Source organism: Ovis aries, chromosome 5 (assembly GCF_016772045.2).
Source record: "Ovis aries strain OAR_USU_Benz2616 breed Rambouillet chromosome 5, ARS-UI_Ramb_v3.0, whole genome shotgun sequence".
NCBI classification, from domain to species: Eukaryota; Metazoa; Chordata; class Mammalia; order Artiodactyla; family Bovidae; genus Ovis; species Ovis aries.
The window spans coordinates 11,861,886-11,982,704 of NC_056058.1; the positions used below are offsets into that span (position 1 = coordinate 11,861,886).

The 120,819-nt window shown below is 40.0% G+C and overlaps 7 protein-coding genes and 3 pseudogenes across 7 annotated transcripts; 2 read left to right on the forward strand and 8 right to left on the reverse strand.

Moving 5' to 3' along the window:
* Positions 1 to 6,584: 6,584 nt before the first annotated feature.
* Positions 6,585 to 7,507, reverse strand: LOC101109014 (olfactory receptor 7E178-like; annotated as a pseudogene).
* Positions 7,508 to 18,049: 10,542 nt separating this feature from the next.
* LOC101109271 (olfactory receptor 7E178-like) lies at positions 18,050 to 19,004 on the reverse strand. Its single transcript, XM_012177853.5, has one exon. It carries the CDS (start codon positions 18,977 to 18,979, stop codon positions 18,050 to 18,052), a length of 930 nt encoding a protein of 309 aa, XP_012033243.2. The 5' UTR covers positions 18,980 to 19,004.
* Positions 19,005 to 23,097: 4,093 nt separating this feature from the next.
* LOC101109537 (olfactory receptor 7E178-like) lies at positions 23,098 to 24,795 on the reverse strand. Its single transcript, XM_042249886.1, has 2 exons — positions 24,771 to 24,795; positions 23,098 to 24,050 (listed from the first exon to the last, which is right to left on the reverse strand). The coding sequence occupies exon 2, from the start codon at positions 24,025 to 24,027 to the stop codon at positions 23,098 to 23,100; it is 930 nt and encodes a 309-aa protein (XP_042105820.1). The 5' UTR covers positions 24,028 to 24,050; positions 24,771 to 24,795.
* A 17,877-nt stretch (positions 24,796 to 42,672) lies between these two features.
* LOC101109797 (olfactory receptor 7G2-like) lies at positions 42,673 to 43,548 on the forward strand. Its single transcript, XM_027969577.1, has one exon. It carries the CDS (start codon positions 42,673 to 42,675, stop codon positions 43,546 to 43,548), a length of 876 nt encoding a protein of 291 aa, XP_027825378.1.
* A 10,386-nt stretch (positions 43,549 to 53,934) lies between these two features.
* LOC106991163 (olfactory receptor 7G2-like) lies at positions 53,935 to 55,054 on the forward strand (annotated as a pseudogene).
* Positions 55,055 to 61,078: 6,024 nt separating this feature from the next.
* On the reverse strand, positions 61,079 to 62,065 carry LOC101110328 (olfactory receptor 7E24-like). The gene has a single exon (XM_012177854.3). It carries the CDS (start codon positions 62,006 to 62,008, stop codon positions 61,079 to 61,081), a length of 930 nt encoding a protein of 309 aa, XP_012033244.2. The 5' UTR covers positions 62,009 to 62,065.
* A 9,155-nt stretch (positions 62,066 to 71,220) lies between these two features.
* Positions 71,221 to 109,328, reverse strand: LOC101110589 (olfactory receptor 7E24-like). The gene is made up of 2 exons (XM_060415434.1): positions 109,190 to 109,328; positions 71,221 to 75,593 (listed from the first exon to the last, which is right to left on the reverse strand). The coding sequence occupies exons 1-2, from the start codon at positions 109,216 to 109,218 to the stop codon at positions 74,651 to 74,653; spliced, it is 972 nt and encodes a 323-aa protein (XP_060271417.1). The 5' UTR covers positions 109,219 to 109,328; the 3' UTR covers positions 71,221 to 74,650.
* Positions 82,192 to 83,162, reverse strand: LOC101110840 (olfactory receptor 7E178-like; annotated as a pseudogene).
* LOC101111096 (olfactory receptor 7E178-like) lies at positions 100,213 to 101,356 on the reverse strand. Its single transcript, XM_015095714.3, is given in 2 exon segments — positions 100,213 to 100,509; positions 100,512 to 101,356. Coding segments are annotated over 2 exon segments (828 nt in total). The 5' UTR covers positions 101,254 to 101,356; the 3' UTR covers positions 100,213 to 100,423.
* Positions 109,329 to 118,331: 9,003 nt separating the features above from the next.
* LOC105615211 (olfactory receptor 7E24-like) lies at positions 118,332 to 118,793 on the reverse strand. Its single transcript, XM_015095715.3, has one exon. The coding sequence runs from the start codon at positions 118,791 to 118,793 to the stop codon at positions 118,332 to 118,334; it is 462 nt and encodes a 153-aa protein (XP_014951201.3).
* Between the last annotated feature and the right edge of the window lie 2,026 nt (positions 118,794 to 120,819).

The window sequence follows — 120,819 nt, forward strand, 5'->3', positions numbered from 1 at the left end:
TTCTTGCCTAAGAATAAAGTTCAACAACCTCACTCTGTACTCCCTTAGAGATTAAGAGGATATAAATTACAAGAATGAAGGAGTAAGTAGATACACAAAAAAAAAAATCCAAGAGCTGGCTCAAGAGAGAGAACTGTCTTGAATCATTATACACGGAATCTTTGTGGGATTCCCATCATCAACTCAACCTTCTTCCCTACAGTTAATGCATCAGGTGCCACCACTGCTTTCCACTGCGTCTACCATGAACCCCCAAAGGGAAAAGCCCAGTGAGCAGGACATCTCTGCCTAGGATGAAAGGATTGCTTTTTGCTATCTTTGTAGTGGGTTGATAAAACTTCTTAAAGATGTCGTGAAACCTAAACATTTGTGAAGGATTGATTTCTCATCAAATCCACCCCTCTTATGAATACATGAGAAATTTAGGACCGAGACCACATCTGAAACCCAAAATTGGCCTTTTATGACAATTTCAGAACTTTCAAGCCAATTCTCCCTTTTAGAGGATGGCATTTCTCCTAAATTCAGCTCTCTGAATACAGGTTGAGTTAGCAGAAAAGAATACTGTCTAGATGCCCTATGAATGGAATTTCATTGTCTACCTTCAAATCTGAATTTAATCCTTTTCTACACCAGAGCCTAGTAAAAATTGCATTAAAGTCCTGTGTTCCTATCCTTAACTGTAAAATGATGCTAAAGCATATTTGGGAGGTGATAATGCAGATAATGCTTATTTAACTTATATGCAGAGTACATCATGAGAAACGCTCGGCTGGAAGAAGCACACGCTGGAATCAAAGTTGCCGGGAAAAATATCAATAACTTCAGATATGCAGATGACACCACCCTTATGGCAGAAAGTGAAGAGGAGCTAAAAAGGCTCTTGATGAAAGTGAAAGAGGAGAGTGAAAAAGTAGGCTTAAAGCTCAACATTCAGAAAATGAAGATCATGGCATCTGGTCCCATCATTTCATGGCAAATAGATGGGGAAACAGTGGAAACAGTGTCAGATTTTATTTTGGGGGGCTCCAAAATCACTGCAGATGGTGACTGCAGCCATGAAATTAAAAGACGCTTACTCCTTGGAAGAAAAGTTATGACCAACCTAGATAGTATATTCAAAAGCAGAGACATTTCTTTACCAACAGAGGTCCGTCTAGTCAAGGCTATGGTTTTTCCTGTGGTCATGTATGGATGCGAGAGTTGGACTGTGAAGAAAGCTGAGCACCGAAGAACTGATGCTTTTGAACTGTGGTGTTGGAGAAGACTCTTGAGAGTCCCTTGGACTGCAAGGAGATCCAACCAATCCATTCTAAAGGAAATCAGTCCTGGGTGTTCTTTGGAAGGAATGATGCTAAAGCTGAAACTCCAGTACTTTGACCACCTCATGCAAAGAGTTGACTCATTGGGAAAGACTCTGATGCTGGGAGGGATTGGGGGCAGGCGGAGAAGGGGACGACAGAGGATGAGATGGCTGGATGGCATCACTGACTCTGGACGTGAGTCTGAGTGAACTCCGGGAGTTGGTGATGGACAGGGAGGCCTGGCGTGCTGCGATTCATGGGGTCGCAAAGAGTCAGATACAACTGAGCGACTGTACTGAACTGAACTGAACTGAATTGAATGCAAATAAAAGGAAACAAGCTATATGAAATCTTAACTCAGCTCCTAGCATGTGGAATCCCTAGAAAAAAGTTTATAATTTTGAGATTACTGTTCATTTTCATGACCATCCACTTCATGATCATCTGGAGTACTTAGGGTATAGGTTAGAGGTTCCTATTTCTTGTTCAGGTAGAAAAGATGCCCAAGGAAGAAAAAAGGGAGGAAAATAAGCACTTAAATAAGAGTTCTAAGATCCCCGCCAGTAACAACAACATCAATTTCCAAAGCCTCTGAACGGAATCTATGCATTTTGGTGCCCCCGCCCCCCCGGCTAGTCCAACTGTCCCTCTGCTTTGATGATGAGAAAAGGCTCCCCCAATGCCTCCTGCATTCAGTGTCTCCCACTGCACTTGGCACTCACTGGGTTGTGCTGCGTCTTTGCTGGGGCAGGACTGAGGGATGCAGATTGGCTGCCCGTTTTCCACCGTTTGTTGGAAGAGGGCTGAGGCTTTGTCCTCAGGACTGGCAGCAAGGCAAACTCAAGTGTGGGCCTCCTGGTGTGGACAACAACTCTGGGGCGATGGGACACACAGCTATGGAACCCATTGGACTGGAGCTGGCTAACTGAAGGTCTGGGAAACACAGGCTGATTATTTATTGTGGTGCAGCTTTGAGACCTTAATGTACATAGCAGATAATTAGCCAACTTGGTCCATGGTTTCACAGTCTCTGAGGATTTGCTAATTTAATGGAGGAGGAAGAGGAGAAAGTGACTGTTTTAAGAAGGATCTAGACCTGTCCTCTTCTCAGGAAGCTGATCTCATCTCCTCACTCTGACTTCCAGGTTGTTTATCGCCTCATAAAATTCAGAAGAGAAGGGAATATGTGACTTTTATATCTACACATTTATTGAGTAAACTAGAGAGGTTTAGGTCTTCCATAACAGGATTATGACACTATTTCTTATTCTTTAGTTAAAATTTCTGTCTCTGAAAACTTCCTACTTTTTGTGTATTCTTGCTTTGAAGTTTTAGATTTTATGCCTTGGAGATGTATGGTTTTTGCTATCTTGAATGACAGTTCAAATTCAAGTTCTAATTTAGGTGGAATTTAAAATTTCTAGTTGTAATTAATTTTAAAATTTTGCTCTAATTTTACTGCTCAGTTGAAGTACGTTTTCACATTGCACAAGTCTTCATTTGACATATTTATCTGGTTACTTGCTACTTTGCTTAAACTCTTCAAGAGGCCTTAGAGATATCTACATTCAAAATGTGTTAGGGATACAGTCCTTACAAGGCTTGCCTGGAGAAGTATCTGATTTTCCTCACTTACAAGTCTGTTGATAGGATTCAGTTCTTTGAGGTCCAGAGAATTCTCTTAGCTTCTTACCAAATGGACCTCTGACAATATGGCAACTGGGTTCCATCTCACCAGAGCAAGGTGGTGAGATGGCCAGAGAGTGTTGGCAAGATAAAAGCTGAGTCTTTCTACACATTAAGGTTTGAAGGGACAGCCCAATAGTTTTCCAAATTCTTTTCATTGGAAGCAAGTCACTGTTTCCAGTTCACTCAAAGAGACAGGTATCTACAAGAGCGTGAACTCAGGTGGCTGGTTTCACTGGGAGCATCTTTGAAGCTACCCACCACACAGACCTTACCCTCTATCAGAACAGTTAACTTGGAGAAAGATAAGACTATAGAGATATTCCTTTGTTTTCCAGCCTCATCTCCAATCTACTAAAACTTGATCTTTTCTAGAAAATTTTCCTGTAGAAGAACTGGAATGTGGAAGGATTTGCACTGTTTGGGGGTATTTTTGCAGATCCCACCATGCTGCTTCTGGCCATATAGTCAGAAATTCCTCTAGTTGCTCTAGAGGAGTAACTGTGCTCACCATAGAGCACTTCCATCACTGTTTGAATAAGCCACAGTCATTCAGCACCCCAGTTCTACAGTTCCCAGGTGGCTCAGTGGTAAAGAATTTGCCTGCCAATGTAGGAGACACAAGTTTGACCCCTGGGTTGGGAAGGTCCTCTGGAAGAGGAAATGGCAACCCACTCCAATATTCTTGCCTGGAAATCCCATGGGCAGAGGAGCCTGGTGGGCTGCAATCCAGGGAATTACAAATAGCCGGACACGACTTAGCGACTGAGCATGCACACATGGCCTGAAGTGAGGCTAGCCCCGGAACTCCTGACCTTGTGCTGGTATCTGAAATGAGGACAGGCTTGTGAGGACTGTTTCCTTAGGCTTTGTGGTTTAGCAAACTCTTTGCAGTGAGGAAAGGCAATAGGAGAAAAACGAGCCAAGTTGAAGCCCCTCAAAGGCCTCTGAAAACCTCCAGAGAGCTCTGGAGTTACGATGATCCCTTGAGACATCCTGGAGTTGGAGCAAAGAAGATAAATGTCCACCTCCACGTCATATAGTAATTGGATGTGGGCTGCCTGCCTAGAGGTAGATCCCTCTAGAAATAGATTGCTGAGTGCTAACACCCAACATTGGAGCAGTATGTTTCTTATCCCTGATAGGAGGTTTTTTTTTTTTTTTTATTGTGGTAAAATAATATAAAATTTAGTCTTCATCATTTTTTAAAAATTTTATTGAAGTATAGATGTTCTACTTAGTCGTGTTTAATTTCTGCTGTATAGCAAAGTGACTCAGTTGTATATATTATTTTCATATTCTTTTCTACTGTGGTTTATCACAGGATATTGAATATATTTCCCTGTGCTATACAGCAGGACCTTGTCGTGTATCCATCTCTATATAATAGTTTGCATCTATTAATCACAAACTCCTAATCTTCTCTCTCACCTCTTCTCCCCCTTGGCAAACACAAGTCTATTCTCTATGTTGGTGAGTCTGTTTCTGTCTCCTAGGTATGTTCATTGGAGAAGGAAATGGCAACCCACTCCAGTATTCTTGTCTGGAGAATCCCAGGGACGGGGGGAGCCTGGTGGGCTGCCATCTATGGGGTTGCACAGAGTCGGACTCGACTGAAGCGATGCAGCAGCAGCAGCAGCAGCAGCAGCAGCAGCAGCAGCAGCAGCAGCAGCAGCAGCAGATATGTTCATATCTGTTGTAGTTCAGATTCCACATACAGGTAGTATCATTTTTGTCTTTCTCTTTCAGACTTACTTTGCTTAGAATGACAGTCTCTAGATCCATCCATGTTGCTGCAAATGGAATTTCTTTCTTTCTTCTTAATGGCTCTAATATTCTATCATGTATGTACACCACATCTTCATTGATTCATCTGTCAGGAGACCATCTTAACCATTTCTAGGTGTACAGTTCAGTGGCATTAAGTGCCTTCATATTGTTTTGCAACCATCACCATCAACCATCTCCAGGAATTTTTCATCTTCCCCCAACTGAAACTGTTTGTATTAAACACTAACTACCCACTCCTACTCCCAAATCTTCTCTATGTATGACTCTGCCCTCCAATAGTATGAATTGGACTTCATTTGGTATCTAATACACATGGAATCATTTAATATTTGTCCCTTTCTGTCTGGCTATTTAATATGATTGGGGAGAAGGTTGATGGACTAGGAAGAGGAGTTATCAGAAACATTGGGGGTCAACTTTGCTCTGGTAAGTACTCTCCATTCTATTCCTGAAGGAGAATTTGTCACAGTTTTCCTAGAAAAGTTCCATTTGAAAAATCAATATTAATAGTGTACTACTTGAATTTCAAAATTTGAGCAGGATCTTACTCATCCTACATGTTAAAAAGTCTGGCCACAATCATTAAGAAACAAAAATGTACTAAATGTCTGGTTCTTTAGGTAGTGTTTAGATACTCATTAAATAATGGGAAAAATCATAAGCAAAGTATAGAAATAATCAATAACAAGAAAGAGGGAGCTATGATTATTTTGCAATGATAGAAACAAGACTGTCTGTGATCAATACATTGTCTTCATGTATCCTGGATAATACATAGGAATGTGAGAATGTTATAGTCATATGCTATACAAAATCCAAGAAGAATTATGACTTAAGTGGGAAATACAAAATATTTCCCAATTCTGTTAAAGCTATTCCAAGAGGATGAAAAGTTGTTGCTGAACCATGAAAGATGCTGAGATTCTGGCCTTTGGAGGAGAAGAATTCAATCTGGGGCCAGAGACAAGGCTTGATCGCTCAGACCTTTTGTGTAGTAGAGTTTTATTAAAGTATAAAAGAGATAGAGAAAGTTTCTTACGTAGACATCAGAAGGGGGCAGAAAGAGTACCCTCCTTGCTAGTGTTAGCAATGGAGTTATATATCTTTTAATTAGTTATTTCAATGAATCAAAAGAACATCTGGAGGTTGTAAAGATCTTATTAGGCCCACTCCCATAATTTACATTTTAAGATAACAGGATTAGCCAGAAGATTTTCAGGACTCCCTGGTGGCTCAGATGATAAAGCGTCTGTCTGCAATGTGAGAGACCTGGGTTCTATCCCCAGGTTGGGAAGATTCCCTGGAGAAGGAAATGGCAACCCACTCTAATACTTCTTGCCTTGAAAATACCATGGACAAAGGAGCTTGGTGCAGGCTACTATCCATGGGGTTGCAAAGAGTTGGGCATGACTGAGCAACTTCACTTTCACTTTTTCAGGAAGGAGAAACTATCCTCAGGCAGGCTACATTGTTGTTGTATAATCCCTAGTACAGAGTTTAAACTGTGTTGTGTAATTGACTAAGACTGAGGAATGTAGAGGGAAAAAAATGTTTGTCCTTTCTTTCTCCTTGAGAATTCCAGACTGCTCTCTCCTTGAGGACCCCCAGACTTCTTATTAACCTGCCTAGGAATTGACTCTCAAGGACAAATTGTGTAAAGAGAAAGCCAAGAGCTAGATAGATACATATATGTGACATGACTGCAGCATCTGGTTTCCTGTATCACATATTTGATTTTTCTGCCTTTTCCAGTCTCATGAACCAAAAAAGACCCCCCGCCAAAAAAAGACACTAGTACTGAGATTAGACTATTCTGCTGATAATCCTCCAGAGCACACATTTAATGTCCTTGTTTCTCGGCATATAGATTAAAAGGTTCAGCACAGGAGTGACCAGTGTACATCACCAAGGCCACTGCACCCTTCCTGGGGGAAGATGAGGCAGTTGAGCTGAGGTTTACACCCATGCCTGTTACATAAAATAAACAAACAACTGCCAGGTGAGAACCACAGGTGGAGAAGGCTTTGTACTTCCTACCTGATGAGGACATTCTCATAATGGAGGATATATTTCAAGTATAAGAGTAAAGGACCCCTGAGAGTGGAATCCCACCAATGATGGTACTAATGAAATAGATTAATATGATATTGATGGAGGTGTCAGAACAGGAAAGGTTGAGGAGTTGAGAAAGGTCACAGAAGAAGTGAAGTATTTCACCATCTGCACAGAAGGTAAGCTGTGACATCAAGTAGTGCATCAAGGAGGTCGAAAGGCTGATGGAAAATGACACCAGAACCAATAAGCCACAGAGGTGGGGGTTCATGACGACCAGGTAGTATAGAGGGTGACAAATGGCCCCAACCTGTCATAGGAAATCACCATCTGAAGGAGACTCTCCAAACATGCAAAAAGAGAGAAAAAGTTCCCCTGAGCTAGACACCCTGCATAGGGGATGGATGTGCTGTGTGTCTGGAGATTCACTAACATCTTGGGGACAGCAGTGGTGCTGAAACTGATGTCAGCCAAGGACAAATTGGAAAGGAAGGAATACATGAGTTGTGAAGGTGGGGGTCAGAGACGACAGCCAGAATGATGAGCAGGTTCCCAAACACGGTGACCAGGTACATGGACAGGAAGAGTCCAAAGAGGAGGGGCTGCAGGTCTGGATCATCTGAGAGGCCCAGGAGGAGGAATTCTGAGAGACCTGTTAGATTCTGAGGTTCCATGTTGATGGGGTATCTTTAGAAAAAAGTAGAGGGTGTTGAATAAACAATTGTAGAGGCACCCAGATAAGTGTCCAAACTTTGTATTTAATAATCCACAAATAGTTTTCGCTCTTGAAGACCACACACTCTAGCACCTTCAGCAATATTTCTCAATTGCGAGGACATCTTTTTTGATGCCCAGAGTATTCACCAGTTTCTTTTTCTTCTTTTTTTTTTTTTTTCAATCCAGAGCTTCTGTTTATCAAAAGACACTGTAGGAAATGAAACGAAAGTCACAGGGGGACAGAACCCCTTGTTAACACATTGGTTACTAGTTTTCTACTGCTGCCTCAACTCATTACCAACAACCTAGGGACTTCAAAAACAAGGGAAATGTGTTATCAAATAGTTCTGCAGGCTAGAAGTCTGGCATAGGTATGACTGGGCTAGAAGCAGGTTATCAGCACTGCTGGTTCCTTCTCAGGTTTCCAAGGAGGAGTTTGTTTCCAGCTTCCGGATGCTCCTTCTTCAAAGCAGCAAGGGCACACCCCTCCAGCCCTACTTCTGTGGTCCATCTCCCTCTGGTTGTGGCCAGGAAAGCCTCTCTGCTCTGAAGGACTCATGTGATTCAATGGACCCAAATGGACATCACAGGGTCATCTCTCCATCTCAAGATTTTTAGTTTAAGCACATCTGCCAAGTTCCTGTCTCCATGTACTGTGACATACACATCAGTCCTGGGGATTAGTGCAGGAAATCTTTAACAAGGGAAACATTCTGCCTACCACAACCTACTAAAAAAGTCACGGTCTCATACCCAGGATTTTTTTTCAAATTTTAAACCTTTTATTTTGTATTGGGGTATACCCGATTAACAATGCTGTAGTAGTGTCAGGTGAACAGCAAAGGGACTCAGCCATACATATACATGTATCTATTCTCCCCTCCCATCCAGGCTGCCACATAACATTGAGTAGAGATCCATGCACTATACAATAGGTCCTTGTTGATTATCCATTTTGAATATGGCTGTGTGTACATGACTGTCTGAAATTCCCTAACTATCCCTTCCGTACACCTCCCATCCCAACCCCAGGCAACCATAGTTTGTTTTCTAAGTCTGTGTCTCTTTCTCTTTTGTAAGTAAGCTCATTTGTATCATTTCTTTTTAGATCCCACATATAAGGGATGCCATATGATATTTCTCCTTCTCTGACTTATTTCACTCAGTATGACACTCTCTAGCTCCATCCATGTTGCTGCAAACATACCAGAATATTTAAAGAACTCCTAGTTGTTGTTATTTAGTTGGTAAGTCCTGTTCAACTCTTTTGCGATTCCTGCCAGGCTCCTCTGTCCATGAGATTTCCCAGGCAAGGATACTGGAGTAGTTTGCCAGTTTCTTCTTCTAGGGGTTTTACTGACCCAGGGATCGAACCCACATCTCCTGCATTGGCAGGCAGATTCTTTTACCACTGAGCCCCCAGGGAAGTCATCATTAGTTTCTTTAGCACTGATTTTAAAGGCATGGGGCCAAAGAATGTTAGTGAGGTTAGGACATTTTGAGATAACAAATCTATGAACCCAATAATATATCTGCTCCCTAGTTTTAATGGGAAAATAAAAATGAAAAAGTATTCTTCTGATTTAAAAATTATACTTGACACTAAAAAGCACTCAAATATACTGTATCTTATCTAAATGCAGTACAAAAAAGTTCATTGACTTGCAATGTTGTCCTAGAGAGATAAAACCTTACTCACTAGATTCTAAATTAAAATCAAATGTTCACAGTCAGATAGTATTCCTGTTTGCTAGGTAACTTTAAGGGTTTTTCATTGTTTTTTGGTTTTACAGAATACATCTTTTGTGGAGATAGAAACTCACTCAAATATGTGGGTAGTTTTGTCAGTCTCTTCAGATGTAACTGATGAACACTTGGTCTTGGTGAACTTCACATTTTGGTTTTTTTTTAATATAAATTTATTTATTTTAATTGTAGGCTAATTACTTTACAGTATTGTAATGGTTTTGCCATACATTGACATGCATCTGCCACGTGTGTACATGTGTTCCCCATCCTGAACCCCCCCCGCAACCTCCCTCCCCATCCCATCCTTCTAGGTCATCCCAGTGCACCAGCCTTGAGCGTCGAACCTGGACTGGCGATTTGTTTCGCATATGATAATATATATGTTTCAGTGCCATTCTCCCAAATCATCCCACCCTCACCCTCTCCCACAGGGTCCAAAAGTCTGTTCTATACATCTGTGTCTCTTTTGCTGTCTTGCATACAGGGTTATTGTTACCATCTTTCTAAATTCCATATATATATGCTATTATACTGTATTGGTGTTTTTCTTTCTGGCTTACTTCACTCTGTATAATAGGTTTCAATTTCATCCACCTCATTAGAACTGATTCAAATGTATTCTTTTTAATGGCTGAGTAATACTCCATTGTGTATATGTACCACAGCTTTCTTATCCATTCGTCTGTTGATGGACATCTAGGTTGCTTCCATGTCCTGGCTATTGTAAACAGTGCTGTGATGAACATTGGGGTTCATGTGTCTCTTTCAATTCTGGTTTCCTTTGTGTGTATGCCCAGAAGTGGGATTGCTGGGTCTTATGACTGTTCTATTTCCAGTTTTTTAAGGAATCTCCACACTGTTCTCCATAGTGGTTGTACTAGTTTGCATTCCCACCAACAGTGTAAGAGGGTTCCCTTCACTCCACCCTCTCTCCAGCATTTGTTGCTTGTAGACTTTTGGATAGCAGCCATTCTGACTGGCTTCCCTAGTGGCTCAGAGTTTAAAGCGTCTGCCTGCAATGCAGGGGACCTGGGTTCGATCCCTGGGTTGGGAAGATCCCCTGGAGAAGGAAATGGCAACCCACTCCGTATTCTTGCCTGGAGAATCCCATGGAGGAAGGAATCTCGTAGGCTACAGTCCATGGAGTCACAAAGAGTTGGACACGACTGAGCTACTTCACTTTCATTCTGACTGGCATGAAATGGTACCTCTTTGTGGATTTTTATTTATTTATTTTTTGATTTGCATTTATCTCATACTGAGTAATGTTGAGCATCTTTTCATCTTTTCATGTGTTTGTTAGCCATCTGTATGTCTTCTTTGGAGAAATGTCTGTTTAGGTCTTTGGCCCATTTTTAATTTGGTCATTTATTTTTCTGGAATTGAGCTGCAGGAGTTGCTTGTATATTTTTGAGATTAGTTCTTTGTCAGTTGCTTCATTTGCTATTATTTTCTCCTATTCTGAAGGCTGTCTTTCCACCTTGCTTATAGTTTCCTTTGTTGTGCAGAAGCTTTTAATTTTAATTAGGTCCCATTTGTTTATTTTTGCTTTTATTTCCAGTATTCTGGGAGGTGGGTCATAGAGGATCCTGCTGTGATTTATGTTGGAGAGTGTTTTGCCTATGTTCTCCTCTAGGAGTTTTATAGTTTCTGGTCTTATGTTAAGAACTTCACATTTTGATGAATTTGTTTTTGTTGAAAGAACAAAGCCATTTAGCATTGCTGATCTTGAAGACAGTATTAATATACAATGCACCAATGATTAACAATTAAATTTTAATATATATCTGAATTTGTTTTTCATATTTGCAAATTTTTAAAAACTGGAGTATAGTTGCTTTACAATGTTGTGTTAGTTTCTGTAGTACAACAAAGCGAATCACGTATGTGTATACACATATCCCCTCCCTTGTGGACCTCACTCCCGCTTCCCCATCCCACCCACCTAGGTCACCACATAGCACCCAGCTGATCTCTCTGCACTATACAACCATTTCCCATTAGCTATCTGTTTCATACAGTACACAAATGTCAATTCTAGTCTCCCAATTTATCCCACCCTTCTCCTGCTCCATGACCATGAGTCCATTCTCCATGTCTGTGTCTCTATTCCTGCCCTGCAAATAGATTCATCTGTACTATTTTTCTACATTCTTTTTCTAGATATTTGTTTTTCTCTTTCTGACTCATTTCACTCTGTATGACTGTCCATCCATGTCTCTACAAATGACCCAATGTCATTCCTTTTCATGGCTGAGTAATATTCCATTGCATATATGTACCACATCTTTATACATTCATCTCTTGGTGGATGTTTAGGTTGCTTCAATGTCCTGGTTATTGTGAATAGTGCTGCAATGAATATTGGGTGCATGTGTCTTTTTGATTTATGGTTTTCTCAGTGTATGCCCAGTACTGTGACTGCTGAATCATATGGTAGCTCTATTTTTAATTTTTTAAGGAATCTCCATACTATTCTCCATAGTAGCTGTATCAATCTACATTCCTACCACTCCCTAACACCATACACAAAAATAAACTCAAAATAGATTAAAGACCTAAATATAAGACTGGGCAGTTTAAAATTCTTAGAGGAAAACATCAGAAGAACACTCCTTGACAAAAAGCACAGCAAGATCTTTTTTAACCTACCTCCTACTGCTGCTGCTGCTAAGTCGCTTCAGTCATGTCCAACTCTATGCGACACCATAGACTGGGCCCACCAGTCTCCCCTGTCCCTGGGATTCTCCAGGCAAGAACACTGGAGTGGGTTGCCATTTCCTTCTCCAATACATGAAAGTGAAAACTGAAAGTGAAGTTGCTAAGTCATGTCTGACTCTTAGCGACCTCATGGACTGCAGCACACCAGGGTCCTCCGACCATGGGATTTTCCAGGCAAGAGTACTGGAGTGGGGTGCCATTGCCTTCTCTGGACCTACCTCCTAGGATAATGAAAATAAAAGCAAACATACAAATGGGACCTAATTAAAATTAAAAGATTTTGCCCAGCAAAGACAACCATAAATGAGATGAAAAGACAATCCTCAGAATGGGAGAAAGTATTTGCAAAGCAATACTTTGGACAAGCAATGGACAAGGTATTAATTTCCAAAATATAGAGCTTATGAAACTCAATATCAGAAAAAATTAGCAACTCAATCAAAAAATGGATGGAAGACCTATGCAGACATTTCTCCAAAGTGTGTTAGTTGCTCAGTCATGTCCAACTCTTTGTGACCCCATGGACTGTAGCCTGCCAAGCTCCTCTGTCCCTGAAAATCTCCAGGCAAGAATACTGAAGTGGGTTGCCATTCCCATCTCCAGGGGATCTTCCTGACCCAGGGATTGAACCTGGGTCTACTGCATTGCAGGGAGATTCTTTACCATGAGCCATCAGGGAAGGCCTCCTCCAAAGACACAGAGAATGTTTTCTTAATCGATGTCATACACTCTCAGAGAAAGGTCAGAGGGTGAGTCTGTGTTTTGCTGTGTTTGTTTGTAGCAGCTAGGTAAAACTTCTTAAAGATGCCTCTAATCCTAAGTATTTGTGAAGGGTTGATTTCTCATCAGATCCTACCTTTTATGAGCAGTCAAAAAAATCAAGACCTAATCAGGTCCTAAACACTACTTTAGCCTTCTTATGCCAGATTAAGAAGTTTTCATGCCAATTCTTCCTTATAGTGAGTTTCTGTTTCTCCTAAATTCAGCTCCCTGAATATTGGTTGGATTGGCAGGACAGAATACTGTCAAGGTGCCTTGTAAATGGAGTTTCACTGTCTGCCTTTGAATCTGACTTTATCCCCTTCTATACCACAGGGCTTGATCAAAATTACATTAAAAATAAAATTTCCACCCTCAGGTGTAAAATGATAATAATGAATGTTGCTCTCGTTTTGTGGGGAATAGTAATTCAGATAAAGGGCTTCCCTATTGGTTCAAAGAGTAAAGAATCTGCCTGCAACGCGGGACATTAGGGTTCGGTTTCTAGGTTGGGAAGATTCCCTGGAGAATGGATTGGCAACCCATGCCAGTACTCTTGCCTGGGGAATTTCACTGACAGAGGAGCCTTGGCAGACTACAGTTCATAGGGTTGAAAAGAGTTGGACATGACATGGAGAATAAAACTTTCACATTCACATTTTCAATGCAAATAAAATGGCAAACTACATTTGAAAAATCACTTCAGCCTCTGGTGTGTGAGTTCTTACATAAGTCTTCGTATTACTGTGGTTATTGTCATGGTTTCATCACTGTCCCTTCCAGAGCATCTGGATAACTTAGGGGGGCACTTTAGAGGGACCTGTTTCCTAATCAGGTAGAAATGATGCTCAAGGAAGATAGAACCAGTGTGGAAGGAAAGCAAAAACTTAAGTGTTCTGGGATCCCCACCACTAACAATAACATAAACCTCATGCTTAGAGCTGAATCTGTGCATGTTAGTGGCCTCACGCCGACTATTCCAACTGTCCCACTGCTTTGATGGTGAGCAAACAAGGCTCCTCCAAAGCCTCCTGCACTCAGTGTCTCCCACTGCACTTGGCACTCTCTGGGCTGGGCTGTGTCTCTGCTGGACCAGGACTGAGGGATGTAGATTGGCTGCCCCTCCCCTACCTGTTGTTGGATGAGGGCTGAGGCTTTGTCCTCAGGACAGGCAACAAGACAGACTCAGGTGTGAGCCTCTGGTGCAGACAACAATTCTGGGGGGATGAGACACACAGGTATTGATCCCACTGGACTGGAGCTGGCTAATTGAAGGGCTGGGAAGCACAGGCTGCTTATTTACAATGATGCAGCCTGGAGAACTTCATGCACATAGCAAATTAGCCAAACTGGTCCACGGTCTCTCAATCCCTGAGGGTTTGTTAATTTAATGGAGGAGGAAAAAGAGAAAAGTGAATGTGTTAGAAAGGATCCCGTAGAGCCTAGAGGAGGCTGACTTCTGCTTCTCACCTCTGCCTTCCAGTTTATTTTCTCATCATAAAATTCAGACACATTTTTTTTTCAATTAGGGGAAGCAATACATGATTTTATGTCTGTAAATCCACTGAATTAGTCATGAAATCCAGAGAGATTTAGGTCTTCCCTTCCAAGATTCTGATAGTATTTCTATTTTCATGGTTAAGATTTCTGTCTCTGGCATTGTCATTTTTTTTTCTATAGTCCTTGTCTGGAGTTTTGGATTTTCTGCCTTGGAGATTTATGGTTTTTGGAATTTTGAATGACAGTCCGAATTCTAGTTCTAATATGCTTGGAATTTTAAATCCTAAATTCTATTAATTTAAGGGCTTCCCTGGTAACTCAGACAGTAAAGAATCCACCTGCAATGCAGAAGACGTGGGTTTGATCCCCGATTCGGGAAGATCCCCTGGAGAAGGAAATGGAAACCCACTCCAGTATTCTTGCCTGGAAAATTCCAAGGACAGAATTAATTTAAAATTCTAACTCTTAAGTTTTCTCTTCATTTGATGTATGTTGTTACATTACACAACTGTTTATTTTAACATATTTGTCTCGTAACTTGCTAGCTTGCTCAAACACTTCAAGGGGCATCAGAGAATCTACATGCAAAATGGGGGCCAGTGTTGTAGTCTTATCAAGGTTTGACTAGAAGAATATTTGATTCCAAGCTCACTTCCATGTCTGTTCATAGTACTGAGTGCTTTGGAGACTAGAGGATTCTCTTAGTTTCTTACCTCTTATGAGGCAACTGACTTCCATCAGAGCAAGGAGGTCAGTAGACTGGAGAGGACTGGCAAGATGAAAGCTGAGCTTTCACACATTAATGGTGGAAGCGACAGGCCAATAGTTTTCCAAATTCAGTTTACTGGAAACAAGTCACTGTGTTCAGTCCAAGGAGACACATATGTACAAGGACATGAACAGAGGTGGTGGGGATCTTTGAAAGCATCTTTGAAGCTACCCACTTAACCAGCCTCATTCTCCCTCTGTACAGTTGACTCTAAAAAGAATAAAACTATGGAGATATTTCTCTGTGTTCCAGCCTTGGCTCCAAAACATCATCTTTTCAAGAAAAATTCCCCAGAGAACTAGAACATGAAAAACTTGCCCTGTTGTGGGTACTTCTGCAGATCCCACCTTGCTATTCCTAGCCTTACAGTCAGAAATATCTCTTGTTTCTCTTACACCCATAGAGCCCTTCCATCACTGTTAGAATAAGCCACATCCTTTCCAGTGCTGGAGTTCTACAAACATCTCAGTGTTCATCCCTTAGTCGTGTCTGACTCTTTATGACCATTGGGCTATAGCCCACCAGGCTCCTCTGTCCATGGGATTCTCCAGGCAAGAATACTGGAGTGGGTTGTCGTGCTCTCCTCCAGGGGATCTTCCCAACCCAAGAATCGAACCCGGGTCTCTGGCATCTCTTGCATTGCTTATTTCTACTCAATAAAGAGGTCACATCTCTCTCTAAATATATTTTTCTTTAAAACCTTTGTGTTTGGACTCTTGGTGTTCATTAAGACAGTGTCTTTTTAGTTTTAAAGCAGGATATGCGAGATGTGGTCTGTTGTGACCTTCTACATCTTATCCTTGCAGTACTCCTGGCTCATAGTCTGTGTATGAGGAACTCAGAGATTAAGTCTTCATTAAATAATAGACATAAAACTAGATACACAGTTTTCTCAATTAAGCTGCACATATTTTTCTAGTTTTCTACCTATCAGATAATAAGAATATTCAGTTACATTGGACATGTGACTTCCCAAGGGGCGCAGTGGTAAAGAACCTGCCTGCCGTGCAGGAGATACAAGAAATGTGGGTTCTATCCCTGGGTTGTGAAGGTCCTCTGGGATAGGAAATGGCAACCAGCTCTAGTATTCTCGCCTGGAAAATTCCATGGACAGAGGAGCCTTGTGGACTACAGTCCATGGGGTTGCTAAGTGTTGGATACGATTGAGTACTGAGCACATTCAGCACAAATTGGACATGGAACCCTGGGAACCACTGCACTTCTGGTGGTATCTGATATGAGGGCAGTCTTGTGAGGATGGTTCTCTCGATTCTGCGTTGTGGCCAGTTCTCTTCAGTATGAAAGGGCAATGGAAAAAGTAAAGCCAAGTTGAAGCCCCTCAGAGGTCTATAAAAACCACCAAGGTGCTCTAAAGATGATCCCTTAGAGTTGGCTGCAGTTGGGCGAAAAGGAATCAAATACTTACATACTCACATCATACAGTCTTTGGATGTGGGCTGTCTTGGGCTCTCTGTAGCTGAGGGAGATCCCTCTAGAAGTTGATTCTTTTTAAAAAAGTTTATTTTAATTGGAGCATAATCACTTTATAATATTTTGATGGTTTTGCCATACAGCTACATGAATCTTGAGGGCTGAGTAACACCCAACATTTGGGGAAAGTGTCTCTCATTTCTGACTGATTTTGTGTGTGTGGTAAAACAACATAAGATAAATTTTACCCTGTTAACTATTTTCAAGTGTACAGTTAAGTGGCATTAAGTATATTCATATTGTTTTGCGACCATCACCACCATTTGTCTCCAGAACTATTTTGTCTTCCCCAACTGAAACTCTGTGCCCATTAAACACTACCTCCCAAAGCCTCTGGCAACCATCATTCTCTTCTCTGTCTATAGGAATTTAACTAGTTTAGGTACTTCATATCGGTGGGAATCACTCAACTTCTGTTCTTTATGTCTGATTATGTAATATGATTGGGCTTCCCTGATGACTCAAAGGGTAAAGCGTCTGCCTGAAATGAGGGAGACCTGAGTTCAATCCCTGGGTTTGGCAGATCCACTGGAGAAGGAAATGGCAACCCACTCTTGCCTGGAAGATTCGACAGATGGAGGAGCCTTGTAGGCTTGTCCATGGGATTGTGAAGAGTCGCACACAACTGAGCAACTTCACTTATGTAATATAATTGGGGAGAAGTTAGATGGAATGGGAAGGAGAATTATCAGAAAAATTGGGAATTGACTTTACTTTGGTGGGTACTCTATATCTACCCCTCAGGAAGCACACATCCCAGTTTTCCTAGTAAAGTCCCAGTTAACAACTTCTTATTCAAACTTAGTATTCATGGTGTCCCATTTTAATATCAGAATACTTTGGTTTGGAAATGAAATACCCATCCTATTTGCCAAAATTCATTAAGGAGCAAAAATATATTAGATGTCTTGGTCATTAAGGTAGGGTTTAAATACACATAAGAAATAGGGAATAATAAGAAGAAAACATAGAATCAATTGTTGTTTAGTCACTAACATGTTTTGGGACCTCTGGGACTGTAGCCTGCCAGGCTCCTCTGTCCATGAGATTTCCCAGGCAAGAATACTGGGGTGAGTTGTCATTTCCTTCTCCATGGAATATTCCCAACCCAGGGATTGAACTCTCATCTCCTGTACTGCAGGAGGATTCTTTACTATTAGGCCAGAAGGAAAACCCATAGATTCAGTGTACGACAAGAAATAGATCTGTATTTATTTGGAGGTGATAGAAATAAGACTGCCTGTGACCAAGGGCTTTGGGTAATACGTAAGGAAATTGAGACGTGTACAATGAGGTGGTGTGCAAAATCTTGGAAGGGTTATGACCCCCAAATAATGTCCCGATTTCAGTAGAGCTAATTTAAGAGGGAAAAAAGGTGTAGCCGGAAAGCCAGATTGCTACGTATATGCTATGGAACTGCAGATTCATCACAGTTACTTGTTGCATATATTTGATTTTACTATCTTTTATAGTCTTAACAAACAACAGAAAAATTACACAAGTATTGAAATTAGGCTTTTCTGATGATAATCCCCCACAGGGCACTCTTGATGTCCTTGTTCCTTAGGCTGTAGATGAAGGGGTTCAGCATAGGGGTGACCACAGTGTATATCACCGAGGCCACTGCACTCTTCCTACGGGATGATGAGACAGTGGAGCTGAGATATACCCCAAGGCCAGTTCCATAAAATAAGCAAACAACTGACAGATGAGAACCACAGGTAGAGAAGGCTTTGTACTTCCCATCTGATGAGGAGACTCTCAGAATGGAAGATATAACTCGAGTATAAGAGTAAATGATCCCTGAGAGTGGAACTCCACCCAAGATGGCACCAATGAAATAGATTAATATGTTATTGATGAAGGTGTCAGAACAGGAAAGGTTGAGGAGCTGAGAAAGTTCACAAAAGAAATGAGGAATTCCCACTTCTGCACAGAAGGTAAGCTGTGACACCATCAAGTAGTGCAGCAGGGAGGTCAAAAGGCTGATGGAAAATGACACCAGGACCAACAAGCCACAGAAGCGGGGGTTCATGATGACCAGGTAGTGTAGGGGGTGGCAAATGGCCACCAACCGGTCATAGGCCATCACTGTCAGAAGGAGACTCTCCAAACATGCAAAAAGAGAAAAAAAGGTGAGTTGAGTTAGGCAGCCTGCATAGGTGATTGATTTCCTATGTTTCTGGAGGCTCCCTAGCATCTTGGGGATGGTGGTGGTGCTGAAACTGACATCAGTCAATGATAGGTTAGAAAGGAAGATATACATGGGGATGTGGAGGTGGGAATCAGAGGTGACAGCCAGGATGATGAGCAGGTTCCCTAGGATGGTGACCAGGTAAATGGACAGGAAGAGCCCAAAGAGAAGGGGCTGCAGGTCTGGATCATCTGAGAGGCCCAGGAGGAGGAATTCTGAGACACCTGTTAGATTCTGCGGTTTCATGTTGATGGGACACCTTTCAAAAAAAGTAGAGAGTGTTGAATACACAAAACAATGTTAAAAGCACCTAGATAAGTGTCCAAACTGAATTTAATCAATTCATAAATAAAGTATTAAGGGAAAAACATAGGAAGAACATTCCTTGACATACATAACAGTAAGATCTTTTTTGACTCACCACCTAGGGTAATGAAAATAAAATGATAACATAACAACAACAAAAATGGGACCCAATTAAAATTAAAAAATTTTGTACAGAAAAGATAACCATTAATGAGATGAAAAGACAAACCTCAACATAGGAAAAAATATTTTCAAATGAAGCTATAGACAAAGAATTAATCCCAAAATATAGAAAAAGCCTGTGAAACTCAGTATCAGAAAAAAAAATCAATAAAAAATGGGTGGAAGGCCTACATAACATGTTTCCAGAGACACACAGAATTTTTTTCCATCAGTATCAAATACTTTCAGAAAAATATTGGAGGTTGAGTTTATATTTTGCTGTATTTGTTTGTTGTGGCCAGGTAAAACTTCAGTATCCCTCTCCTCCTGAATATACACACGAAGGCTTGATTTTTCATCAAATCCCACCTATTATGAACAGTCAAAAAATTTAAGACCTAATCAGGTCTCAAACACCAAGTTGGCCTCCTTATGCCAGCTTAAGAGCTTTTCGTGCCAATTCTTCCTAATAGAGAGTTTATGTTTCTCCTAAATTCAGCCCCCTAATTGTTGGCTGGATTGGCAGGAAACAATACCGTCAAGGTGACTTGTAAATGGAGTGTCACTTTTGCCCTGTAAATGGAGTGTCACAAGTGACAATACTGTCACGGTGCCTTGTAAAATAGAGTGTCACTGTCTGCATTCGAATCTGACTTTATCCTCTCTACCACAGAGCCTGATCAAAATTACATTAAAATTAAAATTCCTATCCTCAGGTTAAAAATGATAATAATGTATGTTGCTCTCTTTTGGGGAATGGGAATGCAGATAAAGGGCTTCCCTGTTGGATCAAAGAATAAAGAATCTGTCTGCAATAGAGGAGACCTGGGTTCAGTCCCTGGGTTTGGAAGATCCTCTGGAAAACAGAATGGGTACCCACTCCAGTATTCTTGCGGTTTCCCTGGTGGTTCAGACGGTAAAGAATCTGCTGGTAATGCAGGCGATCCAGGTTTGATCTCTGGATTGGGAAGATCCCCTGGAGAAGGGAATGGCAACCCACTCCAGTTTGCCTGGAGAATTCCATTGACAGAGGAGCCTGGCGGACTACAGTCCATGGGGTCGCAAAGAGTTGGACATGAATTAGTGACTAAAACATGCACACTTTCAACGCAAATACAATAACAAACTACATTAAAAACTTACTCCAGCCTCTGGCGTATGAATTCCTACATAAGTCTTTGTAATACCGTGGTTATTGTCACCATTTCATCATTGCCTTCAAGAGCATCTGGAGAACTTAGGGGACACTTTAGAAGGACCCATTTCCTAATCAAGTAGAAAAGATGCCCAAGGAAGACAGAACCAATGTGGAAGGAAGACAAAAACTTGAATAAGCACTCTAGGATCCCCACCACTAACAATAACATAAACCTCATAGGCTTTGAGCTGATCTTTGCATTTTGGTGGCCTCCCACTGACTATCATAACTCCCACTGCCTTGATGATGAGCATACAAGTCTCCCTCATCCCTCCTGCACTCAGTGTCTCCCACTGCACTTGGCACTCTCTGGGCTGGGCTGTGCCTCCGCTGGACCAGGACTGAGCACTGCTGATTGGCTGCCTGTCCCCTACCTGCTATTGGACGAAGGCTGAGGCTTTGTCCTAAGAACAGGCGGTAAGACAGACTCAGGTGTGGGCCTCCTGGTGCAGACAACAACCCTGGGAGGATGAGACACATAGGTATTGATCCCATTGGACTGGAGCTGGCTAACTGAAGGGCTGGGAAGCACAGGCTGATTATTTACAGTGACGCAGCCTGGAGAACTTCATGCACGGAGCAGATAATTAGCCAAACTGGTCCAGGGTCTCTCAATCCCTGAGGGTTTGCTAATTTATTGGAGGAGGAAAAGGAAAAAAGTGAATGTATTAGGAAGGATCCAGTAGAGCCTGGAAGAGGCTGACTTGTACTCCTCACCTCTGCCTTCCAGTTTATTTTGTCATCATCAAATTCAGACACTTTTTTTTTTCAATTAGGGGAAGCAATACATGATTGTATGTCTGTAAATTCACTGAATTAATCATGAAATCTAGAGAGATTTTGGTCTTCTCTCCCAAGAATGTGATAGTATTTCTATGTTCATGGTTAAGTTTTCTGCCTCTGGCATTGTCATATTTTTCTTTCTATAGTCCTGGTCTCGAGATTTGGGCTTTCTGTCTTGGAGATTTATGTTTTTTGTTATTATATTTTTTGAATTTGGAGCCAAGATGCCCAAGGTGAGAGTCACTCTGGGAACCACTGCACTTGTGTTGGTGTCTGAAATGAGGACAGTCTTGTGGGAACTGTTCCCTAGACTCTGTGGTTTGGCAAACTCTCCATAGCATGAAAGGGCAGTGGAAAAGTCAAGCCAAGATGGAGACCCTCAAAGTTCTATGAAAACCACCAGGGTGCTCTAAAGATGATCCCTTAGAGTTGGCTGCAGTTGGGGGAAAGGAGCCCAATGCTTATAACCCCACATTATGCAGTCATCAGGTATGGGCTCTCTGAAGCTGAGGCAGATACCTCTAGGAGTTGGTTCCTGAAGGCTAACACCCAAATGTGGAGCAATTCATCTCTTATTTCTGACAAGAGTTTTTTTTTGTTGTGGTAAGAAAAAAAAAAAAAACCATAACATTTACCTCCCAAACTATTTTTAAGTGTACAATTCAGCAGCATTAAGTGCATTCACATTGTTTAGCAACCATCACCACCATCCATCTCCAGAACTATTTCATCTTCCCCTAATGGACACTCTGCGCCCATTAAACACTAACTCCCCTTTTCCTGATCCCAAAGCCTCTTGCAACCATCATTCTCTTTAAATTTGACTACTTAAGCTGTGGAATCAGTCATTTTTTTGTCCCTTCTGTCTCACTAAGTAATATGATTGGGGAGAAGTTAGATGGAATGGGAAGGAGATTTATCAGAAAATTTTGAAATCAATTTTTCTCTGGTAGGTAGTCTCCTCTCTACTCCTTGGGAAGCATATACCCCAGTTTTCCTAGGAAAGTCCCAATTGATAACTGCTTATGTAAACTCAGTATTCATAGTGCCCTATTTCAATTTCAAATTTCTCTGATTTAGAAATGAAATACCCATCCTATTTTCACAAAAAGATAATTAATGAGCAATAATATATTGGATGTATTGATTGTTATGGTAGAGTATGGATACATATGACAAATAGGGAATAATAAAAGGAAAAGTATAGAATCAATATGTAACAATAAATAGAGCTGCGTTTCCTTCCTTGGAAGGAAAGCTATGACAAACATAGTCTATTAAAAAGCAGAGACATCATTTTGCTGACAAAGGTCAATATCGTCAAAACTATGGTTTTTCTAGTCATGTACAAATGTGAGAGTTGGACCATGAAGGCTGAGCACCAGAGAATTGCTGCTTTTGAATTGTGGTGCTGGAAAAGACTCTTGAGAATCCCTTGGACTGTTAGGAGATTAAACCAGTCAATTCTAAAGGAAATCAACCCTGAATATTCATTGGAAAAACTGATGCTGAAGCTGAAGCTTCAATACTTTGGCCACCTGATGCAAAGAGCTGACTCATTGGAAAATACTCTGATGATGGGAAAGATTGAGGGCAGGAAAAGTGGGTGACAGAGGATGATATGGTTAGATAGCATCACCAAATCAATATACATGAATTTGAGCAAACTCCAAGAGATAGTGGAGTACAGAGGAGCCTGATATGCTATAGTTCATGAAGCCGCAAGAGTCGGCTCTTTCATTAGAGCTATTTTAATAGGAAAAATACATAAACATATATGGTGTGAGACTGAATATTCAGAATCACTTGCTGCACATATTTGTTGTTACTGCCTTTACCAGTCTTAGGAATATATACACACACACACACACACACACACACACACATATAGGTACATATGACACAGGTATTGAAATTAGGTTCTTCTGATAATAATCCTCCAGAGGGCACTCTTTATGTCCTTGTTCCTTAGGCTGTAGATGAAGGGGTTCAGCATAGGGGTCACAACAGTGTACATTACTGAGGCCACTGCACTCTTCCTATGGGAAGATGAGACAGCTGAGCTGAGGTACACCCCAAGGCCAGTTCCATAAAACAAACAAACAACTGACAGGTGAGAACCACAGGTGGAGAAGGCTTTGTACTTCCCACCTGAAGATGAAACTCTTAGAATGGAGGAAATAATTCGAGTATAGGAGTAAAGGATCCCCGAGAGTGGAACTCCACCCAAGATGGCACCAATGAGATAGATTAATATGTTATTGATGAAGGTGTCAGAACAGGAAAGGGTGAAGAGTTGAGGAGGATCACAAAAGAAATGAGGAACTTCCACTGTGGCACAGAAGGTAAGCTGTGACACCATCAAGTAGTGCAGCAGGGAGGTCAAAAGGCTGATGGAAAATGACACCAGGACCAACAAGCCACAGAAGCGGGGGTTCATGATGACCAGGTAGTGTAGGGGGTGACAAATGGCCACCAACCGGTCATAGGCCATCACTGTCAGAAGGAGACTCTCCAAAAATGCAAAAAGAGAAAAAAAGATGAGTTGAGTTAGGCAGCCTGCATAGGTGATGGATTTGCTGTGTGTTTGGAGGTTCACTAGCATCTTGGGGATGGTGGTGGTGCTGAAATTAACATCAGTCAAGGACAAATTGGAGAGGAAGAAGTACATAGGGGTGTGGAGGTGAAAATCGGAGCTGACAGCCAGGATGATGAGCAGGTTCCCAAGCACGGTGACCAGGTACATGGACAGGAAGAGCCCAAAGAGAAGGGGCTGCAGGTCTGGATCATCTGAGAGGCCCAAGAGAAGGAATTCGGAGACACCCGTTAAATTCTTTTTTTCCATGTAGATGGGGCACCTTATGAAAAGAAGAGTATTGAGTAAACAAACAAATATAGAGGCACCCAGAGAAGTGTCCATACTTTGGATTTAAGTGGATTCATGTTGATGTATGGCAAAACCAATACAATATTGTAAAGTAATTTGCCTCCAATTAAAATAAATAAATTTAAATAAAAAAATAAAATATATACACTTGATGACCACATGGCCTAGCAACTTTAGCAACATTTCTCAGTTGTGAACTCATCTTTAATAAGGCCCCAAATATCATTTGCTTCTTTATTTACCTGTTTTAGAGGCATGAGGCCAAAGAAAAAAGTAAGGACTTTTTGACATAATAAATCCATGAACATGATGTAATATGTGTCCCCTTAATTTTGAAGGAAAAACCTATAGTAAAAGTTTTTTCTCTCTTAGAAAAGTCATTCTAATTAAAGGACACTGAAAAACACTCAAATATACTGTATCTTATCCAAATGCTGTACAAGAAACTCTCTTGATTTGTAATGTAGTCCTAAACAGCTAAAACCACTCTCTGGGGTATAAATTTTAGGGAGAATGGCATTGAAACATGTATAATATCATATATGAAACAAATCGCCAGTCCAAGTTCAATGCATGATATTGGATTCTTGGGGCTGGTGCACTGGGATGACCCAGAGGGGTGGTACAGGGAGGGAGGAGGGAGGGGGGTTCAGGATGGGGAACACGTGTATTCCTGTGGTGGATTCATGCTAATGTGTGGCAAAACCAATACAATATTGTAAAGTAATTAACCTCCAATTAAAATAAATAAATTTATATTAAAAATAAAAAAATTAAAAATTCCTAACCAGCATTTCTAATTTTTAAATTAACTTCTAGAGATTTTTCATATTTATTTGGTTTTATGACATCCATCTTCCATGGAAATATGTGTTCACTCAAATGTGTGTGTTGTGGTCAAAGTCTCTTCACATATAACTCAAATATAAGTATTTGCTCTTAGTGGACTTCATATTTCTATAAATGCATTTTTAATATCTTTTTTTCCTTTATTTATTTTTAATTGAAGGATAATTATAATATTGTGTTGGTTTATGCCATACATCAACATGGTGGAGCCATAGGTATACATAATGTCCCCTCCCTCTTGAGGCTCCCTTCCAGCTCCTACCCCTCTAGGTTGTCACAGAGCCCCAGTTTGAGTTCCCTGAGTCATACAGCAAATTCCTACTGGCTATACATTTTTAAAAATATTTATTTATTTAATTTTAAAAATTTATTTATTTTTAATTGAATGATAATTGCTTTACAAAATTTTGAAGCATAAAATCATACAGTATCACTGTTCCTGAAGATAGCATTCATATATTATGCACCAATGATTAATTAATAAACTCTAATTAAGACCCTGAACTTGCTTTTCTTATTACAGAATATTTTTCTATCAGTACTATAATAGTCTCAGAGAAAGTTCTGAAATTGAGATTGCTGTTTGCTGTTTTTTTGTTTGTAGTAGCTAGGTAACACTTCTTAACTATGATATATCTTTAATCCTAAAGGTTTGTGAAGGGTTGATTTCTCATCAGATCCAACCTCTTATGAACCATCAAAAATTTTAAGACCAAATAAGTTCTCAGCATTAAGTGGGCTTCTCATCCCAGTTTAAGAGCTTTTCAAGCCAATTCTTTTTTTCTTTTCTCACTTAATTAATTTATTTTTTATTGAAGGATAATTGCTTTACAGAATTTTGCTGTTTTCTGTCAAACCTCGACATGAATCAGCCTTAGGTATAAATTCTTTCTTACAGAGAGTTTGTGTTTCTTTTAAATTCAGCTCCCTGAATGTAGTTTGGGTTGGCAGGAGAGAAATCTGTTTAAGGGTCTTGTAAGTGGAGTTTTGGGCTTCATTGGTAGCTCAGTGGTAAGGAATCCGCCTGCAATGAGATTCAATCCCTGGGTTGGGAAGATCCTCTGGAGGAGAAAATGGCAACCCACTCCAGTATTCTTAGCAGGAAAAACCCCATGAACAGAGGAACCTGATGGGCTACAGTCCTTGGGATCTCAAAGAGTTCAATATAACTTAGCGACTGAATAATAACCAACAAAATGGAATTTCACTGTCTGTATTCAAATTGGACTTTACCGCCTCTCTACCACAGGGCAAGATTGAAATTACATTAAATATCTATCCTAAGATGTGCTCCTATCCTCAAGTGTAAAATGATAATAAAGCTTGTTGCTCTCTTTTGGGGGGTAATAATGTAGGTAAAAGAAAACAAGTTACATAAAAACATTAGTTCAGAGCCTGGCACATGAATTCCTACATAAGGCTTTGTGATATTGTGGTTATTGTCACAATTTTCATCACTATCACCTTTGTGATCATTTGAAGCACTTGAAGGACACTTTGCTGGGCTGTGCTAAGTTGCTTCAGTCATGTCCAGCTCTTTGTGACCTCGTGAACTGCAGCCCACCAGGCTCCTCTGTCCATGGAATTCTGCTTGTAAGAATACTGGAGTGGATTGCCATGCCCTCCTCCAGGGGATCTTCCTGACCTAGGGATCGAACTTGGGTCTCCTGAGGCTCCTGATTTGCAGGCAGATTCTTTACCACTGAGCCACTGGGGAAGCCCAGAGGGTACTTCAGAGAAAACTATTACCTGCTCAAGTTTTAAAAAAAGATGTCTATGGAAGACAGAATAATTATGGGAGGAAAATAGACATTTAAATAAAAGTTCTAGCATCCCCACCAGTAACAACAACATCAACTTCATAGTCTTCTGAGCTTATCTATCCATTTTGGTGTCCTTCTACTGGCTATCCTATCTGTCCTTTGCTTTGATGATGAGAAAACAAGGCTCCCCCAATCCTTCCTGCATTCGGTGTCTCCCACTGCACTTGGCACTCATTGGGCTGTGCTGTGTCTCTGCTGGGGCAGGACTAAGGGATGCAGATGTCTTCCATCTCCCCTACCTGATGTTGGATAAGGGCTGAGAGTTCTTCCTCAGAACATGCAGGAAGACAGCCTCAGGTATGTGCTTCCTGGTGCAGACAACATCTATAGGCGAATGAGACACACAGATATAGAACCCATTGGACTGGAGCTGGCTAACTGAAGGGCTGGGAAGCACAGGTCAATTATTTACAGTGATGCAGCCTGGAGACCTCCATGCATCTAGAAGATAATTAGCCAAATTGGCCCATGGCCTCAGTCTCTGAGGATCTGCTAACTTCATGGAAGAAGAAAAGGAGAAAAGTGAATGTATACGGAAGGACCTAGACCCTTCCTACTCCCAAGAAGAGGTTGACCTCTACTTTTTACCTTTGAGTTCCAAGCTGTTTATTTCACCATAAAATTCACACACTTATTTCTTCAATGAGAGAAAGCAATATGTGATTTTATATCTGTCAATCTTTGATTAGTCATATGATTTAGAGAGATTTATGCCTTCCATGGGCTTCCCAAGCAGTGCTAGTGGTAAAGCACCAGCCTGCCAATGCAAGAAATGCAAGAGACGTGGGTTCAATCCTAGGTTGGGAAGATCCCCTGGAGGAGGGCAGAGCAACACACTCCAGTATTCTTGCCTAGAGAATGCCATCGACAGAGGAGCCTGGCAGGCTACAGTCCATGGGGGTCACAAAGAGTTGGACACTATTCCAGCAACTTCACCCGCACATATGCATGTCTTCCATACCAAAATTCTGATAGTATTTCTATTTCCTTAATTAAGATTTATATCTCTGAGAGCTTGCTACTGTTTGGTTTTTTTTTAATAGTCCGGTTTGGGGTTTTGGAATTTATGCCTTGGAAATTTATGGTTCTTGCTATTCTGAGTGACAGTTCCAATTCTAGTTCTAATTCTGTTGGAATTTAAAATATTTCAGTTCAATTAGTTTAAAATTTAGCTCTACTTTTTCTGCTCAATTGGTGTATGCTGTTATATTGCACACTGTTTATTATAATGCATTCTGTTATTTTGCTTAAATACTTCTAGGCATCTTAGAGAGTCTACATTCAAAATGTGGGCCTGGGCTATATAGTCTTGTCAAATCTTGCCTGGAAGAGTATCTGAATGCCAGCTCACATACATAGCTATTGGTAAGACTGAGTCCTTTGTGGGCCAGAGGACTCCCTTAGTTTCTTATCAAATGGGCTTCTGACAACAGGACAACTGACTTCTATCAGTGCAAGATGGTGAGATGTCAAGAGAGGGCTGGCAAGATCAAATCTGAATCCTGGTGATGGAGGGTGAGGAGGGATGGATTGGGGATTTTGAATCAGCAGATGCAAACTAGTGTATATATTAAATAGAATGAATAAACAAGGCCCTACTGTGTAGCACAGGGAACTATATTCAATATCCCTTAAAAACAATAATGGAAAAGAAAAAGCAAAGCTCAGCCTTTCTGGATGTTTGTGTTGGCAGATTGAGTTTTTCTCATTTTAAGAAATTAGAAACTAACAAATTATTGCTTTTTTTCCTTCAGCTTCCCCCCAAAGCCCTATGCATGTTGCTCCTTCTCCAATTGCTGTGTTTGTGGCGGATTCATGTTGATGTATGGCAAAACCAATACAATATTGTAAAGTAAAAATAAATAAATTTATATTAAAAAATTAACCTCCAATTAAAATAAATAAATTTATATAAAAAAAGAAAAGAAAAAAAGTGCTACTTTTTCACATTATGAGAAAAATATTTTTATCTTCAAGTAATTGGGGGGAAAGATAGCCTCATTAACAAAGTCATGTGGTTTATCTCACATATATTATGACCACAGTCATAACAGCTGGGAGTTGCAGGTAACATATTCTAATCTTGACCTCAGGTCCTGAGTGTGAATCCTGCTGGATGCTTTCACTCAATAACTCAATGTCTTTGTGGTCAGAAATGAGATCTTGAAAATCAGAAAAACTATTTGGGACTTTATTCAATTGGAATTTTTCAAAAGGTAAGTGATGGAATCTGATCGACTGTTCAAGTCACTTAATCCTTTTTCTGCTCTGAGGTCAATTCTAAAGTCTGGAAGCCTGAGTTCAAATCTCTTCACCACCTCTTACAAAAGCACCATGAATCCATGTATGTAGAACTTAAACTTACCTTATACTTAAGTGAAATTATGGTAAAGTGGGGCATGAGAAAAGCACCCAACTTATAGGTGTATGGAAAGAATGAAATTAGCTAACATAAGTAGATGCTGAGATAGCTGCCTAACAATAGCCAAAACTCTGTTATTAGTGGTGATGGTAGAATATAATAATGATTATTTCAGTATTATGAAGGTGAAAGTGAATTGAAAGTCACTCAGTCATGTCTGATTCTTTGTGACCCCATGGATAGTCCATGGAATTCTCCAGGCCAGAATACTGGAGTGGGTAGACTTTCCCTTCTCCAGGGGATCTTCCCAACCCAGGGATCAAAGCCAGGGATTGAACCCAGGTCTCTTGCACTTCAGGCAAATTCTTTACCAGCTGAGCCACAAGGGAAACCCAAGAATGCTGAGTGGGTAGCCTATCCCTTCACCAGTGTATCTTCCCGACCCAGGAATCAAACCAGAGTCTCCTGCATTGCAGACAGATTCTTTACCAGCTGAGCTACCAGGGAAGCCCATTTCAGTATTATGATTTCTAATAATTTTACTGTTAACCAGAAAATTTAGAACACAGATTTTGTGATAAGAACTCAAATGGTAGGACACAGAAATGAAAATAAAAGTTAGAGGAACAGATCTTTAAGGATCCATTAACAATGAAGAGGCTTAATTCACTCATGGATTTGAACTCCCAGCAGAGCTATAATGATCTGGGTCACCATCTGCTCAGGAAGTGTACTGGGTATGTACAAACCAGTGGATCAAGTTAATTATCCATGCTCCATAGTGGTCAATGCTTTAGAAGAGTGGTCCTTGTGTGTGACCATCACAGTAGCAACATCAACATTTAGGAATATTTTTAGACAGGCACATTTTTTAAAAATTATTTGTTTCTTTTTGGCTGTGCTGGGTCTTTGCTGATGTGTGTCGGCTTTTCTCTGACTGCAGTGAACAGGGGCTACTCTCTTGTTGCGGTGCTCAGGCTTCTCATTGCAGTGGCTTCTGTGGCTGCAGAGCACAGGCTCTATGGCGCACAGGCTTCAGTAGTCGCAGCACTTAGGTTCAGTTGTTGTGGCTTCCAAGCTGTATGCCACAGGCTCAGTAGTTGTAGTGCGTGGGCTTAGTTGTTCCACAGCATGTGAAATCTTCCTGGATCAGGGATCAAACCTGTGTCTCCTGCACTGGCAGGCGTATTCTTTACCACTGGGCCACCAGGGAAGCCCTAGAAGGGCACATTTTTGAGTGCCATACCCAACCTTCTGAATTCAGTGCTCTGATATAATTGAATCACTTTGCTGTACAGAGCAGCCTAGTGGGCTGCCATATATGGGGTCGCACAGAGTCAGACACAACTGAAGCAACTCAGCAGTAGCAGCTGTATGCCTAAAACTGACACAACTTTGTAAATCGACTATACTCTAAAAAAACTTCTAAAATATAAAATTTAAATTTAAAAGTACATTCATTTATTTTATTTTATTTTTTAATTTATATTATTATTATTTTATTTTTATTTTAACTTTATTTTGCTTTACAATACTGTATTGGTTTTGCCATACATTGGCATGAATCAGCCATGGGTGTACATGAGTTTCCAATCCCGAGACCCCCCCCTCAACTCCCACCCCCCACCCCATATCATCTCTCTGGATCATCCCTGTGCACCAGCCCCAAGCATCCTGTAATTGGAGGTTAATTACTTTACAATATTGTATTGGTTTTGCCATACATCAACATGAATCTGCCACAGGTATAAAATTATATTAAAAAAAATTAAGAACCAGAAAACAAAACAAACAAAAAAGGTAAATTCATATAGAAAGAATTCAGTTCAGTCACTCAGTCTTGTCCAACTCTTTGCGACTCCATGAATTGCAGCACGCCAGGCCTCGCTGTCCATCACCATCTCCCGGAGTTCACTCAGTCTCACATCCATCGAGTCCGTGATGCCATCCAGCCATCTCATCCTCAGTCATCCCCTTCTCCTCCTGCTCTCAATCCGTCCCAGCATCAGAGTCTTTTCCAGTGAGTCAACTCTTTGCATGAGGTGGCCAAAGTACTGGAGTTTCAGCTTAAGCATCATTCCTTCCAAGAAATCCCAGGGCTGTTCTCCTTCAGAATGGACTGGCTGGATCTCCTTGCAGGCCAAGGGACTCTCAAGAGTCTTATCCAACACCACATTTCAAAAGTATCAATTCTTCAGCGCTCAGGCTTTTTCACAGTCCAACTCTCACATCCATACATGACCACAGGAAAAACCATAGCCTTGACTAGATGGACCTTAGTCAGCAAACTAATGTCTCTGCCTTTGAATATACTCTCTAGGCTGGTTATAACTTTTCTTCCAAGGAGTAAGCGTCTTTTAATTTCATGGCTGCAATCACCATTTGCAGTGATTTTGGAGCTCAAGAAAATAAAGTCTGACACTGTTTCCACTGTTACCCCATCTATTTGCCATGAAGTGATGGGACCGGATGCCATGATATTCGTTTTCTGAATGTTGAGCTTTAAGCCAACTTTTTCACTCTCCTCTTTCACTTTCATCAAGAGGCTTTTTAGCTCCTCTTCACTTTCTGCCATAAGGGTGGTGTCATCTGCATATCTGAGGTTATTCATCTTTCTTCAGCAATCTTGATTCCAGCTTGTGTTTCTTCCAGCCCAGGATTTCTCATGATGTACTCTGCATAGAAGTTAAATAAGCAGGATGATAATATACAGCCTTGATGTACTCCTTTTCCTATTTGGAACCAGTCTGTTGTTCCATGTATAGTTCTAACTGTTGCTTCCTGACCTGCATACAGATTTCTCAAGAGGCAGGTCAGGTGGTCTGGTATTCCCGTCTCTCAGAATTTTCCAGTTTACCGTGATTCACACAGTCAAAGTCTTTGGCATAGGCTATAAAGCAGAAATAGATGTTTTTCTGGAACTCTCTTGCTTTTTTGATGATCCAGCAGATGTTGGCAATTTGATCTCTGGTTCCTCTGCCTTTTCTAAAACCAGCTTGAACATCAGGAAGTCCATGTTTCATGTGTTGCTGAAGCCTGGCTTGGAGAATTTTGAGCATTACTTTACTAGCATGTGAGATGAGTGCACTTGTGCAGTAGTTTGAGCATTCTTTTGCATTGCCTTTCTTTGGGATTGGAATGAAAACTGACCTTTTCCAGTCCTGTGGCCACTGCTGAGTTTTCCAAATTTGCTGGCATATTGAGTGCAGCACTTTCACAGCATCAGCTTTCAGGATTTGAAACAGCTCAACTGGAATTTCATCACCTCCACTAGCTTTGTTCATAGTGATGCTTTCTAAGGCCCACTTGACTTCACATTCCAAGAAGTCTGGCTCTAGATGAGTGATCACATCATCATGATTATCTGGGTCGTGAAAATCTTTTTCCTACAGTTCTTCCATGTATTCTTGCCACCTCTTCTTCATATCTTCTGCTTCTGTTAGGTCCATACCATTTCTGTACTTTATTGGGCCCATCTTTGCATGAAATATTCCCTTGGTATCTCTAATTTTCTTGAAGAGATCTTTAGTCTTTCCCATTCTGTTCTTTTCCTCTATTTCTTTGCATTGATCACTGAAGAAGTCTTTCTTATCTCTTCTTGCTATTCTTTGGAATTCTGCATTCAGATGCTGATATCTTTCCTTTTCTCCTTTGCTTTTTGCCTCTCTTCTTTTCACAGCTATTTGTAAGGCCTCCACAGACAGCCATTTTGCTTTTTTGCATTTCTTTTCCATGGGGATGGTCTTGATCCCTCTCTCCTGTACAATGTCATGATCCTCATTCCATAGTTCATCAGGCACTCTATCTATCAGATCTAGGCCCTTAAATCTATTTCTCATTTCCACTGTATAATCATAAGGGATTTGATTTAGGTCATACCTGAATGGTCTAGTGGTTTTCCCTACCTTCTTCAATTTGAGTCTGAATTTGGTAATAAGGAGTTCATGATCTGAGCCACAGTCAGCTCCCGGTCTTGTTTTCATTGACTGTATAGAGCTTCTCCATCTTTGGCTACAAAGAATATAATCAATCTGATTTCGGTGTTGACGATCTGGTGATGTCCATGTGTAGAGTCTTCTCTTGTGTTGTTGGAAGAGGGTGTTTGCTATGACCAGTGCATTTTCTTGGCAAAACTCTATGAGTCTTTGCCCTGCTTCATTCCGCATTCCAAGGCCAAATTTGCCTGTTACTCCAGGTGTTTCTTGACTTCCTACTTTTGCATTCCAGTCCCCTATAATGAAAAGGACATCTTTTTTGGGTGTTCGTTCTAAAAGGTCTTGTAGGTCTTCATAGAACCGTTCAACTTCAGCTTCTTCAGCGTTACTGGTTGGGGCATAGTCTTGGATAACTCTGATATTGAATGGTTTGCCTTGGAGACAAACAGAGATCATTCTGTCATTTTTGAGATTGCATCCAAGTACTGCATTTCAGACTCTTTTGTTGACCATGATGGCTACTCCATTTCTTCTGAGGGATTCCTGCCCGCAGTAGTAGATATAATGGTCATCTGAGTTAAATTCACCCATTCCAGTCCATTTTAGTTCACTGATTCCTAGAATATCGACATTCACCCTTGCCATCCCTTGTTTGACCACTTCCAATTTGCCTTGATTCATGGACCTGACATTCCAGGTTCCTATGCAATATTGCTCTTTACAGCATTGGATCTTGCTTCTATCACCAGTCACATCCACAGCTGGGTATTGTTTTTGCTTTGGCTTCATCTCTTCATTCTTTCTGGAGTTATTTCTCCACTGACCTCCAGTAGCATATTGGGCACCTAATGACCTGGGGAGTTCCTCTTTGGTATCCTATCATTTTGCCTTTCCATACTGTTCATGGGGTTCTCAAGGCAAGAATACTGAAGTGGCTTGCCATTCTCTTCTCCTGTGGACCACATTCTGTCAGACCTCTCCAGCATGACCCGCCCATCTTGTGTTGCCCCACAGGCATGGCTTGGTTTCACTGAGTTAGACAAGGTTGTAGTCCTAGTGTGATTAGATTAAGTCGTTTCCTGTGAGTATGGTTTCAGTGTGTCTGCCCTCTGATGCCCTCTTGTAACACCTACCATCCTACATGGGTTTCTCTTACCTTGAGTATGGGGTATCTCTTCACGGCTGCTCCAGCAGAGCACAGCCGCTGCTCCTTACCTTGGATGAGGAGTATCTCCTTGCCGCCGCCGTTCCTGACCTTCAACGTGGGATAGCTCCTCTAGGCCCTCCTGTGCCTGTGCAGCCACCGCTCCTCTGGTTGCTCCTCCCGGCTGCTGGCCCTGGCCTCGGGTGAGAGGTGGCTTCTCCCGGCCACCACTGGCCTTGGATGCTGGGTGTCTCCTCCTGGCCGCCGCCTCGACCTCGGATGCGGGATAGTTCCTCCCGGCCGCCACTGACCTCGGATGCAGGGTAGCTCCTCTCGGCCATTCCTGTGCCTTCGCAGCCTGGCACTCTAGGCTGCTGCCCCTGACCTTGGACATGGGGTAGCTCCTCTCGGCCGCGCTTAGTGAAAGAAGAAAGAGTTAGAATGAATATAAATTAATTAACAAAGGAAAATACTGAAGTTTTTAAAGAAAAATGTTTTTAAGTGAATATTGAATGGAGCACAATTCACAAGTAATGGATGAAATCTCATGTGAGCTAATAGACAAAACTGCACACTAGTGCCTTTCAGTGACTTGTTTTTGATCACAATACAATTGAAAATGAAGAACTACAATTGAAAATGAAGAACTACAATTCAATTAAAGGAAAATACATTGAATCTATTGTGTGAAAATTGGAAAGATTGGTTATTAAAGTCTAAAAGGAGATTATGAAATCTGTATATATTGATCACAGTCACAATGCATCACTGAGAATAGATCAGATTTTGCTGGGTAAAATACAGACAACAAAACTTAAGAAAACATCAATGTATCTAAAGATGAAATATCTCAAATTGTTTGAATGTTACAACATCTTATTGTTGTTGTTCAGTCACCCAGTCATGTCTGACTCTTTTTGACCCCATGGACTGCAGCACACCAGACCTCCCTGTCCCTCACCATCTCCCAAAGTTTGCCAAAATTCACGTCCATTACATCGGTGATGCCATCCAGCTATCTCATCCTCTGATGACCTCTTCTCCTTCTGCCCTCAATCTTTCCCAGCATCAGGGACTTTTCTAATGACTCAGCTGTTCACATCAGATGACCAAAATACTGGAGCTTCATCTCCAACATCAGTTCTTCTAATGAGTATTCAGAGTTGATTTTTCTTAAGACTGACTAGTTTGATATCCTTGCTGTCCAAGAGACTTTCAGGAGTCTTCTCCAGCACCACAGTTTGAAGGCGTCAATTCTTTGGCCTTATGCCTTCTTTACCATCCAGCTCTTACAACCGCATGTGGCCATTGGGAAGATAGTAGCCTTGATTATACAGACCTTTGTCAGCAGAGTAATGTCTCTACTTTTTTCAACACACTGTCTAGATTTGTCATAGCTTTCCTGCCAAAAAGCAATCGTCTTCTGATTTCATGGCTGCAGCCACCATCTGCAGTGATTTTAGAGCCCAGGAAGATGAAATGTCACTACTTCCACCTTTTCCTCTTCTCTTTGACATGAAGTAATGCAGCTGGATGCCATGATCTTAGATTTTTAATATTTAGCTTTAAACCAGCTCTTTCATCCTCCTCCTTCACCTTCATCAAGAGACTCTTTAGTTCCTCTTCACTTTCTGCCATTAGAGTGGTATCATCTGCATATCTTTTTCTTTTAATGTTTTAACTTTATTTCAACATAACTATACTTACAGAAATATGCGTAACCAATATGCATCTGCATATCTTGATTCCAGCTTGTAACTCATCCAACCTAGCATTTCTCATGATGTGCTCAGTGTATAGGTTAAACAAACAGGGTGACAGGAGTTAGCCATGTCTTACTCCTTTCTCAATCTTGAGCCAATCAGTTATTCCATACAGGGTTCTAACTGTTGCTTCTTGACCTGCATACAGGTTTCTCAGGAGACAGATAAGATGGTCTGGTATTCCCATCTCTTTAAGAGCTCTTCACAGTTTGTTAAGATACACACAGTCAAAGGCTATAGTAAAACAGAGTAGATGTTTTTCTGAAATTCCCTTGCTTTCTCTATGATCCACCAAATGTTGGCAATTTGATCTCTGATATCTTAACTATCTTTATAAATATATTATTTGGCCAAAATGTAAAATAGGTTTCTACACTTAAAATTGGAATCAGGCTTTCTGATTTTATAAATTAAATAGAGATGCCTTTGTATGTAACATTAATAAGGAATAGATCGGGAGTTTGGGATTGACAGGTAGACATTGCTATATTTAAAATATAGTGCCTTTCCATGAAAAAATAAATAAATAAACAAAATTCTTTGCCCCCCACACACAAACAATAGGAAGGAAGCCTAGAATTAATTAGAAAAAGAATGTTTATATGTGAAATGCAGGTGTATATGAATGGGTGGATAGAATACATGGTATACATGTATTCTATATCTAAGATCAAGGATTATACATCATGAAATTCTCTCTTGCACTGCTGTGGTCTTTAAGGATTTGCACAGTCCAGGGATCAGAATGGCACCAAAAATACTTGTCTAATGAGGAACTTTGGTTATTGATCCCCAGGGGTATAGCTATGGTTAGCCGTCAGCCTGTGATATGAAACAGCCCTTGCCTTCCTAGGAAAGGCACACCTGAGCCAGCTTTCAGAGGTGATTCTTCTTGACCAGGAGTCCATGGTCTCACATGCTCTGTCTGCCCTTCCTGAGGACAGATCTGTCTCCAATATCCAAGCATCATGTCATGTCAAGCATCATTACACACTGATGCCAGTTAGGTTAAGTCCCTTAGTTAATGATTTGGGGATTCTTTTTTATCTTTTGGTGACAGGAAAAGGTGTTTACTAAAAATTTATCTAAAGGACAAAATGAGCAGAGTTCAAGCATGTAATGATCAGAATAAAGTGCCCTATGAGATTCCAGACAACCTGTCTTTTTGTTGACAAGTTTGTACCAATGTTCACCCAGTTCTCAATTTGCTGGTCTTCTATTTCCTGTAAAAATGGAAGAACTCTTTATCTACTCTTTATTCTCCTAAGCAGAAATATGCCCTTTCTCAAACCTGATGCCTCTTAAAACTTTCTGACATTTGCGTGAATACCGTGGTGGTCGTGGGGAAGAGATTTGGTCAGTTTTTCCTTTATTTCCCTTTCTGGTTCTTCAAATACCACTGCACAGAAGTTCGTTTGCATTATTGCTGTACTTGGGCTGCAAAGTCACAAGGGGTAAGTAGAGACACATGGAGCCTTAGCTGACTGTCCTCCTAGCAAACTTGTATCTATAAAATTTCTAAGAATTTAATACATGAACAGCAAAGATAGTATAATACCTTTAAAAAATATAACAATCCTTAAACTCTTTTGAAACTTTAAAATGGTGACATTCTGTTCCCAACTTCAGGTCTTAAATATAATGTAAGAAAATTATACATATACAAAAGGCATCTGTTTTGTATCCCCTTTAGATCTTATTCCCTCCTCCTGAGAGTCAAAATCATCTTGAATGTGATAGTTTTCCCCCTTGCATTGTTTTATATTGTGCATGTGTTCACAAACATATGTAAGAAAAATGCATTAACCATAACACCTATGAGTTAGGAAACAGAGAAATAAAGTATGATGTAATAATATAGTGTTAAAATCTGCCTGCAGTGTGGGAGACTTGGTTTTGCTCCCTGGTTGGGAAGATCCCCTGGAGGAGGGCATGGCAACCCACTCCAGTATTCTTGCTTGGAGAATCCCCATGGACAGAGGAGCCTGGTGGGCTACAGTCCATGGGGTTACAAAGAGTCAGACACAACTGAGTGACTAAGCACAACAGTATAGTGGGGTTTCCCAGGTGGCTCATTGGTAAAAGAATCTGCCTGCCAATGTGGGAGACACAGATGTGGGTTCGATCCTTGGGCCAAGAAGATCCCCTGGAGGAGGAAACGGCAACCCACTCCAATATTCTTGCCTGAAAAATTCCATGGACACAGGAGCCTGATGGGCTACAGTCCATAGGGTTTCAAAGAGTTGGCCACGATTGCATGACTGAGCACACACACAACAGTTTACTGGAATACTCTCTGGTAATTAAAACGAATGAAGAGGGATTAAAAATATCAACAATAAAGAGAAGAAAAATTACACAAGAATGCCAATTGTAAATGACATATACTATGTGGTCCTAACTATATAAAACTTCAAAATGCAGTACAATGCAATTGTCCACAAAACAATAACCCTGCTTATAGTAAAAATTGTTGAAGAATAATGTGTATGTAATTCATTTAGTGGTTCTCTTGAGGAAGGAAAAGCATCAAGATTTGCCAAGCATGATGTGGGGACTCCATATACATCTGTGTTATTTATTGCAATGAAACACCTAGAATGAGGACTGTGATGTGTGGGAATCTGATACTTTTCAAAGATGGGAATGCTGCTTGTACTTATTTCTGTATTTCTTTGCTTGAATAATCCTCCAGGTTTATATTTGTTGTGGATTATTACTTATAAGTGTTTGATATATATTTTAAATTTTCTAATGTTGTAGACTTGGTCATTCAAAAAATTTATCTTACCATTTTCATAACTGGTACTGATATGTGTATCTGATTTATCATTTATTTCATTTTAATTTCTATCTATTCCATCATGTGTCCATGGCCAATGAACGTGGATATCATCAATGTTTCCTTCTTATCTTTTCTGTGTGATAATGATTTCTAACTGGAGTTTAAGCTCATAACACATCTCTGAAACTTTCAGTTGCCATGGAAGAATATTCATTCCCCCTTTCTATTGTATTCTTTCAATCTGATCACTGCTTCCTTCTGAGGTGTGTAATGAGCCAGGTGCCTTTGTTCATGAAGACAATTTTAAAATAGGATAGGAACGCATGTAAGAATTAAAGATTTTAAAATTTAAAAAAATAAATAAATAAATAAATAAAATAATAAAATAGGATAGGTGAGTACAAGGATCTCATATGCTGAGTACTATGCTGATGGTTCTTTATTCATTTCTCATCATTTCAATATTCCATAATGTTTTATAATAGCTCCCATGAAACAGATGAGTACATTGAAGTTACTTACACAGTTGAACAATTTTTGAATTCTCAAAGAAAGTGCTGGTCCTGGATTAAGTTCATAGTATTTGAGTCTAAATAATGTATCAGCTAATAAGGACTGACATAGCCACATCTGTCTCCCCCAACTGCGGAGGACTATTGTTTTATTGTTTTACAGTCCTGTAGGATGCCTGAATATATATGTTGTTGTTCAGTCACTCAGTCGTATCCAACTCTTTGTGACCCCATGGACTGCAGCACTCCAGGCTTCCCTGTCCTTCACCATCTCCTGGAATTTGCTCATGTCTATTGAGTCAGTGATGCTATCTGACCGTCTCATCCTCTTCCACCCTCTTCTCCTTTTGTCATCAATCTTTCCCAGCAGCAGGGTCTTTTCCAGCCAGTTGACTCCACCAGATGACCAAAGTATTGGAGCTTCAGCTCCAGCATCAGAGCTTCCAATGAATATTCAGGGTTGATTGTCTTTAGGACTCACTTCTTTGATCTCCCTGCTGTCCAGGGGACTCTCAAGAGTCTTCTCCAGCACCACAGTTTGAAGGCATCAGTTCTTTGGTGCTCAGCTATACAATTTTTATTTTGCCTGCACTGTGTCTTTGCTGCAGTGCTGGACTCTTTGTTGCTAGTTGTGGTATGTGGGCTTCTCCCTGTGGTGCACAAGCTTTGCTTGTTGCAACAGGAAGCTCTAGAGGAGGTGGGCTCAGGAGTTATGGTGCACAGGCTTAGTTGCCACATGGCACGATGTATCTTAGTTCCAAGACCAGGGATGAAACCCACTTCCCCTACATTAGGAGGTAGATCACTAGGGAAGTCTCAATGCCTGAATATTTTTGAAGTGTCATATATCTGTCTTATCTTGTAGTTTCCTGTCTTCTAAGGACCAAAAATTGTTGTTCAGCACGCATGCTCAGTCTCTTCAGTTGTGTCTGACTCTTTGTGACCCTATGCACTGTAGCCCACCAGGCTCCTCTGTCCATGGGATTTCCCAGGCAAGAATATTGGAGTGGGTTGCCATTTCCTCTTCCAAGAGATCTTCCCAATCCAGAGATCAAACCTGTGTCTCCTATAGCTCCTGCTTTGGCAGGCAGATTCTTAACCACTGAGCCAACTGGGAAGCCCAAATTTTTGCTATTTTAATCTATTTTTTGAAGCTTATGAATTTAATTCTCTCTCATCTAGCTGTTTTTTTTTTAATGATATCTCACCTATCATCTTAGGGGAAGAAATCCCCCTAGGATGAAACACAGAATGTAATATTTGTCCAGCTTCTATTAGAATTAATTGTTAATGCAGATGAGTTGCATATCATGAAGGAATCTACATGACATTTTCTTTTTTAAAGTGAAAATTGATACAGTAAAACATCAAACTCAAACATAATCAACATCTTTTCTAAAAGTATTCCATTCTGTTACTATTGTAAATGAATCTTAGTTTTGACCTTTATAAACTACCAAAAATAAAGAGCTGGTTTTATGAAAAGATCAAGTAAAATATTGTTATGGGTGAGGATATATGTCTCTTCTAGTCTTTGCTCAGTGCAGAGCATATACCTGTATAGATGCCGTGACCTGCTACACAATACTTGATGGGTAGAGACGAACATATGTTGTAGGCAGGAGAAAAGATCTGGCATGTTTTCAAGATGAAAATATTAAACTGTTAAAGGGAAATTATAAAATCTGAGTGTTGGTTTGGGAATGCTAATTCTGTACTATCCAGAGTCAACTCAGTGGTGAGAGGATCTGAGCTCAAACTTAATATTTTCTATCCACTGTGTATTTCATGACCTTGATATAACCTCACCTTACCTAAGTGTTCGCATGGATGAATAAAGATATATTATAACTTAGATATGATAAATGTAACTTAGATCTGATAACTCGTCTATAATCTGATAAGCCCCTCAAGTCATTTTGAGGTATGTCAAGTTTGGGACACCACACTCCACAAGACAGATTAAATATATGCATTCCCATCTTTCTGCTTGTTTGAGGTAAGAAATAATTCTGAAGGAAATGTCACATTTTATTCTTTTTTTTTAATTTACTTTATTTTACAGTACTGTATTGGTTTTGCCATACATCAACATGAATCTGCCACGGGTGTACATGAGTTCCCAATCCTGAACCCTCCTCCCACCTCCCTCCCCATACCATCTCTCTGGGTCATCCCAGTGCACCAGCCCCAAGAATCCTGTGTCCTGCATTGAACCTAGACTGGCAATTTGTTTCTTATATGATATTATACATGTTTCAATGCCATTCTCCCAAATCGTCCCACCCTCTCCCTCTCCCACAGAGTCCAAAAGACTGTTCGATATACCTGTGTCTCTTTTGCTGTCTTGCATACAGGGTTATCATACCATCTTTCTAAATTCCATATATATGTATTAGTATGCTGTATTGGTGTTTTACTTTCTGGCTTGCTTTATTCTGTATAATTGGCTCCAGTTTCATCCATCTCATCAGAACTGATTCAAATGTATTCTTTTTAATGGCTGAGTAATACTCCATTGTGTATATGTACCACAGCTTTCTTATCCATTCATCTGCTGATGGACATCTAGGTTGCTTCCATGTCCTGGCTATTGTAAACAGTGCTATGATGAACATTGGGGTATACGTGTCTCTTTCAATTCTGGTTTCCTCGGTGTGTATGCCCAGCAGTGGAATTGCTGGGTCATAATGCAGTTCTATTTCCAGTCTTTTAAGGAATCTCCATACTGTTCTCCATAGTGGTTGTACTAGTTTGCATTCCCACCAACAGTGTAAGAGGGTTCCCTTTTCTCCACACCATCTCCAGAATTTATTGCTTGTAGACTTTTGGATATCAGCCATTCTGACTGGTGTGAAGTGGTAGTTCATTGTGGTCTTGATTTGCATTTCTCTGATAATGAGTGATGTTGAGTATCTTTTCATGTGTTTGTTAGCCATCTGTATGTCTTCTTTGGAGAAATATCTATTTAGTTCTTTGGCCCATTTTTTGATTGGGTCATTTATTTTTCTGGAATTGAGCTTTATTCTTTATTTCAGTCTCAGCACTTGGCACAAGGTGTGAAAATGTGTTGGTGATCAGTAAAAATAAATGCAAACAAACTGTGAAATGTGATGATGGAGGGGAAAATTAGCAAAGGGAAATACTTCAATGCTTTCTTGGGTTTACAATATACATAGAATTTTATTTCTTTATATTCAATACTTAAGCACTGTTTTTTTTTCAAACTTTACCATATATCAAATTCATCTGGTAGGTTTGTTGAAACTTGAATTTCTGGCCCTTGTCCCTACAGTTTATCAGCAGTAAATCTACAGTGGTACCAAGAATTTGCAGTTCTAATCAGTTCCCAAGGGCTGCTGCTGCTCACCTGGGGATCCTTCATTTTATTTTATTTTCACTCCATTTTTCCTTCAGATTCATCAACAATATGGAAACCAGAAATCAAACAGATGTTTCCAATTTTTATCTCCTGGGATTGACAGATGAGCCAGAACTACAGCTCCACATTTTCTTCCTGTTCCTGTCCATGTACCTGATCACTCTCCTGGGAAACCTGCTCATCATCCTCGCTGTCAGCTGTGATCCCCACATCCACACCCCCATGTACTTCTTCCTCTCCAACCTGTCCTTTACTGACATCTGCATGAGCACAACCACGATTCCCAAAATGCTGGTCAACATCCAAGCACAAAATCAGAGCATCACATATTCAGGCTGCCTCACCCAGATGTGCTTTGTCATGGTTTTTGCCTTTCTGGAAAATTTTCTCCTTACTGTCATGGCTTATGACCGTTATGTGGCCATTTGTCACCCCTTAAGATACTCAGTTATCATGAACCCGCAAACCTGCGCCCTGCTGATTATATTCTCACTGTTGCTAAGCATTCTGAATGCTCTGCTCCTCAGTCTGACAGCATTGCGGCTGTCCTTTTGTAAGAACCTGGAAATCCCTCACTTTTTCTGTGAACTTGCTCAGGTTGTCAAGCTAACATGTTCTGATACTCACATCAATGACCTTTTGTTATATTTGGTGGGTAGCATATTTGGTGTCCTTCCTCTCTCTGGCATCATTTTCTCTTATACTCAAATTGTCTCCTCTGTTTTGAGAATGCCATCAGCGGGTGCAAAGCTGAAAGCTTTTTCCACCTGTGGGTCTCACTTGTCAGTTGTTTCCTTATTCTATGGGACAGGTTTTGGGGTTTATATAAGTTCTATAGTGACTGGCTCATCCAGGAAGACTGCAGTGGCTTCAGCTATGTACATCGTGGTTTCTCAGATGATGAACCTTTTATCTACAGCCTGAGAAACAGGGACATGAAGGGAGCCTTGAGAAAACTCATCAGTGGGACACCTTCTTTTCTGTGGTTGTGCCATCTACCTTGGACTTGTGTTTATAGAATGAAGCAAAATAATAGTTAACAGATATATTTAGAATATTCCATTCATATGTGGCAGAATATACACTTTTTTCAAGTGTGCATGGACATTCTGTAGCATAGATCATATGTGGATCATTGATAAACAACAGAAGAGGTGAGAATATGTAATGGGTAATTGACTATATGTATACAAATGAGTTGTATATAAATAATATATAAAAGAAACCTCCTGCAATAAAGGAAACCCAAGTTCAATCCCTAGGTCAGGAAGATCCCCTGGAGAAGGAAATGGCAACCCATTCCAATATCCTTGCCTGGGAAATCCCATGAACAGAGGAGCATGGTGAGCTACAGTCCATGGGGTCACAAAGAGTCAGACACAACTGAGTGACTAACAATTTCACACTTCCATGTATATATATTACACACACACACGTATGCAATATTACTCAGCCATAGACAGGAATGAAATATTGCCATTTGCTACAGCATGAATGGACTTGGGGGTTACTATGATAGTGAAATTAGTCACAGAGAGAAAGACAAATAAAGTATGTTATCACTTACATGTGGAATCTAAAAAATAAAATACATGAGTGGATGTAACAAAATTAAACAGACTCACAGATATTGAGAACCACCCAGTTGTTACTAGTGGGAAGAAGAAGGTAGGAGAGGCAAGAAATTGGCATGGGATTAAAGGTACAAACTACTATGTATAAAATAAATTAGCTACAAGGATGTGTTTTACTGTAAATGTAGCCAATATTTGATAATTCACTTCATTGTACAGAAGAAACCAACACAACACATACTCCCATAAAATATATAATAACTTTAAATGCAGATTAATTTATAAAAATTTTGGATGACTACACTGTACATCTGAAACTAATCTAAAATGGAAATCATCTACACCTCAGAAAAGATAAATAAACGCTAGGGGTGCAATGTACAACATGATGATACTAGTTAACATTGATGTATGATATATAGGAAAGTAGTTAATCTTGAATGTAACAAAATGTATTTCCTTTCTTTTTTCTGTCTTTTTATTGTATCTCTTGATTATGACTGTTAGCTGAACCTGTGATAATCATTTCACAGTATATCAAATTATCTACTGTATACCTCAAACTTATGCAATGATGTGTGTTAATTATTTCTCAATAAACTAAGGAAAAGGAAATGTACAATGAAATTATTGTGGCAAAATTGGAAAAGGTGGATATGAACTCTGAAGAGGCATTAACTACCATGTTGATTGAAACAAAGCTGTACAAACAGAAGTGGAAAGAAGTAGATGGTGTGCAGCTACCTTGCCTCAGAGGGTCAGATATGGGGCATCATGAACTCATCCATTCTAGAGTCTTGATCTGGAAGGTCCAGGGATCAGCATGACACTAAAATAGCTTGTCTGATGAGGAGCTTTAGTTATTGATCCCCAGGGAAGCAGAGAATGCAAGAGTCTGCCTGTGACCACCTCACTCAACAGTCCTTGCTCAGTAAGGAAGCAGGACACCTTTCTTGACCTGGAGCCTGTTGCCTCAATCAGTTTGTCTGGTCCTTCTGAGGAGAGATCTTCCACCTTCAAGATCCATGGGAGATATTAATATCAAGCACCATACTTCAGTGATGTCAACCAGGTAACACAAAGTCTCTTTGAGACTGTTACAGTATAATTTTTTACAGTAGAAGCAGCGAGGAGAGACATAAGATTAAAACCAAGACCCTCATGACCTGACTCTCTTTTTGACATGTTCACATATATGTTTGTAAGCATTCTCACCCAGCACTTTTCCCACTGGGATCCTACACTCGCTATAATGTCAGGACCCATTTTTCTCCTGAGTAGAAATCCTCCCCTTCACAAACATGGGTGCTATAAAATTTTCAGATGTTTATTTGAATTCTTGTGCTGCTGGTGAAGGGGTCTGTACAACGTATTAGTTTGCTGTACTGTGTGCTTTGTCACTTAGTCATGTCCGACTCTTTGTGACCCCATGGACTGCAGCCCACCAGGCTCCTCTGTCTATGGGAATTCTCCAGGCAAGAACACTGGAGTGGGTTGCCATGCCCTTCTCCAGGGGGTCTTCCCAACCCAGGGACTGAACCCAGGTCTCCCACAGTGCAGGCATTCTTTACCATCTGAGCCCCCAGGAAGCTAGTGCTGCCATAACAGAGTAGCACAGACTGGGTGGCTTAATAACAAATTTATTGTCACAGTTCTGAGATTGGAAGCTAGATCAAGGTGTCAGCAAGACTGGTTTCTTCTGAGGCCATTTTTCTTGGCTTGTAGCTGGCCATATTCTCCATATTTCTTTATGTGGTCTTGCCTCTGTATGCATGTATCCAAATCTCTTCTTGTTGGATTAAGGTTCACCTTAATGATTCCATTTTAACCAAATTACCTCTTCAAAGATCTTATCTCAAATACAGTCATATTCTAAAGATTAGGATGTCAGTATATGAATGAAATTAAACTAAGAGACACTTGCTTCTTGGAGGGAAAGCTATGACAAACCTAGACAGCATAATAAAAAGCAAAGACATCACTTTGCTGACAGAATTCCATACAGTCAAACCTATGGTCTTTCCAGTAGTCTTGAACAGATGTGAAATTTGGATTATAAAGAAGGCTGAGCATGGAAAGATTGAAGCTTTTGATTTGTGCTGGAGAAGATTCTTGAGAGTCCCTTGGACTGCAAGGAGATCAAAACAGGGAGTCCTAAAGGAAATCAACCATGAGTACTCCTTGGAAGGACGGATGCTGAAGCTCCAACACTTTGGCCACCTGATACAAACAGTCAACTCATTAGAAAATACCCTGATGCTAGGAAAGTTCAGTTCAGTCACTCATGTCCTACTCTTTATGACACTGTGTACTGAAGCTCGTCAGGCTTCCCTGTCCATCACCAACTCCTTGAGCTTGCTCAAACTCATGTCCATCGAGTCAATGATGTCATCCAACCATCTCATCCTCTGTCATCTCCTTCTTGTCCTGTCTTCGACCTTTCCCAGCATCAGGGTCTTTTCTAATGAGTCGTCGATTTTTGCATCAGGTGGCCAAAGTATTGGAGCTTCAATTTTCAGCATCAGTCCTTCCAATGAATATTAAGGTTTTATTTCCTTTAGAACTGACTGGCTTGACCTCCCTGTAGTCCAAGGGACTCTCAAGAGTCTTCTCCAACACCACAGTTCAAAAGTGTCAATTCTTCCGTGCTCAGCTTTCTTTATGGTACAACTCTCACATCCATACATGACTACTGGAAAAAGCATAGCTTAGACTATACAGACCTCTGTTGGTAGAGTAATGTCTCTGCTTTTTAATATGCTGTCTAGGTTGGTCATAGCTTTTCTTCCAAGGAGCAAACATCTTTTAACTTCATGGGTGCAGTCACCATCTGCAGTGATTTTGGAGCCCAAAAACATAAAGTCTGTCACTGTTTCTGAGGAGATCTTACAATAGCTGAGAAATGAAGAGAAGCTAAAGGCAAAGGAGAAAAGGAAAGATATACCCATTTGAATGCAGAGTTCCAAAGAATAGCAAGGAGAGATAAGAAAGCCTTCCTCAACGATCAGTGCAAAGAAATAGAAGAAAACAATAGAATGGGAGATCTCTTCAAGAAAATTAGAGATACCAAGGGAACATTTCATGCAAAGATGGGCACAATAAAGGAAGAAACGGTGTGGGCCTAACAGAAGCAGAAGCTATTAAGAAGAGGTGGCAAGAATACACAGAAGAACTGTACAAAAAAGATCTTCATGACCCAGAAACCACAATGATGTGATCACTCATCTAGAGCCAGACATCCTGGAATGCCAAGTCGTAGGAAGCATCACTACAAACAAAGCTAGTGGAGGTGATGGAATTCCAGTTGAGCTATGTCAAATCCTAAAAGATGATGCTGTGAAAGTGCTGCACTCAATAAGCCAGCAAATCTGGAAAACTCAGCAGTGGCCACAGGACCGGAAAAGTTCAGTTTTCATCCCAATCCCAAAGAAAGGCAATGCCAAAGAATGTTCAAACTACCTCACAATTGCACTCATCTCACATGCTAGTAAAGTAATGCTCAAAATTCTCCAAGTGAGTCTTCAACAGTATGTGAACCATGAAATTCCAGATGTTTAAGTTGTATTTAGAAAAGGCAGTGGAACAAGAGAACAAATTGTCAACATCTGTTGGATCATCAAAAAATCAAGAGAGCTCCAGAAAAAGCAGATACTTCTGCTTTATTCACTATGCCAAAGCCTTTGACTGTGTGGATCACCACAAACTGTGGAAAATTCTGAAAGAGATGGGAAAAACAGACCTCCTTACCTGCCTTCTGAGAAATTTGTATGCAGGTCAAGAAACAACAGTTAAAACTGGACATGGAACAACAGACTGGCTACAAATAGAGAAAGGAGTACGTCAAGGCTGTATACTGTCACCCTGCTTATTTAACTTATAGGCAGAGTACATCATACAAAATGCCAGGCTGGATGAAGCACAAGCTGGAATGAAGGTTGCCTGGAGAAATAACAATAACCTCAGACACGCAGATGGTAGAAAGTGAAGAAGAACTAAAGAGCCTCTTGATGAAAGTGAAAGAGGAGAGTGAAAAAGCTGGCTTAAAACTCAACATTCAAAAAAGTAAGATCATGGCATCCAGTCCCATCATTTCATGGCAAATAGATGGGGAAACAATGGAAATAGTGAGAGATGTTATTGGGGGGGGGGCTCCCAAATCACTGCAGATGGTAACTGCAGCCATGAAATTAAAAGATGCTTGCTCTTTGGAAGAAAAGCTATGACCAAGATAGATAGCATATTAAAAAGCAGAGACATTACTTTGCCAACAAATGTCCATCTAGTCAAAGCTATGGTTTTTCCAGTAGTCATGTATGGATGTGAGTTGGATTATAAAGAAAGCAGAGCACCAAAGAATTGATGCTTTTGAACTTTGGTGTTGGAGAAGACTCTTGAGAGTCCCTTGGACTGCAAGGAGATCCAACTACTCAATCCTAAAGGAATTCAGTCCTGAATATTCGTTGGAAGGACTGATGCTGAAGTTGATCTCCAATGCTTTGGCCACTTGACGTGAAGAACTGACTCATTGGAAAAGACCCTGATGCTGGGAAAGATTGAAGGTAGGACAAGAAGGGGATGACAGAGGGTGGGATGGTTGGATGGCATCACTGACTCAATGGACTTGAGTTTGAGAAGTCTCCAGGAGTTGGTGATAGATAGGGAAGCCTGGTGTGCTGTAGTACATCTGGTTGCAAAGAGTTGGACACGATTGAGTGACTGAACTGAACTGGTTCCATTATTTCCCCATCTATTTGCCATGAAGTGATGGGACTGGATGCCATGATCTTCCTTTTTTGAATGCTGAGTTTTAAGCCAGGTTTTCAAGAGGCTCTTTAGTTCTGTTTCTCTTTCTGCCATAAGGGTGGTGTCATTTGCATATCTGAGGTTACTGATATTTCTCCCAGCAGACTTGATTCCAGCTTGTGTTTCATCCAGCCCAGCATTTCTCATGATATACTCTACATGAAAATTAAATAAGCAGGGTGACAATATATAGTCTTGACGTACTCCTTTTCCAATTTGGAACCAGTACGTTGTTCCATGTTCGGTTCTAACTGTTGCTTCTTGACTTGCATACAGATTTCTCAAGAGGAAAGATTCCCATTACACAATGAGGACACTAGGTTACTCATTTAGTTGGACAAGTTTCTGCTTTCATAAAACAAGTAGTGGAGTCTGGATTAATTTCAGAGTTATGAGTCTAAGTACTCTTCCAAGCAATAAAGGCTGTCAAGACCACACATGTCCGCCTCCCTAACCCCCGGGGCCCCCGGCCCCGGAGACTGAGAGCCCTTCCCTAGTGGCTCGGATAGTAAAGAATCTGCATGCAGTGTAGGAGAACCTGGGTTCTCAAGATCCCCTGAAGAAAGAATATGGCTATCCACTCAGTATCCTTGCCTGGAGAACTTCATGGACTGAGAAGCCTAGAGAACTCCATGGACTGAGAAGCCTAGAGGGCTACAGTCCATGGGGTCACAAAGAGTCAGATGACTAAGCCACTAACACTAACTAACTAGGAGAGGGAGAATCTCTGCTTACAGGGACACTCCTTCTAGGATGTTTGACATTTAGTGTTATCTTGTAATATTCTTGTTATCTTCTAAATACTAGCAAATTCTTGCTATTTTCATCTGGATGTTTTAGGAGCCTATGCATTCAGTTTTTTCCTTCCACTCATATTCAGCTTTTTTTTCAAATATGGATTTTTTTTAATTTTTATTTTTACTTTATTTTACTTTACAATACTGTATTGGTTTTGCCATACATTAACATGAATTCACCACAGGTGTACATGAGTTCCCAAACATGAACCCCCCTCCCACCTCCCACCCCATATCATCTCTCTGGATCATCCCCATGCACCAGTTCCAAGCATCTTGTATCCTTCATCGAACATAGACTGGCGATTCATTTCTTACATGATAGTATACATGTTTCAATGCCATTCTCCCAAATCATCCCTCCCTCTCCCTCTCCCTCAGTGTCCTCTCCCTCAGTGTCTGCTCTACACATCTGTGTCTCTTTTGCTGTCTCGCATACAGGGTTATCATTACCGTCTTTCTAAATTCCATATATATGTGTCAGGATACTGAATTGGTGTTTTTCTTTCTGGCTTACTTCACTCTGTATAATAGGCTCCAGTTTCATCCATCTCATTAGAACTGATTCAAATGTATTCTTTTTAATGGCTGAGTAATACTCCATTGTGTATATGTACCACAGCTTTCTTATCCATTCATCTGCTGATGGACATCTAGGTTGTTTCCATATCCTGGCTATTATAAACAGTGCTGCGATGAACATTAGTGTACATATGTCTCTTTCAATTCTGGTTTCCTCAGTGTGTATGCCCAGCAGTGAGATTGCTAGGTCATAAGGCAGTTCTATTTCCAGTTTTTTAAGGAATCTCCACACTGTTCTCCATAGTGGCTGTATTAGTTTGCATTCCCACCAACAGTGTAAGAGGGTTCCCTTTTCTCCACACCCTCTCCAGCATTTACTGCTTTCAGACTTTTGGATAGCAGCCATTCTGACTGGTGTGAAATGGTACCTCATTGTGGTCTTGATTTGCATTTCTCTAATAATGAGTGATGTTGAGCATCTTTTCATGTGTTTGTTAACCATCCATATGTCTACTTTGGAGAAATGTCTATTTGGTTCTTTGGCCCATTTTTTGATTGGGTCGTTTATTTTTCTGGAATTGAACTGCAAGAGTTGCTTGTATATTTTTGAGATTAGTTGTTTGTCAGTTGCTTCATTTGCTATTATTTTCTCCCATTCTGAAGGCTGTCTTTCACCTTGCTTATAGTTTCCTTTGCTGTGCAGAAGCTTTTAATTTTAATTAGGTCCCATTTGTTTATTTTTGCTTTTATTTCCAATATTCTGGGAGGTGGGTCATAGAGGATCCTGCTGTGATTTATGTCAGAGAGTGTTTTGCCTATGTTCTCCTCTAGGAGTTTTATAGTTTCTGGTCTTCCGTTTAGATCTTTAATCCATTTTGAGTTTATTTTTGTGTGTGGTGTTAGAAAGTGTTCTAGTCTTATTCTTTTACAAGTGGTGGATCAGTTTTCCCAGCACCACTTGTGAAAGAGATTCTTTTCTCCATTGTATATTCTTGTCTCCTTTGTCAAAGATAAGGTATCCATAGGTTTGTGGATTTATCTCTGGGCTTTCTATTTTGCTCCATTGATCTATATTTCTGTCTTTGTGCCAGTACCATACTGTCTTGATGACTGTGGCTTTGTAGTAGAGCCTGAAGTCAGGTAGGTTGATTCCTCCAGTTCCATTCTTCTTTCTCAAGATTGCTTTGGCTGTTCAAAGTTTTCTGTATTTCCATACAAATTGTGAAATTATTTGTTCTAGCTCTGTGAAAAATACCATTGGTAGTTTGATAGGGGTTGCATTGAATCTATAGGTTGCTTTGGGTAGTATACTCATTTTCACTATATTGATGCTTCCGATCCATGAGCATGGTATATTTCTCCATCTATTAGTGTTCTCTTTGATTTCTTTCACCAGTGTTTTATAGTTTTCTATATATAGGTCTTTAGTTTCTTTAGGTAGATATATTCCTAAGTATTTTATTCTTTTCATTGCAATGGTGAATGGAATTGTTTCCTTAATTTCTTTTCTACTTTCTCATTATTAGTGTATCAGAATGCAAGGGATTTCTGTGTGTTGATTATATATCCTGCAACTTTACTATATTCATTGATTAGCTCTAGTAATTTTCTGGTGGAGTCTTTAGGGTTTTCTATGTAGAGGATCATGTCATCTGCAGTGAGAGTTTTACTTCTTCTTTTCCAATTTGGATTCCTTTTATTTCTTTTTCTGCTCTGATAGCTGTGTCCAAAACTTCCAGAACTATGTTTAATAGTAGCAGTGAAAGTGGGCACCCTTGTCTTGTTCCTGACTTTAGGGGAAATGTTTTCAATTTTTCACCATTGAGGATAATGTTTGCTGTGGGTTTGTCATATATAGCTTTTATTGTGTTAAGGTATGTTCCTTCTATTCCTGCTTTCTGGAGAGTTTTTATCATAAATGGATGTTGAATTTTGTCAAAGGCCTTCTCTGCATCTATTGAGATAATCATATGGTTTTTATTTTTCAATTTGTTAATGTGGTGAATTACATTGATTGATTTGCGGATATTGAAGAATCCTTGCATCCCTGGGATAAAGCCCACTTGGTCATGGTGTATGGTCTTTTTAATGTGTTGTTGGATTCTGATTGCTAGAATTTTGTTGAGGATTTTTGCATCTATGTTCATCAGTGATATTGGCCTGTAGTTTTCTTTTTTGTAGCATCTTTGTCAGGTTTTGGTATTAGGGTGATGGTGGCCTCATAGAATGAGTTTGGAAGTTTACCTTCCTCTCCAATTTTCTGGAAGAGTTTGAGTAGGATCGGTGTTAGCTAAAAGCAGTGCTAAGAGGAAAGTTCATAGCAATACAGGCATACCTCAAGAAACAAGAAAAAAGTCAAATAAATAACCTAACTCTACACCTAAAGCAACTAGAAAAGGAAGAATTGGAGAACTCCAGAGTTAGTAGAAGGAAAGAAATCTTAAAAATTAGGGCAGAAATAAATGCAAAAGAAACAAAAGAGACCATAGCAAAAATCAACAAAGTCAAAAGCTGGTTCTTTGAAAGGATAAATAAAATTGACAAACCATTAGCCAGACTCATCAAGAAGCAAAGAGAGAAAAATCAAATCAAAAAAATTAGAAATGAAAATGGAGAGATCACAACAGACAACACAGAAATACAAAGGATCATAAGAGACTACTATCAGCAGTTGTATGCCAATAAAATGGACAACGTGGAAGAAATGGACAAATTCTTAGAAAAGTACAACTTTCCAAAACTGAACCAGGAAGAAATAGAACATCTTAACAGACTCATCACAAGCATGGAAATAGAAGCTGTAATCAGAAGTCTTCTAGCAAACAAAAGCCCAGGTCCAGATGGCTGGCTTCACAGTTGAATTCTATTCAGCTTTTTTTTTTTTTTTAAATAATATGCCAGTTACCAGCTTAAGGAATGAACTTCCAGGAAGTTCATAATTTTATTCATAATTATGAATAAATAAACAGAATTCATAATTTTATTCTTATATTTCTTTTTGTTTGAAGTTGTGTAATAATTCAGAAGAAATGCAGCAATGTCTTCTTCATTTTAGGGGGCGCAGTGATAAAGAATCTGCCTTTCAATACAGGAGATGCAGCAAATGTTCATTTAATCCCTGGGTTGGGAAGATCCCCTGGAGAAGGGAATGGCTACCCACTCAGTATTCTTGCCTGGAGAATTCCATGGAGAGAGGAGCCTGGCAGGATACAGCTCATGAGGTCTCGAGGGATCAGACATGATTGAGCACACACATTTCTTTATTTTATTCTCAGCACTTGCCACAGTGTGTGAGGTTACCAGTGCTTAACAAAATATTTTGGCTAATAAAGTAAGTGGAGGGAGAAATAGGCAGAGAAGAAGATTCCATTATTTTCTCAGGTTCATTATATAGATGAGTGTTTTTCTAAAGCAGTGGCTTTCAAAATTCATTGTTTGACAGAATCATCTAGAGACCTTATTAAAAATGTTGATTGTTAGTCCTTATTCCTAATGTTTGTCATCAGGGAATCAAGAACAGGGCCCAAGAATGGTTATTTTGAAAAAGTTCCAAAGTAATTTTGATGCTGCAGCTAGTCCATAGATTATAAATTTTATTGTTTCTCCACCTGATATTTTCCATCCGATTTCTTCGTAACAAGGAATCAGGAAATCAAACAGATGTTTCAGATTTCCTTCTCCTGAGAATGATAGAAGACCCTGAACTCCAGCTTATTCTCTTCACTCTGTTCCTGTCTATATACATGGTCACTGTTCTTGGAAACCTGCTTGTCATCCTGGCTGTCAGCTCCGACTCTTACCTCTGCACACCCATGTATTACTTTCTTTCAAATCTTTCCTTTGCTGACATCTGTTTAAGCATAACCACCATCCCAAAGATACTTGTCAATAAGTAAGCACAGAATGAGAGCACCACTTCGGCAAGCTGCCTCACCCAAATGGCTTTTTTCCTGTTTTTGACCTGTTGGGAGAATTTTCTCCTTGCTATTATGGCCCATGACTGCTATGTGGTCATTTGTCAACTCCTAAGGTACATGTTTGGGCTTCCCACATGGCTCTGTAGTAAAGAATCTGCCTGCCAGTACAGGGGACATAAGAGACTCAAGTTCAACCCTTGAGTCAAGAAGACCCCCTGGAGGAGGGCATGACAACCCACTCCAGTATTCTTGCCTGGAGAATCTCATGGACAGAGAAGCCTGGCAGGCTATAGTCCACGGTGTTGCATTTAGTCAAACATGACTAAAGTGACTTAGCACACATGCATGCAGAAAGGACATGGGTATCTCGAGCCCTCCTTTCTGTGTTCTGCTGATTCCATTCCTTCTGTTCTTTAGCATTATGAATGCCCTGCTCCACAGTCCAGTGGCGCTGAGGCTGTCCTTTGGCAGAGACCTGGAAATTCCTCACTCATTCTGTGAGTTTCCTCAGGTCATCAAGCTGGCCTGTTCTGATACCCTCATCAACAACATTCTAATATATTTCATGGGTAGCTTATTTTGGAGTGTTTCTGTCTCTGGGACCATTTTCTCATATACTCCAATTGTCTTCTCTGTTTCGAGAATGTCATCAATGAATACAAAGTATAAAACTTTTTCCACCTGTGGGTCTCATCTGTTGGTTGTTTCCTTGTTCTATTGAACAGCTCATGGGGTTTATATTAGTTCTGCAGTTACTGGCTTGTCCAGAAAAATTGCCGTAGTCTCACTGACGTACGTTGTGGCCCTTAAATGGTGAACCCACTTATTTACACCATTTATTTACAGCCTGAGAAACAGGGACAAGAAGGAATCCTTGAGGAAACTCATTGATATGTTGCCTTTTTTGTTCTGTGATTACATTGCCTTTGGGTGGGTGGGTGGGCTTAGTTTTCTCAAGTCAAAATGATAGGCACCCTAGATGAACCAGAATACTTGATTCTTCCATTGTACAACTCCTCTAAAGTGACTAGATAGAGTCATGTTTAAAGTATTGAAACTTGGACTCAGAGCCCAACTTTGCTTTTAATCTAGCTCTGGGATGTTTGTCACAACATTTCAATTCTCCATACTCTATTTCTTTGCTCATGTTCTATAGAAGCAATATGACCCTGGAGTTCTAGTTTGACTGATTTTTGTTTGTGATGACTCTCAGAAAAGGAAAGTTGTAGGAGGTGGATGAGGCAAGGGGCTGGGGTGGGGGTGGGGGAGGAATGAAAGAAGCTGTGGTCCTGTATTGAGACTAGCTTCTGTCTGATTCTATGGAAAGTGCCATGACAATCATACCTCAGAATTATCCCTCCCATGAGGCAAGGGAAATGAGCTCACACCACATATCAATAATTAGTAAGACCAGTCACTGGTGAATAGCATCCTTCTGAGGAACCATTAGCATCCACTATAATCAGTTTCAATATCTATAAAATTGTCATCATCCTTGGTGGTTGAGGTGATTGTAAGATATCTGAAATTTATCAGTGAGGAGACTTTAGTTCTAATAAGAAAAAGGAAAGTTTTGTCTAATATGATTAAACAATAAAGAAAGTTATGACAAAGTCATGAAAGTCATGACAAAGACTTCAGAGATCATCAGGAACAGGAGCTAGGTACTCATCCACTCCTGTATGAGGTGCCCTTATCCTCAGATTGTTCTCTACAAAGATGGTGACAGAAAATGAAAATGTCAGACTTGGACATGAAGCCCAAAGATAGAAAACTGATTTTCCTTCCCTAATCCAGTTTTTAATAGATCTTTCTGTGGAGTCTGCCAGAACATCTCTGTAGTGAATTTGAATGGTGGCTCTCAAAACAATATGTCCACTTCCTATTCTTCCTATCTTGTGAATCTTACTCTATACTACAACAGGGTGAATGTTACTTATTTGGAAAAAGAGTCTTTTCAGTGAAAGAATTTATCCAAGTTTATCTGGATAGCCTTTAAATGTAGTCACAGATATCCTTATTAGAGAGACAGAAATAGAAAAGACACAGGAAAAAAGGAAGGGGAAAATATCTCCTTTGAGATAAAAATTGGATTGATGTGCCAGCATTAGATTGCTTGTATTTGACCCATTTTGCTGAACAAAATTTTCATTTTCATTGGACTCTAATGCATGCTGTTACCATCCCTATGTATACTGCTTTGTTGTTTAGTCACTAAGTTGTGTCTGACTCCTTGGCGACCTTGTGGACTGTAGCCCACCAGGTTCCCCTATCCATGGGATTTCCCAGGCAAGAAGACTGGAATGGGTTGATGTTTCCTTCTCCAGAGGATCTTCTCAACCCAGGGATTGAACCTGCATCTCTTGCACTGGTAGGCAGTTTCTTTACCATTGAGCCACCAGGGACTTTATTAAATAAATTTGCTCTTTTGAGCTTGTTGGGAGGCCTTTTTTATCAATTAATCAGACTTAACATGGATGAATTAATCTTGATTTAGTTATATTTTATGAAAATGAAGGTAATTTTAGAGAAGCAGAGATGTTTCAATGAATATCAAATTCTAATTCTGTTTATTGAAGTCAGTAGTCACTAAGACTCACTTCTCAGATAATTCCTTTCTGTTATGTTACATTGTGCAAAATTTAAGTAAATTATTAAAAGAATACTCTAAGTTTATTTCTGAAGCTTAACCCAATAATGTATCCTTGGATGAAGATCAGATGCCCCATGGTCTACAACCAGGAGATTAACACCCACGCCATGGTCATTTAAATTTAAAGAGTCCCTTAGACTGGGGACAATTAAAACATGCTGGGAATAATCAGTCTAATAACAGTAGGAAATTGGGCTAGATGCCTTATGGGCAATGCCAATATATAGTTCCCTTTAAAGATAAGGATCGGTACAGAACAGGTAAATTCAGATGACCTCGAATATACTGGGCTGCTTCTAAAGACAATTATTGACCAAAATTCTTACTTATGACCTCATTAATATTGCTAGCTATCTTGTTTTTATATTGCCCATTTTTACAAAATTGTTTCTTTAATTACCAAATGTGTGACTGAGATACTGATAAAATGAAGATATAAAGCTTCATATGAGATTGATGGTTGTTATAGTGTGATTCTAGATAGGGGAAGAAGTAACAAGAGGAAATATTTTCCTAGACCAAAAGAGACTAGGAAGAAGGTGGTCCAGAGACTTTCAGCTACTGTTAATAAGGCCTAGTCCAGTAATAGCACATTGAGTGGCCTATCAGAGAAATCTCTGCCAGACCTGAGAATGAACATTCCTAGAGTTGTGGGACAAAAGAGTCATGAAATGCCCCCCAAACCACAGTTGAATTTATTACCCTGAAGGGGCCCTGATAACTGAAAACTGGGCACTTCCCATCTGCCTCTCTAAGGATTAGGTCAGTGGCCACTACAGCCACTGACTTTCAACACATTTTGAAATGAGTTCAAGGTGGGGGAGCTTGAATGAGGTGCTCTATGTTCTGGAACAACTTCAGAACAGGCCTTCAGATAGTTGCTTTCAGGAGAGATTTTATGAGCTCAAATTCTTGTATCTTCTTATAACGAAAAAAATACTGAAGTCATTAATGGTAATATCTGCTTTGGCCATTAAGGAGAGAAATGCAATTGAAAGTCAAAATGGAATAGTTGTAGTTCAGACATCCAAGGTAATAATACTAGGTGGCATTATGAACATGATTTCTGAAAAGTCCCTGTATAGCTAAGAGCTTCAGTTTTCTGAGCTGTGGTAGACTTGTGATGTTACCAGCCATTCCCAAAACAATGTCTGCTGGCAGCTGGAAGCTGCAACCTTATGGGTTCAAGGTATCCTCTTGCAACTAAAATTTTTTGGAAAATGAAATTGCTTTAGATCAGATATTAGTAGAAAAAGGAGACAGGTAATGGCTAATAGCTTCTGTTATGTGTATGTTAATACCACATTGAAAGTTAAAACCTTCTCAGATAAAAGTAAACAACTGGCTACCTGGCTGCAATTCTCCCCAAGGTGTGAGGTCCAGATTGGGTTTCAGGCTTATCTCAGGGAATGAACTTTATTTTGTCTGTTAAAATTCCAGTTGTCACTCCTCCAACTACTTCTAGCTGAATATCTTACACCAAAAGGAAGTGATATTGAGATCATACAAGACTTAGATCCAGGATTTGGAACTCAGAAATATTTCCAATTCAGTGTATATTCTCCAAATTGAGGGAGAATTATGCCCCATTTTACCCACTCTTGATTGGGAAATCCCATGGACAGAGGAGATTGCCAGGCTGCAGTTCATGGGGTCACAGAGTCGGACACGACTTAGCAAGTAAACAACAACAACAATAACTGCCCCTTTTTAGCAGGAAGCGACCAGAACCATTGTTGCACAGTTCCCTGAATTGAACCTGAAGAGGACTCTGTGGGACTCCAGAGTACAATCCTTTCTGCATCCCCTGTTTCTTATTTGTAGGCTCATTCAGCCTCCTTGATCTTCCCTGACTTTCAAAGGGCAGATTCAGACAGTTGCTTATCAGGAAAGGGAGGGGATGCAGAAACATGGGAAAGTGAAAGTGTGAGTCACTCAGTCCCATGTCGGACTCATTGCAACCCCTTGGACTGTAATCCTCCAGGTTCCTCTGTCCTTGGAATTCTCTAGGCAGGAATACTAGAGTGGGTAGCCATTCCCTTCTCCAGGGGATCGTCCCAAGCCAGGGATCGAATCCAGGTCTTCTGCATTGTAGGAAGATTCTTTACTATCTAGGCCACAAGACAAGCCAACAGAAACACGGGAGGAGCAGTCAAATGGTGGTGCAGCCTTGGGACAGGGTGCTGGTTTCCTCCTCAAGGAGTATATATAACACTATCTTTGAGTTTTGAAGAACTGTATCCCCCATCCAGGAGGAGGATGGTAACTTCAGGCTGAGTGCAAGATTCCTGGAGCGCTGGCCTGTTACCTCAACACCAAATGATCAGAAGAAAGTCATACACTCTGTAGCCCTCACTCTCAACTTTGTCTTCCTTTTCTGGACACAGTGATGACATCCTGTTAGGCCTCTTGTTTGGCCCCTGTCTGTTAAAAGTACTTCTATCTCTGACAGTTTCAGGTTAAATTTTTGTTACTACAAGTGTGGATGTCAGTTTCAGACATAAGATACCTCGATTTAAAACAGGTGGAGAGAAACTTCTACTCTACTAGGCAGGACAATGTTCATTCTCAACAGAAAGTGGTTACAGAAGAAAGATCTCTGCCCCAATTCTCAAGAAGTTATCTTCAGTATGAAGTCCTGGCAGGGGAGGGGGTTAGGGGGCAGATTTTTAGGGGAACCACTGACTGAAACCACTAACTCTGGCCAAGCATGAGAGTAGCCACTTGTTTGGGTTATCTTTCAATGGGCGTTCCTGGTAAGGGATGCAGAACTAAAAAGCTACGACCAACTGAGAGAATATGGGAAAGGTCAAAAGTAGGTACGGATGCAGTCCATATGTCCTACTGACCTCCTGAGATCCTTCTTGCTGGAATCCATCTTGGTTGAGTAATGCGTGCCACCAGGAAGGACCCTGAGTCAGAATGATTGGCCAGAGACAACCCAGAAACTAACCCTATTACCATAAAACCTGAAACTGTGAACCATGTGGCAGAGTAGTTCTGAATTCCCTTACCCTGCTTCGTTCTGCCTAAGCACCCTTTTCCAAGAAAGCCTCTTGCTTTGTCAGCATGTGTGTCTCCTTGGACAATGCATTTCCAAGTGTTAGAAAAGAGCCCTCTCTCAGACCCTCTCTCTCCTCTTTCTGTTTTGCAGCCAAAAACCACTATTCATCTCCAGCACTATTCCATCTTCCCCAACTGAAATTTGTCTCCATTAAACCCTAACTCCCCATTCTTCCTCCCAAAGATTCTGGCAACAACCATTCTAATCACTATCTCTATGAGTTTGATTACTTTTGGTACTTTCTAGAAGTGGAACCATTCTATATTCCCCTATTATGTCTGACTATGTAATATGATCAGGAAGAAATTAGATGGAATGGCAAGGAGAATTATTAGAAAAATTGAGAATTGACTTTTCTCTAGAAGGTAGTCTCTCATCATTCTTGGGAAATCATAATCCTATTTCCCAAAAGTACTAGTTGAAAACTCAGTGTTATGTCCAAATTCTGTCCCAAAATATCCTGGTTAATCAGGAAATTAGTCAACCTACTTGCTCAAAAATCTGAACAACATGATATTATACATGTGGGGAGGGAGGTGGGAGGGGGGGTTCAGGATTGGCAACTCATGTACACCCGTGGCAGATTCATGTTGATGTATGGCAAAACCAATACAGTATTGTAAAGTAAAATAAAGTTAAAAAATATCTGAACATCATTAAGAAACAAAAATATACTTAAGGTAGGGTTTAAATCCACCCAACAAATGGGGGGGGGGCGGCAAATAATATGAAACCTATAGAAACAAAAAATAACAAAAAAGAAAGCTATGATTATTTTGTAATCATAGATACAATACTGTTCATGACCAAGGGTCCGACATAATTCATAAGAAAATTGAGAATGGTATACTGATGTGCTATGCAAAATCCTGAATGGGCTATGACTCACATGGAATGTCCAAATGATGTCACAATTCCATTACTATTCTAAGTAATTACTATTCTAAGTAATTCTACTATTTCCAGCTATTCTAAGAGGAAAACATTTGTAGACTGAAAGATGAAAGCCAGATAGGTATATATACAATATGGAACTGCAGATTCAAATCATTTGTTGCATATATGTGATTTTACTGCCTTTTCCAGTCTTATTAACCCAAAACAATATGGCACAGGTGTTGAGATTAGATTATTCTGCAGAAAATCCTCCACAGGGCATTCCTGATGTCCTTGTTCCTTAGACTGTAGATGAAGGGGTTCAGCATAGGGGTGACTATAGTGTACATCACCGAGGCCACTGCACTCTTCCTGAGGGAAGATAAGACAGTTGAACTAACGTACATCCCAAGGCCTGTTCCAAAAAATAAGCAAACAACTGACAGGTGAGAGCCACAGGTGGAAAAGGCTTTGTACTTCCCATCTGATGAGGAGACTCTTAGAATAGAGGATATAATTCGAGCATAAGAGTAAAGGATTCCTAAGAGTGGAACTCCACCGAAGATAGTACCAATGAAATAGATTAATAGGTTACTGATGGAGGTGTTGGAACAGGCAAGGTTGACAAGTTGAGGAGGATCACAAAAGAAATGAGGGATTTTAACATTTGCACAGAAGGTAAGCTGTAACATCATTAAGTAGTGCAGCAGGGAGGTCAAAAAGCTGATGAAAAATGAGGCCAGGACCAACGCACCGCAGGTACGGGGATTCATGATGACCAGGTAGTGTAGAGGATTACAGATGGCCACCAACCGATCATAGGCCATCACTGTCAGAAGGAGACTCTCCAAAAATGCAAAAAGAGAAAAAAAGGTTAGCTGAGTCAGACACCCTCTATAGGTGATGGATTTGTTGTATCTCTGGAGGTTCACTAGCATCTTGGGGATGGTGGTGGTGCTGATACTGATGTCAGCCAAGGACAAACTGGAAAGGAAGAAATACATTGGGATGTGGAGATGAGGATCAGAGCTGATGACCAGGATGATGAACAGGTTTCCAAACAAGGTCACCAAATACAGGGATAGGAAGAGCCCCAAAAGAAGGGGCTGCAGGTCTGGATCATCTGAGAGGCCCAGGAGGAGGAATTCTGAGACACCTGTTAGATTCTGTGATTCCATGTAGATGGAACACCTTTTGAAAAAGAAGAGAGTGTTGAATACAGGAAATAAATATACAGGAACCTGGATAAATGTCCATACTTTGGATTCAAACAATTCACATGTAATGTATTCAGGCTTGAGTATCAAACACTGAAATACATTCAGCAGTATTTATCAATTAAGAGCTCTTCTTTATTGATGCCAAGAATATTCACTTGTCTATACACCCATTTTAGAGTCATGGGGCCAAAGAATATGAGTGAAGTAAGGAGACTGTGAAATAACAAGTCCACACACATAGCAAATTATGTGCCCCCTACTTTTGAAGGGGAAATATAGAATAAAATGTATTCTCCTTCCTTAAAAATATCATTCTAATTAAAGTACATTACAGTGGAAATGATTGATGGCATCACTGATTCTATGGACATGGGTTTGGGTGGACTCCGGGAGTTGACGGACAGGGAGGCCTGACGTGTTGTGGTTCATGGGGTCGCAAAGAGTCGGACACAACTGAGCAACCAAACTGAACTGAACAGTGGAAATAGATGGGGAAACAATGAAAGCAGTGAGAGACTTTATTTCTCTGGGCCCCAAAATCACTGCAGATGGTGACTGCAGCCATGAAATTAAAAGATGCTTGCTCGTTAGAAGAAAAGCTATGACCAAGCCAGACAGCATATTAAAAAGCAGAGACATTACTTTGCCAACAAAGGTACATCTAGTCAAAGCTATGGCTTTTCCAGTAGTCACATATGGATGTGAGAACTGGACTATAAAGAAAGCTGAGCACCGAAGAATTGATACTTTTGAACTGTGGTGTTGGTGAAGACTCTTGAGAGTCCCTTGGACTGCAAGGAGACCCAACCAGTCCATCCTAAAGGAAATCAGTCCTGAATATTCATTGGAAGGACTGATGCTGAAGCTGAAACTCCAATACTTTGGCCACCTGATGCGAAGAACTGACTCATTGGAAAAGACCCTGATTCTGGGAAAGATTGAAGGCTGGAGGAAAAGGGGATGACAGAGAATGAGATGGTTGAATGGTATCACCGACTCGATGGACATGAGTTTGAATAAGCTCCGGGAGTTGGTGATGGACAGGGAAGCCTGGCATGCTGCAGTCCATGGGATTGCAAAGAGTTGGACACAACTGAGCAACTGAACTGAACTGACAGTGGAATATTACTGAGCCATAAAAATAACAAAATAATATCATTTGCAGCATGTACCTAGAGATTGTCATACTGAGTGAAGTAAGTCAGACAGAGAAAGACAAATATCATATGATATTATATTTGTGGAATCTTTAAAAAAGGGTACAAATATATTGATTTACAAAACAACAATAAAGTTACAGATGTAGAAAACAGACTCATGGTTACTGGGAAGTGGGGGGGCAGTATAAATTGGAAGGTTGGGGTTGACAGGTATACACTCCTATATATAAAATAGATAACTAATAAGGACCTACTGTACAGTACAGGGAACTCTACTCCATACTCTGTAATGGCCTATATGGGAAAACAATCTTAAAAAGAGTAAAAGTACAGATATGTATAAAAGACTCACTTTGTTGTATACCTGAAACTAACACAACACAATGAATCAACTATATCCTAATAAAAAAATTTAAAGTACACTTATAAAACATTCAAATGTACTTTATCCTATTCAAATACAGTACAAAAATTCCCTTATAGGGTAATCCTAAATACTTAAAACCCATAATCACTGGACTATAAATTAAACTCAAATATTCATAGTCAAATACCATTTTTATGTACCAATTATCTTTTAGAATGTTTCTTCATTTGGGTTTAAAAAATATTTATCATTTATTTGTCTATGCCAGGTCTTAATTGTAGCGCATGGTATCTCTGTTGCAGCATATGGGATCTAGTTCCTTGACCATGGATTGAACCCAGTTCCCCTGCATTGGGAGCATGAAGTCAGCCCCTGGACCATAGGGAAGTCCCTTTATTTAATTTTGATACCTGTCTTTCTTGGAGTAAAATGCTCATTCCAGTGTGCAGATTGTCTGATCAATGTCTCTTAACTTACATATCCAACACAAATATTTAGCCCTGATGGGCTTCACATTTTGATAATAACTAATTGTTAGAAGTGCAAAATCATATGGCATCACTGATCTTGAAGATAACATTATTAATATATGGTACACTAGTGATTCAGTAATAATTAATAAGCACTGTGAACCTATTTTTTTTTTTTGCAGGTTTTTTTCTATCAGTGTTATACACACTCTTGGAGAAAGATCTGAGGCTGAGTTTGCTTTTTCCTGTTTTTGTTTGCAGTGGCTAGGTAACACTTCTTAAATAAGTCTCTAATCCTAAACATGTGTGAAGAGTTGATTTCTCATCAAATCTAACTCTCATATGAACAATCAAGAAATTCCAGACCAAAGCATGTCTCAAACTCTAAGCTGGACTTATGCCGGCTTAAAAGCCTTTTCAAGTCATTCTTTCTTATCAAGTAATTGTGTTTCTCCTACATTAAACTTCCCGAAGGCAATACAGGTCTTCATTTCTCCTGCCAGGTCAAAACAAGATATAATATGGGAAAAATCAAAAGGGAAAAAACCAAAGACTAATATCACAAACACTGGGGTAGTTTATTCATCTATAAAACGGGTATATTAGTTTCACAGACCTAATCAGGTTACCGTAAAGTAGTAAGTTAAAATAAAGATAAAGTACTTCAACAGTGGTTGTCAGTGTTAGTTCATCTTTATAATTACCTTTTTAAAAAGCTTTTTATTTTGTATTGGTGTATAGGTGATTTTTTTTTCACTTAAAAATTTATTTAAAAATTTTTAATATAAATTTATTTATTTTAATTGGAGACTAATTACTTTACAATATTGTAGTGATTTTGTGATACATTGACATGAATCTGCCACGGGTATACATGGTGATTAACAAAAAATGTTCTGATAGTTTCAGGTAAACAGCAAAGGGACTTAGCCATACACATACTATAATTACCTTTTGATCTTTTATAATTTAAGTATGGACTGGCTACAGCCTAGAAGCAATTAAACCAGAATCTCTACCCATAGGTCCTTTTGACATATTAACATATTGCCAGGGTAGAGAATCATTGTCAGGCAATCAATTAACATTGCATTCATGTTACCTATTATTAACATCATTATTATACACTTCACATATTAAAATATAAATATTTAATAATACTTGCATTAGAACTTATATTTATTACTTAAAAAAAACCAGAGGGTTTTGCTATCCCTATATGGTCCTATTCCCCTGCATTTCAGTGTTGTTCAGGATAAACATTGTCATGAATTCAATAGATGTATTTTCCTTTCAGTGTGTCCATAATATTTCTATTGACTTCTGTGTTTATAAGGAGTTTTCTTGCAAATTGGCCTAGATTCCAGCTGACATGAAGTTATCATTTACCACAGTATTGCATTTTAAATACATATATCTACATATATCTACATGTATCTATGTACCTATATCTCTTAAGTACATATATGAAGTATATATATATATATATATCAGCACATAAAATGATGCACAGTATTACCTGAGGGTTCAATTTCATTTATTTTTCAATTTCTTATTATGACACAGATAAGTGAATTATCGTGCCACCCATCATCCTACACAAGCGAGGATTTCCAAAATATATATGCATACAAGAGTACTGTTTTAGTTTTAAAGACGGAAACTTGTGCAACTTTACTATTAATTACTTATTTTCCTGATGGAAATATCAGACAAAAGCAAATGTACACTCTGATTGTCAAGGTATCAAATCAGAAAGATTCTTGAAATTTGACTAACAAGGCTTTTTGTGATAGAGTCATCTGAACATTTCCAGTTTTCAAAGAGAATTATATTTCCATGGCTCAGATTTACAAAATGGTCTGAAAAAAGCATTATTATTCATAGAAAACCCTATATCTATAATATTCACGTAAAATCCCCCTGCAAATCACTTGTTCCACTCTACTAATTCACGGATAGAGTCACCAGATCCCAGAAGAAGCAATCCATGGTTCTAATTGCATTTGCTCATCTGGGACTAAAGAAGGTTTCAAAAGAAAATAATTCACTCAGGCGGTACAGAGACTTGGGACTGGAATTAAGAAGCCTTTGTGTGAGACCCACATCTTTCACCCACTAAAGGTGGAGTGTGTGTAAATCTCTCCACTTCTATACTGGTATCCCTTACACTGAAGTAGGATCAGTAATATCCATTTGTAGGATATGTGGAGGCTTCCCAGATAACTCATTGGTAAAGAAGTAACAGTGTACTAGAATTAACAGGAGTACCAGGCAGGGAGCTGTTCCCCCAGGTTTGATGCTGAAAATGAAACTGCCCCTCAACCTCCAATGAGCGCTGAAGAACTGATGCCTTTAAATTGTGGTCCTGGACCTGAAGATCCCATGTGCTATAACGGAAGAAAGAAGATCCTGTGTGCTACAACTGTGCTAAGACCAGGTGCAACTAATTAAATAAATATTAAAAAGAAGTGTGGTGCTGGAGAAGATTCTTTTTTTTAATTTTAATAATATATTCTATTTAACACAATATTCTCGAGAGTCCCTTGGACTGCAAGGAGATCAAACCAGTCAATCCTAAAGGAAAGTGAGTGAAGTTGCTCAGTCGTGTCAGACTCTTTGCGACCCCATGGACTGTAGCCTACCAGGCTCCTCTGTCCATGGGATTTTCCAGGCAATAGTACTGGAGTGGATTGCCATTTCCTTCTCCAGGGGATCTTCCCAACCCAGGGTTCAAACCCGGGTCTCCCTCATTGTAGACAGATGCTTTACCAGAAATGAACCCTAAATATTCATTGAAAGGATTGGTGCTGAAGCTGAAGCTGCAATACTTTGGCCACCTGATGCGAATAGCCAAAAGACCCTGATACTGGGAATGATTGAAGGCAGAAGGAGAAGCAGATGACAGAGTATGAGATGGTTGGATGGCCTCATTGACTCAATGGACATGAGTTTGAACAAACTCCAGGAGATGGTGAAGGACAGGGAAGCCTGGAGTGCTTCAGTTCATGGGGTCACAAAGAGTCGGGCACAAGTTAGCAACTGAACAACAGCAACAATTAGCTCCAATAAAGAATCTGCCTTCCAGTGTTGGAGACACAAGAGATATGGGTGAGAAAGATCCCCTGGATCTTTACAAAATGGCAACCTGCTCCAGTATTCTTGCCTGGAAAATTTCATGGACAGAGGAGCCTGGCCAGCTACAGTTCATGGGGTCGCAAAGAGTTGGACATGACTGAGAGCACCCACACACATGCACACACAAACACATACACATGGTTTTCGCACCGTAAGTTACCCTTCTTATGTCAGGTTTAGAGCCTTTCAAGTCATTTCTCCCTTATAGAGAGTTTGTATGCATGTGTGCTAAGTCGTCTCAGCCATGTCCAACTCTGTGCGATCCCATGCACTGTAGCCCGCCAGGCTCCTCTATCCATAGGATTCTCCAGGCAAGAATACTGGAGAGGGTTGTCATTCCCTCTCCAGGGAATCTCCCCAATCCAAGGATGGAGCCACGGTCTCCTGCACTGGCAGATGGATTCTTTACCCCTGAGACACCAGGGAAGCCTAACAGAGAGTTTGCATTTGTCCTAAATTCAGCTCCCTGAATGCAGGTTGAGTTAGCAGGATAGGATACTGTCTAGGCACCCTATGGATGGAATTTCATTTTCTGCATTCAAATCTGACCTTACACTCTATACCCCAGTGATTGATCAAAATTACATTAAAGTACAATGTTTCTATCCTAACTGTAAAATAATGATAATGCATTTTACTTTCTTTGAGAGGTGAAAATGCATATAATAGGGAACAGGCTGCATGATGGTATGGGGAGGGAGGTGGGAGGGGGATTCAGGAGTGGGAACTTATGTACACCCATGGCGGATTTATGTTCATGTATGGCAAAACCAATACAGTATTGTAAAGTAAAAAAAAAAAAAAAAAAAAAACTTAAAAAAAAAAGAACTTGGCTCTTAGAATCATCGAGTAAGGTTTTGTGATGTTGTGGTTACTGTTATCATTTTTAAAAGAAAGGATTTTTTAAAATAGTTTTGTTTAACGGCTGAGTAAAGAATTCATTTGAATCAGTTCTGATGAGATGGATGAAACTGGAGCCGATTATACAGAGTGAAGTAAGCCAGAAAGAAAAACACCAATACAGTATACTAACACATATATATGGAATTTAGAAAGATGGCAATGACGACCCTGTATGCAAGACAGGGAAAGAGACACAGATGTGTATAACGGACTTTTGGACTCAGAGGGAGAGGGAGAGGGTGGGATGATTTGGGAGAATGACATTCTAACATGTATACTATCATGTGAATTGAATCCCCAGTCTATGTCTGATGCAGGATGCAGCATGCTTGGGGCTGGTGCATGGGGATGACCCAGAAAGATGTTATGGGGAGGGAGGTGGGAGGGGGGTTCATGTTTGGGAATGCATGTAAGAATTAAAGATTTTAAAATTTAAAAATAAAAAACTAAAATATATATATATATATATATATATATATAAAGAAATTTTTCAAGTCAATGTAAACTTTTAAATAAAATACCATGGACTCATAAAAAAAATAGTTTTGTTTATTTATTTTTGGCTATGGTGGATCTTTATTACTATGCAGCTTTTTCCCTAGTTACAGCTGCTTGGCTATACTTCATTGCAATGCACAGTTTTCTCATTCCAGAGGCTTCTCTTGTTGCAGAGATGGACTCAGTGTTTCCCATACGTGGGCTCAATAGTTGGCAGCTCTGGGCCTCTAGAGCATGTGCACTCAATACTTGTAGAGCACAGGATTAGTTGCTCCTCAGAGTGTGGGATCTTCCTGGACCAAGGATTGAACACATGTCTCCTGCACTGGCAAGTGAATTCCTTAACCCTGAGCCACCAAGGAAGCACATACTGTCATCATTTTCATCATCATCACCTTCACGATCATTTTGAGCACTTAGGAGATGTTTTAGAAGGACCTATTTCCTGATCAGGTAGAAAAAATGACCAAGGAAGATAGAACCAGCGTGGGAGGGAAGTGGAAATTAGACACTATTAGATGTACAATAGATGTAAAATACTAGTATTGTAAACTATTATACATCTATTAGATGTATAGAACAGTCTTTTGGACTCTGTGGGAGAGGGAGAGGGTGGGATGATTAGGGAGAATGGCATTGAAACATGTATAATATCATATAAGAAACTAATTGACAGTCTAGGTTCAATACAGGGTGCAGGATGCTTGGGGCTGGTGCACTGGGATGACCGGGAGGGATAGTGTGGGGGGGTGGTGGGAGGGGGTTCGGGATTGGGAACACGTGTACACCTGTGGTGGATTCATGTTGATATGTGGCAAAACCAATACAATATTGTAAAGTAAAAAAAAATAATAATAATAATAATTAAATGAGTTATACAATCCCCACCACTAACAACAACATTCACTTCATAGGCCTCTGAGCTGAACTATGCATTTTGGTGCCTTCCCACTGGCTATCCCAACTGTCCCACTACTCTGATGAAAAGTAAACAAGTCTCCCCAATTCCTTCCGCATTCAGTGTCTCCCACTGCACTTGGCACTCAATGGGCTGTGCCATGTCTCTGCTGGAGCAGGAATGCTCCTCCCATACCTGGTATTACTTGAGGACAGAGGCTTTGTCCTCAGGACTTCCAGTAAGACAGATTCATGAATGTGCCTTCTGGTACAGACAATAACTTCAGGAGCATGAGACACACAGATATGGAACCCATTGGCTAGAGCTGGCTGTATAAAGGACTGGGAAGCACAGGCTGATTATTTATAGTGATACAGCCTTGAGACCTCCATGCACATGGCAGATAATTAGCCAACTTGGTCCATGGTCTCTCCATCTCTGAGGATTTGCTAATTTCATGGTGGAGGAAAAGAAGTGAAGTGAATATGTTAAGAAGGATATAAACCTGTCCTCTTCTCAGGAGGGGGCTGACCTTTATGCTTCACCTCTGATTTCCAAGTTCTTTACCTTATAAAGTTCAAACACATTTTTTAAATTAGAGAAAACAATATATGACTTTTATATCTGCAAATCTATGGAATCGGTCATATAAGTTAGAGAGATTTAGGTCTTCCATACCAAGATTCTGATTGTATTTCTAATTTCTCAGTTTAGATTTATGTCTCTGAGAACTTCCTATTTTTTTAAATCTATAGTCCTTGTTTAGGGTTTAGGATTTTCTGCCTTAGAGATTTATGTTTCTTGCTATTTTGAATGGCAGCCCCAATTCTGAATTTTATTGGAATATTAAGTTTTAAGTAATTTAACATTCTAGCTCAATTTTTTCTCTTCAGGTGAGGTATGTTCTATGTGTACCTCCCTTTAGCTGGTTCTAATTTGTATTCTTTTGCTATAATAAAACTATTACAATGAGTAGAGTGCTTCTCTGAGATCTGAGTAATTCTAGTGCATGACAGAACTTGAGGGAGTCCTCTCAGTTTGAATCATGTTTGAGAATTATTGAATGTGAGGAAGTTCCCAAATTTGTAGCAAATTGACCTATAACAAGGGTGGTCCTGGAGATGCTTGAACTTGTGCTGGTGTCTGATAGAGGGCAGTCTTGTGAGTGTTCCCTTAGACTCTGCTAATTCACAAACTCTTTGTGGTAAGGAAGGGAGTAGAAAACATCAAGCCAAGTTGAAGCCCATCAAAGGTCTCTGAAAACCACAAGGAAGCTCTGGAGCTACAGTGATCCTTAGAGTTGGTTGGAGTTGGGGCAAAGGAGCCAAATGCTTACACCCCCACATCACACAGTCATCAAAAGTGGGCTGCCTGGGGGGCTTCTCTAGCTGAGGCAGATCCCTCTAGGAGTTGATTGCTGATGGCTGAGTAACATCCAACATTGAAGCACTATATCTCTCATTCCTGCAGGAGATTCTTTTTATTGTGGTAAAACAACTGTCGACTTAAAAAATATTCATACCTCAGAAAACATAGAACACTCTATGACATAAATCACCACAAGATCTTCTCTGACCCATCTCCTAGAGTAATGGAAATAAAAACAAAAAGAAACAAATGGAGCCTAATTAAACTTAAAATCTTTTGCAAAGCAAAGGAAACTATAAACAAGGTCAAAAGACAACCCTCAGAATGGGAGAAAATTATACCAAATGAAACAACCGACAAAGGGTTAATTTCCAAAATACACAAGCAGTTCTTGCAACTCAACACCAGAAAAACAAACAACCCAATCAAAGAGTTGGCAAAACATCTAAACAGATATTTCTCCAAAGAAGACATACAGATGGCTAATAAACACTTGAAAAGATGCTCAACATCACTCATTATAAGATAAATGCAAATAAAAACTACAGTGAGATATTACTTTTTATATCAATTTGAGTCAATTGCTAATGAGGTGGATAAACCTAGAGTCTATTATACAGATGAAGTAAATCAGAAACAAATATCATATCTTAATGCATATTTGTGGAATCTAGAGAGATGGTGATGATGAACCTATCTGCAGGGCAGCAATAAAGATGCAGACATAGAGAAAAAACTTGTGGACAAGGCAGGGGAAGGAGAAGGTGGAACAAATAGAGTATCAGGGAAACATATGCACTATCATATGTAAAATAGATAGCCAGTGGGAATTTTCTGTATGATTCAGGGAGCTCAGATAGGTGCTCTGTGACAACCTAGAGGGGTAGGGTGGGGTGAGATGGAGGTTCAAGAGGGAGGGGACATATATTTACATATGTGTACCTCTGGCTGATTCATGTTGATGTATGGCAGAAAACAATACAATATTGTTAAGCAATTATCCTTCAATAGAAATTAAATTTTAAAAATATATTCATGACCTAAGAGTTGAGAGTTATGCTTTATTCAGCAGGAACTTTTAGGACTTAAGCAGGGAGACAACATCTCAAGTAACCCGGAAAGAAATGGTTTGAGGAGGCTGAGGGAGGAGGTGGGTTATATAGAAGTTTCTCTACACAAAGGCAAGTAGTCTGAATGTTGAAAATATTTTTGTGAATTAAAGGAAACCAGATATCCCAAGTTAGGGAATTTAGTGCTTTTCTGTGTATGGGAAGATTCAAGAGTCTGGGCTTACTACTGAAACCATTCCTTTCATATGCATCTCAGCTATCTGAGGCCAGTATCCTGTGTTTTTCACATCCTGAGCTCCCTATGGCTCACCATAGAGAGTAGCTGCAGTCTGATGGCTGTTAGATCACAAGTATTCTTCTCCTTCCTGAGTGCCCTTAGGGCTCACCATCTCACACTGGGGGGCTAGAATCTCTAGTGATTGTGACATCCCTGTTTTCTGATATGGCAGGAAATACTCCATGTCTCACAAGATAACATAAAACCTACCATCTAAAGTGTTTTTAACTGTACAGTTCAGTTGCCATAAGTACCTTCACATTGTTTTCCAACCATCACCACCATTCACCTTCAGGACCATTTCATCTTTCCCAAGTGAAAATCTGTCCCCATTAAACACTTATTCCCCTTTCTTCCTCCCAAAGCCTCTGGCAGCTGCCATTCTACACTTGCTCAGGGGCAGTTCAACTACTTTAGGTCCTCATTTCAGTGGAATCATTCAATTTTTACCCCTTTCCATCTGGCTATATAATATTATTGGGGAGAAGTTAAATGGAATGGGAAAGAGAATTATCAGAAAAATTGGGAATTGACTTTGCTCTGGTAGGTACTCTCTTACCTACTCTTTGGGAAGCATACACTCAGTTTTCAAAGGAAAGTTCCACTTGAAAACCCAGTTAATAGTTTCTCACTTCAACTTCAAAACACCTCGATTAAGATAGGAAATTCATCATCCCCCGTTCAGTTCGGTCACTCAGTCATGTCCAACTCTTTGCGGCACCATGGGCTGCAGGATGCCAGGCCTCCCTGTCCCTCACCAACTCTCAGAGTTTATTCAAACTCATGTCCATTGAGTTTGTGACTTTCTCAAAAATTAGACAAAGATCATTAGGAACAAAAAATATACTAAATGTCTTGATCCTCATATCAAAGTGTGGGGAAAAAGCCATTGAAAACAGTATCAGTCAGTTCAGTTCAGTTCAGTCGCTCAGTCGTGTCCGACTCTTTGCGACCCCACAAATTGCAGCACATCAGGCCTCCCTGTCCATCACCAACTCCCGGAGTTCACTCAAACTCACGTCCAACGTGTCAGTGATGCCATCCAGCCATCTCATCCTCTGCCGTCCCCTTCTCCTGCCCCCCAATCCCTCCTAGCATCAGGGTCTTTTCCAATGAGTCAACTCTTCGCATGAGGTGGCCAAAATACTGGAGTTTCAGCTTTAGCATCATTCCTTCCAAAGAACGCTCAGGACTGATCTCCTTCAGAATGGACTGGTTGGATCTCCTTGCAGTTCAAGGGACTCTCGAGTCTTCTCCAACACCACAGTTCAAAAGCATCAGTTCTTCAGTGCTCAGCTTTCTTCACAGTCCAACTCTCACATCCATACATGCCTACTGGAAAAACCATAGCCTTGACTAGATGGACCTTAGTCAGCAAAATAATGTCTCTGCTTTTGAATATGCTATCTAGGTTGATCATAACTTTCCTTCCAAGGAGTAAGCATCTTTTAATTTCATGGCTTCAATCACCATCTGCAGTGATTTTGGAGTCCAGAAAAATAAAGTCTGACACCGTTTCCACTGTTTCCCCATCTATTTGCCATGAAGTGATGGGACCAGATGCCATGATCTTCATTTTCTGAATGTTGAGCTTTAAGCCAACTTTTTCACTCTCCTCTTTCACTTTCATCCAGAGACTTTTTAGTTCCTCTTCACTTTCTGCCATCAGTATAGAAACAATAAATAACAAAAATGAGAGGGCTATGATTAATTTGCAATGATAGAAACAAGACTGCCCACAGCCAGGAGTCCTGGATCATGCATTGAAAAGTGTAAATGGTATATTGATGTGCTGTGCAAAATCCAGGTGGGAATATAATTTAAGAGGGGGAGTCTAAAATAATTTCCCAAACCATTAGAGTTATTCTAAGAGGAGAAACATAAGAAAGGGAAAAAAATCTGACTACACCTTGGATCTGTTTCTTTTACTTTAACCTTGCTTCCTGTTGCTTTTGTTCATGAAAAGGATACTATCTCTACATAATGGCCTGCCTGGGGACCCTGATCCTCTGTCAAAGGCACCAAAGTGCCTTTGTTCAGGGAAGCACCCTAATCCTGTCCATCTGTGAATGGCTACAAGGAAAATGAAATTAACATCTCCCTTCCCCTGAGGTTGGTCATTTCAGGAGATATTTGACTTTACTTCCTCACCTCCCTTTCCCTTTTCTATAAAAGAATCTGGCAGCCAGGCCCTGATAAGATGGCTATTTTGAGACACTAGCTTCCCATCTTTTCCATCTGCTGGTTTTCTACATAAATTATTATTTCTTGCCTCAAAACCTTGTCTCCTGATTTATTAGCTTGCAATGCAGTGAGCTGGTAACAAACAGAAAGCAGAGATGCATATACACCATGTGACTGGAGATTCAGAAATTCTCGTTGCACATATTTGATTTTACCACCTTATCCAATCTTATGAACCAAAAGAAAAGAATGGAACAGGTGTTAAGATTAGGCAATCCTATGGGTAATCCTCCACAGGGCACTCTTGATATCCTTGTTCCTTAGACTGTAGATGATGGGGTTCAGCATAGGGGTGACCACAGCATACATCACTGAGGCCACGGCGCCCTTCCTGGGGGAAGATGAAACAGCTGAACTGAGGTATACACCAAGACCTGTTCCATAAAACAAACAAACAATTGCCAGGTGAGAGCCACAGGTGGAGAAGGCTTTGTAATTCCCACCTGATGATGAGACTCTGAGAATGGAGGAAATAATTCGATAATAAGAGTAAAGAACTCCTGAGAGTGGAACTCCACCAAAAATGGTACCAATAAAAAGGATTAATATGTTATTGATGGAGGTGTCTGAACAGGCAAGCTTGAGGAGTTGAGAAAGGTCACAAAAGAAATGAGGGATTTCCATATCTGCACAGAAGGTAAGCTGTGACATCATCAAGTAGTGCAGTTGGGAGGTCAAAAAGCTGGTGAAAAATGATGCCAGGACCAATAAGCCACAGGTGCGGGGGTTCATGATGACCAGATAGTATAGGGGGTGACAAATGGCCACCAACCGGTCATAGGCCATCACTGTCAGAAGGAGACTCTCCAAACATGCAAAAAGAGAAAAGAAGGACACCTGAGCTAGGCATCCTACATAGGTGATGGATTTGCTGTGCATCTGGAGGTTCACTAGCATCTTGGGGACAGTGGTGGCACTGATACTGATGTCAGTCAATGACAGATTGGAGAGAAAGAAGTACATGGGGGTGTGGAGGTGGGAATCAGAGATAAAAGCCAGGATGATGAGCAGGTTCCCAAGCATGGTCACCAGGCACATGGACAGGAAGAGTCCAAAGAGGAGGGGCTGAAGTTCTGGTTCATCTGAGAGTCCCAGCAGGAGGAATTCTGAGACACGTGTAAGATTCTGTGGTTCCATGTTGATGGGGTATCTTTTGAAAAAGAAGAGTGTTAAATAAGCAAAACAAATGTAGAGGCATCCAGATAAGTGTTCATACATTGGATTTAAGCAACCCGTAAATAAAGTCTTTATTGAATATACACCCCAGTACTTCTACAATATTTCTAAGTTCTCAGTTGTGAGCATGTCTTTATTGATGACCAAAATAGTCACCTCTTTCTTTGCACCCATTTATGTGGTGACCCAAGAACGAAAGAGCAGACAAAACCGAGGAGAGTCTTGGAATGCAGGAACAGAAAAACCAGACCCTTATCATCCTTCCCTCCCCCATGCTGTAACTATTAATGGAACAGTATAACCTGTCTCCCATCCTACCCCACAGGGAGAAGGTATTTGCCCTACTCTTCCCCTTACCCAGTATACATGCCTCATACAATCAGCAAATGACCTGAAAGACCTCTATCCCACTCCCTGTACCCTGGTTATAAAAGTGGACTAAGGACCCCTGTTCAACATCTGTTCTCCCTTGAGCTGGCCTGCTGTTTTAACAGCATCTCCTACTCTAATAAACATTATTTCCCTCTCATTCTGTCTCATGTCTGGAAATTCTTTTTCAACCTACACTCGGACCATGACATTTTACACATGGGACTAAAGAATATTAGAGAAGGAAGGACATTTTGAGATCACAAATCCAGGAACACAATAAAATATCTGTTTTGTTTTGTTTTGTTTTGTTTTGTTTTTGCTGTTTTTGATTTTAGTTGCTAGGTAATACTTCTTACATGTCTCCAAGCCTAGACATTTCCAAGGGGTTGATTTCTCATCAAATCCAACCTTTTTATGAATATTTGAGAAATTTAACATCAAAGCCAGGTCTCAAACATTAAGTCGGCCTTCTTATGCCAGTTTAAAAGATTTTTAAGTCCATATTTCCTTACACAGACTTTGCATTTCTCCTAAGGTCAGTTCCCTGAATGCAGGCTGAGTTAGCAGGATAGAATACTGTCTAGAGGGGCTGCCCTGGTGGCTCAGTGTAAACAATCCACTTGCAGTGCAGGAAATGGCAATTCAACCCCTGGATCAGGAAGATCCCCTGGAAATGGATATGGCAACCCACTCCAATATTTTTGCCTAGGAAACCCCATGGACAGAGGAGCCTGAAGGCTACAATCCATGTGGTTGCAAGATTCAGACACAACTTAGTAACCAAACCACCACCACCACCTATACTGTATAGGCACCCTATGAAGGAATTTTCCCTACCTGCATTCAACTCTGACTTTACCCCTTTTCTACTCCACATAGGGCCTGATAAAAATTACATAAAAATATTGTGTTCCTATCCTCAACTGTAAGAGATGATAATGCATGTTCTGGGGGTGGGAATGCAGATAAAAGAAAATAAGCTTCAGAAAAATCTTAGCTCAGCTCCTGGCAAATGGAATCCCAGGTAAAAGTTTGTGATGTTGTGCTTACTGTCATCATTTTCATCACCATCACCTTCATGACCATCTGGAGAACTTAAGGGACAGTTTAGGGAGACCTATTTTCTGCTCTGCTGGAAAAGATGCCCAAGGAAGATAGAACCAGTGTGGAAGGAAAATTGAAATTGAAATAAGAGTTCTCAAATCCCCACCATTAACAATAACATGAACCTCATAGGTCTCTGCTTTAAACCTATGCACCTTTGGTGCCCTTCCACTGGCTATCCCAACTGTCTCACTGCCTTGATGATGAGAAAACAAATCTCCCCCAATCCTTCCTGCATTCAGGGTCTCCTTTCTTATGAACAATTGAGAAATTTCAGACCAAAGCCAGATCTCAAACCCTAAGTTGGCCTTCTTACACCAGCCTGAGAGTTTTTCAAGTCACTATTTCCTTATACAGAGTCTGCATTTCTCCTAAATTCACTTCCCTGAATGCAGGCTGAGTTAGCAGGAGAGAATATTGTTTAGGTGCCTTATGAATGGAATATCACTGTCTACATTCAAATCTGACTTTACCCTCTATCTCTCCAGGGTTTATAAACATTACCTTAAAGTATTGTGTCCCTATCCAGAACTACAAAATAATAACAATGGTATTGCTGTCTTTGGAGGTGATAGTAAAGCATATAAAAATAACAATTACACAAAAAACTTAGCTCAGCTCCTGGACTTGGAATCCTTAGGTAAAGTTTTGTGACACTGTGGTTACTGTCATCATGTTCATCATCCTTACCTTCATGATATTTTGGAGCACTTGGGGGACAATTTAGAGGGAACTCTTTCTTGCTCAGGTAGAAAAAAATGTACCCCCTCCAAGACAGAACCAATGTTAGAGGAAAGTAGAAATTTAAATAAGAGTTCTTGGATCCCCACCACTAACAATATAAACTTCATAGGCCTCTTAGCTGAATCTGTGTATTTTGGTGCCCTCCCACTGGCTATCCCAACTGTCCCACTGCCTTAATGGTGAGTAAACAAGGCTTCCTCATCCTTCCTGCCTTCAGTGTGTGCCTCTGCATTTGACACTCACTGGGTTGGGCTATGTCTCCGCTGAAGCAGGACTGAAGGATGCAGATTGCCTGCCCCTCCCATGCCCGCTGTTGGATGAGGGTTGAGGCTGTGTCCGCAGGACTCATAAGAAAACAGACTCAAATATGGCTTCCAGGATCAGACAACAACTCTGGGAGATGAAAGACACAGGTATGACACCCAGTGGACTGGAGCTGACTAACTTAAGGGTGGGGAAGCATAGGCTAATTATTTACAATGATACAGCCTTGAAACCCCAATGCACCTAAAAGATAATTAGATGAATTGGTCCATGGTCCTCAGTCTCTGAGGATTTGCTAATTTCATGGAGGAGGAAAAGAAGAAAAGTGATTGTATTAGGAAGGACCTAGACCTTTCCTCTTCTCAAGAGGAGGCTGACCTATACTCTTCACCACTGAAGTCCAAGTTGCTTACATTATTGAAAACTTCAGGCACTTCTTTCACAAATATATATCTATTGTTTTGTATTATTTTCCATTATAGATTATTATAGGTCTGTATATATAGAATGTAGTTCCCTATGCTATACAGTAAATTTTTATTTTATATATAGTAGTGTATATATGGAAGTTAATCTCAAACTTCCAATGTATCCTTCCCTGTGCCTTCTCTTTTAGTAACCATCAGTTTGTTTTTTATATCTGTGACTCTATTTCTGTTTTTTTAAAAGTTCATTTGTGTTATTCTTTTAGTGTCTGTATATAAGAGACATCACATGATAATTTGTCTTTCTCTTTCTGACTTGTTTCACTTATTATGCTCTCTAGGTCCATTCTTGTAGCTCCAAATGGCATTATTTCACTCTTTTCATCAGATCAGATCAGATCAAATCAGTCGCTCAGTTGTGTCTGACTCTCTGCGACCCCATGAATCGCAGCACACCAGGCCTCCCTGTCCATCACCATCTCCGAGTCGATGATGCCATCCAGCCATCTCATCCTCTGTCGTCCCCTTTTCCTCCTGGCCCCAATGCCTCCCAGCATCAGAGTCTTTTCCAATGAGTCAACTCTTCACATGAGGTGGCCAAAGTACTGGAGTTTCAGCTTTAGCATCTATCTTTCCAAAGAACACCCAGGGCTGATCTCCTTTAGAATGGACTGGTAGAATTTCCTTGCAGTTCAAGGGACTCTCAAGAGTCTTCTCCAACACCACAGTTCAAAAGCATCAATTCTTCGGCTCTCAGCCTTCTTCACAGTCCAACTCTCACATCCATACACGACCACAGGAAAAACCATAGCCTTGACTAGATGGACCTTTGTTGGCAAAGTAATGTCTCTGCTTTTTAATATGCTATCTAGGTTGGTCATAGCTGAGGAGTATTCCATTTATATAACAACACATCTTCTTTTTAATAAATTAATTTATTTTTTATTGAAGGATAATTTCTTTACAGAATTTTGCTGTTTTCTGTCAAACCTCAAAATGAATCAGCCATAGGTATGCATATTTCCCCTCCCTTTTGAAACTCCCTCCCATCTCCCTCCCCATCTCACCCCTCTAGGTTGATACAGAGCCCCTGTTTGAGCTTCCTGAGCCATACAGGAAATTTCCGTTGGCTATTTATTTTACATATGGTAATGTAAGTTTCCATGTTACTCTTTCCATACATCCCACCCTCTCCTCTCCTCTCCTCTCCACATGTCTATAAATCTATTCTCTATGTCTGTTTCTCCATTGTTGCCCTCTAAGAAAATTCTTCAGTACCATTTTTCTCTTAGATTCCATATATTTGTGTTAGAATATGATATTTATCTTTCTCTTTCTGACTCACTTCATTCTGTATAAAGGTTCTAGGTTCATCCACCTCATTAGAACTGACTCAAATGCATCCCTTTTTATGGCTGAGTAATATTCCCTTGTGTATATATACCACAACTTCTTTATCCATTCATCTGTCGATGGACATCTAGGTTGTTTCCAAGTTCTGACTATTGTAAATAGTGCTGCAATGAACAATGGGATACATGTGTCTCTTTCAATTTTGGTTTCCTCAGGGTATAGGCCTAAGAGTAGGATTGCTGGGTCATATAGTGGTTTTATTCCTAGTTTTATAAGGAATCTCCATACCATCTTCCATAGTGGCTGTATCAATTTACATTCTCACCAACAGTGCAAGAGTGTTTCCTTTTCTCCACACCCTTTCCAGCATTTATTGTTTGTAAATTTTGATGCAGGCCATTCTGACTGGTGTGAGGTGATATCTCATTGTAGTTTTGATTTGCATTTCTCTAATAATGAGTGTTGTTGAGCATCTTTTCATGTGTTTGTTAGCCATCTGTATGTCTTCTTTAGAGAAACGACTGTTTAAGTATTTTCCCACTTTTAATTGGGTTGTTTGTTTTTCTTGCATTGAGTTGTTACAAGCTGCTTGTATATTTTGGAAATTAACCCTTTGTCAGTTATTTTTCAAGAGAATTTCCCTGAAGAAGACCTACTACACGAAGAATTTGCCCTTTGTGGCTATTTCTGCAGATCCCATCATGATGTTTCCGGTCATAGAGTCAGAAATACCTCTAGTTTCTCTTACATTCTTAGAGTCCTTCCATTGATGTAGAGGCATTCAGTGTCTGAGTTCAACAAACCTTTGATTTCTGCTCAATTAGAGAGGACACAGCTCCCTCTCTAAATGTGTATTTTAAAAATAATTTTTGTATTTGAATTCTGGATGTCATTAATGTGCTTTTGGCTTACGTTCCATGGACAGAAGAGCCTGGTGGGCCACAGTGTAATACAGTCCATGGGATTGCAAATAATCACACATGACTGAGTGACTAACACTTTCACACACACTTAATGCGAGATGACGGTCTGTTGCAACTTACTACACCTTATGTTTCTGTCTTCCTGGTTCACAGTCTATGTATGAGAAACTCAAGAGATTGATTCCTCACTAATTTGTTAGTTGATAAGTAGAATATATACTCAATTAAATTGGACATGGAAGAAAAATATTAATTATATTTGTGCAAACATGTCAGAGAAAAGCTGGGGACAACCAAATAACTGGTGTGTAAAGAATATTTAGGGGGAAACAAGTGGGTATCAATAAATTTTGTTAATAGAATACTTGAGCAATGAGAATAATGTAAAAAGAAAGTGAAATCATTTCATAGTGGGAAGTAGAGCTTGGTTGCTAGAAAAACTACTGAAATGAGTTTGGAAGACATGGCATTTGAAAACCAATGATTTTTTTCATAGATTTGTGATTTTCTGAATCTTCCCTCCCTGCTATGATGCTTATTCTTCAAGGAAACAGGTAGATCAACACCTTTTTGTATTGTCTTTTTAGACGTCCAATTGAGAAATGTCTATCCTCACTTTTTATCACTTTGTTGTTTGTGAATCATATAAACACACCTATATTTTGTGACAATCCTGTGCACATTAGTAGTTGGATAAAAACAGATCCTCCTGAGTATACATACTAATAGAAATAAGCCAAACACTGCTTCTTTCGGGAGTTGTAGAGCATGCTATACAAGGTCCAGTGATCCAGGGAGAAAGGGAGTTAGTGGAAGTATGTGATTTAAAATGGGGAATTAGTCACTCTATTTGTTCAAAAACCTGGCCAAGATCATTAGGGGATAAAAACATCCTAAACATCTTGGTCTTTCAGGTAAGATTTGGATTCTCATTATCAAATAGTGGAAAAAATCATAGGAAAATATAGAAACAGTAAATTTAAGAAAGAGAGAACTATGATTATTTTGTAGTGATAGAAACAAGACTGCCCATGATCAAGGGTCCTAGATCATGTATAAGGAAAGACAAAATGGTATAATGGTGTACTATGCAAAATCCTGGTGGGAATATGACTTGTGTGGAGAATTCAAAAAGAATCTCCCAAGTGATTAAAGCTATTCTAAGAGGAAAACCTGCATAAACAGAAAGCAGGAAGCCAGATAAGTATATATACACTATGTGTTTGCATATTCAGAACTTCTTGTTGCACATATTTGATTTTACTACCTTTGTAAATCTTTTTTGTGATTGTTCAGTCACTAAGTTGTGTCTGATTCTTTATGATCCCATGGACTGCAGCACATCAGACTTCCTTATCCTTCACAGGAGTTGGCTCAAACTCATGTCTTATGAATCAAAAAGCAAGATGGCACAGGATTTGAAATTAGGCTTTGAGATTCTGTGGCTAATCCTCCACAAGGCACTCTTGATGTCCTTGTTCCTTAGACTGTAAATGAAGGGGTTCAGCATAGGGATGACCACGGTGTACATCACTGAGGCCACCACACTCTTCCTAGGGGAAAATGAGAGAGCTGAACTTATATATACCCCAATGCCTGTTCCATAAAACAAGCAAACAACTGACAAGTGAGAACCACAGGTGGAGAACGCTTTATACCTCCTACCTAATGATGAGAGTCTGAGGATGGAGGAAATTCAAGAATAAGAGTAAAGGACCCCTGACGGTGGAACTCCATCAAAGATGGTACCAATGAAATAAATTAATATGCTACTGATGGAGGTGTCAGAACAGGAAAGGTTGAAGAGTTGAGAAAATCCACAAAAATAATGAGGAAGTCCCACACCTGCACAGAAGGTAAGCTGTGCCATCATCAAGTAGTGCAGCAGGGAGTTCAAAAAGCTAATGGAAAGTGATGCCAGGACCAACAAACCACAGAGGTGGTGGTTCATGATGACCAGATAGTATAGGGGGTGACAAATGGCCACCAACCAGTCATAGGCCATCACTGTCAGAAGCACACTCTCCAAACATGCAAAAAGAGCAAAAAGTTCACCTGAGCAATGCACCCTGCATAGGTGATGGATTTGCTATGCGTTTGAAAATTCACTAGCATCTTAGGGATGGTGGTGGTGCTGATGATACTGATGTCAGCCAAGGACAGATTGGAGAGGAAGAAGTACATGGGGTTGTGGAGGTGGGGGTCAGAGCTGACAGCCAGGATGATGAGCAGGTTCCCAAGCACAGTCACCAGGTACAGAGACAGGAAGAGCCCAAAGAGAAGAGATTGTAGTTCTGGATCATCTGAGAAGCCCAGGAGGAGGAATTCTGAGACACGTGTATGATTCTGTGGTTCCATGTAGATGGGGCACCTTTTGAAAAAGAAGTGAGTGTTGAATACACACAACAATTGTACAGATACTCAGATAAGTGTTCATACTTTGTATTTGAGCAATTCATAAATAGAGTGTTCATGCTTGAGGACCATACCCCCTAGTTTCTTTCACAATTTTCTGAGTCTGAACACATTTTTATTGATCCCAGGGACCCCCTAGTTTCTTTCACAATTTTCTGAGTCTGAACACATTTTTATTGATCCCAGGGCATTCACTTGTTTCTTTACACATCTGTTTTTGAGGCCTAGGTCCAAAGAATATGAGAGAAGTAAGGACATTTTGAGATCACAAATCCATGAACATAGTAAAACATCTGTTCCCTACCTGTTAAGGAAAAATATGGGCTAAAAATTATTCTCTTAAAAAAAACAAAACATTAATCTCATTAAAGAACACAATGTGCTTAGTTGCTCAGTCATGTCCAACACTTTATGACACTATGGACTGTAACCCACCAGGCTCCTCTGTCCATGGAGAGTCTCCAGGCCAGAATACTGGAGTGGATTGCCATGCCCTCTTTTTTTTTTTTTATGTATTTTTTTTTTTTTAGTTTTTTTTTTTTATTTTTTTTTAGTTTTTTATTTTTTTAATTTTAAAATCTTTAATTCTTACATGTATTCCCCAACATGAACCCCCCTCCCACCTCCCCTCCCCATAACATCTTTCTGGGTCATCCCCATGCACCAGCCCCAAGCATGCTGCATCCTGCGTCAGACATAGACTGGCGATTCAATTCACATGATAGTATACATGTTAGAATGTCATTCTCCCAAATCATCCCACCCTCTCCCTCTCCCTCTGAGTCCAAAAGTCCGTTATACACATCTGTGTCTCTTTCCCTGTCTTGCATACAGGGTCGTCATTGCCATCTTCCTAAATTCCATATATATGTGTTAGTATACTGTATTGGTGTTTTTCTTTCTGGCTTACTTCACTCTGTATAATCGGCTCCAGTTTCATCCATCTCATCAGAACTGATTCAAATGAATTCTTTTAACGGCTGAGTAATACTCCATTGTGTATATGTACCACAGCTTTCTTATCCATTCATCTGCTGATGGACATCTAGGTTGTTTCCATGTCCTGGCTATTATAAACAGTGCTGCGATGAACATTGGGGTACATGTGTCTCTTTCAATTCTGGTTTCCTCGGTGTGTATGCCCAGAAGTGGGATTGCTGGGTCATAAGGTAGTTCTATTTGCAATTTTTTAAGGAATCTCCACACTGTTTTCCATAGTGGCTGTACTAGTTTGCATTCCCACCAACAGTGTAGGAGGGTTCCCTTTCTCCACACCCTCTCCAGCATTTATTGCTTGCAGATTTTGGATCGCAGCCATTCTGACTGGTGTGAGGTGATACCTCATTGTGGTTTTGATTTGCATTTCTCTAATAATGAGTGATGTTGAGCATCTTTTCATGTGCTTGTTAGCCATCCGTATGTCTTCTTTGGAGAAATGTCTATTTAGTTCTTTGGCCCATTTTTTGATTGGGTCGTTTATTTTTCTGGAGTTGAGCTGCATAAGTTGCTTGTATATTTTTGAGATTAGTTGTTTGTCAGTTGCTTCATTTGCTATTATTTTCTCCCATTCAGAAGGCTGTCTTTTCACCTTGCTTATATTTTCCTTTGTTGTGCAGAAGCTTTTAATTTTAATTAGATCCCATTTGTTTATTTTTGCTTTTATTTCCAGAATTCTGGGAGGTGGATCATAGAGGATCCTGCTGTGATTTATGTCTGAGAGTGTTTTGCCTATGTTCTCCTCTAGGAGTTTTATAGTTTCTGATCTTACATTTAGATCTTTAATCCATTTTGAGTTTATTTTTGTGTGCGGTGTTAGAAAGTGATCTAGTTTCATTCTTTTACAAGTGGTTGACCAGTTTTCCCAGCACCACTTGTTAAAGAGATTGTCTTTACTCCATTGTATATTCTTGCCTCCTTTGTCAAAGATAAGGTGTCCATATGTGTGTGGATTTATCTCTGGGCTTTCTATTTTGTTCCATTGATCTATATGTCTGTCTTTGTGCCAGTACCATACTGTCTTGATGACTGTGGCTTTGTAGTAGAGCCTGAAGTCAGGCAAGTTGATTCCTCCAGTTCCATTCTTCTTTCTCAAGATTGCTTTGGCTATTCGAGGTTTTTGTATTTCCATACAAATCTTGAAATTATTTGTTCTAGTTCTGTGAAAATGTGGCTGGTAGCTTGATAGGGATTGCATTGAATTTGTAAATTGCTTTGGGTAGTATACTCATTTTCACTATATTGATTCTTCCAATCCATGAACATGGTATATTTCTCCATCTATTAGTGTCCTCTTTGATTTCTTTCATCAGTGTTTTATAGTTTTCTATATATAGGTCTTTAGATTCTTTAGGTAGATATATTCCTAAGTATTTTATTCTTTTCGTTGCAATGGTGAATGGAATTGTTTCCTTAATTTCTTTTTCTACTTTCTCATTATTCGTGTATAGGAATGCAAGGGATTTCTGTGTGTTGATTTTATATCCTGCAACTTTACTATATTCATTGATGATCTCTAGTAATTTTCTGGTGGAGTTTTTAGGGTTTTCCATGTAGAGGATCATGTCATCTGCAAACAGTGAGAGTTTTACTTCTTCTTTTCCAATTTGGATTCCTTTTATTTCTTTTTCTGCTCTGATTGCTGTGGCCAAAACTTCCAGAACTATGTTGAATAGTAGCGGTGAAAGTGGACACCCTTGTCTTGTTCCTGACTTTAGGGAAATGCTTTCAATTTTTCACCATTGAGGATAATGTTTGCTGTGGGATTGTCATAGATAGCTTTTATTATGTTGAGGTATGTTCCTTCTATTCCTGCTTTCTGGAGAGTTTTTATCATAAATGGATGTTGAATTTTGTCAAAGGCCTTCTCTGCATCTATTGAGATAATCATATGGTTTTTATTTTTCAATTTGTTAATGTGGTGAATTACATTGATTGATTTGCGGATATTGAAGAATCCTTGCATCCCTGGGATAAAGCCCACTTGGTCATGGTGTATGATCTTTTAATGTGTTGTTGGATTCTGATTGCTAGAATTTTGTTGAGGATTTTTGCATCTATGTTCATCAGAGATATTGGCCTGTAGTTTTCTTTTTTGTGACATCTTTGTCAGGTTTTGGTATTAGGGTGATGGTGGCCTCATAGAATGAGTTTGGAAGTTTACCTTCCTCTGCAATTTTCTGGAAGAGTTTAAGTAGGATAGGTGTTAGCTCTTCTCGAAATTTTTGGTAGAATTCAGCTGTGAAGCCATCTGGACCTGGGCTTTTGTTTGCTGGAAGATTTCTGATTACGGTATCAATTTCCGTGCTTGTGATGGGTCTGTTAAGATTTTCTATTTCTTCCTGGTTCAGTTTTGGAAAATTGTACTTTTCTAAGAATTTGTCCATTTCTTCCACGTTGTCCATTTTATTGGCATACAACTGCTGATAGTATTCTCTTATGATCCTTTGTATTTCTGTGTTGTCTGTTGTGATCTCTCCATTTTCATTTCTAATTTTATTGATTTGATTTTTCTCTCTTTGCTTCTTGATGAGTCTGGCTAATGGTTTGTCAATTTTATTTATCCTTTCAAAGAACCAGCTTTTGGCTTTGTTGATTTTTGCTATGGTCTCTTTTGTTTCTTTTGCATTTATTTCTGCCCTAATTTTTAAGATTTCTTTCCTTCTACTCACTCTGGGGTTCTCCAACTCTTCCTTTTCTAGTTGCTTTAGTTGTAGAGTTAGGTTATTTATTTGACTTTTTTCTTGTTTCTTGAGGTATGCCTGTATTGCTATGAACTTTCCTCTTAACACTGCTTTTATAGTGTCCCACAGGTTTTGGGTTGTTGTGTTTTCATTTTCATTAGTTTCTATGCATACTTTGATTTCTTTTTGATTTCTTCTGTGATTTGTTGGTTATTCAGAAGTGTGTTGTTCAACCTCCATATGTTGGAATTTTTAATAGTTTTTCTCCTGTAATTGAGATCTAATCTTAATGCATTATGGTCAGAAAAGATGCTTGGAATGATTTCGATTTTTTGAATTTATCAAGTTTAGATTTATGGCCCAGGATGTGATCTATCCTGGAGAAGGTTCCATGAGCACTTGAAAAAAAGGTGAAATTCGTTGTTTTGGGGTGAAATGTCCTATAGATATCAATTAGGTCTAACTGATCTAATGTATCATTTAAAGTTTGCGTTTCTTTGTTAATTTTCTGTTTAGTTGATCTGTCCATAGGTGTGAGTGGGGTATTAAAGTCTCCCACTATTATTGTGTTATTGTTGATTTCCCCTTTCATACTTGTTAGCATTTGTCTTACATATTGTGGTGCTCCTATATTGGGTGCATATATATTTATAATTGTTATATCTTCTTCTTGGATTGTTCCTTTGATCATTATGTAGTGGCCTTCTTTGTCTCTTTTCACAGCCTTTGTTTTGAAGTCTATTTTATCGGATATGAGTATTGCCACTCCTGCTTTCTTTTGGTCTCTATTCGCGTGGTATATCTTTTTCCAGCCCTTCACTTTCAGTCTGTATGTGTCCCTTGTTTTGAGGTGGGTCTCTTGTAAGCAGCATATAGAGGGGTCTTGTTTTTGTATCCATTCGGCCAGTCTTTGTCTTTTGGTTGGGGCGTTCAACCCATTTACGTTTAAGGTAATTATTGATAAGTATGATCCCGTTGCCATTTACTTTATTGTTTTGGGTTCGGGTTTATACACCCTTTTCGTGTTTCCTGTCTAGAGGATATCCTTTAGAATTTGTTGGAGAGCTGGTTTGGTGGTGCTGAATTCTCTCAGCTTTTGCTTGTCTGTAAAGCTTTTGATTTCTCCTTCATATTTGAATGAGATCCTTGCTGGGTACAGTAATCTGGGCTGTAGGTTATTGTCTTTCATCACTTTAAGTATGTCTTGCCATTCCCTCCTGGCCTGAAGAGTTTCTATTGACAGATCAGCTGTTATCCTTATGGGAATCCCCTTGTGTGTTATTTGTTGTTTTTCCCTTGCTGCTTTTAATATTTGTTCTTTGTGTTTGATCTTTGTTAATTTGATCAATATGTGTCTTGGGGTGTTTCACCTTGGGTTTATCCTATTTGGGACTCTCTGTGTTTCTTGGACTTGGGTGATTATTTCCTTCCCCATTTTAGGGAAGTTTTCAACTAGTATCTCCTCAAGGATTTTCTCATGATCTTTCTTTCTGTCTTCTTCTTCTGGGACTCCTATAATTCGAATGTTGGAGCGTTTCATATTGTCCTGGAGGTCTCTGAGATTGTCCTCGTTTCTTTTAATTCGTTTTTCTTGTTTCCTCTCTGATTCACTTATTTCTACCATTCTATCTTCTATTTCACTAATCCTATCTTCTGCCTCCGTTATTCTACTATTTGTTGCCTCCAGAGAGTTTCTGATCTCATTTATTGTGTTATTCATTGTATTTTGACTCTTTTTTATTTCTTCTAGGTCCTTGTTAAACCTTTCTTGCATCTTCTCAATCCTTGTCTCTAGGCTATTTATCTGTGTTTCCATTTTGATTTCAAGATTTTGGATCATTTTCACTATCAATATTCGGAATTCCTTCTCCGGTAGATTCCCTACTTCTTCCTCTTTTGTTTGATTTGGTGGGCAACTCTCCTGTTCCTTTACCTGCTGAGTATTCCTCTGTCTCTTCATCTTGGTTATATTGCTGCGTTTGGGGTGGCCTTTTTATATTCTGATAATTTGTGGAGTTCTCTTTATTATGGAGCTTCCTCACTTTGGGTGGAGTTCTATCAGTGGCTTGTCAAGGTTTCCTGGTTAGGGAAGCTTGTGTTGGAGTTTTGGTGGGTGGAGCTGGGTTTCTTCTCTCTGGAGTGCAGTGGAGTGACCCGTAATGGGTTATGAGACATCAAAGGTATTGGGATAATTTTGAGCTGCCTGTATATTGAGGCTCAGGGAGTGTTCCTGTGTTGCTGGAGAATTTGCGTGGTATGTCTTGTTTTGGAACTTGTTGGCCCTTGGGTGGAGCTTGGTTTCAGTGTAGGTATGAAGGCTTTGATGAGCTCCTATTGCTTAATGTTCCCTGAATTCAAGAGTTCTCTAATGTTTTCAGGCTTTGGGTTTAAGCTTCCTGCTTCTGGTCTTCAGTTTTATTTTCACAGTAGCCTCTAGACTTCTCCATCTATACAGCACCGATGATAAAACATCTAGGTTAAAGATGAAAAGTTTCTCCACCTTGAGGGACACTCAGAGAGGTTCACTGAGTTACAAGGAGAAGAGAAGATGGAGGGGTAGTTAGAGGTAACTGGAATGAGATGTGGTGAGATCAAGAGAGGAGAGAGCAAGCTAGCCAGTAGTCACTTCCTTATGTGCGCTCTATAGTCTGGACCGCTCAGAGGTATTTACAGAGTTATACGGGGAAGAGGAGAGGGAGGAAGTAGACAGAGGTGACCAGGAGGATAAGAGAGAGGAATGAGTAGGAAAGAGACAAATCCTGCCAGTAACCAGTTCCTTAGGTGTTCTCTACCGTCTGGAACACACAGAGATTCACAGAGTTGGATAGAGAAGAGATGGGGAGAAAAGAGACAGAGGCCACCTGGTGGAGAAAAAGGAGAGGCCAGAGGAGGAGAGAGTGGACAAGCCAGTAATCTCGCTCTCAGGTAAACTTGGGTAGTGAAGTTTGGGTTTTTAAATGTACAAAATTGACAACAAAGATTAAAAATCTGGAGTAGAGGTTGGATTTTCAAAGCTACAATATTAAAGAAAAGCAGAAGGAAAAAGGAAGAAAGAAAAAAAGAATTATTAAAAACAAACAAACAAACAACAACAAAAAAACACCAACAACCATCCAAAGAGTATATATGGTGTTTGCCTTAAAAAAAAAAAAAAAAGTCTTTTTTTTTTAATAGTAATACTAGGTTATAGAAATAAAAATTAGAGGAGAAATAGAAGATTTAACAATTAAAAAAAGCTCGGAAAAAAAAGAAAAAAATTGCAAAAGGCAAAAAAAGAAAAAAAAAGAATGATTTTAAAAATATTAAAAATTAAAAATATATCTGGCTCTTCTCTGATGTTATGGGCCGTGTGGGCTCACTTCCAAGGTGGTTCCTCTGTTTAACTTCTTCTGTTTGCTGGTTTTTAGGCTCACTAGTTCAGTCGCGCTGTGGGGAGGGGGGATGCTGCAAACAAATAGCACTGTCGTGTGTACACAGTATCTCTGCCCCGCTTGACCTGTCCTTCCTCGCGGCGCACAAACCGCTCCGGCTCTACGATGCTCAGCCGGGAACCGTCTGGGGCCAGCCCTAGGCTGCGTGCACTTCCCCGGTCCAAGCCGCTCAGGTTCGGCCCTCAGGCAGCCCTCAGAGGCACAAATGCGGCTGGGACTGCGCTTTGTGCCCTTCCCAGGTCCGAGTAGCTCAGGAGTTTGGCGAGCGCGATCGCCGCGGCTTGTCACCTTTTCCGCCGCTGCCGCTCAGCTCTCTGGGTGGACCGCTGGCGCACCCCGTGAGGCAGACTGTGACTGTCCAGCACCCCAGAAGTCTTAGCAAAGGAGCCTGCTTGCAGTTAGGTAAGTAAAGTCTCTCCGGGTCTGCAATTGCCCCTTTCCAGTCCTTACGGCTCTGGCTGCCTGTCCCCGGCGGGGAATGGTCTGCAGCCGGCTTTTTCTGTTCCGTCCTTTGTTCTGTGCTCAGTCCTGGCGGTGTCTTATGTTCGAGCTTTTCGCGTGGTAGCTATCCCACAGTCTGGTTTGCTAGCCCAAGTTAGATCGTTCTGGTGGAGCGTGGGGCGTTCGTGCCCAATTCTTACAAAGCACTGCAGCCCGCGCCTCCCGCGCGTCCCTGCCCTGCCCCCACTTCCCAATGGCGGATGCAGGCGTCTGTGCTGCTTTTCCGCTGGGGGAGTTACTGGTGGGCTTGTAATCTCTTGGTTTTAATTATTTATCTATTTTTCCTTCCTGTTATGTTGCCCTCTGTGTTTCCAAGGCTCGCCACAGACTCGGCAGGGAGAGTGTTTCCTGGTGTTTGGAAACCTCTCTTCTTAAAATTCCCTTCCCGGGACGGGCTTCCCTTCCCGGGACGGAGCTCCCTCCCCACCTCCTTTGTCTCCTTTTTCGTCTTTTATATTTTTTCCCTACCTGATTTTGAAGACAATGGTCTGCTTTTCTGGTTGCCTGATGTCCTCTGCCAGCCTACAGAAGTTGTTTTGCGGAGTTTGCTCGGCGTTGAAATGTTCTTTTGAGGAATTTGTGAGGGAGAACGTGATCTTCCCGTCCTATTCCTCCGCCATCTTTCCCTCCCTCTGCCATGCCCTCTTACAGGGGATCTTCCCAACCCAAGGATTGAACCCAGGTCTCCCACATTGCAGGTGAATTCTTTACCATCTGAGCCACCGGAGAAGCCCAAGAACACTGGAGTGGATAAACTATTGCTTCTCCAGGGGGTCTTCCCAACCCAGGAATTGAACCGGGGTGCCTTGCATTGCAAGTAGATTCTTTACCAGCTGAGTTACCAGAGAAGCCCAGGTTCAGTTCAGTTCAGCTGCTCAGTTGTGTCCGACTCTTTGCAACCCCACGAATTGCAGCATGCCAGGCCTCCCTGTCCATCACCATCTCCCAGAGTTCACTCAAACTCACGTCCATCGAGTCCGTGATGCCATCCAGCCATGTCATCCTCTGTCGTCCCCTTCTCCTCCTTCCATCAATCGCTCCCAGCATCAAAGTCTTTTCCAATGAGTCAACTCTTTGCATGAGGTGGCCAAAGTATTGGAGTTTCAGCTTTAGCATCATTCCTTCCAAAGAAATCCCAGGGCTGATCTTCTTCAGAACGGATTGGTTGGATCTCCTTGCAGTCCAAGGGACTCTCAAGAGTCTTCTCCAACACCACAGTTCAAAAACATCAATTCTTCGGCACTCAGCTTTCCTCACAGTCCAATTCTCGCATCCATACATGACCGCTGGAAAAACCATAGCCTTGACTAGATGGACCTTAGTTGGCAAAGTAATGTCTCTGTTTTTGAATATGCTATCTAGGTTGGTCATAACTGTCCTTCCAAGGAGTAAGCGTCTTTTAATTTCATGGCTTCAATCACCATTTGCAGTGATTTTGGAGTCCCCCAAAATAAAGTCTGACACTGTTTCCACTGTTTCCCCCATCTATTTCCCATGAAGTGATGGGACCAGATTCCATAATCTTCGTTTTCTGAATGTTGAGCTTTAAGCCAACTTTTTCACTCTCCTCTTTCACTCTCATCAAGAGGCTTTTTAATTCCTCTTCACTTTCTGCCATAAGGGTGGTGTCATCTGCATATCTGAGGTTATTTGTATTTCTCCTAGCAATCTTGATTCCAGCTTGTGTTTCTTCCAGCCCAACATTTCTCATGATGTACTCTGCATATAAGTTAAATAAGCAGGGTGATAATATACAGCCTTGACGTACTCCTTTTCCTATTTGGAAGCAGTCTGTTGTTCCATGTCCAGTTCTAACTGCTGCTTCCTGACCTGCATACAGATTTCTCAAGAGGCAGGTCAGGTGGTCTGGTATTCCCATCTCTTTCAGAATCTTCCACAGTTGATTGTGATCCACACAGTCAAAGGCTTTGGCATAGTCAATAAAGCAGAAATAGATGTTTTTCTGGAACTCTCTTGCTTTTTCCATGATCCAGCAGATGTTGGCAATTTGATCTGTGGTTCCTCTGCCTTTTCTAAAACCAGCTTGAACATCAGGAAGTTCACGGTTCACGTATTTCTGAAGCGTGGCTTGGAGAATTTTGAGCATTACTTTACTAGTGTGTGAGATGAATGCAATTGTGCAGTAGTTTGAACATTCTTTGGCATTGCCTTTCTTTGGGCTTGGAATGAAAACTGACCTTTCCCCGTCCTGTGGCCACTGCTGAGTTTTCCAAATTTGCTGGCATATTGAGTGCAGCACTTTCACAGCATCAGCTTTCAGGATTCGAAACAGCTCCACTGGAATTCCATCACCTCCACTAGCTTTGTTTGTAGAGATGCTTTCTAAGGCCCAGTTGACTTCACATTCCAAGATGTCTGGCTCTAGATTAGTGATCACATCATCATGATTATCTGGGTCATGAAGATCTTTTTTGTACAGTTCTTCTGTGTATTCTTGCCACCTCTTCTTAATATCTTCTGCTTCTGTTAGGCCCATACCATTTCTGTCCTTTATTGGGCCCATCTTTGCATGAAATATTCCCTTGATATCTCTAATTTTCTTGAAGAGATCTCTAGTCTTTCCCATTCTGTTCTTTTCCTCTAGTTCTTTGCATTGATTGCTGAAGAAGGCTTTTTATCTCTTCTTGCTATTCTCTGGAAGTCTGCATTCAGATGCTTTTATCTTTCCTTTTCTCCTTTGCTTTTCATCTCTCTTCTTTTCACAGCTATTTGTAAGGCCTCCCCAGACAGCCATTTTGCTTTTGTGCATTTCTTTTCCATGGGGAAGGTCTTGCTCCCTGTCTCCTGTACAATGTCACGAACCTCATTCCACAGTTCATCAGGCACTCTATCTATCAGATCTAGGCCCTTAAATCTATTTCTTATTTCCACTGTATAATCATAAGGGATTTGATTTAGGTCATACCTGAATGGTCTAGTGGTTTTCCCTATGTTCTTCAATTTGAGTCTGAATTTGGTAATAAGGAGTTCATGATCTGAGCCACAGTCAGCTCCCGGTCTTGTTTTCGTTGACTGTATAGAGCTTCTTCATCTTTGGCTGCAAAGAATATAATCAATCTGATTTCAGTGGTGACCATCTGGTGATGTCCATGTGTAGAGTCTTCTCTTGTGTTGTTGGAAGAGGGTGTTTGCTATGATCAGTGCATTTTCTTGGCAAAACTCTATCAGTCTTTGCCCTGCTTCCTTCCGTATTCCACGGCCAAATTTGCCTGTTACTCCAGGTGTTTCTTGACTTCCTACTTTTGCATTCCAGTCCCCTATAATGAAAAAAGACATCTTTTTTGGGTGTTAGTTCTAAAAGGTTTTGTAGCTCTTCATAGAACCGTTCAACTTCAGCTTCTTCGGTGTTACTGGTTGGGGCATAGACTTGGATAACTCTGATATTGGATGGTTTGCCTTGGAAACGAACAGAGATCATTCTGTCATTTTGAGATTGCATCCAAGTACTGCATTTCAGACTCTTTTGTTGACCATGATGGCTACTCCGTTTCTTCTGAGGGATTCCTGCCTGCAGTAGTAGATACAATGGTCATCTGAGTTAAATTCACCCATTCCAGTCCATTTTAGTTTACTGATTCCTAGAATGTTGACGTTCACTCTTGCCATCTCTTGTTTGACCACTTCCAATTTGCCTTGATTCATGGACCTGACATTCCAGGTTCCTATGCAATATTGCTCTTTACAGCATCGGACCTTGCTTCTATCACCAGTCACATCCACAGCTGAGTATTGTTTTTGCTTTGGCTCCATCCCTTCATTCTTTCTGGAGTTATTTCTCCACTGATCTCCAGTACCATAATGGGCACCTACTGACCTGGGGAGTTCCTCTTTCAGTATCCTATCATTTTGCCTTTTCATACTGTTCATGGGGTTCTCAAGGCAAGAATACTGAAGTGGTTTGCCATTCGCTTCTCCAGTGGACCACATTCTGTCAGACCTCTCCACCGTGACCTGCCTGTCCTGTGTTGCCCCGCAGGCATGGCTTGGTTTCATTGAGTTAGACAAGGCTGTGGTCCTAGTGTGATTAGATTAACTAGTTTTCTGTGAGTATGGTTTCAGTGTGTCTGCCCTCTGATGCCCTCTTGCAACACCTACCATCTTACTTGGGTTTCTCTTACCTTGGGCATGGGGTATCTTTTCATGGCTGCTCCAGCAAAGCACAGCCACTGATCCTTACCTTGGAAAAGGGGTATCTCCTTACCACCACCCTTCCTGACCTTCAACGTGGGATAGCTCCTCTAGGCCCTCCTACGCCTGTGCAGCCACCACTCCTTGGGTTGCTCCTCCTGACTGCCGCCCCTGGCACATATATATGGAATTTAGAAAAATGGTAGTGATAACCCTGTATGCAAGATAGCAAAAGAGACACAGGTGTATAGAACAGACTTTTGGACCCTGTGGGAGAGTGAGAGGGTGGGATGATTTGGGAGAATGGCATCGAAACATGTATAATATCATGTAAGAAACAAATCACTAGTCTAGGTTCAATGCAGGATACAGGATGCTCGGGGCTGGTGCACTGGGATGACCCAGAGAGATGGTATGGGGAGGGAGGTGGGAGAGGGATTCAGGATTGGGAACTCATGTACACCCGTGGCAGATTCATGTTGATGTATGGCAAAACCAATACAGTATTGTAAAGTAAAATAAAGTAAAACAATAATAATAATAATTTAAAAAATTGCAACAAAAAAGATTATGCAAATAAAGTACTCAACAGAACACCTGGAAAAAATTTTAAAAATATAAAATATTTTTAAGATTTTTTTTATTAGCTACTAGACCATAATACAAAAGGTAACTACAAATCAAGAAGTAATACCTGAAGAATAATATAAAAAGACATGAAAACTAAATTTCACTTGCTTAAGTCTCTTTGCATAGATATGTTTTTCCTTTTTTTTTCCCATGGAGGATAATTGCTTTACAATATTGTGTTGGCTTCTGCTATTCATCAGCATGAATCAGCCACAGGTATGCATATGTCCCTTCCCTCTGGAGTCCCCCTCCCATCTCCCATCCAATCCCATCCCATCCCTCTAGGTTATCACAGAGCACTGGGTTGAGTTCCCTGTGTCTCATATCAAATTCTCACTTGCTATTTATTTTACATATGCTGATGTATAAATGAAAGGGAATTACTCATCTTTTGAGTGTGCTTGGGCTGCCAGGGATAAACTATAAAATCTTTGCAGATATAATAACATTCTACACATTCCCCTCTGTACTTACTGGGCTGGGCTGCATCTCTGCTAGAACATTACCAAGGAGCACAGACTCACTGACCCTCTCCTGCCTGGTGTGTGATAAAGTCTCAGGGTCCCTCCTCAGGATGGGCAGGAAGACAGAATCAGGCTGAACCTTATGATGCAGGCTCCTGCAAAGGATAAAGATGTGGGTGTGGAGTCACAATATTAAAACTGACAAACTAAAGAGCTCTAGGCACAAGCCAATTGTTTACAATGATTTGACCTTAGGGCTCAATGCCCAAAGCTCATCATTAGCCAGTGGGACAATGTTGTCTCTATCTCTGGGGACTTGTTAATATTAACAGAAAAGGAAAAGAAGAAAAGTGAAAGTCCTGGGCAGGGACTCAGGCCCTCTTCTCCTCAGAAGGAAACTCACCTGTACTCTTGCTTCTTACTTCTAATTTACAGGTTCTTAACATAAAACTCAGACATTATTTCACAATCAAAACACTCAGTGTGGTCTTGATATCTGCAAATTGATCGTATCAGTCATGAGTCTATGCAGCATTAGATCCATACAAAGGATATGATACACTTTCCATTTTCACAGTTAATATTTTTTTCTAAGGAAAACTTCTTATTTTCCTTTCCTCACCCTGGCTCAGCTGGTATCAGAAATGGTGGACATCACTTTTTGCTAACTTGAATGAATCTTCAGTTCTAGGTTTTTTCTCTAAATGAATTACTTTGGCATATTAGAAAACTATTGATATTTACTTATTATTTTATTACTGATACTTTAAATATTTCCGTGTGCCTCCCAGAAGGTTGCATTCAAGGTGATAGCCAGGGCTGCAGGCATCTCAAGATTGAATCAGCAGGGATCCACTTTCGAGCACACTCATGAACCTGTCGGCAGGATTGATCTGTTCACACAATATTGTCCAAAGAACTCCTTCAGTTCCTTGACACTTGACATCCTTGCCTGGTGGGGAGTTGAGTTTTATCTGACTGAACTATCAATAAAACAAGAGAGAGATGCAGCAAGAAGAAAGCCAGATTATTTTACTCTCTTCCCAGAATTGACTTCCCAACATTGTTCCACATTCTCATTGTTGGAAGTGGGTCTCTATGTACATGTCACACTCAGTGGGAAGGTAAATACACAAAGCAATGAAAACCAAGAGTTGGGACATTGGGAGCTTTTCAGATACTGCCCACCACACAATCCTCATTCTCTATAAAGACTTTGTCCTCAAAACAATTCAAGACTCAGGGCTTGTCCATCTGCTTTCCAGCATATCCCCAAATTCATCCTACCACCATGATCTCAACAAAAATTTCCTGGACACAAACTAGAATATAGGTAGAACTTCCTCTCCCCTAGGTACTTCTGCAGATCCCAGTCTACTGCTTCACGTAATACAGTCTGAAGTAGACCCCTGGTTTCTGTTATACTAAGAGAGCCCCTCCATCAACATCAGGACAACCTGCAGCCATTTCATGGATGAATGTAATAAATGTTCCATGCGCTTCCAGTTTCTGCTAACTACATTGGAATCTACTTGATCCAGAATATATTTTCTTTAGGTTTCTTTGTGGTCTCAGTGCTTGAAGACTTTTACAAAATGTGGTTTGGGCTCACCTGTTTTTTAATAGTGGATAAAGTGGGATGTTTGTGGATAGTGGTATGATGTAATTTTTTAAATTCTATCTACAACTATGGAGAACAGCATGGAAGTTCCTTCAGAAGCTAGGATACAACTGCCATATGACCCAGCAATTCTACTACTGGGCATATTCCCTGAGAAAACCATATTTCAAAAAAAAAGACATATGTATTCCAATGTTCATCAGCGCACTAGTTGCAATAGCTGAGACATGGAAGCAACCTAGATGTCCAACTACAGATGAAATGGGTAAAGATGTGGTACCTATATACAATGGAATACTACTCAGCCATAAAAGAAATAAAACTGAGTCCATTGTAGTGAGGTGGATGAACCTAGAGTCTGTCATACAGAGTGAGATGTCAGAAAAAGAAAACAAATATCATATATTAATGCATATATACATATATATATATATATGTAATCTAGAAAAATGGTATTGATAAACCTATTTGGAGGGCAGGAATGGAGCACCTGATGTAGAGAATGGATTTGTGGACACAGTGAATGAAGGAGAGAGTGGGATGAAAGGAGAATGTAGCATCGACATATACACACTATCATGTGTAAAATGGATACCTGGTGAGAAGTTGCTATAGAACACAGGGAGCCCAATCTGTTGCTCTTCGACGACCTAGATGGATGGGATCAGGGGAGAGGAGGGAGGCTCAAGAGGAAGGAGTCTCAAGAGGAAGGTGATATATGTATAAATATGATTCACGTTGTGTGGCAGATACCAACACAACATTGTAAATCAATTTTCTTCCAATTATAAGAGCATAAAAATTTTTTTTTAATGCCCACACATATTGATTGTAATTTCAGAGTGATATGTATGGAACACCCCTATTCTTTGTAAAAGGTAAAAATAATAATAATAACTTCTTGCATTTGCTTTTGCCTACCTGAATATAGAGAAGTGGATGAAAGAAATCCTAGGTGCAGTCCTCAATTAATCCAGCAAGTGAGGTTGGAGAAAGGAGTGGAAGGATGATTTTCTTTATAGCTCTATTGCTGGCTTGTCACAATGAGTGGATGTTGTTTTTGTAAAAAACCAATTGAGAAAAATAAACAGTTGATGAATGAGTAAAAAAGAAAAAAAAAAAGTGAAGGAAGCTATAACCCCAAGGCCTTGAGGGATATAAAGGGAACAGTTGAGGATTTAGGGTAAAGGGAATTTTACTGACCACAATTGAATGTATATAAGATGACCACAAGATGGGAAATAGAGCAGGGATTTTAGAGCTCCACCCCAAGCAAAGTATATAAATGTGAATTTGGAGCAAAATTGATAGCTTCACAACCAGCACACAGACCCAATTGTATGGTGTGAAGAGAGAACATATGTGCAAATCATTTTCAGGAATAATTGGGGAAATAAACTGCCAGTTGTCTTTTCATATTGTCCCTTACTGAGCTCTGATCGCTTTAGCATCTTCGCCCATGAGCAGTTAGGACCCAAGGCATAGAGGGCACCTTTGAATGAAAGTATTGATTCATATCAGTAATTCTTAGCAGAATCATTGAGTTCTTTTTTTTTTTTTTTACCATTACTTCTTTTTTTTTTTTATTTTAGTTTTTTTTTTTAAATTTTAAAATCTTTAATTCTTACATGCATTCCCAAACATGAACCCCCTCCCACCTCCCTCCCCATAACAACTTTCTGGGTCGTCCCCATGCACCAGCCCCAAGCATGCTGCATCCTGCGTCAGACATAGACTGGCGATTCAATTCACATGATAGTATACATGTTAGAATGTCATTCTCCCAAATCATCCCACCCTCTCCCTCTCCCTCTGAGTCCAAAAATCCGTTATACACATCCTCATCCTCAGGGCACAACCAAATCCAGTTAAATCAGAATCTCTGTTGTTGAGACCCAATTGTCAGTATTTTTACATTTCCTGGATGATTTTCATAAAAACCAGGACTAAGAAGAGGTTATATGCGTCCTCCCACATAAACTCCATATGCAGAATTGATAAATAGAAGCGAATATGGAAAATATCAATGTGATGGTGAGGATGTAGAACAATGAGAACTCCTCTGTTCTTTCATGGAAGTGGAAGGGCTTAGTGGCTCAGTCATGTCCAACTCTTTGAAACCCTTTAGACAGTAACCAGCTGGGCTCCTCTGTCTATTGCTTTTGGGCTTTCTAGGTGGTATTAGTGGCAAAGAATTAATCTGCAAATATAGAAGACATAAGAGACACAGGTTTGATCCCTCGGTTGGGAAAATTCCCTGGAGGAGGAAATGGCCACCCACTTTAGTATTCTTGCCTGGAAAACTCCACTGACAGGGACCTGGTAGGCTACTATCCATGAGGTCACAAAAAGTCAGACACAACTGAGCAACTGAGCACACACATGGAAAATATACAAGAACTATGGGAAAGATGTAAGTTGTAAATATGCAGAAAAAGTTGTTCATCTTACCAGGATGCTTGGGCCGCTAACAATAAAATGAAGCATCACTACAGTAAAATAATATTCAATCCTGCATTTATTAAGCTATACAAAAGATCCCAGAATATTCCCGCAGTCTCATTAAAGACATCAAACTCAGCAACACTCAGGTGTTAAGCAAGGAGAAGTGTTGAAGGCCAGAAGAACTACAAAAGCGAGGTGATGAGAGGGGTAGAATGAGGCCCACATGCATAGTTTTGTTGCATTTTCTAACCTACATTCTAAATGAATGACACAGGTACTGAGATTACATTGTTTTGCTGAGGAACCTGAACATGGCCCTTTTGATGTCTCTATTCCTGAGACTGTAGATGAAGGGATTCAGCATGGGGTGACCACAGTGTATACCACCGAGGCCACTGCATCCTTCCGGGGAGATTGTGAGATGGCTGAGCTGAGGTACACACCAAGGCCTGTTCCATAAAATAAGCAAACAACTGTCAGGTGAGAGCCACAGGTGGAGAAGGCTTTATACCTCCCACCTAATGAGGGGACTCTCAGAATGGAGGAAAAAATTTTATAGTAAGAGAAAAAGATACCTGAGACAGGGAGAAACCCAAAGATGGTACCAGCAAAATACATGACTATGTTACTGGTGAAAGTGTCAGAACAGGCAAGCTTGAGGAGTAGAGAAGGGTCACAGAAGAAATTAGAAATTTCCACATCCTTGAAGCAGGTGACTTGTAACACAATCCAACTGTGCACCTGGGACTCCAAAAGACTAACAAAAGAGGACACCAAAACTAAAGAGCAACACAGGCATGGGTTCATGATGACAGTGTAGTGCAATGGCTGACAGATGGCCACAAACCTGTCATAGGCCATCACAAGCAGAAGTGTATCATCCAAACAACCAAAAAGGGTAAAAGTAGACATCTGTGTCAGGCAGCCCACATAGGAAATGACTCTTCTGTGAGTTTGGATATTCACAATCATATTGGGGACAGTGCTGGAGATGAAACCAGTGTCTGCCAAGGACAGGTTGGAGAGGAAGAAGTACATGGGTGTGTGGAGGCGGGAGTCAGAGGTGACAGCCAGGATGATGAGCAGATTCCCCAGCATGGTGACCAGGTACATGGACAGGAATAGGATGCAGAGCAAAGGCTGCAGTTCTGAATCATCTGAGAGGCCCAGGAGGAAGAATTCTGAGACTCTTGTTAGATTTCCAGCTTTGTGCTGCTTGGACACCTTTGGAAGAAGAAAAGAGGGTTTGAAAAATAGGAAATGAGTAAATGGGCATTGAGCACTGTTTTGGAGCATATTTTGGTTTCAAACAATTCATTTCTAAGACCATATACCCCAGTACCTTCAGCAATATTTCTCAGTGACAAATTCTGTTTAGAACTGTTTCCTTCTTGGTTTATGTGTTATTCACCTCTGTCAATACACCCATACTTTATAAAACTTCACTGAAAAGTGAAAGGGAGGGAGGATATTAGAGGTAATACCTCCAGGATCTCAGTAAAATACAGCTTTCTTTTTTACATATGTTAGTATATATGTTTCCATGCTACTCTCTCCATTAGCCTGAATGAGACACTCTTTTCCTCCTTAAGAAAAATTAAATTCCAATTTAAAGAAATGAAGCCACATATATAAATCTTGTTTTATTCAAATATAATTCCTTCACTTGGAATATCTACAGATCTCTATGAAATATAGGACTATGTCATCTGGATTCTAAATTAAAAATGTTCATAATTATAACACATTTTATATGATATGCAGTGTTTTATCCTTCTTTACTTTTCTGTCTTCCTCCTTCGTGAAATAAGTGATTATTCAAATGTCAAGGTTTTCTTTTGAAGGCAATTTACTATATACTTGATATCTTTGATGGACTCTACAGTCCATGGAATTCTCCAGTCTAGAATACTGAAGTGAGTAGCCTTTCCCTTCTCCAGGGGATCTTCCCAACCCAGGGGTCAAACACAGGTCTCCCACATTGCAGGAGGATTCTTTACCAGCTGAGCCACAAGGGAGGCCCCATTGATGGACTTCAAATTTCAGTTAATATGGTTTAATTAAGTGCACATAATGATAATGGTGACTACAAGGTGGTGTTAGTTTACAGGGGATTGTTAATAATTAATTAATAGTTAAATGACAATGAAAGTTAAGAAAGCCTCTTGAAACGATTTCTTTTATATGGGGTTATTTGTTGCAATTCCACCTCAGCAAAATGTCTGATGTGTGGTACCACTTACATTTTTGGACTTTATTTTGTACTCGTGGGATAATACTACATCATTGTTTTTCTTCTTCTTTTTTTTGGGGGGGGGTATTGACATTTAATTGACAAAATTGCATATATTTGGTTATGAAATGAAGTGTTTTAAAAGATGTCTAAAATGATGATTTTATATATATCAACATTGTGAACGATTACCACAATCAAGTTAATTAGCATGTCTGCAACCTCACAGAATTTCTATTCTTCTGTGTGTGTGTGTGTGTGTGTGTGTGTGTGTGTGTGTGTGTGTGTAGTAACAGTTAAGCAGATCTTTCTTGTCAGATTTCAAGAATATAATACATTATTATTAACTATAATCAACAGACTATAATTAGATCAGAACTTACTCATTTCATAACTGAAAGTTTCTCCACCAGTTTCTCCAGCACCAGTTCTCACAACTACATTTCTAATCCACGGCCCAAGATTTTTACTTTCTTAGCTTCCACACATAAGTGAGATCATACAGTATCTGACTCTACATCTGGTATATGTTTTTTAATAAGCATATTATTTTCCAAGTCCATTCCTGTTGTCACAAATGGCAGGATTTCCTTGTTTTTATGGTTGAGTAACATATAATTGTTTACATACACACATCATGCTTTCTTTATTTATTCATCTGTCAACAGACACATACCCATATTTTCACTATTTAAAATAATAATGCCATGACATGGGAATGCACTTATGTCTTTAAGGTTCTGATTTCATTCCTTTGGCATCTACCCTGAAGTAGGGTTGTTGGATCCTAAGGTAGCTCTACTTCAGTTTGTTGCAGTTTTTAATTTCTTAAGGAATCTCCATTCTGTTCTCTTTTCTTTCTAATTTTTTAATATAAGTTTATTTATTTTATTTTTAATATAAACTTACTTTTTTAAATTGGAGGTTAATTACTTTATAATATTGTATTGGTTTTGCCATACATCAACATGAATCTGCCACAGGTATACACATGTTCCCCATCCTGAACCCCCTCCCTCCTCCCTCCCTGTACCATCCCTCTGGGTTGTCTCAGTGCACCAGCCCCAAACATCCAGTATCATGCATTGAACCTGGACTGGCAATTCATTTCACATATGATATTATACATGTTTCAATGCCATTCTCCTAAATCATCCCACCCTCGCCCTCTCCCACAGAGCCCAAAACACTGTTCTATACATCTGTGTCTCTTTTGCTGTCTCGCATACAGGGTTATCGTTACCATCTTTCTAAATTCCATATATATGTGTTAGTATACTGTATTGGTGTTTTTCTTTCTGGCTTACTTCACTCTGTATAGTCGGCTGCAGTTTCATCCACCTCATTAGAACTGATGCAAATGTATTCTTTTTAATGGCTGAGTAATACTCCATTGTGTATATGTACCACCGCTTTCGTATCCATTCGTCTGCTGATGGATATCTAGGTTTCTTCCATGTCCTGGCTATTATAAACAGTGCTGCGATGAACATTGGGGTACACATGTCTCCTTCAATTCTGGTTTCCTCTGTGTGTATGCCCAGCAGTGGGATTGCTGGGTCATAAGGCAGTTCTATTTCAAGTTTCTTAAGGAATCTCCACATGTTCTCCATAGTAGCTGTACTAGTTTGCATTCCCAGCAACAGTGTAAGAGGGTTCCCTTTTCTCCACACCCTCTCCAGCATTTACTGCTTGTAGACTTTTGGATCGCAGCCATTCTGACTGGTGTGAAATGGTACCTCTGTGTGGTTTTGATTTGCATTTCTCTGATAATGAGTGATGTTGAGCATCTTTTCATATGTTTGTTAGCCATCCGTATGTCTTCTTTGGAGAAATGTCTATTTGGTTCTTTGGCCCATTTTTGATTGGGTCCTTTATTTTTCTGGAATTGAGCTGCAGGATTTGCTTGTATATTTTTGAGATTAGTTGTTTGTCAGTTGCTTCATTTGCTATTATATTCTCCCATTCTGAAGGCTCTCTTTTCACCTTGCTTATAGTTTCCTTTGTTGTGCAGAAGCTTTTAATTTTAATTAGATCCCATTTGTTTATTTTTGCTTTTATTTCCAGAATTCTGGGAGGTGGATCATAGAGGATCCTGCTGTGATTTATGTCTGAGAGTGTTTTGCCTATGTTCTCCTCTAGGAGTTTTATAGTTTCTGGTCTTACATTTCGATCTTTAATCCATTTTGAGTTTATTTTTGTGTGTGGTGTTAGAAAGTATTCTAGTTGCATTCTTTTACAAGTGGTTGACCAGTTTTCCCAGCACCACTTGTGAAAGAGATTGTCTTTAATCCATAGTATATTCTTGCCTCTTTTGTCAAAAATAAGGTATTCATAGGTGTATGGATTTATCTCTGGGCTTTGTATTTTGTTCCATTGATCTATATTTCTGTCTTTATGCCAGTACCATACTGTCTTGATGACTGCGGCTTTGTAGTAGAGCCTGAAGTCTGGCAGGTTGATTCCTCCAGTTCCATTCTTCTTTCTCAGGATTGCTTTGGCTATCCGAGGTTTTTTGTATTTCCATACAAATCTTGAAATTATTTGTTCTAGCTCTGTGAAAAATACCGTTGGTAGCTTGATAGGGATTGCATTGAATCTGTAGATTGCTTTGGGTAGTATACTCATTTTCACTATATTGATTCTTCTGATCCGTGAACACGGTATATTTCTCCATCTATTAGTGTCCTCTTTGATTTCTTTCACCAGTTTTATAGTTTTCTATATATAGGTCTTTAGTTTCTTTAGGTAGATATATTCCTAAGTGTTTTATTCTTTTCATTGCAGTGGTGAATGGAACTGTTTCCTTAATTTCTGTTTCTATTTTCTCATGATTAGTGTATAGGAATGCAAGGGATTTCTGTGTAATAGCTGTACAAATACTCATTGCCACCAACCAAGTACAAGTGTTCTCTTAAAATCCACATCCTACCCAATGTTTGTTGTCTTTTTGTATATAATAGCCATCCTAACAGATGTGAGGTGATATTTGATTTACATTTGGTCTTGCATGTCCTAATGTTACCTGATGTTGAGCACCTTTTACCCAGTGGTCTTGTTCTCCTGGTCATAAACCCTCTTGTTTACTGTTGAGGAGGTTAACACTAGGGAAGGTCCCACTGCCAGGTCAGGACTCAGCTTTCTTATATCAAGGTAACAAATTTTCCTGTCAATCAGTCCTGATAGAGGGGTTGTAATTCTTCTATTACTGCTTTTTATAGGCAATTCAAGTTCTTTATTTTGACATTCAAACTATGACTTAATTGTGGGGAAAAAAAGATTAAAATAGAATAACGCAAAGACATCTGGGCAGTTTCCTTATCTATGAAATTATGACAGTAATTGAACCTACTGAATAGGACTATTGCAAGACAGTTTTTAAAAAATCATTAATATTGCTTAAACAAGTGGTTTTCAGTTCCAGTTGATCTATTATTTACGTGTGCTTACTTAAAAACTACTCACTTACCCCCAGCCTCAGCCTCAAATTATTTTCAGGATCTCTACATGTGAGTTTATTGGTCTCTCTTCTTTGAAGCTGGGCTTGATAAACACTGCTTTAGAATACAGTCTAACACTTAGAAAAAGCTCAATGACCATCATCTATTTATACAATCATGAATTCACACTATTTTTAAAACAGAAACATTTTCTAATATTTGCTTTAGATTTCATATTTCATACAGATTTGAAACATTAACAACAAAATTTAACTTCTCTTGATGTCTCAGCTCAAATCCATTTCTCTGCATGCTGCTGCTGCTGCTAAGTCACTTCAGTCGTGTCCATCTCTGTGCGATCCCATAGACGGCAGCCCACCAGGCTCCCCTATCCCTGAGATTCTCCAGGCAAGAACACTGGAGTGGGTTGCCATTTCCTTCTCCAATGCATGAAAGTGAAAAGTGAAAGTGAAGTCACTCAGTCATGTCCGACTCTTGGCGACCACATGGACTGCAGCCTACCAGTCTCCTCCGTCCATGGGATTTTCCAGGCAAGAGTACTGGAGTGGGGTGCCATTGCCTTCTCCATTTCTCTGCACACACCTCCCTAATAGCAACCAGTGTCATGAACTTGGGTGCACACTTTGTTTCTATGAAAAATGGAAGGGTTTAAACAAAATTTAACTGGATTTATTTTATTCTTGTTGCCATCTCTGTGTCAACAAGATAGAGTCTCTGGGGAATCAGAAATCAATGAGTCTCAGTCATTTCTCTTCATCTATGAAGAATGTGCTTATGTAAACAAAAATAAAATGTCCTGTCAGGAATTGAGCTGCATAAGTTGCTTGTATATTTTTGAGATTAGTTTGTCAGTTGCTTCATTTGCTATTATTTTCTTCCATTCAGAAGGTTGTCTTTTCACCTTGCTCATATTTTCCTTTGTTGTGCAGAAGCTTTTCATTTTAATTAGATCCCATTTGTTTATTTTTGCTTTTATTTCCAGAATTCTGGGGGTGAATACAGTATACTAAAACATATATATGGAATTTAGAAAGATGGCAATGATGACCTTGTATGCAAAACAGCAAAAGAGACACAGATGTGTAGAGCAGACTTTTGGACTCTGAGGGAGAGGGAGAGGGTGGGATGATTTGGGAGAATGGCATTGAAACATGTATACTATCATGTAAGAAACGAATCAGCAGTCTATGTCTGATGCAGGATAAAGCATGCTTGGGGCTGGTGCACGGGGATGACCCAGAGAGATGTTATGGGGAGGGAGGTGGGAGGGGGGGTTCATGTTTGGGAACGCATGTACACCCGTGGTGGATTCATGTCAATGTATGGCAAAACCAATACAGTATTGTAAAGTAAAATAAAGTAAAAATAAAAATTAAAATAAAATGTCCTGTCAGGGATCAGAGCATCAGATCAACAGATATTCAAATTTGATAACATGAAAATTAGCATGGTCATTATTAGTAAAAAAAAAAATCAAAAAAGGAACTTGCCCTTCTCGTATGCCCATCATACAATTATTACACAAAGCATTATTATTATTTTAATCCAACTTCAGTGGGTTTTCTGTCTGTGAACAATCAGCTCAGTTGACATGACTAAATCTCACAGATCCTAAAAAATTTCCCATAACACACTGAGAATGAGTGCAGCATAGAAGACTGAAAGTTAAGTTTTTCTTCTCTCAGTCCCATACCCTAAACTTCACTCTTTTCAGACTTCCTGAAAATGTTTGGCAGAAGTACAGAGATTTAACAACATATACATCTGGGATACATTATTTTGAACTGTTTTCATTTTTCTGAGTAGGAATGGATCACAAGGCTCTGATTCTGTGTCTCCTTTCATGATTGAGGAAACTGAATTTAAGTACAGAGGAGAAAGTGGACATGTGAACTGAAACCCAGGGACAGAGTAAACAGAGATCTATGCTGAAGTGCTATGCTGTGCTTAGTCACTCAGTCATGTCTGCCTCTTTGTAACCCCATAGACTGTAGCCCACCAGGCTCCTCTGTCATGTGGATTCTCCAGGCAAGAATATTGGAGTGGATTACCATGCCATCTTCTCTGCCCAGGGATCAAACCCAGGTCTCCCTCACTGCAGGGTGATTCTTTACTATCTGAGCCATTAGGGAAGCCCACCCTGAAGTTTCAGGTGCCAAATATTTCTATGACTTTTGTCTGTGATTTCAGACATCCTTCCTATAGTTGATGCAGTAAGTGCTACCTAGTAAACTCCAATGTGTCCTCCAGAAAACTCCAAGGGGAAGGGCACAGTGAGCAGGGAGTTTCTGCCCAGACTCACAGGGAAGTGACTGACTGACTGGGTGGCAAGAGGAAGACTGCTCAGATTCCTTGTGTCTTGAGTCATTCTCTTTGGAATGACTGGCTTCAACTTGGCTTTAACACTTTCTAACTCATGACCTGATACATATGACATAAAATGTTGTACTTCTTTTCTCTTATTAATAATAATGTAGGCAGTTATAATTTTGTGCATGCCTGTGTGCTAAGTCACTTCAGTCGAATCTGACTCTTTGTGACCCCCATGGATTGTAGCCGGCCAGAATCCTCTGTCCATGGAATTCTCCAGGCTAAAATACTGGAGTGGGTTGCCATGACCTCCTTCAAGGGATCTTTCCTACCCAGTGATCGAACCCAAGTCTCTCATGTCTCCTGCATTAGCAGGCAGGTTCTTACCTCTAGCACCACCTGGGAAGACCATAATTTGATGCAGATGCAATAAAAATGAAACATAAAACATATAACTCAGAGCCTGACACTTATGAAGTCTTAAGTAACAGTACCTAACATTATGGTTAATGTCATCCTCCTCACCATCTTCATCAGCACTTGCAGAATTATCTGATGTGCTCATGGGGAAGTTTGAAAGTGAAAGTGAAGTCGCTTGGTCGTGTCCAAATCTTTGCAACCCCATGGACTGTAAACTACCAAGCTTCTCCATCCATGGGATTTTCCAGGCAAGAGTCCTGGATAACCATTTCCTTCTCCAGGGGATCTTCCTGACCCAGGGATTAAACCTAAGTTTCCTGCATTGCAGGCAGACGCTTTAATCTCTGAGCCACCAGGGGAGGGAAGTGGGAAAGTTTACAGAGATCTATTCACTGCTCTGGTGGGAAGCATACCAGGCAGAGCCACACCAGTGATGGCGAGAGAAGAACTCTGAATCAGAGTTCTCACACACAAGAACATAAGTGACATAGGGCTCTAATCTGAAATTTGTATACTGGTGCCCTCCCATCTGTCTATTCCAAATGTCATGTTTGCCATATTGTGCATAAAATCATGCTCCCCAAACTCCTCTCATTCATCAGTCACTGTCTCCCTCAGGACTTACTGAGCTAGGCTGCATCTCTGCAGGAACATGACCAAAGAACACAGACTCACTGCCCCTCTCCTGCGTGGTGTGTGATGAAGTCTCAGGGTCCCTCCACAGGATGGACAGGAAGACAGACTCAGGCTGGACCTTCTAATGCAGGTTCCTACAAAAGATGGAGAAACAGGTATGGACTCACAATATTAGAACTGGCAACATAACAAGCTAGAGACACTGACCAATTATTGACAAAGGTATGACCTTAGGGCCCAATGCCCAAAGCTCATCATTAGCCAGTTGGTCCATGTTGTCCCACTCTCTGGAGACTTGTTAATACTAACAAAACAAGAAAAGAAGAAAAGTGAATGTCCTGGGAAGGGTCTGGGTCTTTCTTCATCTCAAGAGGAAATTTCATGTACTCTTGCTTCTTACCTCCAACTTGCAGGATCTTAACATAATGTGAGACATTTTTTTCCCTCAATTTTATCCATTCAATGTGTGGTTTTGATATGTTGAAATCCATTTTATCAATTATGAAATCTATGTAGCAAGAGGTCTAACCAATGATGTGATGCACTTTCCATTTTCAGAGTTAATAATCGTCTGTAAAGAGGACATGCTTTCATCTCTTTACTTTAGTTCACAGTTGATGGGAGGAAACATACAATGGAATGAAAACCAAGAGGTGGGATAAGTGAGACCATCTCATATCCTGCCCACCACACAGGCCTCATCCTCTATAAGGACCTTGTGCACCAAACCCTGCCAAGATCAAGACTTGCCCATCTGCTTTTCAGTATATTCCCAGATTCATTGCATCAACATGCTCTCAACAAAAATGTCCTGAAACAAACTAGAAATGGGTAGACCTTCCTCTCCCTGGGTACACCTTCCTCTCCCCTGGGTACTTCTACAACTTCAGGTCATGCAGTCTCAAGTAGACCCCTGGTTTCTGATACACTAGTAGAGCCCCTCCATCAATGTCCGGACAAACTGCAGCTGTTCCATGAACAGATGCAACGAATTTCCACATGCTATGTTCCACATGTTTCTGATTTCTGGTAATTCAAATGGAATCCACTCAAAGCTGGATATGTTTTCTCTTGGTTTCTTTGTGGTCTCAGCTCTTGAAGACTTTAATAAAATATGGATTTGGCTTACACATTTTTGCTATTGGATAAAGTGGGATGTATGTGGAGAGTGTTTGGATGTAACCTTCTCAATCCGGTCCATGCAATCTTCCTGACAGAGAGTGCTCTCCTGAGGAATGCAGAGGTTGGTTTGTCCTTAAGTGACATGAAGAAAATTTTAACTTAAACCATATCAGATTGGATATGGAGGAAAGAATGTTATGCAACCATGTATAAATAAGTGACAGAGGATATTTTTAAGGGAAATTGCATAGCAGATATGCACAGGTGGATATAAGAGGAAGTCACTGGGTGTTGTAGCATTTAAATACTTAGTTCGTGGCAAAAATGTATCACTAAACTGAAATGCTTTCATACTGAGATCTAGGAATAAGATTCTAGGACAAAGACAAAGACAAACTTATAGGACATGAGACAAGGAAACCAAGGTAGTTATGTTTGTACCATAAAATGTGACATATGTCATGTTCTTTTCCCAGTTCTCAATGCCTCCTATCATCATGACCAAATAGCAACACAGTAGATTTGATCAGGGGCTTCCCAGGTGTTGTTGTTTTTCAGTCTCCCAGTCGTGTTCAACTCTTTGCAACCCCGTGGACTGCAGCACACCAGGCTTTCTTGTGCTTCACCATCTCCTGGAGCTTGCACAAACTCATGTCCATTGAGTTGATTATGCCATCCAACCATCTCATCCTTTGCCATCCCCTCTGCTGCCTTCAATCTTTCCCAGCATCAAGGTACTTTCTAATGAGTCAGCTCTTAACATCAGGTGGTCAAAGTATTGATGCTTCCTCTCCAGCGTTAGTCCTTCCAATGAATATTCAGTGCTGATTTCCTTTAAGATTGACTGATTTGTTCTCCTTGCTGTCCAAGGGACTCTCAAGAGTCTTCTCCAACACCACAGTTCAAAAGCATCAATTTTTCAGTGCTCAGTCTTTTTTACAGTCCAACTCTCACATCCATGTTGTGACTACTGGGAAAACCATAGCTTTGACTATGTGGACGTTTGTTGGCAAAGTGATGTCTCTGCTTTTCAATATGCTATCTCAGTTTGTCATAGCTTTCCTTCCAAGAAACAAACATCTTCTAATCTCATAACTGCGATCACTGTAGGGAATGATTTTAGAGACAAAAGAAAATCTGTCACTGTTTCCCTTATTTCCCCATTTATTTGCCATGAAGTGATGGGACCAGATGCCATGATCTTAGTTTTTTCATTTTTGTTTTAAGCCAGCTTTTTCACTATCCTTTTCTTTCACCTTCATCAAGAGGCTCTTTGCTTTCTGCATTTAGGGTGGTGTCAGGTTGCTGTCATATCTGAGGTTGCTGATATTTCCCCAGGCAATCTTGTTTCCAGCTTGTGAGTCAACCAATCCATCAGGCATTTTGCATGATGTTCACAGTGCATATAAGTTAAATAAGCAGGGTGACAATATGCAACCTTGATATACTCCTTTTCCAATTTTGAAGCGGTCCATTGTTCCATGTCCAGTTCTAACTATTGCTTCTTGTCCTGCATTCAGGTTTCTCAAGAGACGGGTAAGGTGGTCTGGCATTCCCCTCACTGTAAGAATTTTTAACAGTTTGTTGTGATTCACTGAGTCAAAGAATTTAGTGTAGTTAATGAAGAAGAAGTAGATAGTTTTCTGGAATTCCTTTGCTTTTTCTATAATCCAATGGGTATTGACTCCTTGATCTCTGGTTCCTCTGCCTTTTCTAAACCCAGCTTGTCCATCTGGAAGTTCTCAGTTCACGTACTGTTGAAGCCTGTCTTGAAGGATTTTGAACATTACCTTACTAGCATGGGAAATGAGCACAATTGGGCAGTAGTTTGAACATCCTTTGGCATTGCCCTTCTTTGCAATTGGAATGAAAACTGACATTTTCCAGTCCTGTGACCATTGCTGAGTTTTCCAAATTTGTTGGCACATTGAGTGTAACATTTTAACAGTGTCATCTTTTAGGATTGGAAATAGCTCAGCTGGAATTCCATCAGTTCCACTAACTTTGTTAGTCATAATGCTTCCTCAGGCCCACTTGACTTCACACTCCAGAATGTCTGGCTCTAGGTGAGTGACCACACCATTGTGGTTATCCAGGTCATTAAGAACTTTTTTATACAATTCTTCTATGTATTCTTGCCACCTCTTCTTAATCTCTTCTGTTTCTGTTAGGTCATTATGGTAAGTGAAATAAGTCAGACAGTGAAAGACATGGGATATAGGATTTCTCTTCTCCGTGGAATGTAATATATTAAACTCATACAAGCAGAATGTATTTTCTGACATATTACCAATTGTGAACATTGCAGAAAATCATTCCATGAATATTGTAGAACACCTAGGATTACTATTCAAGTGTATACTTTCTCTTGTAATATTTATGGATTTAAAATGCCCTATATTCATTTGCTATGAGAATGTAACACGATCTAATAAGAAACCAAGTGATAGAAGTTTAACAGAACATAAACAGAAAACTAAACCACAGAACCACACACACACACACACACACACACACACACACACACACACACACACAAAGTAGCATTACTTTGGCTTCTTTCAAGATTCTTTGACTGTCACTTAGGTTAGCTTAAGGGGATATGCAGATATAGTATTTTAGTGATTTTTAGTAACTTTTTTGGATGATATCTCTTTCCCTAAACTAGTAACATTTATCTTTTTCAAGTATATTCTTTCTTTTAATATCAAATTCTCTCATCAGTAGAGTTGGCTGGTGATTTTCTTAAGTGGTAAAATGGAAAGTAACTAAAGTAGGCCTGCACAGCTTTCAGCCAGCCAAGATTACTACCACAAAAACTATATGTGACATCTCAATTTGTGATGGATACCTCTTTTGCAGAATGCAATAGGAGCCCTAAGATGTAAATATTCTGACAGAGGCATGGTAATCAAGTGGGAAAGGAGGACATTAAGGCTGTATATTGTCACCCTGCTTATTTAACTTATATGCAGAGTAAATTAAGTGAAATGCCAGGCTGAAGGAAGCACAAGCTGGATTCAAGATTGCCAGGAGAAGTATCAATAATCTCAGATACGCAGATGACACTACTCTTTTGGCAGAAACCGAAGAGAAACTAAAGAGCTTCTTGATGAAAGTGAAAGAGGAGAGTAAGAAAGCTGGCTTAAAGGCCAACATTCAGAAAACTAAGACCATGGCATCTGGTCTCATCACTTCATGGCAAATAGATGGGGAAACAATGGAAACAGTGACAAACTTTATTTTCCTGGGCTACAAAATCACTGAAGATGGTGACTGAAGTCATGAAATTAAAAGACACTTGTTCCTTGGAAGAAAAGCTGTGACAAACCTAGATAGCATATTAAAAGGCAGAGACATTAAAAATTCCAACATATGGAGGCTGAAAAACACGCTGCTGAATAACCAACAAATCACAGAAGAAATCAAAAAGAAATAAAATACGCATAGAAATGAATGAAAATTAAAACACAACAACCCAAAACCTGTGGGACACTATAAAAGCAGTGCTAAGAGGAAAGTTCATAGCAATACAGGCATACCTCAAGAAACAAGAACAAAGTCTAATAAATAACCTAACTCTACACCTAAAGCAACTAGAAAAGGAAGAATTGGAGAACTCCAGAGTTAGTAGAAGGAAAGAAATCTTAAAAATTAGGGCAGAAATAAATGCAAAAGAAACAAAAGAGACCATAGCAAAAATCAACAAAGCCAAAAGCTGGTTCTTTGAAAGGATAAATAAAATTGACAAACCATTAGCCAGACTCATCAAGAAGCAAAGAGAGAAAAATCAAATCAATAAAATTAGAAATGAAAATGGAGAGATCACAACAGACAACACAGAAATACAAAGGATCATAAGAGAATACTATCAGCAGTTGTATGCCAATAAAATGGAAAACGTGGAAGAAATGGACAAATTCTTAGAAAAGTACAACTTTCCAAAACTGAACCAGGAAGAAATAGAAAATCTTAACAGACCCATCACAAGCACGGAAATTGAAACTGTAATCAGAAATCTTCCAGCAAACAAAAGCCCAGGTCCAGATGGCTTCACAGCTGAATTCTACCAAAAATTTCGAGAAGAGCTAACACCTATCCTCCTCAAACTCTTCCAGAAAATTGCAGAGGAAGGTAAACTTCCAAACTCATTCTATGAGGCCACCATCACCCTAATACCAAAATCTGACAAAGATACTACAAAAAAAGAAAACTACAGGCCAATATCATTGATGAACATAGATGCAAAAATCCTCAACAAAATTCTAGCAATCAGAATCCAACAACACATTAAAAAGATCATACACCATGACCAAGTGGGCTTTATTCCAGGGATGCAAGGATTCTTCAATATCCGCAAATCAATCAATGTAATTCACCACATTAACAAATTGAAAAATAAAAGCCATATGATTATCTCAATAGATGCAGAGAAGGCCTTTGAAAAAATTCAACATCCATTTATGATAAAAACTCTCCAGAAAGCAGGAATAGAAGGAGCATACCTAAACATAATAAAAGCTATATATGACAAACCCACAGCAAACATTATCCTCAATGGTAAAAAATTGAAAGCATTTCCCCTAAAGTCAGGAACAAGACAAGGGTGCCCACTTTCACTGTTCCTATTCAACATAGTTCTGGAAATTTTGGCCACAGCAATCAGAGCAGAAAAAGAAATAAAAGGAATCCAAATTGGAAAGGAAGAAGTAAAACTTTCACTGTTTGCAGATGACATGATCCTCTACATAGAAAACCCTAAAGGCTCCACCAGAAAATTACTAGAGTTAATCAATGAATATAGTAAAGTTGCAGGATATAAAATCAACATACAGAAATCTCTTGCATTCCTATACACGAATAATGAGAAAGTAAAAAAAGAAATTAAGGAAACAATTCCATTCACCATTGCAACGAAAAGAATAAAATACTTAGGGATATATCTACCTAAAGAAACTAAAGACCTATATATAGAAAATTATAAAACACTGGTGAAAGAAATCAAAGAGGACACTAATAGATGGAGAAATATACCATGTTCATGGATCGGAAGAATCAATATAGTGAAAATGAGTATACTACCCAAAGCAATTTACAAATTCAATGCAATCCCTATCAAGCTACCAGCCATATTTTTCACAGAACTAGAACAAATAATTTCAAGATTTGTATGGAAATACAAAAAACCTCGAATAGCCAAAAGCAATCTTGAGAAAGAAGAATGGAACTGGAGGAATCAACTTGCCTGACTTCAGGCTCTACTACAAAGCCACAGTCATCAAGACAGTATGGTGCTGGCACAAAGACAGAAATATAGATCAATGGAACAAAATAGAAAGCCCAGAGATAAATCCACACACATATGGACACCTTATCTTTGACAAAGGAGGCAAGAATATACAATGGAGTAAAGACAATCTCTTTCACAAGTGGTGCTGGGAAAACTGGTCAACCACTTGTAAAAGAATGCAACTAGATCACTTTCTAACACCACACACAAAAATAAACTCAAAATGGATTAAAGATCTAAATGTAAGACCAGAAACTATAAAACTCCTAGAGGAGAACATAGCCAAAACACTCTCAGACATAAATCACAGCAGGATCCTCTATGATCCACCTCCCAGAATTCTGGAAATAAAAGCAAAAATAAACAAATGGGATCTAATTAAAACTAAAAGCTTCTGAACAACAAAGGAAAATATAAGCAAGGTGAGAAGACAGCCTTCTGAATGGGAGAAAATAATAGCAAATGAAGCAACTGACAAACAACTAATCTCAAAAATATACAAGCAACTTATGCAGCTCAATTCCAGAAAAATAAACGACCCAATCAAAAAATGGGCCAAAGAACTAAACAGATATTTCTCCAAAGAAGACATACGGATGGCTAACAAACATATGAAAAGATGCTCAACATCACTCATTATCAGAGAAATGTAAATCAAAATCACAATGAGGTACCACTTCACACCAGTCAGAATGTCTGCGATCCAAAAATCTGCAAGCAATAAATGCTGGAGAGGGTGTGGAGAAAAGAGAACCCTCCTACACTGTTGGTGGGAATGCAAACTAGTACAGCCACTTCGGAGAACAGTGTGGAGATTCCTTAAAAAATTACAAATAGAACTACCTTATGACCCAGCAATCCCACTTCCGGGCATACACACCGAGGAAACATCGCAGCACTGTTTATAATAGCCAGGACATGGAAACAACCTAGATGTCCATCAGCAGACGAATGGATACGAAAGCAGTGGTACATATACACAATGGAGTATTACTCAGCCATTAAAAAGAATACATTTGAATCAGTTCTGATGAGATGGATGAAACTGGAGCCGATTATACAGAGTGAAGTAAGCCAGAAAGAAAAACAGCAGTACAGTATACTAACACATATATATGGAATTTAGAAAGATGGCAATGACGACCTTGTATGCAAGACAGCAAAAAAGACACAGATGTGTATAACGGACTTTTGGACTCAGAGGGAGAGGGAGAGGGTGGGATGATTTGGGAGAATGGCATTGTAACATGTATACTACCATATAAGAATCGAATCGCCAGTCTATGTCTGATGCAGGATACAGCATGCTTGGGGCTGGTGCACAGGGATGACCCAGAGAGATGTTATGGGGAGGGAGGTGGGAGGGGGGTTCATGTTTGGGAATGCATATACACCCATGCTGGACCATGTCAATGTATGGCAAAACCAATACAGTATTGTAAAGTAAAATAAAGTAAAAATAAAAATTTTAAAAAAAGAATATAGCCATCATAAGTGAAAGAGGAAGCTACTCTACCAAGGGCTTGAGGGGTTTAAAGGGATCACCTGAGCATTTAGGGCAAAGAGATATTTACAGATCATGTTGAAAAAATGTAAGATCAACACAAGATGCGACATAGAAGAGTGATTCTGAGCATCCCACCCCAGAGCAAAGTCCATGCATATGATGTAGATACACCATGTGAAGATTATTGGAAATAATGGGGGAAAGGCATTATTGCTTGTTACTACAGCAGAGTCTTCATACCTTCTACCCTTTGACCTCTGATCTCTTCTGGATCTTCAGCATTTGTCCATGAGCAGTTAGGACCCAAAGTATAAAGGTCACTTTTAAAGGAAGATTCTGACTTACATCAGTAGTTCTCCATCTTGGCCGCACACTAGAACCACCTGAGTGCTTAGAAAAATACTCATATTTAGGCCACAACCAAGTACAGTTAAAGTATCTGGTGGTGAAACCCAAAGTCAGTATTTTTAATCTTCCCAGATATTTTTGATAAAAGCCTAGTTTGAGAAGCAGTGACATGCCTCCTCATCCATAAATGCATGTGTGGATTTAAAACATAGATACAGAATTTACTATGGAAACGATGTAACAGCTGTGCAAAACTCATAAATTTTCAATATATTGAAAGGGAAGTATTCATTCTTCAAGGATGTTTGTGCCACCAAAGATAAATTATAGAATCTCCATAGATATAAAGAAATTCAGGTAAGAAGTGATTATGACACACAAAGGATCCTCTTTCTCCCGCTGTCATGTTAAACCCGAAACAGAAACAATATTCAGGTGGAAAACAAAGATGACATGAAGGTCATAAGAGTTGCAAAACTGATGACATAAGAAAGGTAGAATTTTAAATCTCCAGGTTTTGTTTTGCTGCATTTTCTAGCCTACACTCAAATGGGTGGCCAGGTCCTAAGCTGAGATTGTTCTGCTGAGGAACCTCCACATAGCCTTTTTGATGTCTTTGTTCCTCAGACTATAGATGAAGGGGTTTAGCATGGGGGTGACCACAGTGTAAACCACTGAGGCTGCTACATCCTTCCTTGGAGGAAGGGAGATGGCTGAGCTGAGATATACCCCCAGGGCTGTTCCATAAAACAAGCATACCAGTGCCAGGTGAGAGCCACAGGTGGCAAAGGCTTTATACATCTCACTTGATGAGGGGACTCTCAGAATGGAGACAAGAATTTTATAGTAAGAGAAAAAGATTCCTCAGCTAGGGGGAAAACCAGAGATGGCAATGATAATATAGCTGACTACATTATTCATGAAAGTATCAGAACAGCCAAGGTTGAGCAGCTGAGAAGGGTCACAGAAGAAACTAGAAATTTCTGTATCCTCGAAGCAGGTAAGTTGTAACACAGTCACATTATACATCTGGGAATCCAAAAGGCTAACAAAAAACGACACCAAAATGAAGATGCAACAGGTACGTGGGCTCATGATGATTGTATAGTGCAGTGGGTGACAGATGGCCACAAACCTGTCATAAGCCATCACAGGCAGAAGCATACTATCCATACACCCAAAAAGGATAAAAATAGACATCTGTGTCAGGCAGCCTTCATAGGAGATGACTCTGCTGTGAGTTTTGATGTCCACAATCATCTTGGGAACAGTGGTGGAGAAGAAACTGATGTCAGCTGAAGACAGGTTGGAGAGAAAGAAGTACATGGGAGTGTGGAGGTGAGGGTCGGAGGTGACGGCCAGAATGATGAGCAGGTTCCCCAGCATGGTGACCAGGTACATGGACAGAAACAGGACACAGAGCAAAGGCTGCAGTTCTGCATCATCTGAGAGTCCCAGGAGGAAGAATTCTGAGACACTTGTTAGATTTCCAGTTCTATGTAGCTTGGACACCTCTGGAAAAACAAAGAGGTCTGGAAACAAAGGAAACAAGTAAATGGGCTTTGAGAGCTGTGCCCATACTTTGGATTCAAGCAATTCATTTTAAGATTATACATCCCAGTATCTTCAGCAATATTTCTCAGTGTGGCAAATTCTACCTACCTAGAAATGTTTTCTCCTTGGTTTCTATGTTATTCATCTCTGCCTATACACTCTTACTTTATAAAACTTCATAGAAAAGTGAAAGGGAACCAGAATATTAGAGCTAAAACATCCATGATCTCAGCTAAATATAGCCAACTTCTTTAGATATAATGTAGAAGGAGAAATTCCCTTCCCCTCTAATAAAATATAAAATTTGATTTAAAGTAATTAAGACATACATAGTTATATAAATCTTAATTCAATCAAAAACAATTCTAGATATTTTCCTCATTTTCAATATTGACAAATCTATGAAATGCAGAACTAGGTCCTCGATTCTTAATTAAAAATGAATGTTCATAATGATAACACATTTTATATGATATTCAGAGTTTTATCATTCTTTGTTTTCTGCCTTCCCTTCTTCATGAAGTAAGTCATTACTCAAACATTAGAGTGGTCTTTTAAAAGTTTTTAGTATATTCTTCATATCTTTGACTTTAGTGGAATTCAAATTTTGGTCAATATGGTTTAATTAAATGCAGGATCATAATGCATTGATGACTACAAAGGTGGTATTACTGTACAGAACAATGTTAATGATTAAATGGTAATAGAATTTAAGAAACTCTCTTGAAATTTTGATTCATGATGATGTATGCCAAAAACTGTCCCAACACTGTAATCATCCTCCAATTAAAATAAATTATTTTTTAATGGACATAATATTTTCCAGATCATTCCATGTTGTCACAAATGGCAGGATTTCCTTGTTTTTCTGGCTGAGTAATATCCCATTATTTATATAAACGCACAACATTTTTTACCTATTCAACAGTCAATAAACACATTTTCACTATTTAAAATAATACGATGATAACAAGAGAATGCAAATATCTGTTAGAAGTTCTGAAGTGGATTGCTAGATCCTATGGTAGTTCTATTTCAATTAGTTGCAGCTTTTAATTTTTTTTAAGGAACATCCATTCTGTTTTCTGTAATGGCTGTATCATTATTCATTCCCACCAACAGAGTATAAGTGTTTCTGTAACAGTGAGCAGGGAGCAGGGAGTCTCTGCCAGGACTGACAGGGAAGTGAGTGACATGATGGTTTGGGGTGGCAGGGCATTGCCCACATACCTAGCATTTGGAATCAGTCTGTCCAAAATGACTGACTTCAAACATGATTTTATTGTTCTTTAACTTGTGATCTGGTTGCTGTTGTTTAGCCCCTAAGTTGTGTCTGACTCTTTGTGACACCAAGGACTGTAGCCCACTAGGCTCCTCTGTCCATGGGATTTCCCAGGCAAGAACACTGGGGTGGGTTGCCATTTCCTTCTGCAGGGGATCTTTATGACCCAGGGATCGAACTTGAGTCTCCTCCATTGGCAGGCAGATTCTTCACCACTTGAGCCACCAGGGAAGTCCCAAGAACTGGTACATGTTACATAAAGTGTTTCACTTATTTCCTCTTATTAAAATAATAGTAGCATTATGTACATATAATTGGGGGGAAATTATGCACATGTAATCAAGCAGGAAATACAAAATGTATACTTCAGAGCCCGACACTTAAGAGGCCTTCAATAACAGGATAGGATGGTATGGTTCATGTCATCCTTGTCATGCACGTTCTCATCCTCATCACTGATCCCATAATGAACTGAAGTGTTAGAAGGAAGGGGAACAGAGGATGAAATGTTTGGAT

Bases quoted from the DNA above. Each gene is read 5' to 3' on its own strand.
- LOC101110328 (XM_012177854.3), bottom strand. From the start codon at position 62,008: ATGGAATCACAGAATCTAACAGGTGTCTCAGAATTCCTCCTCCTGGGC.
- LOC101109537 (XM_042249886.1), bottom strand. From the start codon at position 24,027: ATGGAAAAAAAGAATTTAACGGGTGTCTCCGAATTCCTTCTCTTGGGC.
- LOC101109797 (XM_027969577.1), top strand. From the start codon at position 42,673: ATGGAAACCAGAAATCAAACAGATGTTTCCAATTTTTATCTCCTGGGA.
- LOC101110589 (XM_060415434.1), bottom strand. From the start codon at position 109,218: ATGTTCCTGCAGAGATGCAGCCTAGCTCA. The intron at 75,594-109,189 runs GTAAGTCCTGAG...CTTTTTCAAAAG, and splicing joins CAGAGATGCAGCCTAGCTCA to ATACCCCATCAACATGGAAC.
- LOC101109271 (XM_012177853.5), bottom strand. From the start codon at position 18,979: ATGAAACCGCAGAATCTAACAGGTGTCTCAGAATTCCTCCTCCTGGGC.
- LOC105615211 (XM_015095715.3), bottom strand. From the start codon at position 118,793: ATGTACTTCTTTCTCTCCAACCTGTCTTCAGCTGACATCAGTTTCTTC.